We start from the raw sequence: 116,030 nt of genomic DNA on the forward strand, positions 1-116,030 counted from the left end.
AATGTAATTTGACCTAATATGCAAATATTAAAACATATATTGTAGGCTATATTGTTACCGGTGTCGTTTACACTTTAAAGATTTATTCTGCTAAAACTGTGGCAAGCATTGAGTTTGTAACTGGTAGCAGGAATTCCAGAGTCTGTCTGGTACTGACAGTAATCTGATTATAGTTTTCATCCCCTCCAAAAATGTGAGAAAGTTAGGGAGTTTAAAGCAGGGAGATTACTGCTAGACAGACCCAAGGTGGGATTTAAATTGACGCAGGTAGAGAGTACTGCTGAATAAAAACTGTATTATTCACATTTTATGTCATAACAAAAATATCTATTTAGGTATGGTAAGACTATGTCCCATGACTGAGACAACTCCCATATCATGTGTACCATGCCAGAGACTGTACTGACCACTAGGTGTCAGCAAATTAGAGCAAGCTATTGTTTAACTGAAAGCTTTGTCATCCAGGTATGGAGGAGCAGCCACTGGGAGCAGTCTCTGCATGGCTTAATTCACAAATGGTGATCCTTACTGTTTTTTAATACAAATTACAATACAATACAAATGTATTTTTATATAGCGCCCTTCACCCCATGGCATCCCAGAGCGCTGTACAAAGTTAAAACAAAATAGCTCAAATATACAATACAGTCCAGTTACAACCATTATTATTGAATAATACTGCAATGTAAAGGGGCTTCCAGAATGCTTCACAGGTGCAGTCAGCTTCCAAGTGCAAATACTGCACCACTGCCACCAGCACAGGGAAAGAGGTTTCGTATGTATGAAAAATGAAAATTACCAGTGAAACCACTGCATTAAGGGTACAGGATATGTAATATTTTTCTTCTTTGTTCTAGGAATGTAATTATTTATTTTCCCAGGGAAAACATAATTTACTGTCTCCTGTTTCTAAATAGCCCTGGTAAGTGGGTGGCACACTGACATTGTGTAATCTGTGTTTTATATTTTAAAACAACATATGTACATTAGCTTACAAAATAGCCATGTTAAAGTGTTCACTTAGCAAGTAATGGACATGACACATTGTGTAACTGGTGTTGAGTAGTACAGATGTGCTCACTATTTATCATCTCAGTTTATATATTATTGGTGAAACAAAGAGATGTTTAGCTTTTGTTGAACATTTAAAAGAAGTTTTAGGGTTTACTCCAGGGCATCTCCTTTTGCTAAACTTTTCAACACAGATGGACATCCCACTGATGACATCACAGTTTGTGGAATGTTCCACTGCTTCAGCAAACATGTTACCAGGAAAGTAAAAGAACACTTCAAAGGCACCTCAGAGCCTCCTGGGAGCCTACAATTCTGTTTTTTCTTCATTAAGTATTTCTAGTGTTTGGTGATTCTCCTGTTGGATCCAGATTCTCATTAGAAAGAGCTGTTTTTTTAATTCTCTGTAAATATTTTATTACTGATATGTTTTCATTTTACAGCTCATAAATCAAATATTTTCATATCTCTCGTCTGTTTTCTTTTTAACTAAATATTTAGACTCGTAGTGATTTTGTTTTTTCAGACAAAAAAATGTTTTCATTTAAAAGCCATGCTGATTTTTTTCTTATCCTAGGATACTCTTTATTTACTTGAACATTGGTCAAATAAACAGAAAGCACTCTCCATAGCCATGTGTTTGTTTGAAATACCTGAGGCAAGCCGTACTGCAATATCAGCACTTCAGAACACATGGTGAGCAGGTCCAAGTATTTGATTATTCTTTATTAAAAAAAGAATGTAGACAGGGTTGAACATTGTGTGAAATAACATAATAGATGTACACGTATATTTAATTACTGAAACTACTGCTTCCTGCTCTTTAAAGCTTCAGAATGGTTACCCCTGGTTACTTGCCTTGGGGTCCAGTTTGTTTCAAGGGTGCATAGCTGCAAAAGGAAAGCATGAACATCCAATCTCCATGCTGGTTCAAATTTTAGGAAGCCTCTATCCTTGCTGTGACACCCCTAAGGCTCTAATCAATTTCCAAAGAAATGACTATCTCATTACAGTATGAGGGGGCAGAACCCTGGGCTCATTTATCGCAATACAGCACTGTGCAGCCACTTCAGGTTAGCTATGCGTGCAAGAGCCATTTCAACTCACACAGCCTGCAGCATACACCTTGGGCTGTCAGCCAAGAATTATAATGTAGCTTGTCACGTTTGGCAGGAAACTTTTTAGTAGCTTTATTTCTTTAAAGCAGGTCCCCATAGTCAAGATTCCAATGTTAGAGGGATGTATGTTATTGGAATTCATATATTATAATTTCCCTTTCAAGCAGTGTGCGGCTTATTGTAATGAATTAAAACTGAGCACTGAGTGTTAGTTACTCTTCATAAACCACAACATGTTTTTTTGTTTTTTTATAGCAACACTTTCATGATGCTGGTTTTGGCCATCTGTGTAGAACACAGCAAATTAAACTTCAACCGCAAACCCACAATAGTTAACAAAGTTTTAAGTAACATACCAAATATAGCAAGTTAGAAATCTGTAATATTCATAGATGAAAAGGATGTATTTATTGTACTCGGCTCCCTTGTGGAAACTGAACGGCTACACTATGCAGTCCTAATTCATAACGCCCACTTGCACAAACTTGCACAAAGAAAATGTAATAATCAAACCCATAAATTATCAGTCATACAAAAATGTGATTGAATGGTGCCTGGTGTCCAAACCCATACTTGCAGAAGTAGCAGCACCAAAACAACTGCACTATTCAGAAAGCAATACAGCTGAAATATAACCCCACAGGAATGCTCTTCATTTGTCCATCAGGATAGACACAACACAGAATGAGAAATTAGGATGGACTATTATTTATATGGACACTGTATGACTGTAGAACTAGCAGGAATCTAATGTATCACATTCCTAATATACCATTCTACAACCACTGAGCCAACCCAGTGCATAAAAAGAATTCCAAGCATGGCCACAAGGAAAGCCTTATGACAAATCACATGATTCAGACAAACAACCCTACACACATACTTTGTCAATGCTTGTGTTAGTTAGTGTTGTGGACCTACCTGACCTCAATAACACATATTGTGCTTACCTGTGCATAGTTCAAAGAAATGTAAGACTTTAGAAACAGGATCAGAATAATCCTGTAAACATGCTAATAATGAATAACCAGCTCTTTTTGAGGAGATCTGTATCTCTAAACACTGGCAAGGAAGCTGTAAAGTGATTCTGGCCTTCTAATGAATGGGATGCATTGTCATTTCTTTTTAAACATACTGCCATGCTCTCTCGAGTCTAGAAAAAGTTAAGAGTGCCCAGTTATTTTACTCTTGTTGTTCTCTATTGGGAATGTACCCTGTTTATGTTCCCTCACCAGAGAAACTCCCCAAAACAGCTCATGAGACTGAAGGTCAGTGGATGTCCCTCCGATCGCATAGCCAGGACACAAGCCTGAATTTTAAACAAGAAGGAAACAAATAAATACAGGCATTGGTTTCTCCTTCAAAAAGTCTACAGTTCCCCATATATATATTTTGTCAGCTTTATAACAAATATGTTGATAGAAGTTTTTCTTGTTCCAACCCTATAACAATGTTCTCCTTCATACTTAATATCTTTACAAAAACAAGACATTCGATAGGAAAAATTTATATTTTCCCACCGAGAAAAAAAAAAACAAAAAACAATTCCCACTATATAAACTGCACAGGAATTTGCACTGGAGGCGAGCATATCTTCTTGAGCAACTGACATGAACCTGCTTGACCTGTAAATACAATGGGCCATTGAACAATAAACCACAACAGAGAACAGAAATTAGTGAAATCGGGTTAAAACAGTCTGTGATACAACCTGAAAGTAATTGAAATAATTTTCTCTGGAATAACCTAATCATGAACTGGTGCTTAAACTTGGATGTTTTGTGATGTCTGTGCTTTGAATAAAGTTTGTGGAGGGGGGAAAATAAAACTTCCACCACCCAGAAACAGACTGATTATGTATATTGAAGAGTCAAGACTAATTAGATCAATTTTTCTATGAAATGCGAATACAGAAGTAAATCACAATGCTGATAATCATTGTTATTATTCATCCTCTGAACAGGAAACATCTAATTTCTCCTTAATTTGATAGATCAACTTTTGGCATAAAAGTGGATACCTGCGTATGTTAAATGTGGTTTAGGGCATATTTTGGAAGCATGTTGGTGAGAATGTGTTAAACTATTACTGTGTAATGTGTGGGATCAGCACAAAGTGAGTGAAGTCTGGAAGGAATGCTACATACACTTGGCATGAGTTACAACAAAGCAAAAACAGAAGAAAAACCCTCACACTCACTATTAAACATGGAACAGCTTTGTTTCATCTTAGACTTTTCAGATAAAATAAAGAAATAAAATAAAACAAATCAACAAACAAAAGGCAAACAAGTTGAAACAAAGGGATCGGCTGTAGAGATGTTTGCTGCACAAAAGGGGGCTGGAAACAAGTCGATTTTTAAATGACAGGCATATTTTACATTGTTAATTAAAAAAACAAAGTATTGTATTACATTGGACAACCAAGACACCCACAAAACATGGTTTTTACTCTTGAATCTGACGTATTATTCAGAGACACTGGCATGTATTACAATCGGCTATTTTTTAGGTTCCTCCAATTTTTGAATTTTGACTTAATAAAAGCATTATAGATTTTGTAGTTCATGCAGTACACGAAACAGAACAGAAGCAAATAATGTATTTATTTTTGGTTCAGCCCTCAGGGACATCACCCCTGCCGACCTCAGCTAGGTGTGTCTACAAAACAAACAAAAAAAAAAAAACTGATTTTGTAAAGAGATGGTATGCGAAGGCTGTCTAGCAACGAGGAGAGGGGGAGGGGATCCTCGACCAAGTAATGAGGTATTGATGTTTTTTTTTAATGGTTGAGTGTAGCAATAGGGGAGACTGGTGGTTTGACTTTGAGAGGCTCTGAAATACCATTTATTTTCTTTTAAACAAAGCACTTCTCAGTTTCATATGTATTAAAAAAGTAAGAAAGTATTGAAAACAATAGTGGCAGCAGATTTCAAATAGCCGCCTTACCAGTTACCTACGCAATGCTTTTTTCCCATTAACATTTAACAATACTTATTAACATCATTCATCAATCTAATTTAATCAGATGCATTATTTGTATTATTTGTCTTTGGTTGCAGTATTTAGCACTACGCAAAGAGTTACCTCCCAAGTTTGTGTCACTTTTCAATTATATTAGCATCTTTTTGAGCAGTAGGACAGGATTCAGGCTGACAACTCAATAATCACACTGTCCTGCAGTACAGTATAGCAGCGTTATAAACAAAACAAAAACAATAAATATGCTGAAAAGCATCTACTTTAAGCGTCGTAGTTATACGCGTGATATAAATAACAGATATGGACAAGTAAACGCTCCACATGCAGCGCCGCCGAGGTGTAGTTGTTCAATGGAAATAATAATACAAGATTAGCATTAAGCGCAATGCTTCTAATGCAGCTGGAGAAGGATATCCGCCGTCTAACCCGGAAGCTGTGTGTAAGAAGGTAGCCTTGTGTCGCGTTAGTGCTGCGGATGCTTGCTTTGTGTTTTTGCAATTTTCTTTTCTCAAATAATAATATCAATACTAACCATTTAACGTACCTAGTAGCAGCAGTTTTCTACGGCTTCTGAACGGTCTGTAGAAGCTATGGTGTCAAGGAGCATTTGATCGTGTTTGTTTTTATTCTGTCGCTTTTTTATGTTTGCGCTTATCATTATAATTGAATTGCTTCGCTGTTGTAGGGAAGGAGGTTAGATTGGTTACACCTTGTCTCCATGCCAGAGCAAGGCCCCAGGATGAATGGTTTCTCACTTAGTGAGCTCTGCTGGCTGTTCTGTTGCCCGCCCTGCCCGAGCCGGATCGCGTCCAAGCTCGCTTTTCTCCCCCCCGAGCCCACTTACTCGGTGCTGACAGACGAGGCTAATGCGACGTCCAGTCTTCACTTGAATGAGCGGGCTGACTGGCAGTACTCCCAGCGGGAACTGGACGCTGTCGAGGTGTTCCACACCCGAACGAGTCGGGGGAACCGGGTCGGCTGCATGTTTGTCCGCTGTGCACCCAACAGCCGCTACACCCTGCTTTTTTCCCACGGCAACGCAGTCGACTTGGGCCAGATGTGCAGCTTCTACATCGGTCTCGGATCCAGGATAAACTGCAACATCTTCTCCTACGATTACTCGGGCTACGGCGTCAGTTCTGGCAAACCGTCAGAGAAGAACCTGTATGCTGACATTGAGGCAGCTTGGCAGGTGTTAAGAACAAAGTAAGTATTAGTGTTATGTTATGGAAACATTTTAATTTAGTTTTATTTTTATAGATGGTTTGAACTGTTTCTTGTCATATGAAAGAGATTTTAATCGTCTACATTCCATTCAATTACTGTTGTGAAGGAACACCTCCCCCATCTGTAAATTTGCCATGGTTACCGTTGTCAACTCTACCACATTGAACCACTGCATTTTGCTCTTACTCTTATAATAGTAACCCTGCTACGGTTTACCGGTGTTCTTTAAAGTATATTTTGCTCAATGCTTGTATTAATAGCAAAAAGCTACATAATTTTTAATATAATTATTCTGGTCTTAATGTAGATGACCTAGTCATTTTGATGGCTTACAAAGAATACTGTAGCTTGGATTAGGATTTGGGTCCATTTATTTAAAAAAAAAAAAAACAATCCAATTAATTAAAGTGAATGGGAATTGATATTTTAGAGACCTCAATTGTCGTGATTGTTCAACTGCATTCATTTGAAGCCAATTTAATTGACTTACAGTGACTTCAATTGAAGTAATTTGTTGCTACTATGAGAAGCTCATTTGAACAGAATACTTCTAATTGTCATTTTGATCAGTGATGTGTAGGGATTCATTAAAAGGGAATGGGAATTTGAATTGCCCCCAGCCCTGGCTGGGATGATAGCCTATGATGACCTCCAGGAATGACACTTTTTATATTTTAGTCTTTTTAAATAAACATGGAAAGGGTTATAGTATTTTTTTAAACCTACATGTAAACTATATCTGTTTATTCTCACAATAGTATTGAAAGACCAATACCAGGCTTGTATGAAAGCATCTGCTATGTCACTGAGATAAAAAGCAAGGAAGGGCAACAGCTGACTTGTGGTCAGGTCACTTATAGACTGGAGGCCCCACTTACTGATTCATCCCTTGAAATCAGGCTATGAGAGGGTGTGGAATTGGGAGTGTAATTTTTAAAAGAATGACATCCTGCTAAAACTGGACAGTGATCTAAGAACACTTGACTTTATAAACCACATAGCCTCATGCATTTGGTATAGCTGTATTTGCCAATATAGAGCTTCAAATGTTTAGAATTGCAAGGATGCTAAATGCTCTATCTTTGATTCTTGTTTATAACTCAGCTGGTCATAAACAAAGAAGATAACCTCTACAACTGTGCCTATAGTATCATAGCAGAGTTGACTATACACAGCTTAATGTTGTGGAAAGAAAGTTCAGCTGATGATATAATGCAGTACAGATGGACGCTATCCTGTTCAGACCTTTGCCACGGTGGCTTTGTGTGTGCAATGATTTTCCTTTATTTACCTTCCTGGTATTGGCTAGGGGAAACATTTCAGTGAGTTGTAAATGTATTTATTGTGTCCTTTTAAAAATACAGAGAACATGGCATCCGCTTTTTGGACCCTGTAATCTCAGCATTATTATCTTGTTTATTTTGGATACAAGTATTCAGTTTAATTGTGCTATGCACTGTTGCTGATATACTTTCAGTTCCACACTCACTGCTTGAGACTACAAGTCTCTTGTTTTTTAAGGTTAGGGACATGAATAAATTAAACTAATCCAGTCTCCTACTAACACAAGTTTCCATACTAGACTTTTCATGTGGAACTTGAAATAAATACCTTAAATGTATAATTTAAAAAATGTAAAACCTGGTTGCACTTGCTGCACACTGCCTGTAAGGAATTGAATATGAACATTTGGTAGTACTAAGCATCTACTGTATCAAGGGTGAATTCTGGTTTGTTTGGAAGGTCTATTTCATTGCATTGCTAGTGCCAATTGCGCTAGTGCACTGGGGTTTGAGATCTGTCCTCTATCGCTGCAGGAAGAGTGGTGGGGGGGAAAAAAAACCAAAAACATAAGTGCTCTGGCTTTTCTGTTCCGTACCACATCATGGACCGGTATTGCTGTGTTAACTGTTTGACAGCGTGGGCAATAATCCTTACACTGTCAGCGTACTAGAGTGGACATTTTGAAAAGAACTTTGAAACAGGCTTTAAGTGTAAAAAGTTGTTATGATGTTAACAATGAAAATGAAAATATAAATTACACGTATGTTATTTAAACAGTAACACTTGGATGTGTGACACTATTTTTCAGAACCCCTCTACTTACTCTTTAAATGTATTAAATTTGAATTAGTAGGACTGGGGTGTTAAATTCTCAACATTGCTCTAACCGCATACTTGGTTTAATATAGACTGCCAAAAATAGGTGCTAATGAGGGTTATGACAGTTGGCTCTATATTTTGCCTGTGGCTGCCAATGGAAGCATGTCAGAGATTGTTTGGGTTAATAAAAGCACACTTGATTTTGCTAGGGGAAAACGAAATCGGTTTCTGCTTGCTAACTGATTTTTTGTGGAGTATATAAAATATGTGGAAAGTTTGATTGCTGCAGTGGTATGTAACTGCGTACTGTGTGTGCATTGCATTGTTTTTCTCTGAACATGAAAATATCAGATCGCCTAGTTTCATAATAATATAGATGGTAAAAGAACATCATACCATGCATCATGTGCAGTTACTGGAAAGCCCACAGATTGTTATTGGAGTACAGAAATGTCCTGAGGGAAGACAGAGGTCAATGGAAATTATATTAACTGTGCTGCAAACTTGCTATACTGGAGTAAAAGGTCCACCTTTCTGTCACCTTTTACTTTGAATTAATTTTCTTCATTCCCTGGTTTCTACAGTGCCTTGCCAAAATAGTTTTCTTGGTGAACTTAAACGTAACTATAGGAATTATTAAATTGAAAAATTCAAACTACTTGACTAAAGAATGTTATATTTGCCCAATTAGATTAACGAGTCAGGTTATCCGTAGCACTGAAGTTTGTTTGTCCTAAATTCAAACATTATTCCAGTGCAGGCACGGTAGGTCTTGAGACTGAATTTACAAAGTTTTGGATGGATTGTTACTTTAGTCCTATCAGCATGTGTTAATTATTACACAAAGGTTTTACAATGTTGTCGCAAGTTTCAAAATAGCGATTCGGTGTGCAAGAATACTTTGATTGTCTCTATCCATTACTGATTTATAGTCTGTATTTCGTCAATTGAAACCAAATAGTTTCCTTGTTATTTGAGCCTTGTCATTAGAACTGTCTGCAATTACTATTGTAAATACTATACAGTTTAGGGTTTTTGTGGGTTTTTACTTTTTATTCCCCCCCCTTCCCCATCCATACTGTACATTAGCTAAAGGATTACATAGAGGCTTCTAAATCTAGCCCACAGGTGTAAACATTAGTCCTGGAGCAGAGTACAATCTTTGATCATAGATAGGCTAGTTGATCACTTTGCAGATTGCTCAAAGGTTGATGTATGATTGTTGCTTCTTTGTTGGCACTGCAAGACCACTCTGTTAGCAATTGTGCATTTGTCAAGTGTGTGTATGTTTTGTATTCCTAGTTTGTGATAAGCAGACTCTTAATAGCAGCTTTTATTCAGTTTCACTTTTCTGATACTCGCACACAATGCTGTACTTTCATGAATGCTTTTGCAAAAGGGATGTGCCAGTAAACTCAGTTACTGTATCCCTGTGAGTGTTGCTTGGTACTAATGCTAATCTTCAAAAGGTAATTAAATTACTACATTATTGTGAAGTGCAAGGACACACATCACTGCCTCTGATTTAAACTCTGCAGCTAAACCTACAATAAATGTGTGCCCTTTCCGTCAGTTTGCAGCCTTGGTCAGATCATTCCCTTTGATAATACAGTTCTGGCTAGATAAATGTAAATCAGTAGCGTAAACCTCCTTGCTGCTTATCCCAGGATGTCAAAAATGTGACCAATGGAAAGAGAGAGCTAACACTTCCTGCGGAAAATAAGTGTCTGTGAGGCTTTCCAGGTAGCAAGCAGCGATCTTTTTCAAAAATATGTTTATTGAATCATGTTTATTTTAAACAGCATATTGTGTGCTGTTTGCCTGTGAATGCTTGGCCGCTTCCTCATCCATAACTTCCACCAAAACATTCATCTCCCACCAGGCACTGTTGGATGTGAGCCAGTGTGCACCTCTATGATCAGGGAAGGTTAACGTGACCTCTGAACAAAGTTAAAAAGAAAGGAAGTACAGTAAACCACAGGAATGGAACCAGTAAGACTCCTATTGCGTAGCAGTTTCACCCATCCAGGTTTTACCCCAAGCTTGATTTAGACGCAGTGTATAGGCAACAAGCTCCGGCGTGTCTTATTAAATGCATACAGTAGTAAAACCAGGAGTGGATCAAACTGATATGCAACAAGAGTCTTATTTCTATCCCTGGACCAACTTTACAAGGAGGTGTATTTTAACAGTCTCTGCGACCAGGTCCACTTTTTAGATTGCCTTAAACATCTACTGTACCTTTCGCAGAAACCATGAATCTTTTACTTCAATCTTGAACACTTCTTGTCCATCAAGTCCTTTTCTTTTGCTGTCACCCAAAGATGCCCTTTTATTTAACAGCATTTTTGTAGTAGACAATCAGTAACCTGGTACATGAATGGAGCTTTTGATTTGAAGTATTTAGGTTATCTTCTCTTTATTCACATTTTTCCGAGTTGGCAGAGTTTGTGTCATGCTTCAACCGAGGTAAGTTTTAATTTACAAATACTTTAGGAGACAAAATTAAAGTCCAGTGGCCTGGAGCCGGATCCTTGAACAGCCCATCAAAACCTTTTCTCTCCAGCCTCACCTTACAGGTCCTTATCATTGTTACATTTAATGAATTCTGTAAACCCATTAAGTGGGTCTGAGGGAGAATCAAGTAAATGTGTGTACTGTGTATTATCATATCTCAAAGGTATTGCAATATTAAATACAACCTGTCATTTGTATTTGTGTGTGTTGTGTTTTTTTTTTTTATTTTTTTTTTAAATATGGGGAATTGCTGTTGGTGTATTTTTCTGTTATTGGTAGGTGTAAATTTAGAATGTGCAAAAATCACTTTGTTACATAAGTATAGAGAGAGTAAACCAGCTACTGGCACACCCATAAGTTGTTGAGGCTAGGGAGTAGGCTGGTAATAAAGATGTATTATCGGAGCACCTTTACAGGCTAATTGGTTAACTCAGGCTACAACACAAACTAAAACAAAATAGGCATGACAAACTTAAACTACAGTACTGGGGTCTAGCATGAAGCTATTTCTTTGCTCTGTGATTACAGTAGCAATGAGTTCCACTGACCTGAGCTCTAAATAATCTTGCCAATAAATATTTTTTACAGAGACATTTAGATCTCCGTTCTGTCTGGATAACAAACCTTGTTCTGTGTAAGTTGTTCTCATTTCTTTAGGCTGTCAATTCTACACTGAAAGTAGAAGTACAGTAATGAGGAGCGTGCCAGGCACAGAAGAATACTGCCTGCAAGGTTATTACACTGCCGGGAGCACTGGCCTGTCCTGTTCAGTTTTAGCATGGGAGACAACAACTTGTTACAATTTTTTAAGTAGCATTTAAAAGGGAGAAATCAAATAACTGTATTGTGTTATTTTAATTGCGTCCAGTATTTCCAATTCTCTACTTCTAAATCATTGTACAATACATCTCATTCAAAGCACAGTACAGCACCTACACATAACTTAGCTCATTGCATTGGTAGATGCAGGACAACATCGACCATACAGGTAATTGGAAAGAGGTGCGGTGTTTATACTAGTGGTTTTCCAGAGTCATCTGTGCCAGAGAAGAGCAATCAACCCTGCAGCTAGACAAAGACCTATTATGGCATGATTGGCATGGCATCATTACAGTGTAAAATATGTTAATGAGCTACATTACATTAATTGGCTGGTACTTAGTTGCAGTGCAGTTAGCGAGAATGCTGACTTTAAATGGATGATTGTATCAATCTGTATGTGTCACATAATGCATTAGTGTCGTTTTGTGACACTGCAAGTTCTCGCTGTAAAAGAAAGGATCTTGGGAGAAACCTTTGTTTCTCAAGGCCGTCATTGCGATGGCATTAAAAACAGGAGGATTGTTTTGTTGACCATGAGTTGAACTATTGGGGAGGAGTGGAAACCTAGTGTGTTTTCCAAGTCCTTTTAAAGTATGTTTCTTAAAATGTATCATCCTGGTGTTTTGCCTACAGCTGTTCTATCCATATGAAAGAATCTGCAACTCTGCTTCTTGGGGTTTGATAGAAATGACTTCAGTGCTGATTTTGGCAATCCTCAGCAGGGAGTATAGTTTTTTTTAATTTCATGAGTTGCATTGAGGCATAACGGTTACACTCTAGCAGTTTTGTTGAGCAAAGGACACGTCTGTGTAGTTACCTTGCTGCAAGTAACCTACAGTGCAGTCAGATTTAAACATTTTCTTTTTTTGAACATGTTTCTATAGAGTGTGTACAGTATGTGCTACGAGTTTGACTGTGACCTTAACCAATGTGAGGTTAAAGCTCAAGGTGGGGTTTCCTTTTCTGCACAAGTTTTCACTGCCTTTTCTGTCTGTGTCCTAGGTAACACTGTCTGCTAATGTTAAAGCTTTAGAGTCCAGACTGTACAGTGCTGTAAGATAGTTTTGACCCAGCACAGTTTGAGAACTTTTCTTCAGCTACAGCTATGGCCAAAAGTTTGCCTTGCCCAATAGAATTGAATCTCATAGCGCTTTGTAGTTTTCCATATACGTAATGAAAAATTTGACATTTAAAAATCTAACATGAAATACTGTACTGCTATTGTGGCTTCCAGTAGACTGTTACTGTTTCATTTTGTAGTTTCTTTGATTGTGTGATGTTAAATAAAAGATCTAAATTATGTTCATATATCTTTGTAAAATTCCTGGTGATGCAAACCTTTTGGCCCTGGCTGTATATCTCCAATATATCTGGGAGTGACACCAGCTTCCCAGCATTTGCAGTTTCACTGCATCGTCATACTCCCTGATAACAGGTGCTGTCATTTCCCATATTTACAGTGTTGATCATTGCATTGAAGCCATCATACTGGCATCATACTGTAATCCTTCTTTCTGAGAAAAGGCAACAGAATTATACTGTTTAAAAGGCTGCTACATTTCAATGAATGTGGTTATAACAACCATTACCTAACTTTATAGACCAAATGTATTGATAGTGACATATTCACACAATCTGTACTGTAGGGACGAGGTGAAAGTCGCTACAGTACTGTATGTGTGATTATAAACTGTTCTGAGCAGCTCAATTAATAAATTAAGCTCAATTAAAACATATTTCTTTGTTTCAGGAAAGGGGTACTGTATTTTAACTGCAATTTAGTAAGGTAAATACTAAAAAAATGATATACTAAATTGTAACTACCCTTTTCAATACCCAATAACTTTTAAAGAAAGATATATGTACAGATAAATGTATAAATGTACAGAGATACATGCTAGTGTATTGTAGCAGTTCATTTAGCCTGCTGTTTTGAGTGGAGTTGTCTTTCCTATCCAACTAGAGTGTTCTGCAGTTTTGAGTTTAGTAAAAAAATATCAAATCAAATAATGTAACAAACTGAGTTTAGGTGTCTGTTTGGTTGATCCAGACTGTTTTCTAAAAAATACCACGTATACACAGGGTCTTTTGTGCAGTTTCAGAAAAAACAAAATTATATTTAAAAAAAACATTTAAGTAAATAAAATCATTTACATTTTTTTTATGATGTAAAATTAAATAGTATAGTTAGAGACACCCAAATTAATATCCAGGCTATGCAGACTAAGGCACTGACATGGCTTTGTCTACTTGCAGTATGTGAGCACAGTGCGCTAACCTTACCTTGTGACTTACAGCACTGCCTGTAAAGTTTATTGTGATGGCAGCTTGTTAATATTTCTGTGAATGTTCATTTTGACACAGGAAGTGTGTTTTATAAATCAAATTACTGTACCCGGCAAAATTCCAACTCTCATTGGGAACGAAAGTTTTTCAGAATCTGGCATTTTAAGGTAATCGACAGGCTTTACTGTCTGTGAATTTTTCTTCTTGCAACTAATTATGTACCGCAAACAATAAAACTTTTTCTGAAGGGCAGTTTGTAGTTAAACCCCATTTTGGTGCTCACCTTTTGATTTACGTATTTATTTTTTCAAGGCAGTGTAAAAATGTGACTTTTTTTCTTGGAACTTCATCAGCATCTGTTTAGCCAGGTACTTTCTCATTCAGTTTGATAGGTTTAAGGTCTGTTCATGGAAACAGGCACCTTTTCAGTTGTGCTATATCCTTCGCTCAAGGAGCACACTCTGCTTTCACAGGTAATGCACAAACGCTGCTTTTATCCAAACCGGTGTAATCCTTCCAAAAGCATTTTTATGTTTAGCAACTGTATTTTATTTTGTTTTATTTTATTTAAAATGCAATGCAGTATATCAGTTAACTGTTTGACTTTTTATTTATGAAATATTCTATTTCATCTACCTTAAGTAGAATATCTACTACTTCAGTGGTATTTTTTATTTAACTTTTTTTTAAGCACTTTTCTTTGGGCGCCTTAGGTTTTAAACCTAATTATTTTTACAGTGTTTGAAATAGTGTATTTAGGGTTAATTTTACAGGTAGGTCTGCAGAGATACAAACAGCCACATCACTAAATGAAGAGGGAGTTCTAGTATTTAGTCCAGTTCTTATTCATAGAAGGGAATCTGTATTTAATGCAACAAACGTACTGATTTATTCACAGTGGGGAGGAATATAATTTTACTAGTGATCTTTTGTGTTTGTTATTTTGTAAATAATAAAAAAAATATATTTTTAAATGTGTCCTAATTGAACCCACATGTTGAAAGTGAAGGAAAGCCAAATCATCTTTATAGATGGAAAATGTGACTTGGCTGACCGTCAGATCAACAGAGACCTCCTTGCGTGACTTAAATGGGAGTGTCTGCATAATTTAAAGTTGCATTTTCCATGCTAGACTACAGTACCAGATCTAAAAATAACCCACAAAAGACAACGGGCAAGGAAACAAGAAAAATGCGCAACACTGTATAGCAGCTTTAGAGTTACTGTAAAACTTGGATAATCCAGTTTATTCTACAAATTGTAGTGTGGATTATTTTAGAATTAATGTTTCAGATTGGAACACATGAATTAATTGAAAACAACCCCGTTTGGCAATTTAATACTATATATTAAAGATGTGTTATCTGCAAACTACAATTTAAAAGAGCAATTCCGGTGGCTGAAAAAATACTAATGTTGTGCAAAGTCAATGAACTAAAAATAACTTCATTCAGGGGAATTTGGTTTTTTAGAATATAGACACTTTCTGTACACATGAAGGTGTTCCTAGTTTAGTAATGTTAAAAAGACATAATTACTAAACCATTTTCTATTTGTATTCTAATCTAAAAGTGTACAACCTAAGGTCACTGGAAGCAAGGTCTATTGAATGATCAAGATTGAATAGGAACCCAAAAAGATCAAATGTGCCCTGCTTTGGGAGACGGATGTGTGATACGTTATGCACCTACTGTACAAGTACAGGGTCATTTAAACAGTGAGTGGTCAACAAAATAAAGTAGATAAATCCGCCTGTGTCTGTTTCAGAATTGTTTAGGACCACTTGAAGTGGAAGAGACTCACTTAGTTACAGTGCAAAACATTAAGATTTTCTTATTTTGAGACGGACAAAACACCTCTGCAGCTTCTTATGGAACAAAGTGAATCTTTGAATTTACAAAGGAACTGCTCAGTAAATTGGTATCCACCCCCAAACAGCATTACAGTGAATTGTGACACAGTCTTTTTTGCCTTCCATAGGTACGGAGTCAATCCTGAGAACATTATCCTGTATGGGCAAAGTATCGGCACCGTCCCTACAGTGGACCTCGCCGCTCGGTACGAATGTGCAGCTGTGATCCTTCATTCTCCACTCATGTCGGGACTGCGAGTGGCATTCCCCGACACCAGGAAAACATACTGCTTTGATGCCTTTCCAAGGTGGGTGAGACTGTGTAGCTATAGAGGGCACTGTTCAGCTCCACAGTGCTGTGCTGAAGCAGACACAGTACACCACATCGCTTCTTTTTCTCCTTTCTTTTCAGTGAAGTGTTTGTGTAGGAGCACCATATGACTGCATGATTCACATTATATTATTAGTATTGCATTGCTTTGCTGCCTGATGGAGCCGTGTCAGCTCTTTGTGACCTTATCATCAACTCGGTGCAATACAGCATTTCCTAAAAGCAAGCTTGTACAGCAAGTTCTTACAATGCTGTACAGGCTGATTTGTAATGTCTGTTGTACATCTGTTCAGTAATACTGTAACAATGTATGGGCATGTGACTCGCTCATCACAAATGGAAGAAACTTCCCATGCAGCTGCCATTTGTGAATTTCTCTTGAGTCGACTAAACTGGAATAAAATGAGGTGAAAGTCAGTTTGGTGTTTCAGGATAATAGGCATAGAAAATGTTATCTCTGTACTTTCTTTTGAAAGAAATCTAGTCTACTCTTGCTGTCGATCAGTTGTTCCCAACTCTGACTCTTAAGGTCCATCCAGCCCAAGACTTTGTTTCAGTCAAGTTCTAAATTGATTAATTGACCCCCCCCCCCGCCAAGTAATGTCCCCACATTTCATACTAGAGCATGTTGAGCAAACGATCTACTTCTGGGAGTGGGTCATATTGTTGAAGAGCAGTGGGAAAGATGCCCATTGTTCCCAGAGGCAATTTAATCAAACCAACTAGACAACTGCAGTTTGTGTGAGGCTTCAGTTTATTGGCTGTCTATTTCAGAGAAATGCTTCTGGTGTATGGGTTTTAATGTGGGAAACACTGGAATCAAGTACTGAGATGAGCCAACCCCAGGTATTTTACAGGCACTTCAGTGAGAACCAGGCATTGGGACCTATTTATAAAGAATATCTGTATTGGAATGTATACCTGACGACCAAAGTTGGTGACCACTAGTGAGCTGAAATCTGTGCTTCTGTTTTTTTAAATTCCAGTTACAACTTAAGAAGAAAAAAAAAAGGGGGGGGGTTGGGGTCACGTATTCGCAGTGGAAATGTTACTTCCAGAAGCAGCGCTGGGTGTATTTCCACCGGGAAATTATTTCACACTCCTATACAGTATAACAGATTTTTAGCCAGCAGAATATGTACTTGTAGTGTCCACTGTGAATACTGTAAATATGCTGTCCAATTTTGTGAATATTTTTTTTAATATGGTGCTGTTTATCAGTTGTACTGTAGGCTACATGCTGTTTGAAAAAATATAATTATCCTAATGACATTTTACATTAAATGAATTTTGATAGTTGGACTTGACAGTAGGTGAATAAAAATAAGGCAATACATTTAGTATTGATGGGGCCCAAAAAAATCTACCCTGAAGACATCCTCTTGAGCAAGTTTCAGCCGCTATGCTTTTTGGTGCCATGAGAAAGGTATTTGTGTGTGCAAACTCTTACAACACCAGTAGAACATGGGATCATCAGTTTGCAGTTTACTATAAGAGGAAAAGCCTTACACAATGCTAAATATATTTACTGAGGATTGTGGTGGTACAGAAGGTAATTTAGGCTTGACAATTGCATTGTTCCTTTACTCCACAGATGATGTGTTATTTTATAGACTATAGCAGGCTGCATTCGAAAGATTAGTCGAGAGAGGAGATAACTTGATAAATGCTGATCAGGTTTCTGCTGGATTCTTTGTTTGAATTGGAATTTTGCCGTCATTGGCCTGTCAAGTGAAAAAACTTACTGGATGTCGGCTCCTGTTATTCTTCAAGCCAATACGATTGCTTTGTATTGTACTTTGCGTCTTTTCAGCACAGTAGTAGTAGTAACAGCAGCATGTTAAAGAAATCGAGGTTTCTTATCTGGCGTGTAAACGAATTTCCAGAACACAGGCATTGTAAAGCATTAACAGAGTGAGACTGTGTGAAAACGTAATGAGGTTCTTGTCTCTATAGATTTGCAGGCTGTTATGCGGTGCAGTTGGAATATTAAGTAAGTTTAATGTGTAGTTTGCAAGTCAAACCTCGTGGCTAGCTGAATTGGCCATGGGATATTTCCTGTCTGGGTGACTGGCAAAAGGAAGTGGTAAAGGTACTGCCAATCTAAATGTTTTTAAGGACAACAAACACTGTTTCGCCATTCACTACCTTTTTCTCTTTTCAAGGAGCAATAAAATACATGTTACAATCAACAAGGAGTAGCTACTTCATTGTGCGTTCCAAATGTTGCGCAACGCCTGCAAGTCCTCCATCTCTCTCTGTTTATTCACAAGTAGCATGCCATGTTTGTTGACGTCTCCTCTGTTTGCGTTGCAGCATCGATAAAATCTCAAAAGTAGCATCACCAGTGCTGGTGATCCATGGGACTGAAGATGAGGTCATTGATTTCTCCCACGGCCTGGCGATATACGACCGCTGTCCCCGAGCAGTGGAACCTCTCTGGGTGGAGGGGGCCGGACACAATGACATAGAGCTGTACGCACAATACCTGGAAAGACTCAAGCAATTCATATCCTTTGAGCTGCCCAACTCCTGAGAAAGAAGGAAAAAAAGCACATGTGGTGACAGGTTGCTACTCTGAGCCAGGGGGCTGGCCTGATCAGTATTTGCACATGCCTTTGTCTGGATTGCTGTCAAAGCTTCAGACCATAAAGAAAGCTCTTTGTAATCCTAGGGTGAATTTTAATGTGATAACTACAACTTTGCAATTTTTTATATACATGGATAACATTCAAATAATACACCTGGGATACTCGACTGCTGATTTATTTATTTATTTTTTTTACTTCCTGTTCTAAATCCCCATAAAGGAAACTGGAACACCATGCTAGTAACAATGTTTTCCCCACTTGATTTTTATTTTGTTTTGTTTTGCAATCTTTTTTTTTAAAAAAACAGTTAATGAGCAGGAAAAAAAGTACTTGATTAAGTCTTGGTATTCACGACACCAGTCATTGGTTTGATTGGTGGATGCCTACAGTATGGTCTCATACCCATTCAGGTTTAAGGCCCAGGGAATACACTCTCTTTGTGAAGTTTGTAGCTGTGGTATTGTAACTGGAAAAGCTGTGTTGATGAGGTTTTATCTAATTAGTGATGATTTAGTAAAACGTGCTGTATTTGTTCAGCCCCAGTACATAGAACATGATTTTCCACCCTGTTGGAACGAAATGGCAATGAGAAAAAATATATATATAATTTTTTTTTTCCCCCAAATGTAAAACTTTGAAGTGTGGTGCTTGGTACAGTATGTCTAAAGATAGGTACACCACTTTTGTTCAACATATATCTTCTTTCTTACAAAAAAAAAAGTTAAACTGGAAAAAAAAAGAAGCATAAAATGTGTAAATTTATCATCTTTTTAAAAACATATTTGACACATGCTTTTTGTCAGTATTTTTGAATTTTGTTTTATTTCAGCCAATCTTATTTTTGTTTATTTATAAAGCATTTATTAGGATGATCAATTGATTTTTTTTTTTTAATAAGCAGTACTGTGGTTTAGACAGAACATTTCTAAGAAGCATTGTACATTAAAAAATAAATGCATAATAATAAATAAACGGCATGTACACTAAAAACATTTGAAATATGATTATATACAAGAGATGAAATAATGTAAAAAAAAAAAAAAAAAATACTAACTAGTTTTCTTTGCAGTTCTGTGAGCAAAATAGAAAGTTAAATATGTACGTTAAATATATTGGATTTAATTATTATTTTTTTATATAACTAGAATGGTCTTGTATGTTTTTCAAAAACAATCTTAAGAGATTAGTTTTTGTTTTGTTTTTTAAATACATAATGACAAGGGTTTATTATTAAAACACTACTTCATGCAATTGTTTGAGAATTGCTTTCTTGGGCTGCTTTTCAAATCTAAATTACTGCAGTATCTTGACCGTCCCATTTTTTTTTTTTTTTTTTTTTTTTTTTTTTTTGGTTCCAGCGGTTCGGATAAAATAAAAAAAAAAAAAATTTCTAACCTTAAAACAATTTAAAATCCCCCCCCCCCCCCCCCCCCTTTGGGTTGGGGGAAAATGGATTTTATAAAGTTCCTTCAAGTAATACATAATAAATGTACACATTTGTTACACTGATTTTTTAAACTGGATATATAAATATATATATATATATATATATAAAATAAATAATATATAAAAAAAAAAATGGGTTAAGGGTATTTTAGCCTACTTGATTTTGACACTGGAATCGCAGTATGCATAAAAATAATAATAAAAAAAAAAAAACACTTAATAGGTACACACTACTACTAATCTATCTTATTTTAAGAAATCAAAAAAAGCCTTAAATGTACTGTAAGACTGAGATTGATGTATTAATTGATGAGATTGATGAATTAATTGCGTTAGAAATGTTTCTGTATAGTTGCTTTAAAGCAACGTTATGGTTGTAATGGAATAAAGGATGCATGGAATTAATAATCAAATGTGGTTTTTATGTGTTCTTGTGTTATTGATGTGCTGTAAAAGAAATGGTGTGAATCTGGTAAAGAGGTAAGACAACAAACCTCTTCAGTCTGCTGCCGCTAACTGTTCTAACTGTGGGATGTGACTAATGCCTCATGTGTACATGCACTTCAAAACTGTCAGCTGTGCCCTTGTCAACTGTCCACGCTAATTCAGGCTTGATGGAGTTGTCTGGTTTTGTAGCCAGAGTTTCTTTTTGCTGCTGAATTGATTGAAAATTGATACTTGAAAATGCCTTGTCTCAATTTCTTAATACAAGTGAAAAAAAACTATTGGAGTGTTAAGGATTCAAACCATTAAAGTATTGGGCTGTGTAGTTTATGATTTGAAAGAATTGGTCATGGTGCAGGGAGAAAAAAGAAATAAGGTTTCAGAATTCAGATACTGGAGCAGTCTGTGTATACCTCTTACTGTGCAGCAAACTGAAGAGTTAATGTGTTTTCCACCAAGGGGAAAAGGTCTTCATCTTCTGAGAAGTTCCAGATACACTATTATTTAATGTAAATTTAAATTCTTAACAGTTGCCTCTGGTACTATATTATTTTGTGGAAAAACAAGTGTTGAGCTCCAGTTCCCCACGAGCCTGGAATTCCACATGGGTTTGGAATTTGTGCTGCGACAGACAGAATTATAAAGTGTTGTTTCACTTACGGAATTTGTACTGGCAAGGGAAGTCACTCCTCCTTGATAAAGACATATTATGTTAGCAGATATCTTTTTTTTTTTCTTATCCTCTCCTGCTCCAAATTAGCCTTCCACTATTAAGCACAACACAATTCATCCCCAACTATCCTTCCTCCCTTCTATTGTGTGCTTACTCCACAGATCTAGAATAAAATATACAGGATTTATTCATGCAAAGTAATGAAGCAGCAGAAATTCATGTCAATTTTTTTTTTTTCTTCTTCTGCATGAGGTCTGTAGCTCTGATTTTGTCTGTTTGATGTGCGGGTTCACTTAGTCGGAGATGAGCAACATGTGGAAGGCAATATTTATCTTCTTTGTACTATTCCTTGGCAGATAATGATGGTGAGAAGTATTTTTGAAGGGTCATTCCAATGGGTTTTTATGTATGTGGTCTTCAAGCCGAGAGTCAAATAGAGCTCATGACTAAGAGCCTTCTAATGAGAAATGGTAAACTGTCCCATGTGAACTGGTCATAAAAATGCATCATTAACTGGTATGATTAATTATATTTTTAATCTAAAGAGTTAATCAGTTGCATGATATCATTTAGCAATAATTATTTCTGTCCTTTTCTTTTATCCTCTTTCCTTAATAAATGTCTAACAAAGAGACTTACGTTCAAAAAGAATATATACTTGGTGTGTTTTTTGGTTTTCTAAATCTGCTTCAATGAGTTAAAATAATCTTCACAGGAACCCTGCCATACACAAAGTATGATGAATGCTATTTAGTTTTATTAGGATATTAGTATTATTATTGTTAGTTTTTAAAGATGGTGGCAATCATAACAATATTCCATTAAACAGTCAGGACAACAAGACTCCCAGTCCAGCAGATTGTAATGTAGGACATTGTGTCCATGCTATGAATAAGGGAGTTTACAAGAAAATATTACAAAGTCCATGGCGTAACAAAATGGACATAACTTGCATACTGAAGCGATATATATATATATATAGATATATAGATATATAGATATAGATATATGTAAACTATCCAAGTCTTTACTTTTTGTAATCATACAAAAAGCAGAACAAGTCCCTGACTTTGTTTTGAATACAGTACACCATGAGACCGTCTTTTTTGGCAGGCAAGCGCCTAAATGTTTACATCTGCAGCAGGGAGTCTGTGTCTTCTTCAGTTTTCTCTAAATTTAGAGCCTGTTAGTATAGTATTTGGGCTCAGGTTGTACAGGGCTAGTGTTTAACTGAGTCTATGTGAATCTGTCGGATTGAAAAACTTAACTGTTGAAGACTGCTTTATAAATAGAGCCACTGTGGTCTCTCTCCCTCCATAAGAAGCAGTTGGTGTTTGGTAAGGAATCTGATGCAGAAAGTAAGCTTTTTAAGTATAATTTGCTGCTGCATGAACTTTATTTTTTAAGAAACTGATTTTGAAGTTTTAAATCATCTTTGCAATAAGCTAATTAGTCTATTTGAGTCAAAATGCAGACCCTAAAAACTAAAGGTGGAGTTCAATGAGATTCTGGGTGATATAGCTTTGTAAGAATTATTTTTGAAAGTAGGTGGTAAAGAAAAACAATACAAAGGGTGTAATGCAAACCTCGAATTCAAACTGCCTGTAAAATGTGTTCCATGTGTATTTAAATCCAGTCATTATCCCAGACAGGAATTGCCTTGGAGGAGGGTCAGACATTAAAGTGATGCATGTGGCAATATTGCTGCATTCTCTCTGAGAATATTAGATGTGTGAAATGTAAAGAAAATGAAATTTCCAGCAAGATCATATTTGTCTCACTGTGGGGCTTTCCACATTGGTGGCTCTGATTAGGAAGCTTATTAGAGTCAGTGTAATTGGATTTGGCAGGCACTGCATGAGACATCATGAGTTTTCAAAAAGAAAAGTGCGAGGAAATAGTTCTTCAACAAGAGGAGGAACAGACTCTTATTAAAACCATGCATCTCAAAGGATGATCCCTTGTGCATATTGGACACACACACAAGGGTAAGTTATAAAACACCAATACAGCACTAATTACTGACCATGTTGTTTTTTTGTAATACTGTACCTGTTTCACCTGAAAAATATTGTATAAAGTTGTGTTTGTGTTTCGCTTCTACTTGTGAATTGTTTAGTTAGCTTTCCCACAGTTTGAGAACAGTAGAGAGCAATGTGCCCCTTCCCCCTGGAGGCTAGGTCTCTGAGGTTCAAAGTGGGGAACAGTACACAGGTCTGACTGAATCCTGCAGACTGAATCATTTACCAGTAACACACAATCCTGCAATAGGATTACTTATATGTCTATTTGAATATAAATATATAACACCAGGGTTTCACAATGTAAAACCATAGTTTATATATTTTATTTATTATAATATAATCAAAGAAACTACAAAAATGATATTGCAAAAGTCATAGTAGCACAGTATTTCATATTAGATTTTGAAATGTCACATTTTTTGTTAAGTATATGGGAAAACTATATATACTAGTATTATTCAACCTGTTAACGTAACATTTATTCAGCAGGTTGAGTTTATGAAGCAAAATGAGTTAATTCTATAGGGTGATGCAGAACTTTTGCCCATAGCTGTAGTCATATCGTATTTGCATTTGCTTTTTTCAAAGAAGCAGAAGAATGTCTTCATTGTGTTTAAAATGGGTTGAATGATCACAGCTTGTTCTTAGTGAAGTGTGCAGTATACAAAATGCAACGTTCACGTGGCTTTTCAACTCTTCCAGCTCCACACACACACACATATATATATATATATATGTGCAATATAACATATAAAAGTAATTACTCTTTAAACTTAAAATATGAAAGTTAAACATGCTCTTTATCTAATGATTATAATAGCTGCCACTGAATGCGGTCTCCACTATTGTACTGTGCACCAGCAGCTTCACGAGACGCTTTCACACTTGTTGGGTAATGTGAACAAAGTACCTCTTCTTGTCATGCAGTATACATGCCCTTTGATATATACAGAGTTACTCTCAGTCTCCGGTGCTGTCAGTCTAGAACCTATTATTAGCACCAAAATCCATCATTAAAAAAAAAACTAAAATATGTTAAATAAGAAAAGCCATATTTGTTTTATTGTGATGTTATCAGCATGGGTTTTTATTATTGCTTCTAGATCATTTTTGCAGTATTACTGCATCTCAACCCTTTCTCATCTGATAAAAAGAAATGAAGTCACTGTCTGACGAGTCAGCCGAGGAAGAGTTGAGATAATAATAGCTTTTTAAGAAGCAACCAATTGAGCAGTAACAAAATCAAACAAGCAGCAGAGTGCATTGGACACTTTGAAACCTGTGTGTCCACCTCTTCATTGTATTTTTTTTTCTTTTTTTTTTTTTTTACTTGTGTTTAATTACAGCATGTAAAATGAATACAGGCGAAGACTCCGTTTCCCACGCCCATCCTGCAGATTCATCCTCGTGTCTTCGTGAAGAGCTTTTGCTCCATTTCTCTGACAGCGAGAGCATGAACATTTTGTCTTGGGTATCTTCATTGCACAGAAACGGAATCCATCAACTCCCCCTTCAGTGTGTTGACCAGAAGACTGGGCTCCCTTTCCAGCAGAGGCAGAACCAGCTCTACAGAACACCACGCACTCGCACTCTGCTTGGCTGGCTGGCAGGGCTCTCTAGCTGCAGCTCCCATAGGTTGGTAATCCACTGATCCTCTGTTTCTTAGGCCTCTAATATTTGTGACTACCTATATCGAGGGTGGTATTACAATGATTTAATTTAACATGGATTTTTTTTACAATAGTGTATGTTTGCCATAACTGTACAGCACTGCCAGTGGATCTAAAGTGTTTCATGTCTCATGTTTTTTCCTACCCCTAAATTGTAACAGCATCGATATTTAGATCTGCTGCCATTTAAGATCATTAAAATAATTTCATCCTGCCTTCAATGCTTTACAAACAGCTAAATCAGTTGAAGATAATTGAAATTCATTTCAGGTAATGATGGTTATCTGGTACATTAACCTAAAATTGAACTAGCGCACTTAGGAACCTCCTGTGACCACATAAAAAAAAAAAAAAAACTGTGATGGCTTTATATATCTCTCTCCGTAAGCACTGTGTCTAGACATGTCCTTTTATTGTCAAGCAGTTGTCGACACAACTAATAATTATATTGAGATTAAAACAAACAATAAAAAATTACAAAGCAGACTATTTGGACACATATGTTAATTTGAAATTATCAGCTTTTCATCTTGAAATAACATAATGAGGTATTTTTTTGTTTGATTTCTAAATAAAACCAAGGATTCATTTGTCAGCATATGCCTTATTCTGAAATAGGCAATTCTAAATAGTAGTGGCTTCTGTTATGAACTATCCTGAAACACAGGCCTTAACCCCATCTTAGAGTTCTTATTTAGCTTTTTTCTTCACTCCTTGCAGCAGTGGCTGCAATTTATGGATGTTGTCCACTAAAGTAGTGTTATTGGACTGGTAACATTATCTGGATATAAAACTTCAAACTCCATTTCCATAGCTTTGATGTTCCCTTTACCTCACTGGTGTTTGGTAATCTTCTGAATGGACGTTCATGGGGGTTACGTTCAATGTTACTTTTAGATTGACAAGAGGCTTGTTGCAATGAGCTTAATTTGTGGACATTGTTATCATGTTACAGAAGAAGAGTGGACGTGGGAAGTTGAATCTAGTGGCTTCCTGTACGATGACACCCCAGTCCACAGGAGAGAAGCCAGAAGAAATGTTACTGTCAGCAGAGACCATATGGAAAGAACAAAGCCGACAGATTTGTCCTGCGATTCCGTCACACGCCTCTCACGATATGTCTTAACGAAAGCCTTCAGCAGGAACATGGCTTTGGACCTGCTGCCACTGCCGAGCTGTGATCAGCTGCTCCCCTCCTCCTCCAGCATTCAGATTAACCCCTTGGAGCTCATGCAGTTGCGAGTGAAGCCGTGGCTGCTTCACAGAGTGCTGGTCTTCCTGAAGAATGGAAGAATGCTGCCAGAATCCCAGCAGGTGAAAGCTCTCTCCATCCTGAAGAAACAGCTGCTTCAAATCCAAGCCCGGGCCTCAAGGAAACCAGACTTCAAAACCAAGGGTTGGTTATAATAATATATATTTGTTTCCATTTCCTTCCCATGTGAATTATTTCTTTCTTAATGTGTCAGTTGTTATGGCATTACAGCACCTTTCGGCACCAGGCTGGCTGTTCAGCACATTTCCTTCTGTGAATCTATAGAAACAAGTGAATTTTTCTTGGTAGACTGATCTAAATCTGATTTTTCTGCTCCTTCCCTTTTCCACCAGATATTACAAAGTGTTGTGCAAGGGAATGATGATTCTTTAAATTAGCTAGACTCCCAATCATCAGTGTCTAGAAGAAGTGAACACATATACATACATATACAGCACATTTAAAAAAAAAAATTGTATAGTTGAACCTTTTTTCACACAAAATATATTTGCTCCTCGATAGGAATGGAATACCAGCATAAAATAAACATGAGGGTTTTGCAGACCCTTTCTGTAACAAACAGAAACGGGAAATCTAGCTGCTTTAGGTTGCCAAAGCAAGCACAATCTAATTTTTTATATTCCAGTAGAAACACTGCAGATTCCAGCACTTTGCACGGTATAAAATGAGCCTTCATTTTTCAGCTGCATGCTCTTGTTTATTATTGGATCTGCCTCCACCTTTGAAACCAGGATCTTCTACAGTAGATGTTGGTCCTTGGTTCTAACTTCTTGGCCACACCAGCTCAATTTGGCACATTCTGAATTCTCATATTTTGTAGATCAGCCTGTTGAACTATGCAGCCCTAATAAGTATGTTGTTGACAGCACTTTCTGTTGTGCTGTTGCTTATTCTCCTGAGTTGATGTTGGAAGCAGTGATGTGGCTTTGTGGTGTTTGCTGTGCCTGAAGGGCAGCTCCCACACTACTCATTTCTTGTCAGCAAACTAATTAATGTTGAAGGTTGCTGATGGGTTGAATGCTAAAGATTGGCAGAAATACAAATCAAAATTAATGTAAGGCGTAACTTACTGGAGAAGATGCATTCTGGGAATTTCTCAGTATTTGAAAGGTCTTGAGAAGCATTATATCTGTCCTCCTCCACAAAGGTGCCACAACCTGTTGTAAAGATCCAACAAATGCAAACTTTGCGAGAATAGAGATGTGAGAAGTTTTTATATTGAATGTGAATAAAGAATGAAAGGATGATATATAGCTGTGACAGAATTGGGTTCATTTCCTGATAATATTGTAGTGCTGACCATGAATCTGGCCCTTATCACAGTCAAGGCACGTCTGTCTGACAGTTGACCATGAGCCTGGGGAAATGAAGACATTGGAAAACTGAAAGTGGACAATGGACACCAAACATGCCAAGAACTGTTGCTGTGCTTGATATGGAATGCTTCATTTGTAGGACTGTCAGCCCGATCTGTAATAAAAGGTTAGCACATTACAGCTATGAACAAAAGTTTTGCATTACCTCGAATTTTAGGATTGAGACATAATAATAATAAAAAACTATAATTTAGAAGTTTTATTTAATGGCATGTAAATAAAGAAATTACAAAATGATATTGCATGTGTCTACCGGAAGCCATAACAGTAGTATTTCATCATGTCAGTATTTCTTGTATTTCATGTTAGATTTCCAAATGTCAAATTTTTTCAATTTAGTCCAACATTGTGTGTACATTTTCTGCTTCCAACAAAAACAACGTTATACATGTAAGACGGGGTACATTTTAATGAACAACACCTTTGGTAGTAAAATTGCTGACAATTTATCTATCTTTTTTAATAATTTTTTTTATAACAGGGTAGGAAATAGCACAGATTACACCGTGTAACAATTTTTTGGTTTTGTTTTTTTGTTCCTGGGTAGTAAGTGTTATTTCCTAATTGCTTATACCTCAAAAGTATAGAAAATGGCTATTATTCCCCACAAACTTTGCTTTTGTGACCAGGACAGGTACATTTCAAAATATCACTAATTTCCAATGAGAAAACGGGCAAATTTGTGTCTTTTCGTTCACATAAAGTCAGAAAAAAAACAACATATAAATTAACAAGTATTTATACTAAAGTAATATAAAAATGAATGAAATTACTTTATGTGAACGAAAAGACACAAATTCGCCCATTTTCTCATTGGAAATAGTGATATTTTGAAATATCACTGTCCTGGTCACAAAAGCAAAGTTTGTGGGGAATAATAGCCATTTTCTATACTTTTGAGGTATAAGCAATTAGGAAATAACACTTACTACCCAGGAACAAAAATTGAGTTACATAGTGTTATCATTACCTGTTTAAAAGCCTTTAGGTGACCAGACTTATGTTAAAGGGCGACCTCTATGGGTCTGACTTAGAACAACCCAACATTAAGCACTGTTTCTGCGCCCTTGTAAAATGTGATCCGTTCTCCTGACATTTGAAAATGGGCATTGGATAATGGATATTGACGAAAGCAGCGCTTCCCACACGTCCTGTTTTTGTTAGTGTGGGTGTACTTGCAACTAAACAAAAATCATGTTATGGTTTGTTAAGAAATCGTTCAAAAACTATTTCAAATAATTTGTATAATTTACAAGAAATGCACCGAAGGGCAATGTGTCAGTTTCATTCCATTATCGAATCCTGCCAGGAAACACCAAATACAGTTAAATCAGTAAAAGAGATCCGGCAACCCAATTCAAAACAGGTCTTCTCTTTTGCACAACTTCTGTGGGAGTGGAAACATTGACTTGGCTAAACACTGTATCACGCGTTGAACTTGGAAAATTACCGGTACTTGAACATACAAACAAAATTGCCTTGTTTACTACATATGTAAATTGCCGATGTGGTGCGTCATCTACTGTAATTTGTTCCATGACATTAGAACAATTGTAATTACTGGTATTTGGGCTGTTTAAAATGTGCTGTATTAAAAACAAACCAAAACAACCCACTATTAATGGGACAGACTAATATCTCTATGTAAGCTATCCCGGGGCATGAACCTGTTGCGTTTTGACACGCGTCTCTTATGATGGTTCCCCAAATGGAATTTGCTGAACGATTGGAATGTGATTATTGGCAAGTAGGCTATATTGCAAAGCTGTGAGCAGGTCAACAGACCCAAGGGTATTGCACACTGTGTATTGCACGCTATTGGATTCGATCTATTTTAGTTCAGCGGGATGTAGCCGGCACTCAGAAGACGGTGTAGTTTGCATGCGAAGTGTTTGCATGGAGACTTAGCTATGTTGATTTACACTTGATTTGATGTTTAATGTTGTTTATTAATTAATAATAGCGAAGGTTTGGACCTGATGTAACCCTAAGCAACATATCATTCTAAAGAAAACGTCCTATACAAATCTTTGTGTACAGTGCATAAAGTCTAATAATCACATTTTCCTATATCGCCCTCCTTAATCAAGAAACACTTGGGAAATGATGTTCTCAGTTAAAAGACTTTCAGCCGCTATGTGTGTCCGGCGCGTTAGTTGATAGTTGTCCAAGGCGCGGTTAGGAAAATATACAATATGGGATTTTTTTTAGCCAATCTGTGTACTGGAGGCGGGGTTTCCCCTCAGCTGTTGTAAATAGTGAAGACATTGCCAAAGGGAACGAGATGAGTATAAATAACAGAAGGTCCAGTCGCTCTCTACAGCATAGCGTGCACAAGCGCTGCCGAGCTCTCATTGATATCACCTACATGATCAATAAACCAGACTGCACTGAATTCTAGGACTGCGGAGCGCGGAGTCCCCATCACTTGGATAACAAAAGCAACTCAACAAATATCACTCCTGTCACAGTTTGACTAGGAACCGGTAACCGAACTCTGCTGACGTTGGAGCCACAGGTGCATACAAATTACTAAGCAGTGGCTTTGCAATTTTGCTCACGGTTTTTCCGTTGGCGGTGAAAAATACTGGGAAGAGAGTCCTTGGTGTAGGTAAGGCTAAGGCAATGTAGCTATAAATACTGTTATTGATTAAGGGATGTTGTTGCAGAAGAACTTTGCATCATTTTAATGTATGTTATTAACCAGTTGTTGTACATGTGTTTTTATTATTGTTTCTCTATTTATTGGGTAATGTAAATACCGAATGTAACTAATAAACAATTCAAAACGCATTGCTGTATTCGGTACAATAAGCCGTTTAAAGATATACGAGTGAGTGAAAAATTATAGGGAAGGAGGATTTGAAATCTTGCAGGAGGAAAATTGTAGGTTACCAAAAGCAGTTCACGTTTTGTGGCAAATGACAGACGTGTGCAAGTTAAAAAGAAAAGCAAACGTGTCCCTGGATGTAAAATTGTTATTTGTTTTACTCATTTACCATTTATTTTCCTTTGTCAATTTTGACGTCAATTTCGTGCTCTTTGGAAGCGCTTTACTTTTCCTCCGCCGTGACAAAAGGTTTCCTCGGTACGTTTTGGACAGCGTTCACCAGGTATAAGGTATACAGGCGTGCGGCGTTTTAATTTCTCAAATACATCACAAACTACCTGGCGCTAAGCCAAACAACGTTACAAAGCCGAAGAAAAACAATACAAAAGTACCAAGGTGTGCAACAGGTTGGTATTTTACCTTTCATTTGTCCTGTTTACATTTTACTAAGCAATAGTTGATATACTATTAATTCATAGAGTTTGTATTGCAGACAGATGCCCTGATAGGAACAGCAACCTGTTACCTTGGAGACCCGGACTCAATAAAGACAGGAAAGTTGTAATCAGACCCGGTTTACTTTTAGAGCTGGAATCTTCAGTCACTGTTCATTCCATTGTTATAGAGGCCCGAGGTAAGATAATGTATTGGTAAATTATTATAATCTTCTAGCATTTGCATTTTTAAAGAATGGTTTACAATGCAAAATTGGCTGTAGAGATACTTTAGTTAAATAAACAGTACCCTATCTATCTATCTATCTATCTATCTATATCATATATATATATATATAGATATATATTATATATATTATATATATAATTATATAGTATATATATATATATATTATAGCAATCGTAAGACTGATAGCATTCTGACCTTTTTAAATGTATCAACATGCTTTCAAAATGTGGTATGGTTTTAAAGTAAGCCAATGTTTATAAAACAAAATTGCAAGTATATATTTGATTGTTATTATTATTGTTATTTAAATACTTTTCTTTCAGGGGCATTAGTCTTTCCAGACTACCCAAAATATCCTATCACACTGAGAACCAGGCATATTCTTATTAAGGATGGTGGACAGCTGCACATTGGTTTGGCAAAATGCACATACATTGCAAATGCTAATGCCATTATCTCACTGTACGGCAGGTCTACTGTCAAAGCGTCTGTGCAGGATTTTGGGAGGAAGTTTATTGGTGTCGATGCAGGTGGAACTTTGGAAATGCACGGGAGGAGAGCGCTTTCATGGACTGCTGGCCAGAACTTTGTATCCAATGGGACTGCAGCATGGACCTTATAGATTCGAGCGGTACTGGGGCAGCAGGGGGATCAATGTTCGGGTTGTTGACGACGGGACAGCTCAGGTTCTGGCATCTGATCATTTCGACACCCACATGATGGTTAATGAAAGCAGGCGAAGAATTCCTCAGTAACCAGCCCTCCGGGGCAATAGTCGCCATGGCGGTTGAGGACTCTGCTGCCAGGAGTTTGTCCCTTGATTCCAGGGAGTACATTATGGAAGTCTTGAGGAGCAAATACATCAAACATTTAGGATACAGGTAAGATTCCATTTGGAGGTCCTAGACCTTTATTTTGTATTCAAATTGACACGCCATTTTTTTCCAGCAGAAAATAATAACGCTATATTTGTATAAATTGTACTGTTTTTGTCTCACCTAATATCATATACTTGCTTTTATTTCTAAAATAATAGTTTGTAAAAACTGTGAATTTGTACTGTATATATTCCAATTGCATTTGAATAGGCAAAGGATGAAACATGAATTACCTTTTTAGAAGTACCATGGACAGCTCCAGATAATTAACTTGCCATTAGCCTCATTTAAAATAATGAATTATGCCATTAAAAAAAAAAAGTCAGATTTGTCTTGAAAATATGAAGACGTTTTTGCATTCACACAACCTTCCAGGTAAGGTGTTAGCATTATTAGTTAGTTCTCCATGAGACCTGAATCTCTGTTTTAATCTCAAAGCGGGCTTGATAAACAAAAACAAGGGGACGTGTTCTATTTAGTTTTGTTCAGATTTACTATTGGGGCATGTTCCTTGCTTGTAGCAGGTCTCACAGTTCTTTAGGTTGTGTTGATCCACAAGTGACCTCTCTCTTTCTGCTGCATTGCCAGATCCCCATTAGCAATCTTTGACTACCTTACCTATAGTCACATTAGATGGTTTAGAATTAGTGCTAATCAGGGTCTGCGAAACACACCATATGTGTTCTGTACCACTGTGGTTCAGTCTGTACACCAAACTCCTTTGCTATTGGCATGCTCATATATGGAAATTACTCCTTGCCAACTGTCTGCCAGCCTACCCCATTCCATTAGATGCAGCTTATCAGCAGTGCAAGAATCCTCAGCTATAGGAAAATGGCACCAAATTGTAACCCTTTATGGCCTTAACAAATCCTCGATAAATGCATCTTTCATGAAACAATGCTAGGGGGAGGTTACATTTAAATGGGGCTATAGGTAATGTAATGGTCCTTAAAGGGTTAAATATGTTTTAAAAAAAAAACAACAATATTAGCTACACAAAAATTGCCCAGGTTTTTATTGCTTTATGAACTACCTTACCTGCCAGTGAGTTACATATTGTCTAGGTTCAAAAACGTCTAATTTCATAAATAGCTGAACAGCTGCACCTCATTCCTAAAGATGTCTATTACCAAGATAGACAGAAATAAGAGCTCTAAATATCACTCCTTATGTCCGTTAGGCAGCCCTGGGCACTGGTAGGTACTCTCAGAGGGGGCCATTGTCAACCACAGAGAATAGGAGGCTGTATCAATTCAGTGGATCCACTGGGGTGGCTATAGCAAGGAGAGAGTTTCAGACGTATGATGGGAGTCACTCACAGTCACTGCCTATAGTGACTGGGTAAAAGGTTTAGTGTCACTGTTCTATGGGGATATGTAACTTTTCTGCTTGCCAAAGGTTGTCTGAGGTCTTACAGGTGGCTGAGTGTTTGTTTTTTCCTGTTTAATCAGTACCGGTTCTTTATCATCCCTCTCCCAACCCCCCAGAATATCCTGTTTATCATTGTTAATAAATATATGTGAAAAGCATGACAATAAATCACAGAAAATAATGTGATTAATGTAATTAACGATTGAGGGTAGTATTGAACGGAAGGATTTCAATGGATTTATCTAAAGGAAACATGTAAGGAAAAAGTTTGCTGCCAAAGCTAATGCCTGTTTGAAATGGGGTGTGTACGGCACAAAGCTTAGAGGCAATCCTTGAAAGCCATGCAGAGTTTAGAAGAGGGTCCTGTAGTGTAGCTGACTTCATTAATTACATAATGTTACATCCTTTTCCTTTTCGATATTCAGGATCCCCACACATTGGATTTAAAGTTGAAGCTTTAAAAGGCATTATTTAAAACTTGGTGGGTGACGCCTCAAGCTGGAAAACTGGAGACAGAATAGTGATTTCTAGCACTGATTATTCAATATACCAAGCTGAGGAATTCAGCCTTCTCCCCTGCTCTGAATGCAAAACGAACCAAGTCAAAATCGATGGTATGAACTGCTCAATTTTTTTCTACACACAGAAGTCTAATTTACATAGCATTTACCACTCTGCCACTATGGATAACATATTGAACATTCAGTTTGTGTAATAATTTCATCATGCAAAGTAAAACCTTTTTTTTTTTTTTTTTAAATTGAGACTAGCTTCTTGTGGATGTAGCTTAAAATGTTGGCCATTTGTTAAGATTCGCATTTAATTTGACAAGGTATATGTTTTGACAGGCAAACCTCATTATCTTCACATGGGTGAAATTGTAGATGGCGTTGATATGAGAGCAGAAGTTGGGCTGCTGAATAGAAATATAATGATTAAAAGTGAAATGGAAGCCTCCTGTTATGGCCAAAACCATTGCGATATTTTTAACTATGATACATTTGGAGGACATATCAAGGTAAGTGCACTGTAAGTAATTGGATTGTATTATAATTGGGTTGTATTGTTCTGATCGGAGTGGACATTGAAGAATAAAAATAACAAACTTCTTTATTGAGGGCCATTAAAAAGCTACTGAACAAACAAGCCTATTGCAGCAATACAAAATGTAATTCTGATCTTCTGAACTCAGTTGAGTTGGTCAACACTTTGATGAGAACCCCCCTAAGAGTACCTGTATAAAGAGACACTGGTAGCTCAGTAGCGGACACTGTCCCTTTTGATACCGTGGCATTGTGTAACAAGGCTGGTGCCATCTATTAGATAAGATGTTAAAGATCATGCTTATTTTGCAGTCTTAAAAGCAGTTGTGTTAACTCCAGTGGCTGGCCAGATTCCAGTGCAGGACAGAATTCTGGTCTTGTTAAATTGCCCCTTGCTGATTTTCGGAATTCCCTATACCCCTATGAATGGGGACAGGATATCCATGGAAACAAAATGTTGCTTCCCCACTGAATCTACTGAATCTCTATTGAACTGGACCAACATCATGCTGCAATCCAAGAAATTCCGTCCCTTTCGTCGGTCACCGAATACAAACCCTACCTTTTTAATGAATTTCCTGTTATACCTACTGCAAAACGCTTCTCAGTAATAAAAAAAAGCAGCAACAAGGGATAATAGAGAATTCAGTTTCCCAATATTTGTCTCATTTAGATCCAAAGACACTTCAAGTCTTTTCACATGTCTGGGGTGGAGCTGACTGTGCTTGGGCAGCAGGTCCTTGGGAGTTACCCAGTACGCTTTCACCTGGCCGGGGACATGGATCACAAGGGAGGCTCCGACCCTCCAACTTACCTGGAGAACCTGTCCATTCATCACTGCTTCTCTAGATGTGTGACCGTGCACGGGACCAATGGGCTACTGGTACGTGCTCATAGTTTACGGTTGCCAACAAGGTTGTTACAGGAACAGTATTCTAAGTTGTGAAATTTTTTAATCCTATATTTTTTCACACGTTATTATGCAGTTGATAAGTTGCGAACTTCTCACCACGAGAAAGTTCAAAGCCGCAATTTTTTAAAACTCTTTTTCAGATTAAAGACGTTGTAGGATATGATACATTAGGTCACTGGTTCTTCCTGGAAGATGATGTGGAGCAGAGAAACACACTCTATCATAACTTAGGGCTCCTTACAAAGCCGGGAACCACACTACCCTCAGACCGGGATGAAGCCACATGCCTTAGAATCCGCAGCAATGTGTTTGGGAAGTACAGACCAGTGCCGAGCACTGATTGCATGTAAGTTAAATACTATACTGAGAAGCTATTTAATACATTGCTTCAGGGTGATGGTATACAGCTTTACAGTAGTTGGGAGGAATGATTTATACTTTCTGTATTCAATTCTGGCAATTTTAATAATAGGTTGAACCGTACATTGTTTTTTATTCTATTTTAGTGTGTTTATGACACAAGAGTGTATGGAACAATGTGAACAGTCTGGATTGCTAATTTAAATAATAACCTAATAAACAATGCTGCAGCTGGAGTTCTGGTATGGGACTTCAGATACAAGGAAAATCTATTTGTACATTTTTAGTTTGTAACACTTTAGTGTAGGCATCCATTATAAATGATTATAAACAATCTGTAATTATTAATTATGCTATTAACAATTATAAAATATGCTTAGAAATAATAAGGCTATTATACACTTTTGCCATTGTTTTTTTTTTTTGCATTGTTTATAATCAGCTATAACGGATACCTTAAAGTCTTGCCCATTTTGTTTTCTCGCAATGCTAATGTAGTGTCTATACACTGTGATATTTATTGATGCAGGATGTTGGAATCTGGTATATTTTTCACCGGGTTCTTGCTGGACATTCCGAAGGCACAATTCCAGAAGGCCAGGCTGAGCTGACACCACTGGGGATATTTTACATCAACAGAGTGCATTTCAATTTCAAAGTATGTAACACAATCTTCTGTGCACTATTCTTGTCACGATCTACACAGTACTGTCCAATATGCTGTTGGGCCGCTACTCAAGGTCTTAAATAGTTTTGAATGGAAACACGATTGCTACTCAGTGATTCGAGTAAATTTGCTGCAAAGTGTGTTCACTGGAAAGGCTCATTGCTTTAAATCACTCTACCTGAAACCTCAGTAGTTTGTCTTGTATGTGGAAACAACTGCCAACGGAGCACTATTTATCAGCGTCTGCTAGCCTGTACCTGCTGGAACTGACTTGCAGCAGTGATTTGCAGCTTTTTTTGTATTCCAGAATGCATGTCAGGGTTTCTATTTGCAAAACAAATTAATCTGTCAAATACATTAATAAAAACATAATAACTTTGTAACAGAGAGAGGCAATGTTTTTGCAGTGCTGGTTAAAGGAGTTTTGCCTTACTTCTACACCTTATTATTATGTGTTATAAGGCTACCTCTAATGGAAGGTTTTAGCTGACACACATTTAAATTGCAGTTATCACACTTGTCAAAGGATGCAAAAAACTGACATCCCTGTGACAGTTATATAGTATAGGGAGTTAAATAGATTCTTTGTGTAACCAGCCATAAGTGAAATCCATATTTGAAAAATTAGCAGGGGTGAAGTCATAAATGAGTCATTTAGCAGACGCTTTTATCCAAAGCGACTTGCAGAGACTAGGGGGTGAACAATGCATCAACAACTGCTGCTGCAGTCTCTTATAATAGGACCTCGGTTTTACATCTCATCCGAAGTTAGAAACAGACCAGGACTTTTTTTCCCCTGGCTTGTTAGCTTTGATTTTATGTATCCAGAAATTAAGAAATCTGTCAGTGTAGGATTGCCGTTGGCGTACGTCTTACGCCCACAGTTCTTGGAGTTAAAAACTTTTAATAAGGTTGTGGGTGGTGTAAAAGCTCACTGCCTGCATTGAATTGTGTTTCTTTTGCTGCAATGCTGTCTTTTCTAATAAGTTACACTGTTGTTTGAATGTTTTTGCAGGCAGGTCTCTTTATTGGAAAGGGGGTGAAGACAACAAATGCAAGTGCAGAGAATCCAAGAGAATATCTCACTATAGATAACGCAAGGTTAGTTATCTATAGCGTGGTCATTTTAAAATGCATTGTACATGGATGCCTTGTGAAGATTGCCCAAATCAATAGCCAGGGTTGCAAGTCTATTCCAGTTTTTGCAGCAAAAATACAATTATTATAATGTGTCTTTTTGAAAGCCAGAACCATTAACTACAGATTATACATATTTTCCAAGCTTACTCGCTTCTCTAGACGTGCTATAGCAAAGATTATGTACATTATCGGTCCTACAGTGTTCCTCTTTCTGTTTCTTGACTCATATTCATCAGTTTCCATGCCATTGGAGCTGCCATATATAGTATTAAGAACAGTAACAGGCAGACCTCGAAGAGGTATCCAATGTATTCAAAACATTCAGTTCCTGCAAGCTATCAAAATAAAACACAAGTGGAAATGCATGTAAATTTAACAACACATGAGAGGGTTTTTTAATCATCTGCTTCCAGCAATAATTTAACATTTTAAGGGGTTTTCATAGAAACCATTTCTGTCTGTCTTCATAAATAGCCTTCAAAAGGGCTTGCATGCTGTTTATAAAGATAATGACTTAATGGTAAAGGCAAATGTTTTTCTCTCATTAGAACTGAGCTGTTCTGCCTCAATGCATTGGTGTTTTTTTGTTTTCTATTGCTAGCATTTAAAAAAAAAAAAAAAAAAAAAAAAAAGGAATTAGAAATATATTCATGTGCATTTTAAATCCATTGTGCTGCTTCCAGCCCTCCGATCTAAGGAGACTGGCTGTACTGTTGCATGATTTGCATCAGGTTGCTTTAAAAGAAAATCTCAGTGTCTCCTTACATAGCAAACACACACGTCTATGATGCACCTCACCCTCATAGTGCATTAAACTTGACTTTTCTGTTTAGGATCCCTGTAAATTCCTGACCCTCAATGCACACTTTACCAACCTTTCCTGTGTTAATGTTCAGTGTCTCCTGTTTGGTGAACTGGCAGTATCTGCTTGTGGTTGTAGTTGTAAGATGGTTCCATCAGTGTAATGGACAGGGGTGAACACTTCCTGTATGTCTCTGTCAGGTTTCGCCCACACCAGGACGCTGACCCTGCTAAGCCGAGAGCTCCTGCAGTTATTGATGGGCTGATAGCCTTTACAAATAATGACCATGGTGCCTGGGCGAGAGGAGGGGATCGTTTTCCAAGTCTCCTCTTCTATTTTCAACTTCCCCCAGAAAACTGACTCTATTGTTTACATACCTAGCCTAAAGTGCTTTTTTTGGATAACTTCAGAGGAAATTTGGAAAAAACACAACTGCCAACTAGTAGTAGTGGTGGTACAGTAACAATATTGTTTATTGTTTTACTTTGGTGTTTACTTACACAACCATGTTTTTCTTTTTATTTCAGTTTTGCTGACAATGGACTCGGACTGACTCTTGCCAGGTATTGTAACTGTTTACACCCAGAGCTCATGATTCCCGTTCTGTGAAAAGCATCTGAACCTTTAGCCCTGCTCTTGTTAGAATGGGTGCTGAAAATAAATGCAGGTTCTCTTAAGAACAGAAGCTATTTACAGAGGCATGACAGTTTTTGTGGACTCATTGTTACGTTAAGATTGTATATGTAAGCTGATTTGTGGGATGTGCAGTAAATTGGATTTCACTTTCTCTTTAGGATTCCTGCTGCAGTTGCAACACTCAGCCAGCCACCTTGTAGCACTGTTTAAAACTATCTGCAGTTACAGTGTCTGGCTGCTCCTGGCACTGTAGGTCTCTCTAGATCAGTGGTTCCCAAACTTGTTCCTGGAGACCCCATGTGTCTGCTGGTTTTCATTCCAACTGAGCTCTCAATTACTTAACTAAACCCTTAACTGAACTGATCATTTACATAATTAGACATTTTTGTAATTGTTTTCAGCTCTTAACAGTTGCATATTTCAAGTTAGCTGTAACATTTTATAAGTCACTTGAACTCTACAGCTGTTTAAGCAGAAAACAATTTAATCAAGCAAATGATCAGTTCAATGAAGTGTCTAGCTGAGCCCAGTTGGAATGCAAACCAGCAGACACAGTGGGTCCCCAGGACCGGGGCTGGGAACCACTGCATTAGATGATATGAGGGTTGTCAATGTATGTTAGCGCTGGCAGACATAGTAGTCCTTGAGTGGGGGAACATGTCTTACGATTGTCACGAGAAGAACATTAGCTGCTGTGATTATTAAATAAAAGCAGGACCTTAGTAAAAACAAAAACGAAAACAAGCCCAATCACTTAATCACTGCCCCATAAAACTCAATAGAAAGTATTTAAAGGGATGTGTATTTAAAAGACATTTCAAATCTGCTTCCTCCTGTTTTTTTTTTTCAAGTGCAAATCCTGAATATGAATGGATCTGATGCAAGTACTTGAGGCGTTCAATGTTCCTTTTCTTCTCAGATTTTTCCCATAAATCATCTCACCACTGCCTGTTATAGTGACCATATGAAAGGGGTCTCCTGCCTTTTTAGTCATGTGAACAGTTGGATTGGATGGTGCCTAATCACCCTGTTCTAGGACTTTTGATTTTGACAATGGTATTTTTAAAGAAATTTCAAGTTCCTGACACCCACTCACCCCCATCAACATTACTCCCTTTTGATTTCATTAGGGTTCCAGTTACTTTTTTAAAACTTTCACCATTCTTATGTGTTGAGGACTTGTATATTTTTAGGATGTCACAATACATTCTTGATTCTTGTGTTGTGTGTGTGTGTATATATATATATATATATATATATATATATATATATATATATATATATATATATATATATATATATATATATATATATGTTTAATAACACTGGTTTTAGCAAAGCATTTCAGTTGTATATCTCATGTTCAAGGCTTTATCCAAAAGTCTATTCATATTTCTTTTAACATGCTGTTTCTATGTTTTGTGCAGTGATGGAACTTTCCCGACTGATGAAGGCTCGAGTCTGGAAGTCACTGACTCCATATTCGTTGGGGAGAGCAACAATGTGTGCTGTCATGGAGGGCAGAACAGCTACTGGGGAGATGGAGCCAATGGGGAATACAGGACTCTGCTCAAGAATAGGTAAGGGTCCTTTTTAGACTGTTTGGGTTACAATTTTACCATGATGAATTTATATTATAATATTACAGTGTTATAAATTGCAGTCATTTTTTGCTAACTCTCATCTGTAATTTTGCATGCTTTCATGTTGTTTTACCACAACTTGCTATGCTTTTTAACACTGCACATGTCAAGGACAGCATACATTTATAAGGCAAGTAGAGACATGATAGACCATACTGTTAAAACGCAGGTGTTTGCAAAGGTCTTAGGGATACATGGACTCTCATGAACAGTACTAGACGGGAATGAAGTAGAGCTGTGATCTCTGTTCCGACTGGACATTTCCAATACGTGGATTCCAGATCTATGATGGTCCAATCAGGCTGACGAAGTGCTCCTTTAAGAAGTTCACCCCGACAGCTGACAGATACTCCAGTGCCATTGGGTTCTTCATGAAGAATGGGTGGCAGATCAGTCCACAAAACAACATGTCCTTCGTCAAGATGGAAAGGAGTGTAAGACGCATGTTTCCTGGGCTTTATGATTCCACCAGCTAGTCAAGAATACAGAGATACACGCACTGCAGAAACACATGAGAAAAAGTAAATCATTATTCATTTAATACATTTATAATCGGGAGTCATAGCCAGCTTTAAAACATTGTGTGTCCTGATCACAACGGCATTACTTAAATGAACATAATGCAGTCCCACGTGGATGACAAAAGTATTTTGTAATATATTAGATAAAACATTTTGCAACGTATTTTGAAATATGTATTTTCCATGTGTGGGGTTGCTGATCCTGAGCGTGCAGTTTCATGAGTATCCTGTGCAAGAATGTAGACAGACTCGGTGGACCAACAAACTATTTTAACAAATGCATATTTAGATGAATTTTTGATGGGTAAAAGACACAAATTAAAGTACGATGGAAGATGTGATGACTTTTACTTTTTTTTTTTTTTTTTTTTTTTTTAAGTATGTTCAGCACCCCAATCAAGCTGCATGCAAAATTCAATACACTGTTGATAAAGTTAAAGGAAAAACAGCTCAATTGTTCTCTCTGTTCTTTTTAAATCACATATCTGTTCAGAAATTTAGGTTGTCACGTCTGGTATTAGTTTAAACTCACATACAATTAGATTCTATTTCAGTTACATTGTTATAAAAACAGGTCACTGGACAAGCACTTGCTGCAATACTGCGAACCGATACATTTTTAAATAGAATGCAAGCACTAATTAGGAATATACAATTTGGCTGATTGATCATATTAAATGGGAACTGTTTAATTTTAATATTCCACACATATTATTATTTATCTGTCAGGCAGTTTTTGTACAAAACAAATTGGTCTGATTGTTGTAGTTAATTGCTTATGTCATTGTTCAGAACCCTGCTTTCCTTTGTGATGTTCTATTGTAATTAGATGTAATCTCTGCCTTAGGCAGGAGTTGAGTTACAACAATAGCGTACTGTGCTTGATAGAGAATGACTAGCACTAATTCATTCAGCACAGCATTGTAATCCGTTCATAGCATAGGACTTTTTGTTTCAATATTGTATTAAAAGCCAACGTTCAACCATTGCAAATAGCAGTTTCAGAATGGAATTCTACCTAAATGCAAGCACTGTGTTATACCGTTTTACTTATTGAAACTGGAGAACCGTTTCCCAACTGTCCCTATGACCCCTTTTTCTTAAATACAGTTACTATCTGCTATTTCTTGCTTCATTTTTGTACAATAAATGCTGGTCTGCTGTTTAGACGGGAGCCTCTTTGATTGTTACTTGATGGTTAGCAAGTCTTTTGCTCATTCATTATGTTGCATGAATTAAAAAACGCTCAGACTTCTGACTTCTATGTCAACAGACTCCCTCTTCTCCTCTACCTGTGATTGTAGGTGTGCCATGGAAAGGAGATTTCCACACACAGCACTTTGACCTGTATGAATTCCAGCAACCATGCATTTCATTACACAAGAATGCTTAGTGTCTCTAATCCATTTTGTGTGATTGTGCTTTACCTGGAAATTCACAGCAGTTTGTCAATTCTATACTAGCTGGCAGTAACCCTTTACCTTTCATTTTCTTTTAGGTTGGACTGAATGTGTTTTTTTGGCAAACCAGGCCAGGGGTTTGGGGGTAATGACCTGGATGGAGACAAAACCTCCATCTTCCATGACCTGGACGGCTCAGTGACTGGCTATCCTGACTCCTTCGTAGCCAGAGTGGACAACTACCTTATTTATCACCAGGGCTGCCTCACTGTCCCAAGATGGAACGGGGTTATCTGCACTCACCAATATGCCCAGGTAAGAACTTTAAATGTTTCAGGTTTGATTTAAAACACATGATACATTTATTTGCCAAACTAAGAAGGATTTCACTCTATATAAAATAAAACGAAATGTACGCCAGACCTTGTGATATCTTTAGAATTGGAGGCTCGTATGTTGTGGACTGTTTGTAGTCTGTATGCCATGTTTCCAGACACTTTGCTAGTGGAAGTGTATCGGTATGGGCCTGTCTTTGAATGTCACTCTACAAGTTTTAGTGCAAGAATCACCATAATATTTTCTATATGCAGAATGTATAACCATTCAGTATTACTTAACTGAATAACTGTAAACAATGATTTCTCTATTGCTGGCTTTAAAAAATATATATATATATATATATATATATATATATATATATATATATATATATATATTATATATATAATATAAGCAATGCACATGTGTGGCCCAGCCTTAAGTATTATTATACAAATATTTTTTTCCTATTTCAAAAAAACGAACTTGTTTCCAAGCAGAGTACCTCAAAGCCTTTCCAACGCTGTACAGATCATGAAGGAGATTTCGTGTGTGCCAGATGCTTTCAGCATTTATTTATCTTGACCTTTCATTTCTGAGTGCCAAAGATTAAGCCAAATTCTATTTGAATACTTTGATACATTGTGTCATCTAAGCAGATCTTTCTGAAGACTCATGATATACCTGTGATTTGTTTTCTACAGTGGAGGTGTCAGGAATGTACTATTTCTTTCACTACTCTAATTTTGGTGACACTTGGTATTAACATTCCATACAACTGTACTGAACAATACAAAAATGTTGTTTTTCAGCTTAGATGTATGTTTGTTTAGACAACTTTAAGACACGTGTTCCAAGTTAAGACGTGTTCCAAGTTAGGCTGGTGCGCGGTGAACCGTGGATTCCCCTGCCGATCTAATCCCTCCCTACCCGGGCAGCGCTCGACCAATTGTGTGCTGCCCTCTAGGAACCCCCTGTCATGGTCTGCATTGACATAGCCTGGGTTCAAACCTGTGATCTCCGGGCGATCAGGTGCATCCTGCACTCCACGCAGATCGCCTTTGCTGGATGCACCACTCGGGAGCCCAAGGAGGCCATATTTGATTTCTCTTGCTATAATGCACTTATCTTTTGAATTGCCTTTAATGGTATTTGTGCAGCAATAGCCAAGTACAATGTACATACATAATATATAGCCTCAAATCTCAGTACTCACATGATTTACAGCAGTATAATCTCACTGCTGATTTATGGGTCTGTTCAACTAAGATACCTCATAAAGAAGCCTGTGTTCTAATGAGGGTGGAAAGTACGTACTTTCTGGCATACTCCATGTGACCTGCCAATCTCAGGCATGTTTACTGCTTCAGCGTTTGTCTGTGGTTTATACTACTGTAACTCTTCCATCTAATTTGAATCCAAGACACTCTGTTTTTGTTGTTAAATTAACATTCTTAAATAATATATTTGTTTATTATTTCTACTTCATTGGAGGAGATCTGGCGAAGCACCACATAATTTAGCCCTTTGCGCATTTTTATAGAGTTTGTATGATGTGATCTTCTAGTTGATTAATTTGACAAAACGGTGGATTATTTCACTGATTCAACATTTTGTTGCTCATCCATTAGTTTAATATTTTGACTGTACGGTTTCGTTGGCAGCCTGTACATTATGTTTTTGTCTGAACAGGCAGTGCGTGCAAAGGGTGCGTATATTTTCTTGCTTGTCATTTTTAACATTCCAAATGTGTTGTCACTTGAGAACATTTTATAGACATGTGGAAACCTGGTGTTCTATATGCGTCGCTTATAGATGTGTGGCAAGAATTCTATTAGTTACTGCTGCAATTCAGTCTGGTTAGGTATGACATTGTAAAGAACAAACAAGAGGATTTATGTTTTTTAGTGTCTAACCATACCTGTTTATGATATAAGGAATATATCAAATCCAAAAATCAAATCCAAAAATGGAGAACCCACATCCTCCCAGTGAAAAAAGTCTTTGCAATGTATGTCTCCACTTGTAATTATTTCTCTTTTGATTTCTATGAAACATTGCCTTCTTTGTGGTATAGACTTTTTCCATGCACCCCACCCAGTGGGTAATCTATGTTTTTGATAACAACCCCCAGTGCACATTTTATTGGTATCAAATGTTGACAGGGTAATTGTTAAAAAGCTCAACTTTGTTTGAAAGGGATCTGCTCATTACAATCCTAAAATGGAACGCCGCATCTCATTTTTGTGCAATCTCAGATCTACAGCGAAGCAGAATTAAATGTGCAATGGGGCTGGTTCTTAAGCCCTGAGGGTCAAAAATCAGAGTGATGTATTTATTTAAAATACACATTTTCCGACTTTTTTTCCCCATTTACACCCACCCTTGAGTAATCGAACAAAACTGAAACTGAAGTGTGGAATGAATTTTGACAACAAAACACACTTTTTAAACAAACGATTTAACCAAACGAGATACTGCATCTGTTTTCCAGTGGTTTGGGACTTTCTTGGAGGAAACTATTTCTAATCTAAGCTTGAGATCTCCTAAGCCTCTTATTCCACAGATCTTGTTTTGAATGTTTAAGTGAAGAGTGTAAAGCTACAGTGCATATCAATAGCACGTGTTTTGAAATAATATAGTGCTAGGAACAGCAAAGTACAAGTTAAATGTGCACCCAGTAAACGAATACTGGATATCTGCGGGTCAGTTCCATTTATCTTGCAGGTGCCTGCACTTCAAATGTCATTCAAAAGGGCAACCCTGTAAAAACACATAGCGGTACTATTATATAACTGGCCCAACTGTTTTGAATTCTTCTCTGTTATGTTGTTTGTTATTAGAGTTTTTTCCCCCCCAGTATTGTTTAGTCTGGGAACTGTTTGCTATGGCATGTTGTTTTTTTTTTTTTTTTTTTTTTTTTTTTTTTAATAAATTGCATTCCATATCAAAGTTCAACTCAGCGCAAATTAATATAGTGTAACAGAGAACCCCAAATGCACCAGCAACCTTGTAGTGGGGTATGTACTGGTGATGCATACGTAAATGAGCCATCACATTTTAAACCTGTTTAACCCTTTCTTCCCCTTGTTGCAACAAAAAGAGGCTTCGCTTTGAGAAACCCGGGGATGTCCAGCACTCTTTTTAGACTGTCCGAGCTGGTTGAGGGGGCATTCCAGCTGAGTATGCTACTGCAGCAATTGTGTCTGTTGTCTGCAGTGGCTTTTTTGTTGCTGTGATTTAAGCCGGTGTAAATCTGTTCTTGAATTTATAATCCAGCAAGATCCCAATAATATGGTATTCTAGTTGCCAACTAGTACTGCTCACAAGCAAACAAGAAGATAAACATTCCTTGTTCCTGATGTCCTGGAGTGAGCTCTGTATGGACTGGTACAGTAGCTATTAGAAACCGTATTCATGCTGATTTTTTTATCAAGGACAGTACAACCTGAAAGAAAGTCTTTCTTTGACTGGATTAACCTTCAAAGTACCACTAATCCGTCAATTGATGTCATTTCATTCACACACAGCACTTTCATCTTGCTTTTATTATAAAGTTCTGAATTTTGGCAATGGCCAAGAATCAGCTTTTTAAAACACACGTGGCAGCAGTTCTAAAAAATCACACTCAACCCCAGAAACAAACAGTGTGGTAAAAAGCTTCAGGACATCGCGAAAACAAAATCGCTTTGACTTAACCTTTTCATGCACTCTATAAAACAAACGTTGGATTTTTAATTGACGCTCGTTGGGTTTTTGAACACAACATTTAGATTAAAAACAAATATCCAATTCATATGCTGTGCTCTTTGCTGTGGCTGCCCCTGGCATCATAGCCACTGTACTAGGGATGTCACGCAATTTCTTAAACTAGAGAAAATTAGTGAAAAGCAGAAACCACAGACCCAGGGAACTCAGCAGTGATACAGTACAGCACTAAAGAGGTTGACTACTCTGACTAAAGCAGTAGAAAGCTCCATGTATCCTCCTATATGCAAGCAAAAATGCCTCTGGGCAGATCCTTACTATTAAATAACTTTTTAACACCTGTTGCTTTCATTGGGTAGCATTGGGGCACTTTCTGATTTTTAGATTGGATTGTGTTCAATTCTTAAATTGCAGCTCTTTGGTAGTAAAAACTTTCCAGTACCTTTTTATATAACAGTCAGGTTACAACTAAAAGCAGGACAAAAAGTATAGATGCTGTTTTTAGTATATATGTTTTCTGGTTACTCTGGGCGTGGACAGTGGTGTGTGCAATTGCAGGTTCGCTAATGTAATTCTATCTCCCACTCTTCAAACCCTTAATATGTTTCCATAGCAACAAAAGAAGGCAGTGATTTGTATCTGTGCTACAGCATTTTTAATTTTTTTTTTTTTTATTATTTGTATAAGAAAATCTTCCCTTAGAATTTTTCGCAGTTGTGGAGGGAGATTCTGATTGTCTGCTGCTATGCTCGATTACGCAGGAGGTCTATAGCATTGGTAAAGATACTGTACCCTGGGGGCTGAGTACTGCTTTTATCACTTGTTGAATAAGACCCTTTGGCAGTAAGCCAGCTGACTTCAAACCTCTACTGATACCCTGGAAACATTCAGTATCATGTTAAGATATTCGGCATTGTGAACAACATCATTAAATACAGTGGGGTCTTACACTGCTGTCTATATTGAAGCCTCTGGTATGGATGGGCTCCTTGTACTGTATGGTGATCTACAGCAGGAAAAACAAGTCCAGCATTTATCCAACTTGAGTTTCACATTGAAGAGTTCAGATGGTCTCAGCTGTAGTGCACACCATGTACTGTACAAAGTTCATTCAATGGGATTTACCAGGTAATCTAAAAATACATGCTACTGTATTCAGACATTGGTTTATTTGCCAGCTTTAGCAGAGAGAAATGGGTAAAAGATGAGCAAGAGGGAGAGCCAGACAGTGAATACAAGCCAAATGATGATGCAATTTGGTACATTCTTTGGCATGTTAAATGTTCACTAATTGCTGTTGAGATGCTGTGTGTAAGGACTTCACCTTCTACTTAACCTTGGCTAAGCATAAGATTATATAGAGTAATTGGAATACTGAGAGCACCTCAATATCTGCTGGCTGTTTACTAGTGCTGCAAACATTAAAACTGTATAGAATTCTTTGTTTAAGTTAGCAATGACATGGACATTGTGAAATTAGCTCAAATCAATCGAAGACACCTAAAAGGAGGGAATCCGTGTGTGCTGATACAGATTTAATTTTGTCAAACTTTTGAAATCTGACAGAAATATATTCTCATTCCAGAGGAAACTGGATACAGGTGGCTCTTTGTTATCCCAAAGGAACATCATTTAAAATCATATCGGATCAACCAGTGACAGACTGGGAAGGTACACAATGTGGAGCACTACACGCCAGCTGCTTCAATAGAAGCAGTGCTGATCAACTCTGAGAAAAGTATCTTCTACTTTGACAGCAAATCAGGGTAAGAACACCCTGTCATTACATCAAATAACTCTGACGATGGTAGTAATAACAAAAAGATAACATGCGTCGCACGCTGTGTCTGTCTGTTGCCCTTACTGTATTCAGTGACAGGGAACAGAAGTAATTCTGTTGGGAGTGCCTGTGATACCAGTGTCATGGAGATGTGTTATTTAATGACACCAACAACTGCTATTGTTGGGTTATTGTTTTGCTTCAGTGTTGGACAAACTCTATGGTGTCTATTGTGATCTAAGAAGCTTTTTCTTAACCCTTTGAGTATGCATGCTTCAGATTTTAAATGTTACAATGTTCAGTATATTGATATAAATATATTTCTTAATGCAATTGAAATCTCAGCTCAGACTTGTCTTGCACAGTACAATCACTTGAGCTATCCTTGTGATTGTAAGTAAGTTACACAAAAAGGATTATTAACAGTGCCCAAGCATAAATGGAACAATGATGAAACCTCAACTTACCATTCCAAATGTGTGTCTGTGCTAACCGATCCTCTATTGGTCTGGTATTAATTGCATCATGTAAATGTTTTTTAAAGAAAGCCCTAGACTTGATGGTTCATCATCTCCAGGCAGTGTTCAGTGTTTGGTCCCCAGCACCAGGGCATTTGGCTATATTCCCAAATGCAGTGGTTTATTTCCCCAATTGGTGAAATACTAGAACCAAAAAAACATTTCATGCAATATTTATTAAATTGAATAAATAATAGGTTTTCCGTAAAAGCTGAGAAGAAGCCGATTTATGTAAGGCAATCTCTGTACTGCGCTTTGGATCGAATGATGCAGGAGCTCAAATTAAATATACAGTTCTGAGGTCTGCTGTGCTTCTTGGTGGCTGAGCGTACTTGAGTTGTTTGCCAAGCTGGGGTTCTCATTGCTAGAGCTATTACATTCCTCCATCTCCTAACTTTTGTTTCATAAGCCTTGGATCGCTTTCTTTATTTGTCAATGTTTTACATTCCATGGGCGACACATGCCAGACATTTTCATGCAAGTTAATATTCCAGACCCCTATAGGAAGAATCAGAGCCACTGAATGTGAAAACAACAGCAGATGGTTTTTAGATTAGGTTTAGGTTTTAGGTTCACATATATATAGATCAGTAGTATCACAATACGTTGCAACCCATACACAGATTTAATATGAGAATGTCATTCATGTGTAACCTTGTTCAAACATATTGTATCAAATTACTGTAGTTTAATTCCTGAAGCGGGATCAATTATCTTTGATATAAAAGCTCTACAGTTTGTTTATCCCTATTTTGTATAGCTGGTGAACAGTAGAGCTGTTTAGATTTGAAAATTCTGGTTTCATGATAATAGGAAAACCTATTATTTATTCAATGAAACAAGACCAAAATAAAATACACATTTTGTGTTGGCAGTGTCTTATTAATGTTGTTTGTCTTTATGGATTAATCGGCTGCTCCAAATTGATCGGCACCTCCCCCCCCTCCCAATCCGCAGGTACCTATTTCTGCACGTACAGGCCGCTCACCATCGAAAGGGGCACAGCTACTGCTCCAAGGTAGGCTGCGGTCAAGGTTCTGGCATGCATGGTTTCCACGACGACCATGAACTACCCGCCTAATCCCTTCCCAGTGAAAAGCATCAGGAGCCCGGCCAAGCGGCTCTCCATGTCTCAACGTGTGGCAACTCCGTGCAGCCGCTGTGGCGCCCCGTAGGTGAGAGCCTGTGACTGTGCTGGCAGTCAGTCACGCTGTCAAGGAATCAGGTACAGGTGCTGAAAGGCGTATCACTGATGTCAATCTTCTCGCTTGCTTGAGTTGTTTTGAACACATCAACAAAAGCTTTTTAAAGTTTGAAGTGCTTGAAACTGGAGGTTGTGTTGCGTGATTTTAAAGTTGTTTTTTTATATTGTTACTCAAAGACATGCACTCAAACATAGCTTAATGGTTAGAGTATGAAAAAGCACATGTATCTGGTTATAATCTCTCCTTTTGTAAGTTCAAAACTATAAGCGGTGTATGAATAGTTTTAATGAAGGGAGATTTGCACAATAAAGAAAACATCTCTGTCCAGGACAAACATGTAAACGTCTGTCTTATCATTTTAAGAATGTAGGACAGTTCTCATGTCAGAAAGAAGACCAAGGCCTACGAGACCACCAGATAGAGAAAGAACCACCAATGACTGCTGTGATTGTCATCACTAAAGGTTTTTCACGTCGTACCTGTTTCTAGTTGCAAATTGAAGCGTATTCACGTTTACTGTGCTGTCGTAGAGTTGTTGAGCGGGGGCTTGTAAGGGTGTTCTTAATAACCACTTACTGTTTGATCTTAGGCTGCCATTTCCAGTGAACCCTACAAGGAATATGTGAGAGTGCAGGTTCTTTCTCTGAGCAAAGTGAACATACAAAACGGGCTTAAGTCTGCCTTTATTAAGGTAGGTGTTTTTCATCTTACAGAATGAACATGAATATATAAATGGGTTTGAAAGGAGGTATAACTGCATTGGACAAAAATGACTTTTTTTTGGTGTATACAAAAGGTTTAAATGCTATATATATATATATATATATATATATATATATATATATATATATATATATATATATATATAATCTATATTATATATATATATATAGGTTACCTTAGGGACAGTTATGCTCTTTTAGATTCACTGTGGGGATCAGTATTCTGGATCATAATGTTTTTAAAAGGTGCCTTCTTGGATGGGTGTTATTGTTTATTAATATAATTGCACATTATGTACTTGCAATATTGAACTTGCGAAAAATTGTGCTTGTAACATATTTGTAAAAGGTAAGGGGCAGGACAAACTTGAAAAGTTCTCATTGCTGAGCAAGTCACATGAAGACAATGCAAGCAGGCTAGTGTTTCTCAACTGCCTTCCTGGCCAGGTAACAACAGCATAGGATTTCACCACTGCAGTCTGCTGATTTCTATTTCAAAACATGTGCACAAAAACCACCAAACTAACCTGACCTGACCTCAGATCCAGCATGGAATTTAAACACTGCACAGCAAAACGGTCAAAGCAGTCTTTATAGTACTGCACAGGGACCCTGATATTGATTAAGGAGCTCTTTAATGGATAGGGTGCCAGTTCTGTGAAAGAAATGAGCAAGAATCAGTGTGGTTAGCAGAGATGCCAAGATATTTCTACACATCCTTTAGTCCTCCACTAAATGTTTTAGGTTTAATTACAAAATGTGTTTGCAATGTACAGTAGGTCTTCCGTATATCTGCTGTGGAAAGATCTTGACACACAAAGCAAACTTGTTTAACTCTCTGACAGCATTAATTAAGTCATGTTGAAACCCACTCAGTCAGCTTCGCTGGCAGTAACTCTATTGGTTTGGCTGGCACCCTGCTGTTGACAGGTAAAAATGAGATTAAGAAAGGCAACAGGGGCTGTTCAAAACAACCTGGGAGATCACAATGTTCTACTCACTGTGATACAAAGGTATTTAGCAGGTTATTGGAGACAAATGATTGACGACATTCTTTTTCTGCTGGTAAACCGATCATGATAGTCTAAGGTACTGACTGTGAACCTTATTCATAAACCATTATATAGTAAGTATCCATATCTGTGTAAAATAATTATCCCATAGTTTATTGATACTTTTTTTTTTTTGCAACTTGTTTGTTAAAAAAGAAAATATCGTAAACAAAGTCTATACTGTTCTGCAGTATTTGTGTCAGAATTGCAGGTTGATTTATTTATAGTTACTGGCTCCTCAAATCTAGATGCAGGTTAAGTCTGTTGCATCAGCATAACCATAAGCTTAGTATACAGTTAAAGGTTATATTTTGTTCTTCTTTTGCAGGTTAACGATGAAGTATTTTTGTTTAAAAAGCAGAGATTGTTTTTCGTGGTGGTTGATGCTTGCACTGGAGAAATTAAAAGCAGACGGCACATAGACATGTTCAGTGTTCCTCAGGCTACCAGCGCCATCGATGCTTACATTATCTCCACAGTCAAAGAAAGGTCAGCGACTACTGCACATGCTGTGTAGGGCAATAAAACAATCCACATATAGTGTGTTTCTCAGTGGCTCTTTCGTTGTATTAGCAGATTACTTCAAGACAGTGGGATCTATTCAATAGATCTAAATATTGCTGTAATTTAAGTCATTACAAGAAACTGACTAATATTTTGTTTTGTTTTGATGAAGATTCAAATTAGGTGTGCTGTTTTATGCACGAGATGACATCTGTACACAGCATAAGAATTTTGGCAAATACTTATGCTGTGATTGGTTGATTTGTAGGTCAATAGTTTTGGTGTGTTCTAGAGATATCAAGGACCTGCCGATAAACTCTGGACTTTCAGCATTCATGAAACTAGGCTCTTCAAATCCCATTGGACTCTTCAGGAAAGGTGATTGTAATTGCTTTCCATTTGTTTTCCATTTGTCTTTCAGCTCCCCAGTTAGGAATACTGACTGTGTAGTGTTTCAACAAGAAAGGACTCAGGCATTGTATCTGATACAGCATGACTCGCTCTGGGTGGTTCAGTAAACAGAAAACCTGAGATAAAACTAACATTTGGTTGGGAACCAGGGCAACAGCCTCCATGCAAATATCAAAACCCGCCATGGTGTCCGGTAGCGCGGGTTATCTTTAGAAGTATTACGCATTTACATGTTTGGTGAAAATAGCAAAGAAGAAAACTGTATGTCTATATTTTAATTACATAAAACTGTTTGAACAAAGGAAGAAATCTTCATTGGCGCTAACACTCAGGTGTTTAATTTAGTTAAATAACATTACATAAAACAGATTTCCTCTGTCTAATGTGTCCTGGCATTTAAGTGCTTGAAGACAAATATATGAGCTTTGCCTAGAACATTGCATTGGAGCAGCATGCGCTGAAATTTTGTTGACGGAATATTATTCCAATTGCTTCAGTTCCATCTCCTTTTTTTTCAATGCAGGAAGTTTTGCGCTGCTGGGTTATAAGGGCCAACCCAACCCACCCTGGATTAAGATTATAAATCGAGCTGTGGGGCTAGAAGCTGCCTCGCTCCAGCAATACGTTCCTCTGAACCTGAATGAGTACAGATGTCCTGGCCAAGGGAGAGAGTACAGAAAAGATGAAAAGCTCTTGAGAGGGCTGCTGCAACAGAACCAACTGGAACTGGAGGGCTGGAGAGGCCCATAACAGACACAGAGCTGTTCGTCCACGTTACTAATTTCAAGCACCTCTGTATAAATAATGAAACAAAATTAATAAAATTACAAACAACAAAACATTCCTTGAACTGTGCTCTTTTTTTTTTTTTTTGTGCTTCTGAAAACAATCAGTCGAAGGCTTGGACCTGACAATACAAGTTATCTGCCACTGATTTAGGTTTTGCATGAGAACAAAAACAAGATAATTCGATTTAGTGAGAGCCCAGGCAGTGACTAAGTTTTCAGAGGGAAGAGGGGGGCTTGCTCCTGCAGGATTTACAGAATATGAACTGTATTCAAATAAACCAGAGTCAAAAGCCATCGCTCTCCCAATGGAGGTGTCACAAGGAGGGAAACTAGACACATTTCGAAGCTTTAGATACTGTTGGCTTGGACTGACTTGGTTCATCTTAAATGCATTTTTGCAGAACGTGATAGTATTTGAAACTGATTACACCAGTCCGTTAATATGATAGCGTAGTACCACATATTGCATTGCATCACCAGATCGTGCCTACCAGGGAATTTTTTGAGACTGTGGCTACAGATTTATTTTTTGTTAGTTCTATAGTGAGCTGCTTGATCATGGGTAAGGTCTAGAGCTTCATAAGGTTTAAAAGCTCATAGAGCAGCAGCACCTGACCTCATAGGAGGGGATGGACAATAGCCTGCAGTCAAGGTTTTAGTTTCATTTATACATTAAATAAGATATTCCAGCATGCAGTTGTACAATCAGTATGAGTCATGCCACCGGGCCAGTGTTGTATTGTATGAAGACTTTTTTGTTTGTTTAATTTATTCTCAATATGAATTTGTTTGTCTGAACCTATTATTTTGAGGTGCTTTATTGGAGTGTAAGACCATGCATCGGGCTTCTCCTGCAATTACGTAACGGTTTGTATAACAATAGTCAAACGAGAAATGTTTCCAATGTTACAGCAGCTGCTTCATTGTTGACCAGCGAGCCTTTGATCCTTAATGTTTTGTTAAAGCTAAAGCAGATAAATTAGCATTAAAAATGACTGTGAAATACTTCAAAACATGTCAGGTGTGCTGAGTGTTTCACAGTAAATTACTTCATTCTATTGCACATTCCTCCAGTAAACCTTAAAGCATGAAACAACTGTAAGTATTTGTGTAAAATGATGCAACTTTCACTGCTAAAGAATGTCCCTGACTCATCTCTTGTTCATAATGTGTAACTGTCCTGACTGACTCATTCAGATGTGGGGATATCCCCTTATCCTTTTGGTAGTCAACAGCGCATGTTAAAAATGCATTGTTAACATTATCTATTGTCGGCAATCTCAGCAATCAGACCTATTCTGCTATATCTGCACTGAGCTGGTTAAACAATTGAACCTGTATCTCTTCCAACAGGTAACACATTACAAAACCTACATTCTTTATATCTGTTGGTTTGTGGGATTCAAATATTTGGTCTGTTTGGAGCACATGTAGCCGGAGCCTGGTTGTTCAGATTGCTGGCAGCACCTGATATTTTCAGTAACGCGTCTCCACAAAGTGGTTCAGAATGACTGGATAGGGTGCGGGGCATATGGACATCCCAACCCATATAATCCTTGCTACCAGCTAGTACCAGCCCAAGTTGAACAATGCTATCTTCTTTACAGGTACTTAAAACATCTAGAAAGACCTGCATCCCATGCTCTCCAAGATCATTCACGGTCGGGCAAAAATGAAACCAGTCTCCATTCTTTTTCTTCTAACAATACTTCTCCCGGCTGTAAAAGCAGGTAGGTGTCAAATAAAGCATTTGTATTACTCGTTGTCAATGTAAGATTTAATATTCCACTTAGTAAGAAAGGTTATGTTATGTCTGAGCAATTAAAAAGTTTTTTGGAACTGGCACTTGACCCTCTCCCAAGAGCTGTTCCTAACCACATCTGTTAGAGTATCAAAAATGATTCATACTGGTTACTGTCCAGGGGAATCAGAAACCAATAAGAAGACTACAAAGTTAAATGATAAGGGTTATATGGCAATGCTACAATGGAGTATTCACAACATCTTCATATGAATTTTCCTTTCCTAACAATTTCCAAGTTGGCAGAAGGACCTCAGTACCCTAGAATTCTCCCTTTGCTAGCTAACCACAGTTGACACCAGTAAACAATTTATGGCTTGATATTGGCAGATATGATTCATGTTGCTTAATGTATGGACCTGGAAGAGTGGGGGTGACTCATTAGCCAATCAGATATCTGAATGTAACTTCATTCCCAGTGCACAGGTGATATATATATATATATATATATATATATATATATATATATATATATATATTATATATATATAGCTTCACTAAGGCATACATAAGGCTGTACATCTTGTTTGTGGTGTTGAAACCTGGGCCAGAGTTGAGTCAGTCTTCACGAAGGCCTGTTTTAATGCAGTCAGGAGCAAGCTAGGACCTATTCAGGGGGTACATACAGTAAATCCCCATGTTTAGGAAAAAAAAGGAAAATAACTTTAGAGCAACAATTAACTTAATCCCGGAGCCAGTCCTACAGGAGAGAAAATACTCAGTGGCAACAAAACAAGCTGTGGGAAGTTCAGCGTGAAATGACTGTGGTACAACCAAGAGCAAGGCTTTGTATGAGGTATGCTGCGTCCTTTGGGGGAAACGACGAGACCTGGCAAGGCAGACTGGACTATTATTATTCCTGTTCTAAGAAAAGCCAAATCTCAGAGACTAAAGTATATTAATGGCACGAATTATATATTTTTGTCACGCTAAAAATATTTTTTACAGTAATTGCAAACAGAAGTAATATTGAACATTTTAATTGCTGTCCCTAATTGCAAACATCCCTTGTACCCAGCTTCCAGAAACCATCCACACGCAAACTGGCTGTTTCTATAATGATAGCTCATTATAGTCAAAGTGCGTGTTATCATAGCTCCAGGATATCGAAGTGTTTACCTTTTCAATAATTCAATATTTAAACTCTGTGCATACTTCTGATGTAGTGTAAAGCGATTGTTAAGAAGATGGGAAAACTTTACACTATAGCAAAAGAAACATTCATTGAATCAGGAATATTACTTTTAAAATCAAATTGAAACTAATAACAACATCTCTGTTTCAACTGTATCATATCTTGGATTCAAAGCTAGACCCGACTGACACATTTCAGAGAGATATGGTAGATTGTTCAAATAAAAAACAAAAATGTAATTGATAGAGAAGAGACAAATATAAAATGTATGGCAGTCTGGCAATGTAGAAAAAAATGATAATAATTTGGTAATGAATCAGCACTGCATTCCAGTGCATTGACTGAGGGGCTGTTTGCACTCCTAATGTCCCAAGTAAAGCACATTTTAAAGTGATGGAGAATAAAGTGTTCTTTTTTTAAGTAAACCCCATTCCAGCAGTAGCAGTTAATGATGCATTCTAGCTTGTGTATAAAACCCACACTTATGTTGTGGTTTATATTGTTATTTTGTTATGTGCTTATATTCTTGCACCAGTAATGAACCCTGACATTGTTTGATGCTGATAAGATTGCAACCCATAGTGACAAATGGTGGTGATTGCAGAGTGGTATCAGAATATTGTCACTGCAAAATCTATTTGCAAAGCTCAGATCTTGATAATAATGAATATGATTGGATTTTTTGGTTATGTTTTTTATAGGCTGTCCTGATGAAGATGAGCATCTGCAGCACTGGATCCCTGGGCATAACGAAGCTCACCACGTCCGCATTGGCTACGACAGGAAGCTGCTTCTCACCTCCTCTGCCTCCTTCCACTCAGTACGAATCTGTGATGGAGGTACAGTAAGATGACATACTAACAGTACACCAAGGCTGGTTGGCCCTTCACATAATAGGGGTTGATCCTGGGACTGTGTAGAAAAATCACAATAACTTACCCCTTTTTATTTTCCTGCATGCAACAGCCACAATTGCAGCACAGAGGAAAGAGGAATGCCTCAGTGTTAGAACTTACCAGTGGCATGCCGGCCTTAAACAATCAGGCTTAATCAGAGCTGTTACTGGAAATTATTTGTGGCACGCTTTATAAGCAATCACAGGACTCTGTCCCACTTTTGTAAAACATTGCTTTATCAGGAGTGTGCATCTGTACCATCAGAGGCAGACATTTGATTAATTAACTGTGGATGGGCCCTTTTAAGCCTGAATTAAACAGTGTGAGCTACACACCTCCTTCACTTCCAGAGTACAGAACTCCACTCTTGAATCATGGGTGTGAAAAAATAATCTTTTAATTGAAATCAGGCTGAGGCATTTGTATTGGCACAAAGAGCATACTTGAAAAAGAATGTTTTAAACAGCTAAAGATGGGATTTGATTTCAGTCTGTGTCTCCCTCAGCTAAATGATATGGGGTACTGCCTTAAACAGAGCCAGCCAAGGGCGGCGTAATCAAGAAAAACAATATTAGGAATGCAATTGAATATAATGGGCTCTTCTCAAGTATCAGAAAAAAAATGTCAGGTCAAGTGAAAATGAAAATTGAGAAGACGGACAGCATCATCATGTGTGCAGTGATGTTTAACAGCCTTATTACTTACAGTGGTTAGGATGTCATTTTACATTGGGGTTTCAGTGACATGTATAACCACAGTGCCTCAATATGCCTTGTTATGTACAGTTAGTTGTACTATATTGCCTGTGCTATTAATGGCTCTTAAATGTTTTACCAACGTGTAATATAGAGTAGAATGCAGAGAAGGGAGCATACAATAGCATTTGAATCCATTTCTGTTTATTTCTTAGGAAAATTAGTTATTGCAGACAGGGGACAGCCTATTGTTCTGAGGACAAGACACATTCTCATTGAAAACGGTGGAGAGCTGCACATCGGCAGTGAGGAGTGTCCTTTCAAGGGGAACCTCTCTATCATCCTGTATGGAAGGTATGGCGAACCCATTTACTTCTCCGGTATATGCTTTATAGCCATATGACATCTATGGAAATGGAAAGCCATTTAGTGTATTTGATTTATTGATTCAGGAAGTACAGTACGGACATTGCAATCAAACGGTATGCAATGAAATTGAAAAATAATTATACCTTGGTTTAAAATATATAGCACAGTTCAAAAGATGGTGGAAGTAATACTCTTACAAACAAGCTGCCCATATTGACATTTCAACATGTGCATTGCAGATCAGATGACCCAGAGGTGGCTCACAGCTACTTTGGCCACAAGTATATTGGTGCTGGCACTGGAGGCACGCTGGAGATTCATGGAGAGAAGAAACTGTCCTGGACTTTCCTGAACAAAACTCTTCATCCCGGGGAGACGAACGAGGACAGCTACCACTTTGAAAAAAGCTGGGGAAGCCGAGGGGTCGTCGTCCACGTCATCGATCCAGAGACCGGGGAGGTGTTGCATTCAGACAGGTCAGTCAAATATGGGGCGAGAATCCAAATGCTTCACATGATCTATGATCTTTCTTGGGATTTGAGTAAAGTCTTGCATAAGTCATTGCATGTAATCTATGGTGCTGTTTCAGGTTCGATACCTACAAAAGCAAGGATGAAAGCAGGCGCCTAGCCCAGTACGTGGATGTGGTGGAGGATGGCATGATCCTAGCGATGGCTGTGAACGATGAGGGATCCAACAATCTGGAGGACTTGGCCAGGAAAGCTCTGTACAAGTTAGGCAGCAGGCAGTTCCATCGACTTGGATTCCGGTACGCAAGACCCATTTGATGTCTGCCAGGCTTTTAGATTAAATGAATGTTTATCAGATCTGCCAGTGCCAATGGCACAAATGGCTGTAAGCATGGATAGGCAGCATGGCTCTAAGCAAAGATTCAAGTTATGATTTGGGATCAGTTGAAGTTTTCAGATCTCGGCATTCATAGAAAAAAAAGACAGCAGCAGCTCCACGTAGGAATGATCTACTTGCAGACATTGGAATTCTACTTGCTCACCCCTATTCTAAAGCATTAGGAGGACACTAAGACTATAGACATGTAAATGAAGGACTATAATATTTTTAGATATGTTAGTGCTTTGTGAATACAGCCCTAGGCTTGCTAATTTGCAAAGTAAGATCTAGGAGTTTGCTATCAACTGTCCCTTTTAAAATCAGCAAGGTGCATAACCCACTGCTCCAATCTCTAAAATGTTGTTTATTTCTTTGAATCCAACTGGAAGTATTTTATTAATTAAACTTGAATACATTAAAAACATGTTTTACAAGCACTTGTGGAAGTTTCTGCATGATCATAGCCTGATGGAAACCAATGAAAGAACATTGAAAAAAAAAGTGTTCCATGCAGCCATACAGTGTGTCCTCAGTGAACTGCCAAGCCGTAAAACTGCAGTCGTTTATCATGCCGTCTGCCAAGAAAATGTCATTGTTTTGTTATTATCTTTGTGGCAATTATCTTGAAAGGTGCTATATATGAAATAAAGATTGATTTATTGAACAACTGTGAGAGTACTTCTAGAAATGTTCTGTGAGAGAACCATAATGTCCATTGAATTTCTAAAACTAGTCTTGGGACTTCAGTGTCCAAAATGAGCTTGCATGGACAATCTTTTAAGTATCTTGAGAAAGTAACATTTGGGATTAGCCAGAGAAGACATGGTACACAAGAAATCGCGTGCTTCAATGTCAACAACATTCCTGGCACAATGTGGGATTGCTTATAGAATGACAATGGAATCTAACTTTCCGCTCTCTTTGTTTCCTTAGGCATCCATGGAGCTTTATTACAGTGAAAGGCGATCCCATCAATTCTGCTGAGGATCATGTAGCCTAAAGTGCGGTTTACTGAAAACATTTGTACTCATGATTGTTCCAATATATATGATTATATAATATATATATAATACTATGATATATAGATATATATATATATATTATATATAGTATATATCGTGTTTACACAAATATTATTAGCAGTGCCTGTTGTTTGATGTTCTCTGTTTTTTTTCATTTTATTTTCAGGAACCAAGGCTTCAACAGAAGCCAGATCCTCAAAAGTGTTCAAGTCTAGATACGGAGAGCATTTTACTGTCACTGCATCAAGTCAATGGGTCCAAGGTAGTGGCTAAGTAACTACCGCTACTAGCTGAAATCTTAAGTCACTTAATAAATTAGTCATTACATGCGCTGTGTTTTTTAAATGCAAAGAATAACAGCTACTAGAGATTGTTGAATAGCTATATGGAATCAAGTGTACTCATCAAAAAGCAATTGTGCTTTATAATAGTGACAGCAATCTAATTATGTACAGTGCACATTAAGATGGTTGCACATGTTAAACAGAACTATTCTGCATGAGCGTCCTTGGGAAATGTTTTGAGCAGCTTTATATAACAATGATTTCAGAGTAGTGCTTAGTATGATAATGCTGAAAGAACAAGGTTATAAAAGAATAACACTGGATACATAATAAAAGCTACATTCACAAGAAAGTGCTACAGCTTCGGTTCACTCTCCCTTATAAAAGTTTATCACGGTAAATATGCATAGTATTTTCATAATTTTCCCATAGTTATACCATACAGTACATTTACCATAGTTTGCCGTGTTTTTTAAAATATGCTTTACCATACCTCTCTTGGCTTTACAATGCTTACCTGTGTTTTACCATGCTTTCATGTGCATTATTTCACGTTTGTATGCTTTCACTATGCTTTATTACACTTTGTGAACCTTGTATAAGGTCTAGGTGACAGAGATCACACAGGGGAAGAGAGTGCACCAGCTACACTAAGCATTCCTAATTGTCTCCATGCTGGAAAAAGAAAGTGGAATTCTTTAGGGGCTTTGGCATGTGCCCTCAAGTCGGTGACCTTACTGAAATTAATACATTAAAAAGAGCTCTTTAACATCCATATCACAGATGCATGCTGTATGTGCTGTATGTGCTGTATCATTTGCCTGAGGGCTAGCAACAGCACAGTGGTGTCCTGACACTCCTGGAGAAGTGTTAGCAATCCCAAGGCCGAGCTTAATCCCACTGACCTTGGGGTTCAAAGGTTATCATGCTGCTCCACAGTTTGTATGATTTTTTTGACTATGCATATTCAGTGTTCTAGACCTCACTGGGTGTTTCTGATTCTGTGTTGCAGAGGTGGAGTGGACCGAATGGTTTGACCGAGATGATGAGAGAGGCTCGGGTGACTGGGAGAAGCTGTCGGATATCCGAACCGCTTTTCCAGGGAAAATCTGTGCCAGCCCCTTGGACATTCAGGTACTTATCCTAATGAAAATCCCATAAAAATTTCTTCAAGAGGCCTGATGTACTGGATTCAATTTGGACGATGGCATACATTTCTGGTTTGTGCCAATCTGATGTAGTGTATAATCTGGGTGTAAAGTTGGTTTGCCACAGGACACAACATGGCTCATATCTGATCATCATTTAACTGAATCTCAGCATCAAAGGCAGAAAGCTTTCCATTACGTGTTTAACCACTTGTTATGAAAACAAAGCAAACTGCACACTCGAAGACAGCGGCTTAAAAACATCCTTTTTTATACGCTGATGTAATATCTTTCATCTTCTATTCTAGGCAGCCACTTATAATGGAGTCGATTCCAATTTAACAGATGAGGTTTTCTACAAAAATGACAAGGATTATGGATTTGTGTGCCTTAATAAAGATCAACCAGATGGAATCTGCAACAACTATAAAGTGCGCTTCCTCTGTGGGAAACTTGGTATGTGTGGCATGTCAGTTCTGTGTAACAATATTGCTGGGCTGTAGACTTATCAAGAGAAAACAAAAGCATTTGGCCATCGTGGTGGTGACCCAATGTGCCGATCAGACACTGCAGGTCAGCAACATGGAACACTAGTGCTGGAACCTGGATACCTGGCAGGGGAGCACTCCTGGACTCGGCTAGTGGTGAAACCCACTGTACATGCAAGCTCAGCCCTTGAATATGAATGGAGCGCTGTGTACTGCACTGTAGAGAAGACAGTTAAACTGCAGCTTGCAGGAGCACTAGATCACCAGACTCAGTAGCTGATACAGTAGAAGTCACTTTTAAATTCTATTAATACTGCAGACCTCTAAATGCCTAGAAAAGGAACTCTATTACCAACACACCATGACTGTTAGTTGAGTGTTTAGTTACAGTAGGGTTTCCTTTCTGCAAAGTTATGAAAGTGTTAATATGAAATGACTGATTTTAGTATTGGCCATGAGATCTTACACTGTTCCAGGAAAATCCATGGGGATAAATTGTTTTTGTGGTTTTTTAAATAGGAGTGGTCAAATGAAATATAAAGGAACCCGGTGACATGAGTCAATACATTTACTCTGTTGTAATTAACTTGTCGTTAAAATGCAGTTTAATGACACACCCATAGTTGTTCATGGTTTATTGTTCAGCGCAACAGAATGCAGAGGGCCCTTTGTTAATGCTTCAGGTGGAATGTATTGTAGAATGTTTTTCACACTGCTGCTGAGCATAGCCTTAAGGTGTCACCTAACTTTAATTATCTTCAACTCCTTTTACAGCACTTGTTCTGGTCAATTTGTGCCAGCATACCATCATATTTCAGGCAATAGTCACCTAAAACATCAAAGGCGAGGCGGGTGCCTAAAATTCTTTCCACACTTGCTGTATTTAATGAGGCAAGTCAAGGCTTGGAGATAGAGTATATTTGCCAAATGTGTGAAACTTGACAAACACTTGAAAGCTGTGATTTCTTACACTTTCTGAATGTGCCTGCATTGATAAAGTTTTTTTTGTATGTTTATTTGCAGTGAGGCCACAGGTGACCATAACAATCGATACCCATTCAAACACCACAGTACTGGAGCTTGCAGAAGATGGGCAGACTTGGAAAGCAGGTGATACCATAGTGGTTGCCAGTACAGATTATTCCATGTACCAGGCTGAAGAATTCAAGATCCTGCCCTGCCCGGCATGCGCATCAAACCAGATAAAAGTTGAAGGTATGTTTGTTTTCAAATGTTAGTGTTATTATTATTCTATTAACAATCTAGTGCTTCGTCCGCTTCCCAAAGTCTGCAGCGGAAAACGGTAACCCCGGGAGCAGGCAGGAGAGTGTAGCGAGAGGGTTCAAGTGAGGTCGCCCGGCATTTCTGGAGATTGATCTTTCCCACTGCTGGAAGACCTTAATTCAAAAATACAGTATTGATCTAAAAAGAGAAAAACAGACCTGCAGATATTGATCGCAGGGGACTTGTATCCAGCATGAATTCACTCATTCTTTCATCTCTGTTTCAGCATCATCAACCTCCAAGAACCTTCAAGTCAGCCTACAGTTATACTGCAAAAACAAATAAATCAAAATTGGTGTTAAATAAATTCTAGACCACATTTCTTTGCTTGGCTGAAAAAAAAAAAAAACATTGACACAATTACATTAAACGTGACTAAAGTATTAAAATGCTGTATAAATCTGCCTTCAACCCATGGGCATACATAAAAACATAACCCAGGTTTTAACTGCCAAGGATTGTTAAAAATAAATGTCTTCAAAAGCCAAGAACACTATTTTTCTTTTCCATTTAGGCAAACTGTAATTGGTGGTTAACATGGGAATTTCATTTGGACTTTCATCTCGCTGTAATTGTGGAGAACATTAGCTGTTTGTTTTCCCTCTGTAGACATGCTGCTTCAGGAATGTGCAGCAGGTGGTGCCACATTGGCTGTTTTCATAAAGCATGGCATGTTGAGAAACGCATTGGACTGCTTATGCTTTTGAGAATGTATTTACGTGCCTGACCATCCACCAGAATTCTGAGTCTTTATTAGGGATCAGAAAGAGAAGTGCTTGTCTTATTGAGTGTTCATGGGATGGTTTTATCCCTGGTGAACACCATGGAGAGCTGCACTGAGGGTGACTATCAAACTCTGAGGTTGTTTCTAACTTCCACTGATATAAATGTGTTTATGCGAAAGAGATCAGGTAGAAGAAGTAATACTGCTAAACACCACGTGAAAACATTTTAAAAAAGAAAAAAAGGAAAAAGGCAATATTTTTAATAATATGTTTTGGGGCAGAATGGACAGAAAATGAAATGGGCCAAAGGATGAAGCTCAGAGCAGCTTTTTAATTAGCTATTATAAATAGAAGTGGCAGCAGACTGACATTTTTAAAGATTTGTGTTGGCCAGACAGTGGGGTTCAGCTATGGGAAAATCCATGTCATACATTAGGAACTGTAGGAAGTAACAAATCCTGGAGGATGATCAGTAAAAATGAAGGATGTCATTCAGCTAGCTGTCCAAACTCCTCTTTGAGCCTGAAAATATTCATCATTTTATATTTGTCAGTCAGTAAATTGGAACAGACCAGACTATGCTCATTTAAATATTTTATATCAATCATAGCTGGAAGGAGCTTTCATAATATGTAACACGATGTGCTGAAAATCTAATATACAGTACTGGCCAAAATAACAACAACAATTCTCATTTCTATAGTGCCTTTATTTTTGTATAAAAAACACAAAAGCCAGGCTGTAACTCTGCATGACATCTTTCCACTTGGATGAGTGTGTCTGTTTACAGGGCATGCTATTCTGTCTTTAATTAAATTGAACAGAGCCCATCATATTAATTCACCCCTCGTGTGCTGATTTATTCATATGCAATAATTCCTAGATTTGGCTTGCGATGGTACAGAATAAGGAACACTTGTCTGTATTGGATGCTAAGAGTACTTTGCTGGAGAAATTAAACCTTTTGTGGTTATGTGTGGGTTTTGAAGAGACTCCTTTTGCAGTAATAATAGTTATGAAGGCTTTCCTGAGTGGCAGATGTACATTTGTTGTTAGCATCCTACAACTATTTATAGCTTACTGGAATACATAGCTGATCCAAGTTAGGGGAGCTGGTTTTTTGGTCCAGCATTAGAAGTCTGTTTTTTGTTGCTTGAGTCCTAGGTTCAGTTCCTGCATGAAGCTTTTGCTTGTCCTTTCTACAAACATGTACTGTAAAGCTCTTCCAAAGCCAAAGGTGACATCCTTCGAGTTTAGCATCCAACTCCCAAAGCTAGCAATTCATTCATCATGCTGTCAAGTTATAATGCATAAAGAGCATGCTGTATTTTACTTGCAGCAAATTGAGATAACACATCACCGGCTTTAAATATAGCTTGTTTCATTATACTCCTCACATAGGCTTGTGGCATCTGTGAATAAGAGGACATTGTGGAGCGCAAGAGAAGAAGTGGTTTGTCATGTATTGTGCTGCAGGGGACTTGATATCAATAAAATGTCACGAAACTGTCCATTAATCTTGGAAATGATTTACACCAATGCTGTAAAGTGGATATACTGTAAAGGAGAATGAAGGCTTTCAGAAAGGATAATGCACCTGTTTTGCCGGAATGTTTTAAGTGCGTTTTTGACAAAGTATAAATTGGCTTTTGAAATCTTTATCTATGACAACTAATTGGGATAATAACTAATTGGCAACTAATTGATACTAAATAAACAAGCCTGTTACCTCTGCAGCCCTGCCTGAGTGCAATTGTTTTTATAATGCCTTACTCCTTTCCCCCTCAATCTGTTTCCTTTAGATTACAGGTTATACTAGGCCACTGGTCCTGAATGAAATCACATTTTAAATCAATGTTTCAATTTGAAGTCAGATTGCTTTTTCTGCTCACCATATGCTTTTGTTGCTTATTGCCGGGGGGCCATCAGCAGAAATTACAGTCAGCTATCTCAGTTGTTATACTAAACACATTGTTAAAGTGCTTTACATACAGAAACTAAAACAGTTATAGAATTGTGTTATTCCTTGACAGACTTTCGTGAAGCCAGGTGGTGCTTATATTCTTACAAACAAATCACACACTGCCTCTTAGTGGCCAAAAAAGAAATCAGATAAGAGGAAGGAAATACTGTAAGATAGGCTCCCATAAGGGATATTAAACTCCACAGTGCTGCACTGAAAATGAGGAGGCTGGTTTTAATGGCAACAATCTGGTTAAACAATGTTGAAATTAATGCATGGTTTACTGTTACTGATAACACCAGTGATGTTGCGTAAAAATAAAAAAAAAAGTCATCTCGTTTATACCCCAGTTAACAAAAAAAGAGCATAATTGAAACACTAACTCCTTGACAATGTAGAATTACGCTTTAAACAGTATATTACTTGCTCAATATTACCAGCAAGGCATGGATCCCAGCGTTCCAGAGAAAACATTTCTTCCTTTCTCTGTCTGTGATGAGAACACAATTGTTACTTCACTTTGAGGGCTGCCAGAAAAGATTGCCCCCTCACCTTGTTCTTACATGAACTGTACTACCGGAGGAATTTTCAAAATCTGGATCAGCCTGGTGCTAAACCATTAATGCAGGAGCCTAAACACGTGTATTCTACTGCAAGACCACGTGGAAAATAACAAAGAATATTGAATGCTGTTATCTATGTAGCCCCAGTTATACATCCTCTTACACCTTGGTATACATTAGATTACAAGAATTCAGCATCGGTTCCTACAGAGGAGCTGAAATATGGTATTGTATTTGTTGCAGGAAAAGCAAAGTACCTGCATATAGGAGAGGAGGTGGACGGAGTGGACATGCGTGCAGAAGTGGGGTTACTGACGAGAAACATCCTGATAAAGGGCGAGATGGAAGCGCAGTGCTACGGCAACGACGCCTGCAAGTTTTTCGACTTTGACACCTTTGGAGGACATTTAAAGGTACTGTGAAACATGATTGACTGCACGGCCGTGTTTCACAGTGAGAAGCAAGCGACACCACTAAGAAATCTGGCTTAAATATTCATGAACCTCATGATTGCCAGATGCTTTCAATAAAATGTGGTTAGTAAACAACATCAAAAATAGGGCAAATAAGCATTAAATTGCATAAAGAGTTTGGTATTGTTTAAAAAATGCTTGACATTGCAGAACTAAAAACACTGCTGAACAGCAAGGGTCACGGCCTGTTATTGTTAAATGATATTAATGGTGTATATGTTTAATACAAGGCTGTTTATTAACATAACATTTGGTATAAACATGACTACAAATATTACAATGTAATCACTAGTTATAATCAAAGAGCATTTCTCTCCAAAGGAATGTTGAAATCCTATTTTACACACATTCTGCATGTCCCCTTGAGAATATTCAGTTTCTCAACCACAGCATAAGCTCAGGGAGCAGTTTTAGAAATAAACGTGCACTGTTGTAACATCGCTCTGCTGTCTTCCAAAGCACTGATTGGGAGTATTCTGTTCACTGTAATCCCCAGGTAGAACACGGGTTCAAGGCTGTCCACATTGATGGGGTGGAGATGAAGCACATGGGGCAGCAGTTGATGGGCCATTACCCCGTCCACTTCCACATGAATGGAGATGTGGATGAGAAGGGGGGCTATGATCCCCCCACCTACGTCAAGGGGCTCTCCATTCACCACACCTTCTCCCGCTGCGTCACTGTGCACGGCTCCAATGGACTGCTGGTGAGCAATGACCTGAGAATTAATTTAACATAGGGGGGATAATGACTCTATATCAAAACAGCAGTTATCCTTTTACATGGGGACTGACACAGAATATCATATTTGGCTACATGGCATAAAAGCTATATGCAGAAAATATAATTACTCAGTTATTTATTATGATTATTAATTATTATTCTATGCCTTAGACCTACAAGTAAGAATTGCCATCCCATCTTCTTTATAATCATTTCATGAACCGTGCATTTAAGGCCAGCCCACTAAATCGCTTTGTGATGGTGGTCCCCTATGAAAGGCACTATATAAAATCAATATTGATTGATTGACTGATAAATCATTTTGATCCTTTACTCTTATTAAAATGCAACACTGCAGTATTACAGTCCTTGCACGCCCTAAACAGATGTTTTAAATTCTGTTTCATCATTCCAGAATTTTGGTTATTCTACCCATATTGTTGTTTACAGCATGACCAAGACTTTAGGATTTGCAGCACAGCTTTCTCCCTCTTTTAACTAGAGCCATGTCACAATCTCATTGGAGACCAAGCTCAGACAAAGTCATCAGATGTTTAAAAATATAAATTAGTGGCACATGCTTTGCAAAAAAATAAATAAATGCATATGCTGGTTAGACACTTGCGTTGTATTAGGTGTGTTTCTTTCTTATAAGTTATGACATAGCCTGCCTACAGAAACAGTTTAAAATGTTAATGCCATGTTAGTTAGAGGATCCTGTAGTGGTATTTCCACAAGGTAAGTCTCCAAAGCTAAAGGCTCTGACGTCATGCACAGTAGCTGCTAACTCCTGTTATTAGTGAAGTGCCTTGTTTGGTCTTTTCCAGTGTAGAAGGGTTAATTAAGTTTGACAACCTCTACCTTCTCCTACCTCGAGTAATGCATTTTCCACTCTGTTTGTAAATGATTTCCCTTTGTCTGCTTGCTGTGTTAGTTTTACTGCTACAGTGATTATAATACATTTGCAGCTACCTGTTGATGCTGAGTAGTCAATGAAGTCAGCTCAGTAATATGCAATCCTCAGGATGGCAGATCACTTAACACAAGCGGAATTACATTTATTTTTAAATAAGAAAGCCAAATTGGACAGCTGAGATTGCAAATTGGCACCTGTGGTGATCAGCCTAAATGACTCATTATATTTAATCTAACTTATCTCTCAAGCAATTTGACGGGAGAGAAATGGATTGCACTATGGCAGCCTGCTTCTGTGTGTTTTACAATGGGAATTAAAACAGCGTGATCGCTTTCTGAGCAACGACTGATCATTGAAAGGTCTATTTTTAAGCTTTAATTGTGATCGCACAAAACGAGCATGCTTTAGGAACCGCAACTCTAAAAGTCGTAGTGCCTTGTGTGTGCTGCAGGTAAAGGATGTGGTGGGATATGACAGCCTCGGGCACTGCTTCTTCACGGAGGATGGGGCAGAGGAGAGGAATACGTTCGATCACTGCCTGGGATTGCTTGTGAAGGCAGGGACCCTCTTGCCATCTGACAGAGACAGTAAAATGTGCCGCGTGATCACTGCCGGGGCGTTTCCCGGCTATGTAGCCAAACCCAGACAAGACTGCAGGTAAGAGGAGCGCATTCCCAACACCAAGCTGTGGAGCCGCACCGGAGTGGGTGTGCTGATCAATCAGATTGTTCAAATTAGCATAATAACTTGCTGCTGCAGTTTTATTCTGTCTCAGCAATTATATTTTTTCTGGTGACATATTCTACTAGTTAATCAATATACATGAATTGGTAGAAAATGTGTATAACGTGGTAGAAAACCAGTTCAATTCATTTTCATTGCATCACTATGTGTATACACACTGGCTCTGCAAAGACGACACAGTTCATTGAAATCTGTGATTTTGTATCCAGCAAAATAATGGCCAGTTTGCTGGGAGCGGAATTGGTTGGTATTTTCCAAGATAAATGGTACTCAACAGTGTGCTTGGTGTGTTTTAACAGCTCACTCTGATAGCCAGTAGCCTTTAAAACGGGTGACTGCCTTGGAAGAACATCACAAAGAAACACTTCAATCTGACAATTAAATGTGTGTTTAATCAACAACATACTTGACTTTTCTGCATTAAAAACATTGGAATCCCTAAAGGTCCAAGCCCCTAGGAAAGACTAATATTCATCCATACAAATGGCACAAGATTTGATGACTAAATAAATCTTCACTTCAAATGACAGGATATTTGCTGAAGCATGGGGCAGTTCCTAAAATTTCAGATCCCCCCCCCCCCCCCTCCAAATGTAGCATTTCTGACAAATGCATATGCAAGTGCTAACCAGCACTTAAAAAGGCGAAGTCACAGGAGGGTACAGCTAACTGCTTTTGATAGGTTTAGCTCATTGACCATCTGGTCTTCACATATCATCCATTTCTGCACACTTGGATTCAGTTCCAGAATGATATAGCCTGGCATTCTCCCCTAGTTTGCACTATTGCCTGTTAAACTATTTAGTAGGTAATATGTAAGGATCTCATGCAGGCAGTCAAACAGTTAAACATTAGTCGTTAGCTATCTGACTACCATGGTATGTAATGTTATTGTACAGTATATCAAAAAAGTTATTTTGAGACATGTTAGACGTGTAGAACCCCACGGCAGTTCCCTATGTGAATTGCATTGTGCTGTTGAGTTAGTAGCAAGCTTCATGCTCTGCTGCTGTCATTTTTGTACACTGAGGAGCAAATTCATTTTGAAATTGAATCAATGGCTTTGTTTCTCTTGACAGCGCAACATCCACTTTTTGGATGGCTAACCCCAATAACAACCTCATCAACTGTGCAGCTGCTGGGTCTGAAGTGAGTACATTTCTTCATCTGTTTACATTCATGGAATAGTCCGAGGCTCGTTACGGATACCACTGCCAGTTGTTGATTTGTTTCAGATGAGGCACAGGCTCGCAATGTCAAAACTGCTGTGTTATTTAAAAAATAAAAAAAAGGTCAGATGAGTTTATGAATTGCGAGATCTCTGAACCTTTGTCCCCTCATGCCTCCCCCCATTGCATAATTGCATAAAACATATGGCATATAATCTGTCATATCCTGTTCACCATGTAGAGTGTGACAGATAGAACCAAGGGGTCCATATATTTTGAATGAGTACCCTGAAAAAACAACAAACTTTATTTTGATAAGACCTCCAACCTTTGCCCTCCCGCTCCCTTACAGGAGACTGGATTTTGGTTCATCTTCCATCACGTTCCCACCGGACCCTCAGAAGGTCTGTACTCCCCTGGACACACGGAGCACATGCCCCTGGGGCAGTTCTTCAACAACCGGGCGCATTCGAACTACAGGGTGAGTTTGCAGGCCATGCTGAGGACAAACTCATTACCAGCTCTGGGTCGTGTCAGCTTGCAGTTCATCAGGGTTATTAATAATGATTCAACACACTTGCCAGGTACTAGCTTCCAAATATGAAAAAAGAACAAGCTGACCGGGATTAGTTATTCTTAAGTGCCTCCCTTTTCCTGTTTTTTGTTGTTTTTTTTCCAGTGTGCTGCAGTACACAGCTTGTACTCATTTATCATCTTCTTCAGTACAAATGTATTGTGAACTCCTGCCAAATGCTTCCTTATATGCTGTGAGTCTCTGTCTGTTCCCAGTTCTGATGTTACTGAATTTGATTCCCTCCGACCAGGCTGGGATGATCCTGGACAATGGAGTTAAAACCACAGAAGCCAATGCAAATGACAAGAGACCTTTTCTCTCTCTGATCGGGGCAAGGTGAGTAACACATATATTGTATTGCCTTTCAGTAGTTTTCCTTGTGACTTTCACATCTGCAACTGCTGTGAAACTCATGGGAGACACAGCATATACTATCATATGTATGTGCCAATTCCAGGACATCACAGCCCCTGATGTTGTATGCTTGTGGTTGAACAGATACGGTCCTCATAAGGATGCTGATCCCTTCAAACCCAGAGAGCCTGCTATCATCAAGCACTTTATCGCCTACAAGAACCAAGACCATGGTGCGTGGCTGCGAGGAGGGGATGTGTGGCTGGATGATTGCCAGTGAGTTTGGAGTCATTATCCAATTCATTTAAATGCACACAGAGAACAGGACTGCCTTGTGAATGAAATACCGCATTACAACTGGAATGCTGTTCAACAAACTAATACATGGTAACCCGAACATGTGTTGTTCTTGTGCAGGTTTGCTGACAATGGAATTGGACTTACTCTGGCCAGGTAAGAACCGTTGGGATTCCTTTGCTTATTTTTTTAATGCATGGTAATTTGAAACGGCAGACTCATGATTTGCCCACTCTGCAGTGGTGGGACGTTCCCCGATGACGACGGCTCCAAACAGGAAGTGAAGAACTCCTTGTTTGTTGGGGAGAGTGAGAACAGAGGCATGGAGACCCCGGACAACCGAATCTGGGGGCCCGGGGGCCTGGATCTCAACGGCAGGATGCTCCCCAGAGGAGTGTAAGTGCTGTAGAGTACACATAGAGAAAGGTCTTTGAAATAGCATTCAAGAGGTCCTCAGTAAGCAAATGACTAAGAGCAAGGCACTTTGGGGTTTTGACTTGTCTCTGACTAATTCTGTCCAGGAACAGAATCCCACTACAAAACATCTTGTATGTGGTTCAAGAAAACTGCATGTTATTGCTGTCTTTTTCAAACTTGTCTCAAGTCATCAAAACTTACGCAATTACTTACATGACCCCACTCCTGTATTTTTAGATGCCCATTATCAGCAATGTATGTGTGGCAGTGTTCTTATGAGTACCAGTAAAGCACAAGAGCAGCTCATAGATGTGATTGTAGCTTATCTGCCAGTTTACCCACCCTGTTTGTTTATTCAATTAATTATAAGTTTACATCTGTCCTTTTGTGATTTTTCAGGGATTTTCCTATTCGGGGAATGCAGATCTACGATGGGCCCATCAATGTCCAGAACTGCACTTTCCGCAAATTTATTGCACTCGACGGGCGCCACACCAGTGCCTTTGGCTTCAGGCTCAACAACTCCTGGCAGAGCTGCCCCAATAACAACGTGACTGACATTACCTTCGAGGATGTGCCGGTACGTCTGCCTGCACACAGCTGACACGGTCTCCTTAAACTGCGCATTACTTGAGACAGCAAATCAAAGGAAATATGTACTTAGGTTTGTTGGTAAGCTCCCAGCAAATATACATTACTAAAGCAGTACTGGTACTTGAATGCTGTCCATTTTAATGTAATTTAAACTTGTCAAGGCGCAATACAACACTAATAGTATTCCAAGGCAAGGCATGGATGGGATGGATTCCATTTCTCATACAGTGCGCATCTTCTCGAGTTTCTTCACGCTGTTACTGTAATGAAACCCCATCAATATGCTGTTGGCGACAAGCCCTGTGTGTCTAGCAGTGGTCTGCAGAGGGCACCCTTGCACCATGTCTAACAGATACTTGCTTCTTTTCATGCAGATCACATCACGGGTGTTCTTTGGGGAGCCGGGTCCCTGGTTCAACAGGATGAACATGGATGGAGACAAGACTACGATTTTCCACGACGTCGACGGCTCTGTCAGCGAGTACCCAGGAGCGTTCCTCGTGAAGGACGATAACTGGCTCCTCAGGCACCCAGACTGCATCGATGTCCCAGACTGGAGGGCAGCTATCTGCAGTGGCCGCTATGCACAGGTTCATTCCCTTCTTCCGTTCATGTTTCAACCTCCATAGTGCCACTGTACCTTTTGCTTATGAATTCCCCCTGCTATAAACTGCTATAAATTAAATACAAAACGGTAACTGAGAGTATAGCTTGTTCTAATATAGTCTAACATGGGGTTTGGATGCTGCCTTATCGTTGACAGATTTACATTCAAGCCCGTAACCCAGCTAACCTGGACATGAAGATGATTAAAGACGAGTACCCTGAGCACCCTTTCTCTCTGGTGGGGGCTCTTGGGAAGAAGAACCACTACCAGCAGTACCAGCCTGTGGTCACCCTGCAGAAGGGATACACTGTCCACTGGGGCGGGACAGCTCCTCAGGAACTCACCATATGGCTCATCAACTACAACAGGTAAGGCTGTGTTCAAATTACAACCCACTGGTGTGGTGATCAATTGCTTAACGTTATTGGTGTGTATTTTTAGGTTCCACATTGAATGTTACATATTTAAATATAAAAGTATTCTGGTATGTAAACAGCCTACATTTAATTGTGGCTCATACAATGCTTTACTCGTTTTTTCACTTTTTGTAAAGTACCGCATAAGCATGTAAGATTTCCTGTGTATTTTATCCACGTAATCTCCCAGTTTCTGCACCAGCGCCATCTAGTGAATATTTTACAGAATTACATTCAATTTCAAAGTACTCTTGAATTTTTCTTCATAGGAATGACTGGATCCAGGTTGGGTTTTGCTATCCTAAAGGAACAACCTTCTCCATCATCTCTGATGTCCACAACCGCCTCACCAAACAAACTCACAAGACCGGGATCTTCTTTCAAACTTCCCAAAAAGATAAACTAGCCCATAGTCACCCGCAGAGGGGCTACTACTACTGGGAAGAGGATACTGGGTAAGGATCATCATCCACTCCAACTACAAACATGCTGAATTGTAGTAAATCAAAGTGAATTCATAGCGAAGAATTTGTCAGTATTGGCAATCTCGAAAACTCGAGGCAACACTTTTTTTCTTTTTCTAATGCTAATTTTCCATATGTCCTTAGAAGTGTGCAGCCAGTGTTAATTTGACTGAGATGTTTGCAAAACTCAGCTGCAATTTCTAGCTCTCTTGCAGCATGTTTTACATGCAGGTATCAGAATATCTAATTCATACATCACTGCAATGTGTGTTCATGAGGTGGCACAGAAGAGCACATTAAGCTGTATGATTAAGTTAGGTCCTTCTAGATTGTCTGCAAGTGCTATTATTATATCTGGACAGCTTTGATGCTCCCCTGCTGACTCGCAGGATTCTGTTTGTAAATAGCTCTGTGCTTTATTTCTGTTTCCTCAAGGCTGCTCTTCCTGAGGCTGACAGCACAAAACGAGAAAGACGAATTCGCCTTCTGTTCAGTGAAGGGCTGCGAGAGAATAAAGATCAAAGCTGTGATCCCCAAGGGCAGTGGCCCGAGTGACTGTACAGCCCAGGCTTATCCCAGATATGCAGAGATGCCCATTGTAGATGTGCCAATGCCAAAGAAGCTGTCCACTTCAAAGCTGGTGAATGATTGATCCTTCATTTTAGTCTCCGTTCACCTTACCTGAAAGACTAGTATGAGAGCTCTGCGCTCTCTCTCTCTCTCTCTCTCTCTTGTAATTTCAACTGAAATGTGAATAAATGTTTGCCACATTTATATTGCACCCCAGAACCACTTTGGATTATGAAATGTTTTACAGGGCCACTGTAATAAGAGTATGCCCCAAGTTGGTATGGCATCAATGGTGTTCTAATGAGGCACACTACCAACAACCAATAAAAGCTAACATGAATGAACATTTCAGTATTGACAGGCAACTAACCTTTTTATTTGAACCTTTCATGGTACACAAGTTAATGTGTAACTCCTGCTCTCAGTGAACAGTTTCCCCTCTGTGTTTCAACAGCGCACAAAGGAGCACTTCCTAGAGGCCAAGCTGGAGTCCTCCAATACCAGATTTTTCCATATCAAGGATGATTTTGCTTATGCTGAGGTAGGCCCCTATACAGCTTTACACCCCATCCCATATCAGCTACTTTAAATCCCACTTTATTATACATTAATAATCCAGAAGGGGGCGCTGAATCAAATGCTGTATCATCTGTTGGGTCCTGCTATTCTTCTGTTTCTTTGTAATGTCTAACCACACTGAAACTGAACTGTGGGAGATCGTCAAATAGTGTATCATGTGAAAAAAATCCACATTATAATTTAATTATTAAATGCGTTTGACTTGTATATATACACAGTTAACTTTTGTGTAAACACAAATGAAATATTACACAAATGTGCATTTTGAGAAACCTGACACATATTTAAGGCATTATTTTTGTTATTGGCATTACTCTGTAAGTTGCAGAGTATGAATCTTCTGATGTTATCTGTTGTTAGGTCAATGGGAATAAACATTACCAGCCTGAGGATGGAGTCCAGCTGACTGTCATTGACGGTCAGTATGGGAAGGTGCTGGACAGCAAAGGGTTTAGAAACTCAATTCTGTTGGGAATCCCGGCCCAAATCGAGAACTACGTAGCAAGCCTCAAAGACGAGTGAGTAGCAGATCCGAAGACTGGGGGCTTTCCATTGTTCTGCAGGACAGCAGCTTCATTGATAGGGTTTATATTAATCAGAAAAGGATCTTAGCAACATGGGGTTAAAGTAAGAATCCGCAAAACCTTATCTCATTCACTGACTCGGGAAAGCACTCCCCTAAGGGATTCACAGTTTGTATTCTACAGCGCAGCTGCCCTTTGTATTTGTCCGCAAGCATCTCGTGCTGTGCGTGGGGAAGCATCTGTATTACAGCTAATCATCCATTGTTTAAGCAACCTGAAATGCTTTTAGTGGCATGCACATCAAACAAAAATGCTATTTACACTGCAAGTCATTTCACAGAACACTCTGCATTGTGTAGCTGTCACAGAGTGTTTAGACTGCGTGTTGCACATCTCCAGGGGTGGTTGTGAGAGCGAATTTGTAATTATTCATACTGTGTTTTATGCTGATGTGTTTTATAGGTCTATTGTGATGATGACCTCAAAAGGACGCTTGGTAACCAAAGGGCCATGGACTAAAATACTTGAAAAACTTGGAGCAGAAAACAATGTGAAGTTAAAAGGTAATTCACGCTGCAGGGGTGTTGCTTCTCTAATGATAGTTTGTATTGTACCTAGGTTAGTCTCAGCCTGAATAATCTGCATATACAGCACACAATTAAGTCATGCACATGCATTCTGGTTTAAGACTAGATTGCCTGCTTTACTGTGTCCTAAATTCTAATAAAGTTTGTACAATATAACAGCAGGTGGCACTGTGTCAGATTCATTGATATTCCAGGGCAAACGTGTACATAAATCTGAACACAAGAGGTCAGGATATTTCAAATTCAGACAGATTTTAATTAATTGTAGCATTAAATTAATTATCAATTACCAAATACAAAAATAAGCATAGTTACAAAGTAAAGCTTGTTCAATATACGTGTATGTATGTGCATACATAGATACATTCATAGATGCATGCATACATATGCACATTTTACCAATTTATATACTCTATATACTGTACGTTGTGTTTAACATTTAAGTTATTAACACAAACGCACTATTGATAACTAGCTTCTACGGTTCTTTTTTATGTTCTCTTTCTTGTAGACAAGCTGGTGTTTGTGGGGTTCAAAGGAAGTTACAAACCTGACTGGGTGAAACTCATCACAGACGACGAAGCGGCTAAAATTCATCAAGTGCTGCCAATTCCTGTGGTGAAGAAAATGAAACTTCGATGAAAACAGGGACTTGCTTCCTGCTGCCAGCACTGTTCAGTGTAACTGTCTGAGTCTAAGGGGGTTGAGGGAGAGGACTACTGATTTCTGCTTAGAAAGAGCATGCGTGTATTACAGCATAGTGTTATTGATGTCTATTCTTGTTGTGTGTGACAATGTTCAAGTAAGTGGTTGTAATGGGTATTGAATATGCTTGATTTAAAAAAAGAAGCATTCCTTTTGCTGTATGTAAATGGTGTTAACTCCAGTCACATTCCAGTGGCGTTTTGGGTAGTTTGTTCTATAGTTTCTCTGAATTCTAAATGGCAAAAAAAAAAGTTTTGGTGGGTGTGGAGTCTTTCATATTAAAAAGCTTGCTTTGTTCTGTACCAGCGAGAAATGTAGACAGATTAGAATCAAATTTGTTCCATTGATCAAAACAGTAAAAAAAAAAAAAAAAAAACTATTGGCTTTTCTTTTTATAAACGGTTTCTATTCAATACCAAATATTTCTTTCTATCACGGTTATTGATATTCAGGTTTTAAATCTATGGCATTGGCCAATTTCTTAATTGAGTATCAAACACAGGCTTTTACTTTTCCTCTTGCCGAAATAGCTGGTCTTTTTTCGGAGATTGTAGGTGTCAGTGTTTTGTATGTTTAAATATGTTTCTAATATACAGCAGATTGATTAAAGAGTTATATTTTATACTTATTTATTGTACAGGCACAACTGAACACATTAGAAGTTGTAATGTGTTTGTGGTATTACTGTCCTGAGTGTAAAAGTTGTAAGCATTGTCTGATGCGCTATAACCCAGACCGGTGTGTAATTATTGTTATTACACAACACTATGGTTTTTTGTACAGTACTGTGGAAAAGAATGTAATTCATGTGGATGTGAAAGTTAAGTTAGTAAAAGCACTGTTGTGATTGTAGCTGATCAAAGGTAACACAATGTACAGATCTCAATAAAAGTGTTAACTATAGAACGCTTCTCCTGTCTTGTCCTATCATTGCACATACAGTAAAACCTTATCTGAACTTTGATATCACCGCCTGTTATCCAAACAGCCACTAGGTAACTGACTGTGCTATATGCTGTCTGCCATGGTAAATGCATTAACCAGACCTTTATTAATTATTCACTATTCGTGAGACAGGTTGCTTGGTGTATAGTTAACCATGATACACTTAAAAAAAAAAAAAAAAAAAAAAAAAAAAAGGTCATTCTTAGAACAATTAAGTGATTTTTCATTGACCAGTTTTTTTTTTGTTTTTTTTTGAAATTATAAATATGTTTAGTCAAATAGCCATTTTAAATTCAGATTCCTGGTCCTGCATTTTGAACATCTACAGCCTTTTGTCTCTCGTAATGGAAATCATTCTATGGGCTCAGGTAGCAAAGCTGCTAAATGATTCAAACTTTCATTATGTTCTGTGTATAATTTTGGATCATTCCAGCTTGGGTTAGTCAACTCTGACCTCTACAGCTGGAAAGCTGCCAGTGTGGAATGGAAGTGAGCCATTGTTCTATCAGAGCAGTGCATTGTCATAACCAAGATCCAAAGTGTTCCTTCCTGTGCTGTGTGTATAGCCAGAGCATTTGACTCATGAAGAATTTATTCTTCAATAATAATCTTTCTTTTTATATAGCACCTTTCATAGAAGTGGCTAAGCTGGGATTTGAACCGGGGACCTCCTGGTTATAAGGCCGTTTATTTAACCACTGGGACCACACAGTCCTCTTTATCCTGGTTCAACAGTTCCCTGAAAACAACAGCGCTCTATAATAGCGCGGGTCAGGAGTCCAAGGACATTTTGTAGGATATCTCGAGTCATTTTTCACACATTCAGCTGTTTTGTTTCCATCAAAACAAAAAAAGGGGAATTAGCTATGTCTCAGTGTGGATATGAATAAACACTCACAAGCACAGAGCTCCAGTAATTTTCCTGTCTTGCAGCAGATGTAAGAACATACCAGTGTTCCTTCCATGGACAAGTGAGGCTTATAAGAGATGGTTGAAGAGAGGCCCTGGACTGAATGGCGGGTGATCAGGGTGAGCTTGCAGCCAGTAGCACATTGTTCCTCATCTTTAATGAACGCTCAAAATTCTCAAGAAATATGGGAAGCAAAACAGAATAAAGATTAAAATTAGCTTACAAAATTATAACGTTACTTCTACTGTGAGAAGACAGTCAAATAATTTTTAGATCATGCGTTCATATAGGCCTATCCCATAATATTCTATTCAATAAACACAGCCACCAAAGAATTTAAAAGGTTCCCATGGTACTGAAGAAGGAAGTAGGGATAAAATCACTAGAATAACAAACCCCTCTGACGGTACAAAATCTTAAAACACAATGACTAATTTGAGCAAACATATCTTAAGACATAGCTGTAGTTTTCAGGATTCATAGCTTCATAGCTCATCAGCTATTACATTCCATGTGTTCATGGTCTAGGTATTAGAAAAGCATTTGCTACTTGCTCATTCATAAGAGATGAAAAATAAGGAAAGCTAATACAATATTAATAAACAGTTGAGGGCTGTCCTTTGTAAATGGTGCCAAAATTAAGAGCTTATTTTTAAGGAATGGATTTGTGACTTTATAGTGGTACAGAGCTCTCCAGTGAAATATGGATGTTCATCTGGCCAACAAAACAGATATGAAACTTAAAAGCGTCTGTACCAAACAGAACTGAAAATGTCCTGCGAGCCCACATGGAAGGATCCTGAGATTCAGGTACAGGAATATATTTCTTCTGCCTTGGAGTGCTTTGGTAATGTCCTATTTTCAGTTCCAAAAATCATAGGCTACTTGTCAGAATTATCATCCCGCACTATATTACAGTGAATTATCTGGCAGTTTGCATGCCTGGAATGCAGTGTTGAAAATCACGACGTCCGAGTTAGACGGTTCTCATAAACACAAGGAATTCTGATCATATCCTAGCAGGCCATTTGGGAACATACAGTATGCGCTGGCTCCATTTAACCTTCTGACTGTCCTGTCCGACTTCTCCTGGGTAGTAAGTGTTATTTCCTAATTGCTTATGCCTCAAAAATATAGAAAATGGCTATTATTCCCCACAAACTTTGCTTTTGTGACCAGGACACAAAAGCAAAGTACTTATACTAAAGTAATATAAAAATGACTACAAAAGATTTAGAAGTGAGTAGTTTTTCGAGATTTACGATTATACTGTATTTACAGTACAATCGTAAATCTTGAAAAACTACTCACTTCTAAATCTTTTGTAGTCATTTTTGTATTAATTTAGTATAAATACATATTAATTTGGATTCATATGTTGTTTTTTTCTGACTTTATGTGAACGAAAAGACATACATTTGCCCGTTTTCCCATTGGAAATAGTGATATTTTGAAATATCACTGTCCTGGTCACAAAAGCAAAGTTTGTGGGGAATAATAGCAATTTTCTATACTTTTGAGGCATAAGCAATTAGGAAATAACACTTACTACCCAGGAACAAAAATTGTGTTACATAGTGTTATTAGTTCCTGTGACCCATTTTAAAAATCATCATCGTCCGTGATAACTTGTTAGAATGCATAAATAAAATGAATATTTATAAAGAAATACATACACAGCACATTCTTTTACTGAAAAAACGAAACCGATAATGTTGAAAAGTTTTGACATCATTCCACAACTTTGAAAGAACAAGGGTCTGTATCAGCATTTCTCAACCCTGGTCCTGGGGGCCCACTGTAAATGCTGGTTTTCTTTGAAAACTGAGTTCTAAATTACTTAACTAGACCCTTAATTGAACAGATCATTTGCTTAATTAGACCTTTTTAATTGTTTTCAGCTCATAAGTAGTTGAATTAACGGTCTAGTTCAGTAATGGAGAGCTCAGTTGGAATGAAAACCAGCATTCACAGTGGGTTCCCAGGACCAGGGATGAGAAACACTGGTCTATACGACGGGAATTTTTACAGCATGTGGCGGCCAAAAATAACAACAAATACTATGGAAGTGGTTTAATGCAAAAAGGTCTATTGCCTCATTTTTCTTTTTTACATGTTTCCTAATTTAAAAGGATATTTTTCAGTATGTTCTTCAGCATTATGAGATGTGACCCATATTGTTTAATAAAGATGCATCTGAGTGCTCTTGGTTGTATGCAGCTTACACTTTACAACGTACCTAGCACCTATTGCATGCCAAGACATGTACCATCTGTAAGTTAATATAAACCAATTAGAGAGAGTGGGAGGTCAGAACAGTCATTACTGAAAATACACTCCACAGAAGTACAGTGATGGTTTCTAAGGGAATCGGATTAATGTCTAACAATATCATATTCTAAAATAAGAAAAACCATCATTGTAATTGAGTAACTCAGTGAACAGCTTTTCTTTGGAGTAATTAGCAGGTACACAGAACACCGGTGTTGTCTTTTGTAAGCACGATGTTGCTAAGAAACAGCTCTATCTATTGCATGAATCTTCTTTTTAGGGTTGTTGATTCCTTTAATCCACAAGGCTGGTTTCTCTAATTAGAATTAATGGATCCCTCCCTCTGTATTTTGTCGGTTGTTTTTGGCATTAACAGATTTTAATCTATTGACAGAGCCTGGAATGAGAAAGTGTTTTTTTTTTTTTTTTTTTTTTTTTATTTTAGTAGTCACAAATTATTTTTTGTATTTTTTCCCCAATTCAGAATATCCAATTATTATTTAGACTCAGCTCACCACTACCACCCCCACGCTGACTCAGGAGCGGTGAAGGCGAACACACGCGGTGTGCTGTCAGCTGATCGCTTCTTTACACACTGCAGACTTGCCATGCAGCCACCTCAGAGCTGTAGATTCGGAGGACAATGCAGCCCTGGGCATCTTACAGAGAAGCCTGCAGGTGCCTGGCCAGACTACAGGGGTCGCTGGTGAGCAGCGAGCCGAGGACACCCTGGCAGACCCAATTCAAATCCACTTTCTTTCTGGTAGATTGTGGTTAGTTTCAAGTGAAGCGAACAAACTGCCTAATAATATTTGACAGAGAATTCTAAATATTTATCTCAAGACAAACATAAATCCAGCTGGCACTGGCATCACACAAAACCACCCCTGAAAATGTCACAAGGAAATTCTGCAGTGTCCCCTTCAGCTCTTCAGAAGCAAATACAATAGGGTGTGCTCAATTCTAGAAGTATACACACATTCTGCATAGTAAATGGGAGCTACAGTAATCCACTGATGTGAAGAGAACGTACATTTTTAGTATTATACTGTTTTGGCAATTCATACCGGAAAAACTTGAAAAATAAAACGCTCAGGATTGTTAACAATAGCTTGTTAAAGCTGAAAATGAATTTAAATTGCCAAGCTCAAACAAAGCTCCTTGTTGTTGCTGCTAATCGGGTTCAACCAGTACAAATACAGCAGAGCAGATTACATGACAATGATTGATCTTAGCAAGGCTGACTGAATTCTTTCTTATAATTGACACAGACATCCATTCCTGTAAAAGTGCCGAATCACCCTGTGGTATTAAATTCCAACCGGCTCAGCAGTCAACGTGTCAGATCAAGTGGGTCAACAGCGCTAGCACAAGGAGCGGCTTTCTGTCAGAGATGTACCTTGCTTGAGAACCTGTTCTATACACAAAACAGTTTTCATGTAAATAACCAAGCTGGCTCTGTGGATTCCAAACAGAAGAAAGCATAGGAAAAACAACTGTACTATGGTAGAAAAACTTTTATTATAAAAATCTAAGTAAACATATTACTTAATCAATACCATTTAACACCAGGAGTCATCAACATACTTGATTTATTATCCCTTTTCATTGGCTGCTAATTAGGATATAAATTAAAACTGAAGCTATGCAATAACATCAAAGGGTAATTCACACACCACTGAGAAATGCCATGGCCAGATCCTTATGGTGAACTATACTGTACTTTGCTAGCAATATACTGCAGATTTTTTGCTTTGGGGGGAAAAAACATAAAAGATTGTATTAGGGTAATGTTCTTCTAAACATACAACAGATGGCACTTTTATAAAAGTAAGCAACAATACACATACAATTAGGCTTTATTTGTAAACTATTTGTAATATTTTCAGGTTTTGTTAAAACAGTTTTTCTACCACAAATTCCAGATTAAATGATCTTTTTTGTATTCTTAACATTAGCAAGACATAATGGAAACAGATTTAGATTTATCCAATTTGATGGTGCTTTATCGAGCCCTGAGCACCCTGATGAGATCCGATTAAAAGTAGAAGTGACTGACAGGTATTGGTCTTACTGCAGAGCAACCTATGAAGACCACCACTGTTTCCTAGCAGAGGAGGCGGGGAAAGCCTGCCAAACCATAACACAGTAACTCAGGGGAAAACATTTTATCCTGCTAATGCTGGCTATCTATTAACACATCAATAAACGTAAAACTTGAAATAACCGTACCATGAGTTTTGCTGGAGTTTTTCACACAGAAGTTTTTTCAAAATGAGTAACTTAATATTACTGGGGGTAAACCTTCACACGTGATAACTAATCCATGCTCATCCACCTTTAATCCCAAAGAAACCGAGTGAAGGTAAACAAGCGTTTGGTTCATTAACTTGCACGCACTTTCATTTTGTTTCAATAAAGACTGAATGATTGATTGATTGATTGGTTGACTGAAGGTGTACCTTTAACCCCGATGGTGTGACTCTTCCATTGGAGAAGCACACTAACCAGGGTTAAAGCACACAGGATTAAGAGATGCCTCAGTAAACAGGGGAGGGGCGTGCTCTAGTAGAAAAGCTGTTTAGAGGCACAGTTCACACGAACGAGGATCACAACTCTACTTTGTTTTTGTTAGCCTTATTATTCTCTTTGTGGAATTTTGATTCCTTGCTTTCTTCCTTCTCCTTCTTCTTCTTCTTCTTCTTCTTGTCTGGGTTGATCTTGTTCTTCTCCTCCTCCTGCTTGCCCTTCTTTTCCGCTCCTTTCCCAGGGAACACCTGACCCTCTACAGTCACCTCGGAGCAGCGCTCCTGGTTAACAAGGAAGTCTTTGATCTCCCACGCGTAGCCCCCGTCCCGCAGCATGAAGATGGCACGGTTAGAGCCCACAACGAATCTGAGAGGGAATCAAAATCAATCATAAGAGGGGAAAAAAAAGAATTAAAACTCGATGTCGAGTTTTTAAACTGCAGTCACTTCCAGAGCCACGTCTGACATGGTGTCACTAGGTCATTTAGTCTTGTAACTCACGAGAAGTAAATCTGATCTCCCTGCATACACATGAGATTCTGACATGCTTTCTATAAAATAGAATGATTTATACACCAGGAAAGATATGACTCTAAAAACGTAGGGGGTTGATGCTGTCTACAGACATAACAAATTCGCAACAGCTGTCAGACTAGACAGAATGTTGCAGAACAGCATGAGATCAAATACAGACAGTATTTAATTCAATACAGCAAGACATATGGCAGGGTAAACCTGCATTATAACCAGAGATAGTACGTTTCTGTATACCGTTAGACCATGTAAAAAATGACTTCTCCAATTGTTAATTACTGTCAAGCTGTCCTCACACCATTCCTTTACTGTAACCAAATTATAGACCATGATATTTAACAGAATTCCCAATGCATGCGAGTCACTCTCAACCACAAGAGATACACTTCTATAATAAGCACAAGGAAGTTCCTTTGACTTCAGCAGAGAGAGAGAGAGAGAGAGAGAGAGAGAAACACGTTAGTAGTAAGATTATATTTTCTACAATCTTCATTAAAGCGAGAGGTACTTTACGTTCACGTCTAAATACTATAAAATAAGAGTAGTTGGATTAGTTGGAGAACTTTTTTTTTTTTTTTCTTTAATCAGACCTACTAGAACCTGAAGCTATCGTGACTCTGGAATACCTAGCCGTCTTCAGCTAGCCAATCTGACACCTAGATTTAACTTCGGAAATATATTCACATATTTAAAAAAAAAAAAAAAAAAAAAAACACCACATTTTTTTAATTCATACATTTTCCAACATGACATATTTGTTATCGGTCTCAAATACATAAGCCAGTTTGTACCTCCCCTAACTTGAGCTACTTGTTTCCTGTTATTGCAGAATGTAACCTGATATTTAAAACGAACCAAACACCACAGTCAAGGGTCAGAAGGCCAGCTGCACCGCAGGAGTTCACAATGCCGGAAGAACAACGGCATATCTAAAAGCCAGAAGTACTATTTTGTATCAGTGAACTTCATCTGAAGCCATTTAAAAATCTGAAGCCAATTATAGAATACCACCTACCACAAATTCAGCTTAATAACAACAACAACAAGATTTTATTTGGATAACCCTTACTTATGTCCAACTAAGCATCAGTTTGAGTCAATTGCTGTATAACCTCCCTTTGTTACATGCATGCATTTTAATGTTTGCTTGCAGCATTCTTGTACAGATAAATACTGTCGAAGGATTTGAAAAACAAGAATTAAAGACTAAAGAATAAACACTTAGAAAAATATACTCCAATGTCAATCCCAGCATAAAAAAATAAGTTCCTTGACAAAATTGTGCACCACCACATTTCTATTGGGTGTGCACATAACCATGTACTGTGTGAACAGTAACTGCATTATAGTGAAGTATCGACATGTGACGAAACTTGGTGAGGACATTCTTTAGCAGAAGTAATTGAGAGTATCCAAATATGGGGATTGTAGCTGCAATTGCATGACACACATTGGGGAGGGGGGATAGGGTTATTATACAATGGCACTGCTTCTTGCAAGTTTTAAACTTGTAGCCGAGCAATGGCAGAAATGCAACCCTACCTTTGAACATCATAGTTCGCATTGAAGAGGCTGCCCTGCCACAGGCTGGTGATCTCCTCAGTCTCCTTTTCAGTGGGATTTCCTGAGACAGATGCAAAGACCATCAGTGTCTTCCCTTTCTTAGACAACTTCAGAAGCTCTTCAGGCTTTTTTGGATCCACTTTAGAAAAGTCGATAGGCGGGGGTGATCTTTTGTGTTCTGGGAGATCGCCCTCTTCAATATCATCATCTCTCTGAGCAAAAGTTAAAAAAAAAACAATGTGTTAACCAGCAATTTGTGTCTCGTGTCCTTACGTGGATGGAAATAAGACAGCACTGCAGTTTGATTTACTGTAATCTTGATTAGCCACAGGAACGGATCGAACTGTTATGCAATGGAAGTCTTACTTCCATTCCTGCCTAAAGTAGTTTTATACCCGTCTTTGCTAAAACTGCATTTCAGTTTTGTGAAACAAAGACTGTCGTCCTGGCTGGGCGAGACTGTTCTGCCCAGGACCTGTTACGAGGTTCATGTTTAAACTCTGGATTTCATCACCATCATCTTTTTTCCACTTGTTTTAGAGAAAGGGGGTCACATGACTTCCACCAGTACTTAACTAAAGCCAGGAAACAGCTTTTATTGCGTATAAACAGCAGGATATTGCGTATCGTTCATAATAGTTATCTTCTATTATTATTATTATTATTATTATTATTATTATTATTAATATTATTATTATTAATAATTAATTAATTAATTAATAATAGCCTAAGTCACCGGCGTTAGTGCATCGCATTTGACCTCTCGGAACGTGTTAACATATCGAGCCTGGTATGTATAGACGTGCAAACACTGTGTATATCATACACAATATATATATATATATATATATATATATATATATATATATATATATATATATATATATATATATATATTATAATCAGCTTGACAATACATATCTACCGTATACTGCGGTCGAGGTCTGTACTAAAGGCAATGTATCAATCTAGCAATGAAGAGAAAGGCATACCTCCCACTCTTCCAGCAGCCTTGCCATATCTGCATCATTATAATCCCTGATGTCCTTTTTCTTTTTGGGTTTTTGATTTTTGACATCGTTTGCTGTCACTATGCAAAAAATAGTTACGCACAACAGAAACAACACACAACTCCACTTGGGGGACGCCATCTTTAACAGTTGTTCAAATCTGACTGGCTGACTAGATTTAAACGTCAGGCCGTTGGAACAGGAGGCGTGGTTATGTAGAGACGCCCACATATAGCTACACACAGAGTTAAAATGCAACGTCTACAGGAGGCTTGATTTAAACATGTATTATATTCTATCTAGTAAATGTGGAAACCCAACAAAGGGGTATTTTATAGATCCAAAGTTTCCAGCACTCATTCTGGGGATAAAGGTGTTTGTAAATGTAATTAGGTGAAACTTCTAGTATCATTTCACTCCTTTACCCAGTCATCATGAGTGTTAATTCAGTACAGTTCCATGTAGTAATATCAAATTCATTTAAAATGGAGTAGATAATCATTGCCATAAAACAAATGCTGATAATTTATTTTTATTTATAGAACAGAATGTTTTAGCAGACTTTCCCTACCAGATTCAGATCACATTCACTGCAGGAAGGCTTTAATGTGTGTTGTTCACAGTGAGTACTGTGTGTATGAGAGACTGTTTCCTAATTATCTACATGCTTGCTCCAGCACACACCAATACACCTGCTTCGCAGAACACATACTCTGAAACCAGGGGCTTCACTCAGTGGCTAGAATTAAGGCAGTGGAAGCAATCAAATGAAGGAAAACTACAACCAAAGAGGTTGGCTGTATATTCAAAGTTACAGGTTGCAGAATGTATATCTGGATATGCTGGAGCCATTACTTGCAGTAAACACCCCTTATGAAAGTGCCCCATAGTAAAAGCATAGCAAAGTGTAATAAAGCATTGTGAAAACATAATAAAGCTTTATAAAAAAATAATAATTTGAATTGAATTGAGTTGAGTTGAGTTTAGTTGAATTGAAGAGAGAAAGAGAGAGAGAGAGAGAGAGAGAGAGAGAGAGAGAGAGAGAGAGAGAGAGAGAGAGAGAGAGAGAGAGAGATATGAACTCATGAGAGATGAACTCAGGTCCTCAGATGGTTGTCAAAGGGAGTAAAAATTCCCTTCCATTGCGTGCTTTCCAAAAGTTCTGATATAGATAGATTGTGCTCAAAGAGCCAGCTTCCCAATGTTCTGGTATGTTTAACATGCCTTTGTCAAATAACATGCCTTTGTCAAGGGAAAGTGTGTTTGAAAACAAACATTTGAGGTATGTATAGGCTCTTGATGCCATGGTCACCACACATTTATTTATCTTTGAATTTAATGTCTTTGCAATGTCTTTCACTGTATAACTAATGATGTAACAATCTACTGTTCCTTTCTATTTAACCCTTCAGGCATCATGGTATCTGGTCTATTTATCCATTTATTTTCTTTTATTCTTCTGTACTGTACATTATCAAATTTTATTTTTTTCTAAAACCACATGGTGTCTGTTCCTTGTAAAATTCAGAACTATTGGATAATTCACTTTATTTGTTACATTTGATAGGTGGCTCTGTATTCTTTTATATAATGATATTCCTGTCTCTCCTACAGATTTTGTTTTATTACGTTTTGTGCAAAATATACCATATACAAGGTTGCTATCCTTGCATGACAGCTTTTTTAAGACTGAGTATTTGTTTTTTTATTTGTGATTTCACTTTTATCTTTACCAGTACATTTGCACACTTTAGATGTGCTGTTACGGGTTTCAATGCCCATTAATGTATCTATGATCCTTTTAGTGTGGACTAAAATATCAGCTAAATTTGCATCACTTCTAAAAGCTACGATCGGTGCTTTCGGAAATATACGTATTTTATTTTTTTTCTGAATTATGAAGTATACGTAAATGCTTCCAAACTATTGGGTAATCATTTAGAATATGTAATTATTAATGCTACTCTCATAACCCCCTCTTACCTTATAATTTAGTAATTCATTCCTATTGAGTTTGTTAACTTTTCTCAATTATCTCTCAGTAATGTGTTCTTTATGTCCCTTTTTCTTAAGATTTATTTTTAATTCCTTTCTCTGTTTTTTGTAGTCATTTTCGTCAGTGGTATTCTCTATTATTTGTTTGAAGTACTGGTTATAGATAAACAACAATAAACAACATATTTTTCTGTTGTCTGTTTTTGTTACAGTATCAAAACATCTGGCTGAATTACAAACAATTCTTCAGGTGTATTTTATTCTAGTTAATCAACTCATGGCTTTCTAACAACAAGCTGAAGTATAGCCAATTCCTGTTACAGCAGTGTTCGACTTCCTTTTCTGTTGAATCCTTCATGTCACTGACATTCTCACACACACACACACACACACACACACACACACACACACACACACACACACACACACACACACACACACACACACACACACACACACACTCGGCAGTTCGGTCAACAGAAACCTCACAGATTCCTCACAGGACACTCCACCCAATGGCACGGCGCCCTGTGCAGCTGCACGATTGACAATGCAGAACTGCTTGCGGCCGGAGCACTGGAAACGAATAAACTGGTGTGGACTTTAAAACAGTGTGAGCTCTTAACAAAGTGAATTGGTCTGTAAAATGCATTTTTTACTGATTCATTTCACGTGTGGCTATTGGATAATGCACAGAAACAGAATTTAAGAGATTGCTTATTTATTACAAATATATTTGCTTCATTTTGGGTGTTTCTAATACGGAGGCGTGTTGTGGGGCAGGGGGTGTCTAAATTAAAAATAACTGACTTCTTAATGGTTTAGGGGAGCTAGTCACAAGGAAACATTTTAGTAAAGTACCAAATAACCAAAAAACTGCATTTCCTTTTGCGAATCAAATCGCATGCATTTTTTGCATGTAGATGTTTTATTCAAATGCACACATAGCAATGGGCTACTATGTTCTTTCCGTTAGATGTTTAACCAATGACGAACGCCATCCTCAACCCCGACCAAAAACTCTCACACTTCTGAACAATCACACGGCTTGAGCCCACGTAAGGCGTGTCCACAGAGACAAATCCCTCCTGTGTGACTTCTGGTTGGCTACTCCGCAGTCCCATCGTACTGTGTAGGTCGCGTTGAATCAGTGACGGTATAATTACCTCGGACAGCAAGGGATCAGATTACACCCGCCCACGGTAGTTTTCTGTTTCCCGAGCAGCAAGAACACACAGTACACCGAGGTAGGGCTGACCTAATAAAAAAAATGCATTCAAAATACAGTCCCCCCCCCCCCCCAGTATGTTTTCAAACCATTCAAATTGGGTCGGTGTTCATCGCGGTATATTATTGCCAACGATTTAAATCTACTTGTAAAATGTATATATTTTTTGCATTATATTATATAGCGAGATTATATTGATACATTAAACACACACACACACACACACACACACATATATATATATATATATATATATATATATATATATATATATATATAATTTTTTTGGTATTTTTGTATATGTGTGACAGTATGTTTCTTTCTTTATGTAATTTATTAATTTATTTATCTACTCTACTACCGTATATGCCAACGTGAACCAACCAACCCATAGTAAACTTTAGGACAAGTCAAGTAAAAATTGCATTTAATAAAAATTCAATAAAATAAAATGATCACATTTGTACGGTAATATGGGACTTTGTACAGAAATCGTTTATGTGCGAGCATCCAAGTAGTCAATCATTTAAAAAAAAAAACGGACGGAGGTGACGCACAACACAAACATATGGTTTAACTGAGGTTACAGCAAAGGCACAGCTGAAGATCTTAAAGCGCTGTTTCAGTGACAGTGTCCACAGAAAGTATTTACCGCTAACGACTCGGCTCAGATCTTTCCTTTGAAATTTCACGGGAAGCATCGGGAATTCGGGAGCGTGATGGAAGGGGCTAGGCCGGTCCGGTTTGGGAACGCTACCCCGCTTGCTGGAATATTGTAACTTTGTCCCCGCACCGGTAGTCGAATGCACCCACGTCGGGGCCTCGGCAAGGGATGGCTTGTGGCGGTGAGGACAGCAGTATGCCTTGAAACCCGGACAGAATAAAACCAGAGAAACAGAAGCTGCCACTTGGAACTGCGCCCACACTGAAAAGCTGTGTCCAAAAACCGGGAGTGCCGTTGCTTTTTTTTCGTTTTTACGCCGCGAAGTGTGTTTAAAAACCCAGCCTGAAAATAAGTTGCAGTATTTTGGCGAGTAGAGCGCTCCCTCGGCTTTTTGCTGTGTATAGTCAGGCAGCCCAAACACGGCCACACCTTCTCCTGCTTCCTGATCGGAGATGCAGCAGGAGCTGTGAAGAATCACGAGCAGTTCTTTTCGAAGGAGTTTTAAGGTAAACCTGTATCGTAAAAAGTATTGCTCTTAACTGGAGCTGAAGCAACGGTTTAAGAAGAATAGTTATCTGCTATGGATATCATCAAAACCGAAACCAGCCGCCGTCACCACCAACTCCAGGCGAGGAGGGGGTCATGCATCTCTTTTTCATAAGGGGGGCATTCGGACAATAGACATGCAAATGGGATTGTACCTGCAGAAAGAACTAGTTTACATAACGGGGTTTTGTATGAAAAAGAAACGATTAAAAGCCGAAAGAGGATAGCAGCAGCTCGCCAGTGGCTCCAGCTCGAGAGGCTTTTATTTTGTTACATTAATGGAATGATGATGCTGGAAAAGCACAGCGATCCTGGTGAGGTCACTCGGAACTGCACTGGTGGTGGTCGCATTAGAAGAGGCATGCAAGTGCCCGACAGGCACTATAGGGTGGTCAAACTGAGCTCAATCAGATCATACAGTTGTTGGTCAACGGTGCAAAGAAACTCTGCCGCCCTCTCGCATGCAGGTATTTTAAATTCCAAGTTACAAAAAAGTATATCAGCTCAATAACAGTACATAGACTATACCTTATATTTTTTGGTTGTTTTGGGAATTAAAAAATAAATAAATAAATGTTTTGCTTGTTTTAATTCTAACATAACTGCACTGTGCCGCTCTCTCCCGTGCCACTGCATTTTTTGTTTGTTATTATTATTATTATTATTATTATTAATATAATAATATAAATAATTATTATAATTATATTAAAATTACTGATCCTACGTATTTCATAAAGTCAACGCCCCTGGTAGTCCCCAGGGGTTTGCCAGTTTTATTTTTTGAAACTAGACTATATATATATAGAGTCGGGGGTTTGGGGGGGGGGGGGGGGGGGGGAGAGGACAGCCAAGGGCATTTGTAGAAACAGTAATTGAGAGTTTATTTATAGTGTGTGTGTGTGCTGTTTGGAAGCAAGGAGTAAACTAAAACACAGAAGACCGAAGCAACATTTAATTTCAGCTACAGTTTTAATGTAATGCTAGGCAGTTTTTGTATCGTTTTGAATACTATCAGATCTAAACCTGTCTCCTTTCTCCTGGCATCCACTCCCTGCACACTCCTGTCAGCTGTCTATTTCAGAGCTTGATTGAAAGCTGTCACTGACAGAGGGAAACTCTCAATCAGCAAAAAGACAGCGCCAGCCTCAGGAGTAAGCTTGTTGTGGGATAGTAACTATGTGAAAAGCCTGTTCTATATGTTGTCTGAAACACAGAAATAAGGCTGTTTGTAAAGTGCAGCACCTATGCCCATTTAAAATAATAGCAGTAACAATACAAATACAAATCACTTTATACATTTCAGTTTAAGAGTGCACAGTTTAAAAGGTTAGTAGCTGAGAACAAATGAAAAATGTCCAAGTTGCAACCCCCGAATATGATGTCTGTTATTTGAATTGTTTCAGAAATCCAAAATAAATCAGCTTGACCACCCTACTATGGCTAGTAGTGGCTCGGGCAAATCTACTAGCGAGGGTTCATCCAGCCATCTCAGCGGCAGCGGCGGCTCACAACAGAGGAAAAAACTCTCCTCCTTTTGTGATACCTGCAAAAGCAAGATGCAGCTGGTGGCGGATTTGCTTCTGTTGTCCAGTGAGACGAGACCGGTCGTAAATACAGATGGCCTTTATGTCGCCGAGACTTTTGAGAAGTGCAGGGATACCGTCATCGCCAGGACCAAGGAACTTTCCATCCTGACGCACGATATCCAGAGCCAGCTCAACATGGGCAAGTTCACCGAGGTAGGGGACCGGCTGATGGAAATGGGGGACCTGGTGGTCTCATTGACTGAGTATTCAGCGCACGCTGCTTACCTGGCTGCAGTGGAGACCCCAGGCTCCCAGCCTGCTCTACCGGGCTTAGTGGATCGCTACAAAGTGACCCGGTGCAGGCATGAAGTGGAGCAAAGCTGTGGCATCCTGAGGACCACCGCGTTAGGAGAGCTGACCCCACAGCTTTTACTGGAGGTGTCTCAAAACATCTCAAAAAACCTAAAGACCCTGACAGATGCCTGTGTCCTGGCCAGTGATAAATCCAAAGACAAGTTTGCCAAGGAGCAGTTTAAACTGAGCGTGAAGTGTATGAGTACCAGTGCCACTGCCCTCCTGGCCTGCGTTAAAGAGGTGAAAACATCTCCCAGTGAACTGACAAGGAACAGGTGCGTCCTGTTCAGCGGACCTTTGGTGCAGTCTGTGCATGCCTTGGTGGGCTTTGCTACTGAGCCCCAGTTTTTGGGCAAAGCTGCCACCATCAACCCCGAGGGGAAGGCAGTGCAGACTGCGGTTCTCGGAGGCGCCATGAGTGTGGTTTCAGCTTGTGTGCTCCTGACTCAAGGTCTCAGGGATGTAGCCCAACATCCAGAAAGTAGCACCAAGATGCCTGATTACAGGGAGCGATTGCGGAATTCTGCTTGTGCCGTCTCCGATGGATGCAACTTGCTATCTCAGGCACTAAGGGACAGATCTTCACCCAGGACTTTACCGCCAGTTAATTCCCATTCTGTGAATTAAAAACCTTAAAATAACATCTTAACAACAATTTTTATATACCAAAGAATTTTTATTGGATTTACCCTGCTCTGTTTAAAATCATCATAATAGACAAAGTAAAAGCAGCAAGGATGGCTAATGGTGACATGTAAGCTGGTCTGAGATTAATACACAATTTGATTGTGTAAAAAAAAAAAAAAAAAAGAGCGAGCTTTAATCGCGCTGGATGTGATTTGAGGTCTCTCTTAACTTTCAGAAATCTCTTTTGACCTTCATCATTAGCCAAATCTGTGCAAAGTTAAAATGAAATGTAATAAAAAGGTTACCTCAGTTTTCAAACATTTGAAAACACAGCATATGAAATGATGGATGTAGCTATACGTGTCTGACCTTTTGAAATCGTGATATGTAGAAGTGAATCAGTTGTGTAAAAGTGGAGAGTGGCAGTTGTGTTTATGTTTTCCATAAGTGAATTTAACTGGGTAAAAGCTGCTGTGAGCGTGTTCTAGAGATTTTACACTATGTACCAGACTTGCTAGTCTTTTTAATGTGTTTTGATCATGCATGTACTGGAGTATTTATTTCAACTATTAAAATGTTGTTTCTCATACGCCTCCTTGTCGGTTAAGTCCTTGCTGTCATTCAGCCTGAAGTACCTCTCCTCTGCTTTAGCATAGCTGCCCGCGGTCTTCAAAGCATCATCTTGTGCATTTAATGCTTTAGAAATGTGCCTGATTCATTTAAAAGCATACAAGTGAGAAGAGATCATCTTAATTTTAAATTGAGTTAGCTTGAAAAATAAAGGTTTTGTGTCTTGCAGATGGTAACTAATACATGTGGTTTACATAATATGACAACATGCATTGTGGACAAATCAATATGCAGTGAGCGTGGGTAGTTTGCGTTCTGCAGTGAAATTGCAGGTAGGTAGGCAGATGGACATGGTGCAAGTGCTGGGTGCTGTATTGTTAAGGATCAGGTAAAAACTGCAAATGTATATGCATTGTACTGTAGCTGGAGAGATGTAGGTTTCAGACTCTAGTAAACAAGCCTTTCACTGTCTTTAATTATTTTATGTACTGTATTTTGCCAAAAAGCCATTGGAACTAACCAACACGGAATGATGGTTTTGTTGTTGCTTTCCTGTGGAACTGCAGCTGATTGATCTGGGTACTCCAGTTACCAGAAGCTGTTCTATACACCTTGTTACGGTATTGCTTTTCAGATTTGAATGTGGATTGCACTTTTGCTGATTTTAAATCGGGCGCAACAAAAGCATCCAGGTTATGTTGTTCTTTTGAGGAATGTATCCTAAGGAATAAGCATGTACTGCGCTTTGAACCAATTAAAAACCTTAATATACTCTCTGAGCAGCACACTTTCAAATAATGTAGTACCTTTTTTTTTTATAGCAGATTATTATACTCATTGGAGACTTGTCGACCAGTAATTGTAGAACCTTATGATGTCTTAGACCTCTTGTTATTAAAATTCATCAATAACTCATATACACACAATGATGAATTGATTACTATACTCAAACAAGTTCTGAAATTCAGGACTGGGTGCTGGACGACTGGTCCAAGAAGTCAAACCCCAATACTTTTAGAAATGATATACTTTGAATTAGTTTTTTTTTTTATAGGTTATTAGTGCGCTTATCCAAAAACTGAGTTGGTAAAACTGTAGTTTAAACGGGGCTTGAGTAAAATAAAAAATGCAGTATTTCCTGTATTTGACGACCATTTCTAGCACTTTAGCACTTTGTAGCACTATCGAACGTGTCGACTTGTTTGCTGTTGGGAAGAGCCACTTGATTGTAACAAACAGAATATGTTGTTGATAGCAAAAAAGTGCCCTTTAACAGTCGCAAGCATTACATTTCCTTCAGCTGAAAATGAAAATATATCGAGCAGTTTTTGGGTAACGAAGCATTTCTTCCTTTTACATGTCAGTTTCAAAAGCGGTCATGCCCTTGAATTGTTGTTTATAGGGTTTATAAGAGGCATTGCTTCCAGCCGAGGAATAAACAGAATACAAATCAAAAACGTTACGTCACCACAAATATATACCAGTGATCAATGTACGTTTATTTAAATAAAGTCTTATTTATACTGGACAGTAGCAAATTGATACATAGATACTGTCCCGCTGATAGGCCGTTTAACAGCCAGAATAACATTATTCTCAATCAGTCAGCATTTTACTTAACTCGAGTAGAAATAATTCATTAATAGATCCTTTTTCAATTTGTAAGGTGTTTTCATAATTGATTAGATTGTTTTCAGAATCTTTTTTTTTTTTCTGTATATAAAAAGATGTGCCTCTTTCACAGAATATATGTAAAGGAAAGGACCTTGTCTGTCCTATTAGATGAGCGACTAGGGCTGGAGTGCACAGGGCAAATATACTAGTCTTAAAGTTGGTCTTGAACCCTAAGCCCGACGTTATTACGTCTAACTGATATATTTTAATTACGCCTGGTGCCGTAACCAACAACTAGTTCAGATGTAACTGAGCGCTGCGTTAATGCTTAAGCCTGGCATAACTAATGCGAGTTCATGTGAATACAATTGTATATTCAAATAAAAATATCACCGAAATTCCAAATTAGTTGTTGCTAATCACTTTCTACACCCCGCGATCTTAAAAATGAACGTTTCTTTAAATATATTAAAAAAAAAAAAAAAAAAATAAATGGAAGCACCAAAATCAAAAAAGAGAAACTAATTTTATCGACGAGAAGATAAGAAAATGAATTGAATTATATCAGACGAACAAATTAATGCTTACAGCCAAACAAAATAACAAAAAGAAAAAGCAGGACATTTGGAAAGACACCACAAACTGTGTTAATGAATGCTGTAATGAATATCGCAGTGTGGGCAAAAAAGGACAGTAGTAGTGGTAAAAACCCCTTAACTCGTGGAGTACCCGCACCCAAAATATCAATTCACACGGGAGGGGCGAAGGGAAACACAATATATGTGTGTAAGGGCACTAATGCTTTTGGTTTATCGCAGTGTGGGACAAAAAAGCACAGTCATGTGCCCCCTTTTCGGAGTGGTTAAGTGCCCGCACGTGGGTTGAAATATCTATTTTCACACGGGGACCGCAGGGGTGTACCCTTTTTTTTTTTTTTTTTGGTTCCTGGGTAGTAAGTGTTATTTCCTAATTTCTTATGCCTCAAAAGTATAGAAAATGGCTATTATTCCCCCACAAACTTTGCTTTTGTGACCAGGACAGTGATATTTTGAAATGTACCTATTTTCCAGAACATTCCAGATAGATTCAGTGCTGAGTAAACTTGGAGTAACTTCTAGAACTTTCTAGTAATATAAATAGTAGTATAAATACAGGGGCCTTAAGCCCACCAGTTCAGTTTAGTTCCAGCTGCCTAAGTGGATACATATCTGCATTTTTCTGAGATGGCATCAAGAGGCTGCAATGGTGGCATTCCTGATGGGTCTCCAAGGCGGTTTTACCAAGTTTCCCTGCTATCTTTGCCTTTGGGACAGCAGGGACACCAAGGCGCACTACCACAGGCGGGACTGGCCACAGCGGACCGAGTTCTCTGTGGGGAGGAACAACGTCAAGTGGGAGCCACTGGTGGACCCCTGGAAGGTGCTGATGCCACCACTGCACATCAAATTGGGCCTTATGAAACAATTTGTCAGAGCTCTAGATAAGGAGTCGGCAGCCTTCAAGTACCTTCAAGACTTCTTCCCTAAGCTGTCTGAGGCAAAGGTCAAAGCCGGTGTCTTCGTTGGACCACAGATAAAGAAGATCCTGGAGTGCAATGAATTCCCCAAGAAGCTCACTAGTAAGGAGAAAGCAGCTTGGAACAGCTTTGTCGCAGTGTTCGGGGCTTCCTGGGCAATCACAAGGCCGATAACTATGTGGAGCTGGTTGAGACTCTGGTGAAGAACTACGGCACAATGGGCTGTAGGATGTCCCTCAAAGTCCATATCCTTGATGCTCATCTTGATAAATTCAAGGAGAACATGGGAGCGTACTCGGAGGAGCAAGGCGAGCGCTTCCACCAGGATATACTGGACTTTGAATGCCGCTACCAAGGACAGTATAACGAGAACATGATGGGAGACTACATTTGGGGGCTGATTCGTGAAAGTGATTTACAGTATAATCGTAAATCTCGAAAAACTACTCACTTCTAAATCTTTTGTAGTCATTTTTGTATTACTTTAGTATAAATACATGTTAATTTGGATTCATATGTTTTTTTCTGACTTTATGTGAACGAAAAGACACAAATTCACCTGTTTTCTCATTGGAAATAGGTAAATTTCAAAATATCACTGTCCTGGTCACAAAAGCAAAGTTTGTGGGGAATAATAGCCATTTTCTATACTTTTGAGGTATAAGCAATTAGGAAATAACACTTACTACCCAGGAACAAAAATTGTGTTACATAGTGTAATCGATATATTCGGAGAAGATTCTCCAGCATTCACTGGTTTGGTCGGGGTTGACAGTGGCATTCAACAAGACGACAGTGAAAACTGTCTGGTTTCTCTGCTAGTTGAAAGTGATGACAGTTGTGCAGTTATAATATTTATAAGCTAAATTTCCTAATTCTTAAAGCTATGTGTTAAGAACTGTATCTATTTATTAACCATAATATGCAGGCTACTGTGGTATAAACAATACACACTCCACACGCAAGTATTAATTGTAACTTAATCTACTATTTTGAAATCGTTGTTCAAGTGAATACAAGTATATTTTGCGTTGTTAAGATTTTTTAAAATAGTACACCTGGGACTAAATCCTTATGTCTGCTGTTTATGAGGCGTAGGATTTAAGACCAGGTTTAACTCACACAAACACGTACGTCCCGGTGGTGCACAAGGTGTAAATTTTAAGTCAGGCTTATTTACAGTTTTAAGTCTGACGTAGCCTAAAGCCAGGGGTACGCTCTGTTGGTGCACTCCAGCCCAGGGTCAGAAACAGTGCAGCATTGTGACTTTGCCAGCGATTGCCTTCACAGAAATCCAGCAGGGGCCCAGGCCCAATCAGGAGCTTCATAGTTATCCTTTGTACTTTTGACAATACCTTTTAACTCTGAAGGCGATGTAAACGCATCTGGGGATTCTTGCAGAGGGGGGCTGTATACTGCTAGCTGTGAAAAATCACATTGGAAAAGCGAAGACCTGCTTTTCATGATAAAGTAAAACATGTATTGGGACACAGAAGGCTCACAGATAGATCCCTACAATAACTGCTTGCTGTATTTTAATTGTATTTAGCAATGTCAAAAATCACCTCTTTAGGTAAACACCAGCAGCAATAATATAGTTTATGAGCAGCAAGTAATCTTGTGCCCCAGTTCTTGTAAGGTAGGTTTCATTTGCTTGGAAAGTTAAGTTCTCTTTTGTTCTGTTGTATTGTAGTTGGATGCCACTTCTACATTTGTACACGTGACTAGGTTGTATCGTTTGGACCTGCTCACTGTGACCTTTACAGTAAGCAGCTTGCAGTGTACACACCAGTGAAAGCTAAAATTAATGTCATGTCCTGTGCCAGAAAAGCTCCTGTGAATTGCAATCATTCTGTCTTTGACTGCAAGACACTTTACAAGCAAGCTACTGTGGGTTATTATTTATAATATACAAGTATTGAAAAAAAGTAAAAAGGTCTTTTTAATTTCCCAGGTACCATAAATATTGTTCAAGAGATGTGGGAGTGGCCATGTGGTTTTTAACATGACTAAATGAAGCTGCTTTGTTTGTTTGTGGAATAGGAACTGCATTTTTTCTCGGTTTTTCTAAAGGCGTAGATGTTTGTATTTATTTTTTTTGCGAGTGAAGTTGTCTTGTTCTGGCCATGCTATCCACGTTTATAACTGTATTCATTCTTAGATCATTGTACAGCATAACAAAAGGCCCATCAGTATTTTTGCTACACTGCATGGGTCTATTGAGAATACATTCATTGTAGATTGTATAAGGAATGCTTTCCTTTCACAACTGTGCTATGACACTGAATAACGAGTGATGCATGTGATGATACTGTTCAGTTTTAAAGATATTGCAGCACTGTCCCTCTGTGCTTCTGTATTGCTGATGGTGTGTATGACTCACTGGTCAATAGTTAATTTATATGTGTTGCAATGGGGCTGTTTAGGGACTGCCCCTGAAGGAATAAAACCAATCCAGTTAAGCCTGATTTTTTTTTTTCATCCTAAGGAAAACAATGAGGGAAATATATTGAGCCCCTGTTTCTTTCTTTTAATAGAAATCCAAATGGTCTCTTGAAACAAGGGCACATCTTTGTGAGCTCATTGAAGCCACCTTTTCAGACAGATGTTAAATAGACCCAGATTTTGATTGAAGTAGAAATCCTGTCATCCTGAAGCAATAACTGGGTAGCCCACATAGATTTATTTTAAAAATACAAAACAGGATTAGTGGCCTATTTCTTTTTTTTTGTTACTTTAAAAAAAAATAAGAGTCTGATTCGTATTAATGTTTATATTGTTTTACAAACAATAGTTACATTTCTGATCTGTAATTAAGTTAATTTAAGTCGGGTTTAGTTCAAACCTGTCAAACTCAACTAGATTGGTTCTTCAAATGTAATCCATTATTTAATGAATTTATAAAATGAAAATCTACATTGAAAAATCACAAGTACCACAGCAGAAAAAATATGCACAATATGTGTGTTGTGTCTGTTGTGTGTGTGTGTGTGTGTGTTTTTTTTTTTAAGAATGGAGCTCGAATTACATTAAAACTGATGAAAGGATTCTGCAAAAACAAGAAGGGTTGACACCATGCTAAGCAATTATCCTATGACTCTGAATTCTGTTCAGTGTAAGCCACACTAAATTTGTTAACCAAACCTTTTTTTTTTTTGTTTTTTGTTTTTTTAGTGTTGGCTTATCAGACAACTACTTTGTAATTAAAAATGTACTTTGTTACCTAATCTGGAATTATTAATTACGAACATGAAAGAAGTTGGGCAATGCAGTTTTTATTGAAGGGTTTAGGGGATAAACCTCTGTATTATAAATTGGTTACAGTATGGTCTTTTGTGGAGCATCATTGTTTGAAGGATTTTAATATTTTCCATGATTCATTCTATTTTTGGACAGGAAAGAGCATTTTCCCATGCACTGTATCTCAATCTCAAGGCTGAGCGGCACTCTCTCAGTATTGCAGTTAATCGTGTTTTATTACAACGTCAATGCAGCCTTTGAAGGAGACTCAAGCCTCATTTCCAGCACAACATAGCACTGATCAGTTCCATTTCTTATCTCTGAGACTGATAAGCATTGCAAAGCTCCATATCCACTCTTGTTCCTGTTTGAAGTCTGGATTCCCTTTATCCTGGTTACGATCCCGCAGTTGAAAGTGCACCTTCTCAACATTAACCAGGCTAACATTCCATATGCCACGTCCTATTAAAACTGTCCCACTGCTCGCTGGCCACTAGCCAGACAGAAGCCAGTCTAATAATCTGCTTTAATGAAATCCTGTTATTAAAGTGTGGTTTTACATTTTGTGATGAATCAATCTCCTGGCATTTGGTTTTCTTATATGTGATGCCTGCTGATTTTAAATGAAAAAAAAAAGTATATATAATGTTAATCTTCTCTTCCATACATTATGTGACATGCAAATGGTAGGAGAGAGGTTTAGGGTTTTGTATCTTGCTCATCATCATAAAATTATATTGCTGACAAAAGAGAATGCGTTTAGCAGAGCTAAGAAAAACAAGCCTCAACCTTCCCAGATTCCATTTTTAGAAAATGAATGTTAACTTTTAAGTTTGAACAAGTATCTTTAGTGACCCCTCGATCATCTGCCCTTTCTGGTTTTGCCAAAACTATTTGTTCTCAACAGGAAACCAATAGCTTGGGCTATCGGGAGACATTTCCTTCGGAGCACAAAATGTCTGAGTAATAATTTCAAGCAAGGCTTCGCCCATTTCCTGCAAAAGGAGGAAAGTTTGCCGATCCCATTCCCATTAGAGCCGCTTGCTCCTATCCCTACTGTGGTGTAATGCTCTCTCTTCAAGGGAGATGGAGATTGTTTCCCCAAACAGCACTTAACCCAATACCCTGTTCCCCAGAAGTTGTGTTATTGTAAACACATGTCACTTTCACAGCGTCAAGGAAATCAGCCAATCAGAGGTTTGAGTTTTGCAGTGTAACATTTTGCTTGAAAGAGGGGAGAGATTTGTAGAAAGAGAACAGTATCCATCTTAACACTTAGAAACCATTTGCATGTAAGATTTTTGGAAAGGGAACAAAAAACTCACCTATTAATATTTTAAATCTAAAAAAAGATAATTTCCAAAATAGATTTTTTTTTTTATAGGTTAAGTAAAGCTAAATTGTTTATCTTGTATGTAAGTTTTTTAAACCACCTGTTCGTTATGCCACATGAGTATGAAATCAAAATTGCAAGGGAAAAAAACCAAAAAAAAAAAAACATTTTACACACATGGTAGCTTGCCAAGCATGCAGACATGAAAATAGAATGCTAAATCCATTTTAAACAGTGGTTGCACCTTTGTGAGCAAAATACATTCTCCCATTCACACACAGCTTGTTTATCAGTGTGAGAAATGTCCCTTATGTGCTACAATTGATAATATTTTCTCATATACAAATAGCCCTTCAAAGTTTAAACAGTACATTTCACAATACAACCAACAAGTTTGGCTTTGCCATCAAGAAGCCTACAATTGAATTACACTTTTGAGTTAAACTCAGAGCGTAGCACAAAGCAGTTCTCAAATTGAACCTCATCTTTATCTCTAAATATACTAAATTATCTTTTTAATTAATAGAACTATAGAATTGTGTCAGTACTATAGAAACATATGACGTTTATAGTATATACTAAAAAGTTTCAGATGATAGAGAGTTAATAGAACTCTTACCTTAGTCATTAGTGTTACAGCTGACTTATCAGATGACAAGGATTTTGAGGAAGTAAATTCATCCAGGTTTTTATATGTAAGGTCACATGACTAACAATTAAGTATCTGGTTTGCATTATCCACTTCAAGCTTTGTTTGTGGTTATTGGTACCTATTCAAAGAATAATCTAACAAAGATCATCAGTCAGGTGGAGATGTTATCTTTTGTAAACTCCTTCTCTTAAGAAAACAGTTGCAAAAGAAACCTGTTTTTTTACTGTAGTACATGGCCTTGATATATAATTTCAATTGTCAGAAATGTAGATTTTTTTTACTTGTGTGCTTCATATTGAAACTGAAAATATACGGATCTAGCATTCTAATGCATCAGAATGAGACAGAGGTCAAGTGTAATTGAAAGATTTAAAAAAATGACCACCTATGCATGCCAGTGCATACCAAACATGCCACACCAGTTGTGGTGTGCTATTTAAACACATTTAAGAATAGCACAAATGGGTCAATTATAAAGCTTTTTTTTTTTTTTTTTTTTTAGAAATAGACACCTTATAAACTTACTATAAAAAAAATTAAGAGGCAGGCTAATAACCATTGCTGCTTGGATAATTACAATAGACGGTACACTATGGTATGAATAAGGAATACAGTCATTTAACTCAATCTCAATGCAGGTATAATTGGAACAGGTATAATTGTCTGGACCCTGCACAATATTCCTTTGAAAGACAAGTTACTCCTTTCTTGCCGAGTTAACCAGTATAACTTGAGAGAGGTACCCCTTTACACTGTCAACACTGCAGCAGGTGCGTCTATTGTTACTCACCAGCAAGGTCTCCATGTCTGTTCCGTCAGCACAAAATGAATGCCTCTGTTTTGAGAGAGGATACTCTATAGACGCTGGTAAAACATGGTTCTGTGCTAACAATGGAGACTCCTCGCTGAATGTGAAGAATCGCTGTGTTACATTCCAAAGTGTTAAGCAATCAAAGGAATAGCTAGACTGTAGATGCAGGGTCAAGGGTCATGACAAGGCCAGCATTGACGGTTGCGTTCGTCACATTTACATGGCAAAAGTATTCTTGAAATGTCAGTATTCCAAATATGAGAATATAACATTCAGAATAATCTGTTGTCAAATAACGGTTCAGTCGTAGGCAACCGTTGATATTTTGAAGAAGATTATTATTATTATTATTATTATTATTATTATTATTATGATGAACAGAAGTGGTATAGCCCTCTGTTCAGTTTTTGTTACTTTCTAATGTACGCACTTAATGGAAAATTATTATTTCTATGTTATATGTGAACGGAAGGTATAAAACCGACTCGTTCCCATTGAGATTACGGGAACCGTGTGTTGGAGCTTTTTGGCTGCTGGCCTCTTTATTAGTTATTTATGACGGAATTGATTAAGTTTCCATTTCTGAAAATATTTATTCCTGTTGTGGGGAAAAAGTAGAGTTGGGATTGGATCTGAACCTTGCAGGAGACTTTGTGGGATTATCACATGTTGTTGTTTGCTCAGGAGTTTGGGTGTTTTTTATAACTGTTTCCAGATACACTCATTACATTTCAGTTTACAGTTCAGCTTCAGTCTGACTTTTACTACATCAGGAACCATGTTATTGGAAGTGTTGGTATCGGAAACACACCCAAGGCTTTGATTTTAGTTTGGTACCCAATGATTCAATCCAAGAATCACTATGCATACAAATACAAGGGTATGAAACTAACCCTATAAAACAATAACATCATAATCCTAACTGTACAATATACAACACTCACCAATTGTGATTTTGTTACCATGAGCACATTTGTAACAATTGTAAGTCGCCCTGAACGAGGGCTTCTGCTAAGAAATAAATAATAATTTGCAGTGAGGACTTGAATTTAAGTTCAGAATGACTGCACACACACACACACACACACACACACTGTACACTGGGAGTGTGCATGTCTGTTACAGCTTTATAGTTTATGCTTTACACTAAATGGTATTTCTTCGATTGCTCTTCTGTTTTCTAGTGAATTAACACACACACACACACACACACTGTTGAATCTCTAATGACTGAATGTCTTTTGCTGGCTGATCTCCACAGTACAGTCCTGATGACTTTAATTGAGACTACATTGCAGACAGATTAGGAATTTAACCCAAGGCTTATGATTGAGATCCATGAGTGTTGTAGAAGTCTACAGTTCTAGTGTCTAGTTTGGAGGTAGTACTAAAGTTTATTTACGTGTGTGGTACTCTCTCACTCAATTCAAAATGTACACACATACGTGATCCATCAGAATTGTTCTTCTGAAACAGGGCACTGGTGACTGCAGCATGGGAAGAAATGTTACTGCATGGATTGTCATGGGATATCGTCTTTTACAACATTTGATGGATGACTAGAAGACAGAAAACTGAAGCAGAGAAGTTGCAAAAGGTTATTCCTCAAGAGTGAAAGAGTTTCTGTAAAATATATTTATAATTAAAAATAAATACATAATAATAATTATTATTTGCTTGCCATAAGCCAACATGTTTTAGACACTACCCCTGGCCTGGAGTGCAGTGTCCATCCAACTTGAAATACTTAGAATTGATGTAATCTGGATGCATTTTTGCAGGTGCTATTGTCCCTAGATACGAATATTGACAAAACTGGAGTCTGCAAAGCGGGACAAAACAAAAGTGTAGAAATCATCTGGAGTTTCCAAGTAAGTTTTTAATCGGTTTATTCCTTTAGTACACAGTAAAAGAAGATTCTTAGCCTATTCCCCTTGTTACCTTTGACCCTACTATGTGTCTTTCAAGGGATATTTTATCCCCCCAAGTGCACATCCATACACACAGGAGGACAAGGGCTGCCTTTGTATCCCTATTGCTCCACCCTCAAGCTGTATATACCATAAGCCACAATCACCGGTGTCAGTGTGTTTTTATTGAATCCCCAGTGGAATGGTTAAGTAGTGTGCTTTCCCACCCTTCCCTTGTCCCTTACATTGGGCAAGTCAATGTTAGGACAACCCCACCCAGTTAGCTATTGTGTTTTGGATTAATTAGAACTAATAATGTGTTGCCATTGTTATGTTTTCCTTAGCCTTGCGCCCTTTTGTTTTAAATAAACCATCCCCAAGTGCGACCATCTGCAAACTGGCAGTAAAAAGAAAATTCCCATTAACACCTAATATAAATATCATTATCTGATGACTGTGGGAACAACATGTTTCTTAGCAACACAGCTATCTTTTGAAACAGTGACTGCACTGTTTAATATATATGTATTGTTATGGACATTGGTTGCTTCCCAGTTCTTGTCAGTACTTTATTAGCAGTGCACGTGCATTTAATGTAACATCAGGACACAGATGATACCCCCCTCCCCTCCCCAATGGGGATCTCTGACTCTCATGCCAACTTCATGCTGGTTCATTAACCACTGCAGTGTGAAGAGTCTGTTCCAAACATTGGCTTTGGTTACAAATGCCAGACAGTGCTGACAGGGCAAAAGCAGGCTTTCAGCATGTCAAGTAAGAATACAATCTAAAGATCAATATTAGCAGCAATGCTGGAGTGAAAAAGACATTGGGGATACAAAGGAAGGTACGCCACCTCGTTTGCTTTATCTACCTTCGCTGTAATCATTTGCTGGCCCATTAGTCTCAAGTCTCAATAAGCCTTTGGTTAGATTCTTTAAATTGTTACATTTCTTCAGACAGTGGACTGAATGAAATCTGCCATGGCAATTTGATGGATTCTGTAGGCAAGTCAGCCTAATCACAGTTTTATAAGCCTTAAGGGCTGACCAAGTTTTGAGGTTTCAGCAGTCACTTGTGTGGCCAGTTCTTCAGAACTTGGATCATTTGTCTAAGACGATCTGATGTAGTCCTCATAAATAATGGCAAGGTGCCTATAAATGCCATGCAAATGATTATTTTTCTTCATATCCAAATTCTCTTTCACAAGGCTGGAGCGATGGCTGCGTGGGAGGGCTGGAGGGGGTCTGGAATATGTAGTATATATGGAATATATAGTCCCCTCTCTGTCCCAATGGGAGCATCCATGAGGAGGAGGCCAGGCACAGCCAGACCTTCAAGACAGTGTGGCAGAGAGGGGTTGAGGAAGCAACAAACGCAGACAAATACTCGGACTGGATATACATTGATTACGTAGGGGGAATCCATTGCTCAGCCTCCTGAAACGCACAAAGGCAAAAATGTAATTGACAGGCTCAGCAAAACCTTTAACATACTTTGACTACAGTCTACTTGCAGACTGCATTGAGAACATTCTCTCTGTATGATGTCATTCTATACAGCGAAGTAGGAGGCCCTTAATATTTTTGTTTTAATATATTTAAATACACAGTGAGAACACTTCCATTTGAAACAGAGGCCATACATTTAGCTAACATATCGCTACAGACCTCTAAATGTTATTACTATTAAAAGTGAGGCCTGGCTGAATTTACTGAATAACCCATGAACTTTCACATCCATTTGCATAGCCGTTAGTAATAAGCATTACCAATTAGCCTTTAAATAATGCTTTACAAAAGTGTGTGTGTTTGCAAATGTGGCCTAGTGCTAACTGGATTGTAAATACACAACCAAATGTGTAAAGAGAGAGTAATTAAACATAGGGGTTTCCATATTCTTATATTACGTTAGGCAAATGCCAAATTTAAAATAACGAAATGCCTACAAATAATGTTTCTCAAATATTTAAAGTCATTTTTCACACAATAAATTAAACTGCAAATATTATATATATATATATATATATATATATATATATAATTAAAGCACATATTTCGTCATAAAGAGACACAAACTTGAATACATGTTCTGTTATGTTTATAAAGCTTTAAACAAAAAATAAGATATGAATATCTGGAACTGTATTACAGCGAGATAAACAAGTCCATTAATGCTTTTCCTGGATGCTGGCCAGGCTCACTAAAAGTAACCTTGGGGTTTTCTATCTGAGTGTCTGTAATAGTGGGAAGGCTTTACATGGACCAAGAAAAACACCATTGTCCTATCAGTGGCAACTCTGTGCTTTACACGGCTATACTCTGATCAGGATTCAGTATAGTACAGTGCTATCAATTGAGTGCAAGAACATGCAGCATCTCCCTTCAGGGTGGGGGCAGTCATAGACAGTGTTATTGTATACACATAACATCAACTGGTAAACAGCAGTGAATGTGGGAGGACTCAGATTAGCTCTGGCCACCAACCAGATTCTTCGGGATAGCTGCTGATTCTGAATCTGAGCAGCTCTGTCCTGTTTACCGAGGATGTTTTGCCTGTTTTAGCAGAGGTGTGGCTCCCTTCCTTAACAGACATAGAACTGAGCAGCAGTCTGCCAAGCATCCTGCCTCATCTGAGCATGCTCAGTACAAGCAAGACACCAAACACCAGGGGCAGAATGATTACCTCCACCGCCCTTCACTGTTAATATAAGAGAGGCAGGATTCTTTTACATTACTCCAGTCTATATCGGCTGCTCTTCATGTCTAGTCACAGGGATTATTTACAGTTATTTGGTTCAATTATATTAAAAAAAGGTGTTTTTCTTATCCTGCTTGCTTGTGATCTTGTGGTTTACACAACAGATCTTGCAGTCCATGTTACTAAACGTTATCGCACAATATGTTTAAAACATTCTTTAGCATTCCAATTGCTTTTTTTTTTGTTTTGTTTTGTAGTTTTAACATGGACTGCTAGTCTGTTTTCATTACTGCTGTTAGTCACTGGTGTCTGGTTTCAGTTTTAATCCAAATAAACAGTACTGCTGCGCAAAAGTCAATGCCTGGTGACAGATTTAACAGCTGCTGAGAACACCTGACCATGCATGCACACCAAGTGAAGGATACACAATTTCAGCAATAACAGAGTTTTGATCAGTCTTAAGATATGTTACTAATTCAGCAGGGGAACAAGAATAAACAGACACAGAAACGGGGTTAGGTGGAGCTGCAATCTAGCTTTGTGTGTCTTTCACGTCTGGGAGACTGGGTACTACCCTTATAAATGCATGCTAAAGCACAGGTTGGCTTGTTGAGTCATTGGGAACTATTAGAAAGTATGGTTAAAACAACAAAAAAAAAACACAGTAAATGCTTGGAGAAAGAATGGTAACTGCAAAACTACAGTGCAGATTTAGTGGGGTAAATGCCCTGCCTCTAACTGAAGATGTTTTCATGCACACTAAATGTGGTAGTGATATGGCTGGAGGAAGGTCCCTAAGATGCTCGATGCTCGCAGATCTGCTGGAGATTGTTCTAGGAATAGTGAAGTGGTGCAGTGGTGTTGTAAGGACAGCAGATGGGAGTGTAGAGTCACGGTCCTTTAATTCAGATTGAAAAAACTGGGAGGCCTTGACTGAACTCACTACAGAAAAAAGAATCACAAGTTTAAATTGATACTAGTACCTGCTTTTCTTCAGCGTAATGCATTCCTGTTAAGTTTATAATCATAGACACAGTTTTGGTAAGACTAAAATATCCTTAACCAGAATTTTGCTTCCAATTTATGTTAAACTCAAGTACCCAAGTGCTAAACCTACTACAATACACCAACATAGGGGACATCTGCTGCTAATAGGAAACTAAATGTCTATTCAATTCTAATACAGAGACCACAGCATTTGCATGTTTTCCTTGCCAGAAAAATACCACTGAAAATTTTTTGAGTAGTAATTCGATTAAATACTGTGACAGAAATTTTTTTTCACTATTCCATGCGACGAAACAGAAAATGTGTCAAAGCTAAACTTTTCATGTGTTATTGAATGCCAAAGCTACCAACCCTTGATGTGAACACAGTTAAACAGAAATAATGTATTTTTGCAAGGGTAGCATGAAACAGTAAGGCAGAAAAAGCAGACATGGGAGGCTGTAGCATGTATTTTCTTCGAAAATATAAACTAGCCAGCAGGTTTAAGGAACAGATTGCTCTTCACAATAGTGTTTCTTCCTCTTGTGCTAATGGCATTTTTATTTACAACAAGCAGGCACTGAAGCATAAAAGTGTAACGGTTTATTTTCCACTGCGTCTAATGGGTATCTGGTGGTGTATTGTATTGCTCTAGGTACAGCCCATTAGAATTTAAAAGCTATGCGGACAGCATTGTAAATATTGAATCCTAATTAGCTGCAAAGCTAGTTGCAACATTATCTATATATTTTTATGTATATTGGTGGCGCATTAACTGCACATGCTGTTTTTCAATTAAATGCCTAATGAGTTTAAATGCGTAGTTTTCTACACATTTTAATACACAACCTATTGTACCTAATCAAGCACTTGAAGTTCACAGACAGAATTCTCAGAAATCAGTTCAGTGACCATAAATAAAGGCCTGGTCCCAGGCAAACAATACACGTGATTACCCTCTAGTGGATAAAGCTCGAACTGCATGCTTCCTCTTTTCTCTGAAAAGAAAATGCAATACTGCAAATTACATGTATCAGTAATTGAAAACCAAATGCAAAATAATGGAAACTATATTGATCTACATGAACAGAAATCGTTATGCACGTACCTTAACATATTGTTAATGCTGTGCACATTTTTGCACAGGATAAAGTACAGTCCAGTTTAGCTGTCACTCGATAAAGTTGATTTTACAGGAACAAGTCAAGATTCCAGTTACTGACGCTTCGTAGAACAAAGGTTTTTAGTTTTTTAAATCCCCATACAGAGTTATGATACTCTAATCTATACCAAAATTGTCTATACATTGTTTTAATTGTGTCTAAACGTTTACATACATAGACATACTGTATATAATGAATGAGTACAGTATTTTTCAGCAAACTATTGAAAATGCATATTTTCTTAATTGGTAACATGCAAGTAATATTTTCTTAAAAGGAAAAAAAAATAAACTAGTTTATCGCTGTCTTTCGGGGTAGTATAAAGCACCGAGAAGGGACAGTAGGGGTCACAAATTCCAAGTATCTGGCACATCGTTATATCTTTTTAATTTATCTGACAAGGGGTGAAGCGTGTGCTCTGTGGTTGCAAATACATTATTTTGGTGCGGGAGATATCATTTTTTGGTTTAGTGGCCTTGGTTTGTTTTGACCGCCAGTAGCACGAAGCCTGCTGGGGTCACGTGACTGCCAAACGTCACATACTCAGTGGTAACCGTGGAAACCTGTAAACATACCACTTAACCCTCAACTTCATTTGCTTTTCCTGTGGTGCAGTAAGATATTAATAAATTAGACATTTTTCATTTGTAATTAAAGTTTTTCATTATGAGCAGCGTAAGAACCTTCAGCGCTAATGTTCGGGTTGGAAACTGGAGCGAAGATATTAGTCTTGATGAGGTAAGGACCCGGGTGCATTTCGTTAAAATAACAGTAAGAGTACGTGGAGTAGGCTTTTTATTTAAAATGTCGAACACGTTTTTCACTATGCTTTCTATGATTTGGTACTGTAGCTATGCATTCTTACGCGAGATAGCGCAGTAAGTGTTGTTAGATTAGTTAAGCTATCCTGACTTGAATGATTTATTTACGGTATTGTGTGTATTTCCTCACAGGACGTACTGAAAGACTTCTTAGCCAGGAAAGAAAAAGGGGAATTGATTGTACAGAAAACAAGCTTCCTTAAACGCAGTATTTTGAAAGAGGTAACATTGGTACTTTTAACCTGTTTTGCAACAAAAACGAAAAAGCGTGAGCGACTGAGAGCCTTGTCTTACATTCAACAGTAGTGCATACATATAATGTAATACACGTAATGTAAATGTTTTAATTTCAAACACACATAGCTGTAGAATACGTTTACTGTCTGTACAAGCATCCCAGCCTTATCAGGGACTCCAAAACTCCTATACAGTAAAACATGCACCTGCCGATTGTCTGCTATGCAAACACTGCTTTTTCTTCAGACATTAATCAATTACCCTGCATAGTGTTCTTGTTGCACTTTGTAAGACAAAGTGTGTCATTAATCTTCTGCATCCTCACAGACTAATCTGTCAGTGACCACAGATGAATTGGTCCACTTTGGAGACACGGTAATGCTGGTAAACCCTGGTACCGAGAAGGAAAGCCTTACTGGCATCGATCCATTCCGTCACCCTTCATCCCTGAGTATTAATGCGGACACGACGAACGTCGGGATCAATTCCTCGCTTGTGGCCCCTTGTGGAATGAGTGCGAGCACGAACCTGACCCCCTGTGTTAGAAACTCTTTCAGAATTGAAAGGTAGGAATCCTACTACACATTCATAGGCTGTACAGTCATTAACAAATACAACAAAATAATACCAGCTTCACCATAGAGGGGTCTCTTCGGTTGATCTAATCAGTGGCCAACACTGTTGAGTTAATTCAGCTGGTGTTCTTGGGGACCAAAGTTATGCTTTCTGTCAGCAAGGATCCTATTTGAATGATTTAAATGGCAGTGTTATTTAGATCAATTATTAGATCAATTGAATAGACCACCCACATGCCTTTTTTTAAACCAAACTTTATAGTAGGTAAAAATAATGATCATAGAAATCCCAATGCACCAGATCCATAGCAAAGTAAAATTACACAAAGACAAAAGCTCCACCGACACCGATGAAGGTATCGTATTAGCCATAGCTTGCCTGTGTTTCACAGTTTATTCTAGGATACTTTTATAATTTCAGTATTTCATTTTATTTATGTACCTTAAACTCAAATGCAGAAAGGTTTGCGCAGTAACATTTTTCCCCTCCCTTCACTGAACAGTGTTGATGGAACTCCTGCGGGTGAGCCTCTGACATATGGCCAGAGCTTTGCTCTAAGGACCACACACGGCTTTGCAGGCGAGGTGAGCCACATATAATACCAGAGTTTTAAAATCTAATACGGATCGGTAGGGTCATCAAAGGTGTTCTTAAATGCTTCTTTACGCAGAACCAAAGAATGGTTCAATTACAACAATTATTCCCCCCCTCTATGCATTCTCTCTATGCATTCATGAATCTTTTTTTTTTTCTGCCCCCTAGTTATATTTGATAAGCGACCATAAAACATTCGAGAAGTGTGCCTTGAAATCCCGCCTACAGGAAGTGAGTTTGACTGAGCAGCCTTCATTCCTGTCATGCTGGCAGGCTGTTTACCATGACCCTCAATTACGTCTTGAATATGAAGGATGCCCTGTTCCTGTAAGTAATATGCAAATCACAGCTTGCATTCATTTATTTCCTGTAGCTGTTCTCAGGCACAGTGGCTTGAAGAGGCAATAAGAGTATTATATATTCAAAGCATTTTGCTCCACCTGTTTCATTGAAAAAAAAAAGAAAACAACCTATAATGCAGAATTAGGAATGGATCTGTTTACATTGAACCCTGTGTTAAGAAGCAACCAAAGGGACTAAACATTTGTGCTTGTTTAAAGCAATTCATTAAAGGTGCATGTGTAGTTAAACATCTAGTAGGAGCGTGCAGTATATGCACAATTATTGCTCTGATCATTTCTGAGACAAGTGATTTGCCAGTGAGTCTCATTTTTATTGCATAGTATAGATTACACTTACATCATACAGAGGTTTGGATACTTCTATTAAACATACATCTAGAGTTTGGACAGTGATAGAGTACTTTTATCTGCAAGACTCCAAAGTCCACTTTGGTAATACCAAATCTTAAAAAAAAAACAAAAAAAACAATCTTCTAAATGAATGCTCTTATGTAAAATAGCACTTGATGTTCAGACTTTATTGGAAGTTGACAGACCTGGCTATGTAAAAAAGATTTTCCTATTTGTTTTTGTTTTCAAAGGCAAACTCAAAAGTGCTTATCAGTCATTGCAAGACAAACCAATGCTTGGCCGCTCTTGAAAACTACACTTTATTGTAAGTGTTGTCATTTGAAAAATATATAACTTTACTTCTCTGAAGAATACTGTGTGTGTTTTAAAGCTTATCATAGAAAATAATACAATGTGATCACTCTATTATTGTTTGATTTTATGGCATGCATTAGGCTCCATTTGCAGTTGCAGACAGTTATGATATATATGACCTTATTAACAAAGCTTTAAGCATGTTGAGTCTATTTTAATTAATTGAATAAAGTTCAAACATTTCTAGACCGTTAAAGCAGACATTAAGAAAAAAAAAAAAAAAAAAAAAAAAAAAACACCCTCTTGCAAACTGATGAGTTTAAAATAATTAGGAATTAAAATAAATAGTAAGCAATCCTTCCTTTGCAGGACACTGTATGGAAAAGAATATGAAGTCACAGCACACACCTATCTGGACTCCCATAAGGCTGAGCGTGATCTTAATCACTGGCTTCTGGTAACCAGGAACCCGGGCAAAGACGCACCAACAATAATCGACAGACCTGAGCCACCAGTCGAAACAACAAGGACACCAGCTGAAGGGACTGTGCCACAAACTGTGGAGGAGAACCCACAAACTGTGGAGGGGAATGGTGGTTTGTAGAAAAATAATAGCAAACATGAAATATGGAATTGAAAAACATAACTGCAAAAGTGTTTTCTTAATGGCTTTAAACATCTAATAGGCACTTCAGTACAAATATTCAAGACTTCTGACAAAAACAGGCTATAAATAAATCTTGCTGTAAGTCATCATATTTGTGAATTGAATTACAGTAGTTATTCTGTCTGTAATAATTCCACAATAAATGTTTCCTCAGATCAGTAAATGTAATCTTTAATTTCCACCAGCAGAGGGAGACAAGATAACTTGATTGGATCTGCAAATGAAAGATGCAATGTTTTTATCTAATACCATGCAGTAAAGCACAGTGAAAACAAGGCAGAGTATAGACAATCATGGTAATTGTGTAGGCAAGTATGATAAATCATTGATGAATTGCTGCACCACGTTTACCATTTCAGTTCTTGAACTTATAAAGCCTAATAATACAATTTAAGGGGCGTGAATTGGCTTGTCTGCACCACACACAAATTAATTGCAGGGTTAACTTAAGCACTACTCAGCTATTTAAACTACTTTTATGTTCATCCATAATTTAAAGATACATAACCCATACCCTTGTGCTAATTTAGTTCACAGATGACTGTATAGCCCTGCTGTCAAATGGATTCTATGGGAATATGAGTTCTTGCAGCAGGCTCTTAGTGTGATGAACAAGGCTTCTTTAGTTTAATTACAGTACTGCACAGAGACTAGCCAACACTGAAGACTCCTGCAGGATGTACGCAGTGTCATTCAAGTCTGTAATAATCAAGGGAGACCTTTGAGAAACAATTTCAGTACTGTCTGAAATACTAGCGGGACAAAATCACATGTTATTTCAGTTACAAGGGAAATTCTGTTGAACAATTTATTACAATATATTTATCTTTTTTTTTTTTTTTTTGTTGGTTGTATATTATTTGACAGACAGACAACCAAGATAGACATTGTGGTCCCAGGCGCAAGACAGATATTTTAGGTGTATTGCAACATCCTTGATATTTACTTAAAAAAAAAACAAAAAAACAAAAAAAACACAAGAATGAAAGCAAGTTGTTTATTGAACCTTTTCATGCAGGATCCTGGATGGTTGAATTGGGTTTTATAGGACTGGATGACCATAAAAACACCACACCTGTGAACTATTGCAGGATACACTATTATTATCTATTTTAACAATACTAGTGGGTGGTGCTGTGAGATGCTAGGTTTAAAAAAAATCACCCATTTCTGCACGGTTGCTATTGATCATCCAGCAGCCAAAAAAAGAAAGGTGAATAATTGGATGGGCATAGAGACTGGGCGGCTCCCTCACATCCTAAAAGGGTGTTCCAACCCATTTGCTTGTGGGACAATGTATGGGCAGCTCCGATAACCATAATTGATTTAATATCTGCTATAATGATACCAAAGC

At 38.1% G+C, this 116,030-nt stretch overlaps 8 protein-coding genes and 1 long non-coding RNA gene across 19 annotated transcripts; 8 read left to right on the forward strand and 1 right to left on the reverse strand.

The window, feature by feature from the left end:
- The first annotated feature begins 5,534 nt into the window (after positions 1 to 5,534).
- abhd17c (abhydrolase domain containing 17C, depalmitoylase) lies at positions 5,535 to 19,654 on the forward strand. The gene is made up of 3 exons (XM_041219540.1): positions 5,535 to 6,316; positions 16,046 to 16,225; positions 18,565 to 19,654. Exons 1-3 carry the CDS (start codon positions 5,829 to 5,831, stop codon positions 18,782 to 18,784), a joined length of 888 nt encoding a protein of 295 aa, XP_041075474.1. The 5' UTR covers positions 5,535 to 5,828; the 3' UTR covers positions 18,785 to 19,654.
- Positions 19,655 to 23,292: 3,638 nt separating this feature from the next.
- On the forward strand, positions 23,293 to 27,940 carry LOC121295094. Its single transcript, XR_005946850.1, has 3 exons — positions 23,293 to 23,390; positions 24,773 to 25,061; positions 26,052 to 27,940. It is a non-coding gene; the product is annotated as an uncharacterized LOC121295094 (long non-coding RNA).
- Positions 27,941 to 30,039: 2,099 nt separating this feature from the next.
- On the forward strand, positions 30,040 to 78,480 carry LOC121294742 (cell migration-inducing and hyaluronan-binding protein-like). Its single transcript, XM_041218798.1, has 29 exons — positions 30,040 to 30,356; positions 55,250 to 55,372; positions 57,280 to 57,417; positions 58,385 to 58,523; positions 58,778 to 59,014; positions 59,128 to 59,307; positions 60,321 to 60,382; positions 60,567 to 60,671; positions 61,706 to 61,827; positions 62,150 to 62,297; positions 63,353 to 63,544; positions 67,108 to 67,277; positions 67,834 to 68,043; positions 69,428 to 69,633; positions 70,800 to 70,869; positions 71,242 to 71,370; positions 71,714 to 71,799; positions 71,962 to 72,093; positions 72,235 to 72,270; positions 72,355 to 72,510; positions 72,931 to 73,111; positions 73,500 to 73,715; positions 73,889 to 74,100; positions 74,418 to 74,603; positions 75,048 to 75,252; positions 75,637 to 75,723; positions 76,122 to 76,279; positions 76,748 to 76,848; positions 77,384 to 78,480. Exons 2-29 carry the CDS (start codon positions 55,282 to 55,284, stop codon positions 77,512 to 77,514), a joined length of 4,086 nt encoding a protein of 1,361 aa, XP_041074732.1. The 5' UTR covers positions 30,040 to 30,356; positions 55,250 to 55,281; the 3' UTR covers positions 77,515 to 78,480.
- Positions 30,667 to 34,020, forward strand: LOC121294547 (cell surface hyaluronidase). Its single transcript, XM_041218333.1, is given in 7 exon segments — positions 30,667 to 30,714; positions 30,874 to 30,982; positions 31,069 to 31,209; positions 31,583 to 31,832; positions 31,834 to 31,998; positions 32,000 to 32,140; positions 33,937 to 34,020. Coding segments are annotated over 7 exon segments (876 nt in total). The 3' UTR covers positions 33,959 to 34,020.
- On the forward strand, positions 33,972 to 42,844 carry LOC121294739 (cell surface hyaluronidase-like). 5 transcript variants are annotated; one of them, XR_005946823.1, is made up of 10 exons: positions 33,972 to 34,125; positions 34,360 to 34,529; positions 35,228 to 35,437; positions 35,608 to 35,813; positions 36,357 to 36,485; positions 37,510 to 37,595; positions 38,964 to 38,999; positions 40,500 to 40,652; positions 40,997 to 41,149; positions 42,735 to 42,844. XR_005946823.1 is itself a non-coding variant. In XM_041218790.1 (6 exons), the coding sequence occupies exons 2-5, from the start codon at positions 34,380 to 34,382 to the stop codon at positions 36,436 to 36,438; spliced, it is 648 nt and encodes a 215-aa protein (XP_041074724.1). In that variant the 5' UTR covers positions 33,972 to 34,125; positions 34,360 to 34,379; the 3' UTR covers positions 36,439 to 36,485; positions 37,510 to 38,727. The 5 variants fall into 5 exon arrangements, 1 of the variants encoding a protein (XP_041074724.1); XR_005946822.1 differs by lacking the exon at positions 40,997 to 41,149; XR_005946824.1 differs by lacking the exon at positions 42,735 to 42,844 and having other exon boundaries at positions 40,897 to 41,050.
- On the forward strand, positions 50,028 to 53,712 carry LOC121294740 (cell surface hyaluronidase-like). Of its 6 annotated transcripts, none has more exons than XM_041218791.1 (5): positions 50,028 to 50,185; positions 50,529 to 50,856; positions 52,268 to 52,428; positions 52,712 to 52,821; positions 53,378 to 53,712. In XM_041218791.1, the coding sequence occupies exons 3-5, from the start codon at positions 52,364 to 52,366 to the stop codon at positions 53,602 to 53,604; spliced, it is 402 nt and encodes a 133-aa protein (XP_041074725.1). In that variant the 5' UTR covers positions 50,028 to 50,185; positions 50,529 to 50,856; positions 52,268 to 52,363; the 3' UTR covers positions 53,605 to 53,712. The 6 variants fall into 6 exon arrangements, with proteins under 6 accessions (XP_041074725.1, XP_041074727.1, XP_041074728.1 ...); XM_041218793.1 differs by having other exon boundaries at positions 50,028 to 50,135; XM_041218794.1 differs by having other exon boundaries at positions 50,028 to 50,135; positions 50,755 to 50,856.
- Positions 78,481 to 83,205: 4,725 nt separating the features above from the next.
- Positions 83,206 to 87,493, reverse strand: LOC121295099 (LRP chaperone MESD-like). Its single transcript, XM_041219437.1, has 3 exons — positions 87,321 to 87,493; positions 86,308 to 86,540; positions 83,206 to 84,598 (listed from the first exon to the last, which is right to left on the reverse strand). The coding sequence occupies exons 1-3, from the start codon at positions 87,477 to 87,479 to the stop codon at positions 84,313 to 84,315; spliced, it is 678 nt and encodes a 225-aa protein (XP_041075371.1). The 5' UTR covers positions 87,480 to 87,493; the 3' UTR covers positions 83,206 to 84,312.
- A 3,632-nt stretch (positions 87,494 to 91,125) lies between these two features.
- Positions 91,126 to 94,867, forward strand: tlnrd1 (talin rod domain containing 1). The gene is made up of 2 exons (XM_041219005.1): positions 91,126 to 92,238; positions 93,175 to 94,867. Exons 1-2 carry the CDS (start codon positions 92,233 to 92,235, stop codon positions 94,276 to 94,278), a joined length of 1,110 nt encoding a protein of 369 aa, XP_041074939.1. The 5' UTR covers positions 91,126 to 92,232; the 3' UTR covers positions 94,279 to 94,867.
- A 16,449-nt stretch (positions 94,868 to 111,316) lies between these two features.
- Positions 111,317 to 114,834, forward strand: LOC121294461 (cilia- and flagella-associated protein 161-like). 2 transcript variants are annotated; one of them, XM_041218166.1, is made up of 7 exons: positions 111,318 to 111,512; positions 111,728 to 111,817; positions 112,160 to 112,398; positions 112,911 to 112,992; positions 113,171 to 113,329; positions 113,946 to 114,019; positions 114,379 to 114,834. In XM_041218166.1, exons 1-7 carry the CDS (start codon positions 111,441 to 111,443, stop codon positions 114,611 to 114,613), a joined length of 951 nt encoding a protein of 316 aa, XP_041074100.1. In that variant the 5' UTR covers positions 111,318 to 111,440; the 3' UTR covers positions 114,614 to 114,834. The 2 variants fall into 2 exon arrangements, with proteins under 2 accessions (XP_041074099.1, XP_041074100.1); XM_041218165.1 differs by lacking the exon at positions 111,728 to 111,817 and having other exon boundaries at positions 111,317 to 111,512.
- The last annotated feature ends 1,196 nt before the right edge of the window (positions 114,835 to 116,030 follow it).

Source organism: Polyodon spathula, chromosome 19 (assembly GCF_017654505.1).
Source record: "Polyodon spathula isolate WHYD16114869_AA chromosome 19, ASM1765450v1, whole genome shotgun sequence".
Lineage (NCBI taxonomy): Eukaryota > Metazoa > Chordata > Actinopteri > Acipenseriformes > Polyodontidae > Polyodon > Polyodon spathula.

Excerpts from the sequence above, each read along its gene's own strand:
- abhd17c (XM_041219540.1), top strand. The coding sequence starts at position 5,829 with ATGCCAGAGCAAGGCCCCAGGATGAATGGTTTCTCACTTAGTGAGCTC. Across the intron at positions 6,317-16,045 it reads TGGCAGGTGTTAAGAACAAA|GTACGGAGTCAATCCTGAGA; the intron begins GTAAGTATTAGT and ends TGCCTTCCATAG. Across the intron at positions 16,226-18,564 it reads TGCTTTGATGCCTTTCCAAG|CATCGATAAAATCTCAAAAG; the intron begins GTGGGTGAGACT and ends TTTGCGTTGCAG.
- LOC121294739 (XM_041218790.1), top strand. The coding sequence starts at position 34,380 with ATGGGTGAAATTGTAGATGGCGTTGATATGAGAGCAGAAGTTGGGCTG. Across the intron at positions 34,530-35,227 it reads CATTTGGAGGACATATCAAG|ATCCAAAGACACTTCAAGTC; the intron begins GTAAGTGCACTG and ends TGTCTCATTTAG. Across the intron at positions 35,814-36,356 it reads GTGCCGAGCACTGATTGCAT|GATGTTGGAATCTGGTATAT; the intron begins GTAAGTTAAATA and ends TTATTGATGCAG.
- LOC121294740 (XM_041218791.1), top strand. The coding sequence starts at position 52,364 with ATGTTCAGTGTTCCTCAGGCTACCAGCGCCATCGATGCTTACATTATC. Across the intron at positions 52,429-52,711 it reads ATCTCCACAGTCAAAGAAAG|GTCAATAGTTTTGGTGTGTT; the intron begins GTCAGCGACTAC and ends GTTGATTTGTAG. Across the intron at positions 52,822-53,377 it reads CATTGGACTCTTCAGGAAAG|GAAGTTTTGCGCTGCTGGGT; the intron begins GTGATTGTAATT and ends TTTTCAATGCAG.
- LOC121294742 (XM_041218798.1), top strand. The coding sequence starts at position 55,282 with ATGCTCTCCAAGATCATTCACGGTCGGGCAAAAATGAAACCAGTCTCC. Across the intron at positions 68,044-69,427 it reads ACGGCTCCAATGGACTGCTG|GTAAAGGATGTGGTGGGATA; the intron begins GTGAGCAATGAC and ends TGTGTGCTGCAG. Across the intron at positions 74,101-74,417 it reads TGGCTCATCAACTACAACAG|GAATGACTGGATCCAGGTTG; the intron begins GTAAGGCTGTGT and ends TTTTCTTCATAG.
- LOC121295099 (XM_041219437.1), bottom strand. The coding sequence starts at position 87,479 with ATGGCGTCCCCCAAGTGGAGTTGTGTGTTGTTTCTGTTGTGCGTAACT. Across the intron at positions 86,541-87,320 it reads GGCTGCTGGAAGAGTGGGAG|AGAGATGATGATATTGAAGA; the intron begins GTATGCCTTTCT and ends ACTTTTGCTCAG. Across the intron at positions 84,599-86,307 it reads GCGAACTATGATGTTCAAAG|ATTCGTTGTGGGCTCTAACC; the intron begins GTAGGGTTGCAT and ends ATTCCCTCTCAG.
- LOC121294461 (XM_041218166.1), top strand. The coding sequence starts at position 111,441 with ATGAGCAGCGTAAGAACCTTCAGCGCTAATGTTCGGGTTGGAAACTGG. Across the intron at positions 111,818-112,159 it reads AACGCAGTATTTTGAAAGAG|ACTAATCTGTCAGTGACCAC; the intron begins GTAACATTGGTA and ends GCATCCTCACAG. Across the intron at positions 112,399-112,910 it reads AACTCTTTCAGAATTGAAAG|TGTTGATGGAACTCCTGCGG; the intron begins GTAGGAATCCTA and ends TTCACTGAACAG.